The 104,228-nt window shown below is 53.2% G+C and overlaps 1 protein-coding gene across 1 annotated transcript; it reads left to right on the top strand.

Annotated features, from left to right (window-relative positions):
* Positions 1-2,130: 2,130 nt before the first annotated feature.
* Positions 2,131-103,602, top strand: RXRA (retinoid X receptor alpha). Its single transcript, XM_059486555.1, has 10 exons — positions 2,131-2,282; positions 69,418-69,683; positions 75,060-75,210; positions 76,094-76,273; positions 87,033-87,202; positions 91,778-91,907; positions 95,560-95,692; positions 97,955-98,046; positions 99,628-99,733; positions 102,923-103,602. The coding sequence occupies exons 1-10, from the start codon at positions 2,255-2,257 to the stop codon at positions 103,068-103,070; spliced, it is 1,404 nt and encodes a 467-aa protein (XP_059342538.1). The 5' UTR covers positions 2,131-2,254; the 3' UTR covers positions 103,071-103,602.
* Positions 103,603-104,228: the final 626 nt, after the last annotated feature.

A 104,228-nucleotide genomic window follows, 5' to 3' on the forward strand; every position in this document is an offset into this window, starting at 1 on the left:
AGCTCGCTGATATTTCTGGCTCGAGACACTTTGCCAATTAAAGAATAAATCAGGGCAGATAAGGCTGGGGAGCGTTCCACGGATGTGCCACACAGGGAGAACATCTGGGACACCCCTGATCGTCCCAGCCACCCCAGTGCCCTCCCCGCAGGAGGGTTGGCCCTGCTCTGGGAGCTACCTGTGCCAGCAGCAGCTGTCCCTGGTGTCACTGGAGCCTCGCAGAGTGCCCAGCCTGGCTCCCCAGCGTGTGTGAGAGCAGCTGCAGCGTGGCCCCAGCCTGTTTGTTATGCATGTTACGGCCGTGCAGAGCGAGGGGTCGATACCGTGTTTAATATGCCTCATGCATAGCGGAGTCGCTCTGGTCCATCAAGCCGCTAATACACATTCTTACAGGGCTGAGTATCATTTATTAAACCTGGAGGCCTGCCTGGCAAGGGGGGGCCGGGGCTCTGGGGAGCGGCCAGGGGTGGTGCCAGGGCTCGGGAGGTGAGAGTTTGCGGAGGAGCTGCACACACACACACACACACACACACACACACACATGCACACGCACAGAGAGTTGTTTGTTGTGCCCCACGGATGGGAAATGGAATGAATCGTGCTCCGAGCGCTGCCCGCGCTGTGACACGGCCTGGGGACAGGCAGGGCTCCGGGGCTGGGCACAGCTGGCATTGCTCAGCATCACCCTGGGAACCCCTCTGCTCCCCCTCCCGCTGCAGCCCCACGCACCTCTTCTTTTTTGCCTCTTTTTTCTCTTTCCCTCTTCTTTCCTCACCTCTTTTCCCTTCCTGCTCTTTCCCATCTTTTTCCTCTCCTTTCCCTTCTCTTTACCCTCGTTTGTTTCCCTTCTATTTCTGCTCTTCTTTCCTTCTCTCTTTCCCCCCTCCTTTCCTCCTCTCGTTTTCCTCCCTTCTTCCCCATCTCTAATTTCCCCCTCTTGCCACCTATTCTCCCCCTCTTTTTAAATTTTTCCTCCTCCCTTTTATTTTACCCTTTCCCCCATCTCTAATTTTCCCTTCTCACCACCTCTGGTTTTTTTCTTCCTCCCTTTTATTTTATCCTTTCCCCCCTCTCTACCCATCTATTTCCCTCCTTTTCCCCACCACTTTAAGAATTAAAAAAACAACACAACCTCAAAAAAACCAAACAAAACCGATCTTTTCCCCTCTCCTTTTCCTTCTCTTTTCCCTCGCTTACTTCCCTTCTATTTCTGCTCTTCTTTCCTTCTCTCCTTCCCCTCTCCTTTCCTTCTCTCGTTTTCCTCTCCTTTCCCTTCTTACCACTCTCATCTCCCCCCTTCCTCCACATCTCTAATTCCCTCTTCTTTCCTTACCTTTTTTCCCTTCCTGCTCTTTCCCATCTTTTTTCCTCTCCTTTTCCTTCTCTTTTCCCTCGCTTATTTCCCTTCTATTTCTGCTCTTCTTTCCTTCTCTCTTCCCCCCTCCCTTCTCCCCACTCTCATCTCCCCCACTTCTTCCACATCTCTAATTTCCCCTTCTCGCCACCTCTTTTTCCCCTCTTTTTTCCCCCCTCCCTTTTATTTTATCCTTTCCCCCATCTCTAATTTCCCCTTCCCGCCACCTCTTTTTCCCCTCTTATTTTTCCTCCCTTTTATTTTATCCTTTCCCCCATCTCTAATTTCCCCTTCTCACCACCTCTTTTCTCCCTCTTTTTTTTCCCCTCCTTTTATTTTTTTTCCTTCCCTCCCTCTATTTTCCTCCTTTTCCCCATCACTTTAAGAATAAAAAAAAAAAACCCAAAACACAACCCCCTAAAAAAAAAAAAAAAAAAAAAAAAACACCAAACAAAACCACCCAACAGCACCAGCGCAGCGCTCTCCGCGGGCCGGCGGGGCGGGCGCGGGGCGGCGCTGCTCGGCTCGGCTCGGCTCGGCCAGGCTCGGCTCGGCTCGGCCAGGCTCGGCTCGGCCAGGCTCGGCTCGGCCAGGCTCGGCTCCCCTGCGCGGGCCCCGGAGTTACATTGTTGGAGTTTGCCACAACTCCGCGGCCTCGGCTGCGCGGGGCCGCCGCTGCGGGGCCGCTGCGGGGCTGCAGCTTCCCCGCTGCCTCCTCCTCCTCCCTTCCTCCCTCCTCCTCCTCCTCCTCCTCCTCCTCCTCCCCGTGGGTGTTTTTTTTTTTCTCTCCCCTCCTCCCCTCTCTCCCCCCGCGCTGATTTCCCTCCCCTCCGCCCGCCCTGCCTGTGTGTTTTCGCCGCCGCGCTCGCCGAGCCCCTTGGCATGAGTTAAGCACCAGCCATGGACACCAAACACTTCCTGCCGCTGGGTGAGTTCTGTTCCGAGAGATTCTCCGCTCCTGCCGCGGGGGGTGGGGGGTGCTTGGGCACGATAAAATCAGCGCCTGTCCTGCTGCCTTCCCCCTCCCCCGGCTCCGCTGCCCCTTCCAGCGGCGCGCACCGAGGGCCGGCGGGCGGGGGATGCGCTCGCCCCTTCCCCGGGGAGCCCGGCCCGGCCCCTGCCCCCGGCCCCTGCCGCACACTTGGGATTTTTCTTTTGCTTTGCTGCTGTTTTTATGGGTTTTTGGTATTTTTTTTTTCTCGTGGCGCAGCCCCGCGAACGGCGGGCCCTGGCTGGGGAGCTGAGCCGGGCCGGGCCGGGCCGGGCCGGGCGGGCAGCGGCCCCAGCGGCGCTCGGAACGGGGCAGCGGCAGCGGGCAGAGCCCCCTCCCCGCCCGGGGCCGGCTCTGCTCGGGGCTCGGCAGCGCGCAGCCTGCGCTTCCCCCTCTTGCCTTTCCCCTCGGTTTATTATTTTTTTAAATTTTTGACTTTTTCTCTTTTTTTTTTTTTTATTATTTCTCTCCCTTCTCCCCGCGGCATCCGGGGCGCGCAGCCGGGCAGGGGGAGGCAGCGCTCGGCTCTCATCGCCGGCTCCCAGCCCCGCCGCGCTTGGGACCCTCCTGCCTTTTTGTTCTTATTTTTTAACCCCCCCTCTTCCCCACCCTCTCCTCCTTTTAAAACCCATTTCCAACCGGAGTTTGCCATCGTTTCGGTGACTGAGTCAAGTCCTGGCTTGTAAGGGCGAATGCCTCCTGCGTCTCGCTTCCAGGAGGAGAAGTGATATTGCAGAGCTCGCTGCTCGGGCTGGGGGGAAGAAAAGTTTGAGCGGAGTGGCCTGGCGCCAGTCCGGGCTCGGGGGAACCGGGCAGAGCGCTGCCATCCCTGTCCCCGCTCAGCCCCGGGGCTCGCAGCCTGCCCATGGCCGGCCAGACCGTCCCTGCTGGGCTTTAAATCTGTGCTCAGCCTCCCCAGCCTGCCGCTGCTGTGGTTTGGTTCTTTCTTTTGATTCTTTCTTCCTCTTGTTGTTTTGGTTTTTTTTTTGTATTGTGTTGTTGTTGGTTTTTTTTGCTTGTTTTGTTGACAAATTGCAATTTCAGTTATCCCTTTCAAATACAAACAACCATCACAATGTTTTCCCACAAGCCGAGCTCGCTGAGAGGCTTTTCCAGGGCTGTGGTGGTCTGGGGGCTTTGGAAGGGACACCCTGGCACTGTGGGCTGGCAGAGCTGTGGGTGGCATCTCCGTGCCCCCCAAAATTCTCATTTTCACAGTGCCCCTCGTTGTCTGGGCTGGGAGATGCTGCTGGGGCCAAAAGCATCTCTCACCTGCAGTGTGTCCCTGGTTCCAAACCAAGGCAGCTCCTTTTGGCTGGGTCCAGTGAGGCTTTTGGGGCTCATCCCAGCAGAAGGGGTCTCTCTTGCCCCACTGGAGTGGTTTAAGTTTGGGGGGATTCACATTTCCTTGGATGCTTTTGTGGAAGAGAATCCAAATCTCTGTTGATCCGGGCAGGCTCAGGCCTCTGTGTACATGAACTGTGTTTTCTGTCAGTCCTGAACTCTCCTGTTATGCTGTAAATGCTAAAAATTACATAGTGTTATTAGTCAGGGTGGTTTGAGGGGGTAGGAGGGGGAGAGGTTGTGACTGCTGGCTCAAGGAAGGGTTTTCACACTGGTGCAAGTGGAAAGCAACTGATTTATCTGCTCGTTGAAAAACGAAGAATTTAGAAAATTTAGAAATTTTCACGCTGGTGCAAGGGGAAAACAACTGATTTATCTGCTCATTTAGAAATGGGGCTGTGCCACACACTGTGCAGCGTCCCCATGGAAAACAGGGCATCCCCCCAGGACAGCCCTGCTGGGGGAGGTTAAAACTTCTCATCCTTGTCTCAGGAGCAAATCCATCTGTCTGTGGGAGCTGTTTGGGTTGTGTGGCCTGGGATTGTGCTGGAGAAACTCCCAAACTTTATGTGCTGATCTTTGGTCGCTGATTATTGGGAAAAATCCCTTTGGCTGCAAGGGTTGCTGCAGGTTTTGGAGGGGAGATCTTGGTGCTGCTGTGGGCGGTGCAGGCAAATTGTGTCTAAAAGCTTGTGAGCAGTTTGTGGGATTGAAGGGAATGTGAGCTGAGACCTTCAGCTCACAAATGTGAACTTCCCAGTGAAACCAGAGCAGAGCTGGATCAGCCATGGGGCCTCTTTAGAGTCAGGATTGTCCAAACTCCACCAGCTCCCAACTTTTAAGGGTCTAGGAGTGTTTCACCAACCCTATCTCGTGTCATTTTTAGGAGCTGGTGCTGGAAAAACCCAGGGGAGAAAACCAGCCCAGCTTGTGGGGTTTGTTCTGCACACCAGCACAGGCCTGAGCTGGGGAACAGCAACAACACAGCCAAAATTCTGCTCCATTGCTGTGTCCCCATCAAAATCCCAAAATTCTGCTCCATTGCTGTGTCCCCATCAAAATCCCAAAATTCTGCTCCATTCCTGTGTCCCCATCAAAATCCCAGCAGCAGCACAGCCAAAATTCTGCTCCATTGCTGTGTCCCCATCAAAATGCCAAAATTCTGCTCCATTGCTGTGTCCCCATCAAAATCCCAAAATTCTGCTCCATTCCTATGTCCCCATCAAAATCCCAAAATTCTGCTCCATTGCTGTGTCCCCATCAAAATCCCAAAATTCTGCTCCATTCCTATGTCCCCATCAAAATCCCAAAATTCTGCTCCATTCCTGTGTCCCCATCAAAGTCCCAGCTCAGTCTGGCCCAGCAAGGCCAACCTGGTGGTTCCTGGCCAAGTCCTGCCCGTGCTTAGACTGAGATAACCCTGCTGATGTCATGGCTGGAAGTGTGGCCAACTCTGGGCACTTTTAATAGTAGTATCTCATTTTCCTGCTTCTCTGGAGAGCTGCTGGCAGATGCCAGCCAGAGGCTCCCCATGTGAGAACAGCACGTCCCTGGGCATCTCCCAGGCTGGCTGCTGTCACCTGTGTGCCACCCCAGTGCCAGGACAGCCTGCAGCCTGGCACGGGGGATGTGGCACGGGTACCTCCACAGCCATGGAGGGGCTTAAAACCCCTCAGGGTCCAGCAGATGCTGCCTTGGAGCCATTTGGAATTGCAGTCCTGCTTTTGCTAGGCTTAGCTTGCTCAGGGCTGTCCAGTTTTTGATACTTGGTGTTGTGCCAGGTGTCCAGGAGGAGGAGAAAATGTAGAAAATGCAAATTGTACATTTTGTAGAAAATGTAGAATTGTAGAAAAATGTACAAAAATGTAGAAAAACGTGGAAAAAATCCGTGGTGGGGTGCACGGGCTGAGGTCAGGCTTTCACAGGGCACTGATGTGCCAACCAAGGACTCGTTTCTTCAGGTTCTCTGCCTTTTACAACCCTCTCAGTGCTTTGTTCTCCCTTTGCCCATTCCCTGGGTATCTCTGGGGAGGAAAACGGGGATGGTGAGCTCAGGGGAGGCTCAGCTTGGTGGGGGAAGAAACAGTTAATGGGTGTGTGAGTGCTTCCCTCCGGAGGTCACTGCAGCAGGTTGGAACCTCTGTGTGTCCCTCTCTGTCCGTGTGTCCCTCTCCCCGCCCTGCAGCCGTGCCAGGCCCAGCTGCAGCTGCTCAGGATGTGGGGTGAGCACTGTCCGTGCTGTGCTCGGGGCTGGAGCTGCAGCATTTCCGAGGAAAACAGCAAAACAACCCCCGTGCATCCAGCTGGGACAGCCCAGGGTGCTCGGTGAGCATCCATGAGCCTGGAGAGCTCCTGTGTGGATTGAGAGCTCACCACGATGCTCAGTCCTGCTCTAGATACCCTCAGGAATCAGCAGCTGGTGTGACAATGTGCAGGGAGGAGAGCTGAGGGGTGTGGGGAGCATCTGAGCATCCCACTGAGGGAGGGAAAATCCTCTGTCCCACACCTGGCTGGCTCCATGAGGAGCAGGAGGTGAAGTCTGGTTTGTCCTGGTCTCTCTTGTAGGGCTCAACCTCTTGTTGTCACATGCAAAACAAGCTGGGAAGGAATTTTTGCCTTTTCCAGAATTGTGGCAGTGAAATAAATCAGAGCGTCCCTGAGTTTATTCCACATCGTCCTGCTGGCTTGGAGGGAGCGTTTGTGTTTCTCAAATTTGGGGTATTTTATTTATTTAAAAGAGAGCGGGGGAGAAAGCCACAGAATTTGAGTTATTCATTGCAAATATTATTATTGGCATTTTGCTCCCGTTGAGGGAAAAAAAAAAAAAAAATGACAAGGGGGGAATCAAAACATTTCACTGCAAAATACACCCTGGCTTTGTCCCACCCACATCTTCAAGGCAAAAATAAATATTTATTAAGAAATGGGTTAAAAACCTTTTTGTTCAGTATTGTTTTCTGGGAGCAGGGGTGTGTTGCCATATGCCACTGGGCTGAAATTTGGATTTTTTAGGGTTTTTTGCAGGATGGTTAAGGAGAGAAACACACAGTGGGTGCTGCAGGGCTTTGGGGTCCTGCCTTGTCTGTGGGCTCCGTGCTCCTGTGAGCATCCTGGTGCCTTTTCCTGGGGATTGTGTGTGCTCAGAGCATTCCCTGGGGCTCCCAGCTGCCTGAAATCCCCAAATCATTCCTGCTATAAATAACCCAGCAGTGAGACAGCAAGAGCTGGTGGCCCTTGGCGAGGGATTGAGCAGGGGTGTGGTGATGCTGTGGGGACACTGAGGGGTCCCAGCTGGGCTCCTCCATGGACCAAAGCCTGGGATCCCTCAAAGCCCTGCTGGCCAAGTGCTGCAGGGACCTTCCTTGTGAGCTGGGCAGCCTAATTGGGCTCTAATTAATCCTCCTCTGTGGGGAGGGAAGGAGGGAACTGGGGCTCTCCTCGCTCTGACCTGTGCTGTGGAGGGGTCTGGGCATTTCAGTGGGATACTGGGTGATGTGGGCACTCAGGAGGGATGCTCAGAAGTGTGGAGGGATGCTCAGAAGTGTGGAGGGATGCTCAGAAGTGCCAGGGATGCTCAGAATTGTGGAGGGATGCTCAGAAGTGCCAGGGATGCTCAGCACTTGAGGGATGCTCGTTCTGCACGGGATCCATCCCAGCACTTCCCTAATTGCTCCCTAAAAGGCCCAGGTGGGCTCTTGGAGAGTCAGCAGAGCTACAAAGCAATAAGGGGAGGCAGCCTGGGTGGTTTTATTTTAATTGATTTTGTCAGGAGTTGCTGTATTTTATTACATTTAAAGACTAGAGTCTGGAATAACTTTGAACGTTTGACACGCACACAAAAAGCAGCTTTCTGACATTTTCCTCTTTGCTTGTCTTTTATTTTATTTCTCCCCTCTCCTCCTCCTCAAAGGGAAGTGTGTGCCTGGAGGGAGGACAGAGGAGGAGGAGGGAGGAGCAGTTGTGTCTCTCCAAAGGCTGCTCTGATATCAAGGCAGCGCGGAGCAGATGAAATAATATTGCAAATAAGGATTTAAAAAACCCTACAGAAGGATCCCCGCACATGCCAGCCAGCTCAAACTGCCAGAAGATTTTCAGACAGAAGCAATTTAGCCTGGGAAAATGCTCTATTGTTGAGATGGAAACTGGCTGTGAGAACTTGCCTTTTCTGACAAGGTTTGGCTTAGGAAAAGCAAAGCAAAGTCAAGGAAATCAACCTGAGTTTTTATTTAGAGGGGAGGGAGCTTTTCAAAATGGAGGGTGCTTTCTGAGATAAACAGGGAACAATTCCCTTGTGAGAAAGGGAAGAAAGGGCTCAAATTAAGCCCAAATGCAGCTCCTCTCCTTTGAAATTTTGTTTAACGTGGAGTTAAAAAATAATCCTGTTCAAACAGAGCATTGGTGAACACAAAATGCTTGGGCTTTTTTTCCCCCCCTCCCTTCTCTTTCCCTTTTCTCTTACAATAAGAGTTCCAGGGTTGCACCTTGGGGCTGTAATTCTGCTCCCAGCTGTGCCCGTGCCAGCTCCACATCAGCAGGGGATGTGGATGTTGCCTCCCAAACTCCACATCTGCCCAAGGTGGGGCAGGTCCAGGGAGGGAAACTGAGGCACGGGGGAGTGTCAGAGCTGGGAATGGGCCCGGAGTGAGGGTGTGGGGTGGTGAATGCTGAGCCAGCCCTGCAGAGCTGATCCATCGAGCTCCACTGGGCTCTGCAGGGTCCAAAACCTCCAAACCCCAAATCCACTCCTCCCCACAAAGCTGCTGTTTGGCCCAGGAGCAAAGGAAAGCTCCCAGGTGGGGTTTGTGGGCGAGCCAGGTGCTCCCAAAGCACAGGGCAAGGAGGAAACACCCTAAAGATTTGGGAATTAAACAGCAGGGTTTAAATTCTGGCATCCCCTTCTGCTCCCTCCCACTGTGCTCGTTGCTCCTTCTTCCAAACCCTGGGGGATTTGATTTTTTTGGTCAAAGATTTTTTTTTGGGCCATGAGTGGATGTTGATATTTGGGTCTTGTCTGGATTTCCTTGGATCCCATCAGCTGCAGGATCTCTGCAGAGCCAGGAGATAAAAGGGGCAATAGCACTATTGGGGACCAATAAAACGGTAATGGCATTCCCAGCTGGTTGTTACTTTTCATGGGCTCCTCTTTTGTGGAGTTTTGGCTTTCTTCAGCTTTACAGACTTGGGAAAAAAAGGGAAAAAAAATCCAGGGAGGGGGAGCTGAGGGAGCTCCAGAGATTTACAGCCCCCTCAGCTCCTGGGGCAGATCCTTTGTGCTGCCAGGGCCGGGTTAGGGGGGGATGCCCCATCTCCTTTCAGGAACATTTGATTATTGTTTTTCCATTTCTGGCTGACAAGTGAGTGCTGGAGGAGAGTTGTTTTGCTTTGTTTTTTTGTTTTGTTTTGTTTTTTTTTATTTTCCCTTTGCTGTGAACTCTGTGGGCTGTGCGAGACAATTTTGTTGTGGGCAGCGCGTCTCCTACGTGCCCGTTCCGGAGTGGCAGTGAGGCAATGGCAGTGGTGAGGCAAGAGAGGAAGGAGAAGGGCAGGAGGGGAGAATTTCCAGCCAAAATCCATCCTGAGGCATGGAGATGGTAGGAGAGGGGGTGAAATTCCTGCCAAGATCCACCCTGAGATGTGGAAATGGCAAGGTTGGGGTGGCGGAGCTGAGAGAGGGATGCTGAGTGTTGGCAGAGAAGAATTGGATCAGAGAGGCAGAAGCAGAGCCAGGGGCATCACATGGAGCTGGGGGAGCTGTTTGGCTGCTCCTGGGGCTGGGAAGGATTGGTGAGACGGGTTTGCCAGTGCTGCAGCTTCCCTGCCCTGCTCCCCAAGACCTGTGTGCAGGTGAGGGCTCTTGGAAAAGGGATATCGGAGATATTCTGTACTGATCATCCTGGGCTCCTCTCCTGCCCCCAGCCCTTCTTTTACTGCCCCTTTTGTGGGAGATGAGTAATTTTATCAGGCCTGGGAAGCTGTGGCTCTGCATGGTGTGGAGGAGCTGTGGTCTTGGATGACATGGAGCAGGCGTGTGCAGGTGGGAGCTCTAGGAAAAGGGATGCCACAGATATTCTGTACAGATCATCCTTACCAACCTAAACTGGGCTCCTCTCCTGCCCCCAGCCCTTCTTTTACTGCCCTTTTGTGGGAGATGAGTGAATTTATCAGGCCTGGGGAGCTGTGGCTCTGCATGGTGGGGAGGAGCTGTGGTCTCTGATGGTGTGGAGCAGGCGTGTGCAGGTGGGAGCTCTTGGAAAAGGGACATTGGAGATATTCTGTACTGATCATCCTTACCAGACTAAACTGGGCTCCTCTCCTGCCCCCAGCCCTTCTTTTTCTTCCCCTTTTGTGGGAGATGAGTGTTTTATCAGGCCTGGGGAGCTGTGGCTCTGCCTGGGGTAGAGAGCTGTGGTCTCTGATGGCATGGAGCAGGCATGGTCATTCTGGAGCACTTTGTGTTAGGGAAATCCCTGATCCCACACTGCATCCCATCAGTGTTGGGGCTCCTTCTGGTGACCCTCCCACCCCACAGCAGCCCTGTGGGGGATGTTTAATGGCTGAGCAGGAAATAGGGGTAGCAAGGATGGCGCCAGGTGATTTGAGCGAGTTAAAGCCGCTGTCTGGAGCTCTGCACCTGCGTGACCAACCCTCCCTGCTGACCTGCACTTGTTCAAGTGTGACTTTCAATTGATCATAAAAATCCAGCGTGATTCACAGCGCTCCTGCCCTGCAGCCTGCCAGGCTCTGTCTCTCTCATCCTCAGTAGCGTGAGAGAGCAGATTGCCCTCCAGTTCATCCTGCTCAGCCTTAATGGGGAGCCTCTGCTCGCTGGGGCTGCTCCCCACACACACTCCTGGAATATATTAAACACAGTGCCTTAGCATTTTAATTTCTATTGTTTTCCCCCCTCAAATATATGAAGAAAACTCCTCTCCAAAGCTCGGGGTGTGGGGAGAAGGGAGGGAGGTGCTGCTCTCCCCTTGTGCGTGCGTGTGGCTCACAGACAGTGAAATTGCACCCTAGAGTTATAAAGCAATTGTCTAGCTCAGCAGCAGAATGAGCATGAAATGGTGCAGAAAGCAACTAAATAAAATTGGGTAAGGCAGATGCATGAAAATAATGACATCTCTATCCTGTAGTCAGGCGCGCTTGCTCTTCCTCGCTGATAAACTTTTATAACAGACTTTGCATTTATTTTCCTGGGAAACTCTTCCTGCCATGGAGATGTGGGGTGAGCTCCTGCGTCCCCTCTCTTGTTTTTTGGGGCTGTACATCCCTGCCTCTCTCCCCCTGCCTTTCTTTCATTGTTTTTGTTTTCAGAGCGGGATTTTTATGCTCAGTCAAACACCACAGTGATAACCTTTGAGACTTCATTTCCTTTTTGGTGGCCGTGCCAGGCTGAGGGAGCTGGTGGCTCTCAGGGTGGCCTCTCATGTCCCATGCAAATGGAATGAAGAGATGCTTTCCTGAGTTTTCTCCTTTTCCCTGTGAGGCTCAGGTTGTTGTGTGGGGTTTAGGACACCACAGCAGGGATGGAACACCAGGTTGGTGCGCTGGCTCTGTCATCCCATCAGGGCCACCTGCTCCCACTCTTTATTATCCAACTGAATGGATTCAAATGCTCCCACTTTGGGCCTGGAGAATTGACTTCAGCTGTGATTCCTCCCCAGCTTTTCCCCTGAACTGCTGTCCCTGCTCTGACAAGTGCCTTGGAGCTGCTGGCCTCAGCTTCCCCATCCCAGGAAGCTTCCAACACAATCCAATGTTTTGCTCATTTTGTGCCAGGATCCCTGTGGAGACTGGGAACAAGCAGCTCCTCTTGCCACCCAAGGGGCCCTTTAGGTGACATTAGGGCTGTGTCCCCGCTGTCCTCACGCCCTCCTGCCTCTGATGGCACGGCTGGGCACTGCTCCACGTGCTTGTGGTGCCAGGGATGCCCTTTGTGGACAGGGTGCTGCCTGCTGTGCAGTGCCTGGATGCTTTGGAGGGCTCGGCGCTGAGCCGCTCACGGATTCCTTTCCTTGTCTGCAAGGAAACGCCAGCCCTGGGCTGTGCTGGAGCCTGGGGCTCCCCAGGCAGCTCCTGTGCAGCAGAATCTCCATCTCTGCCTGGGATGTGTCCCTGGGCTCCCAGATTTGCTGCTCCAGTGCCTGCCCATCACACGCAGCCCGGCGTGGATCCCATGGGTGGGCTGGAGCTGCGTGCTGGAGCAAACAACACAGGACACAGCATTTTCCCCTCCTCCTGCCTAACCCAGAGCAGGAGGTTTCCCTGCAGGGATTATTCTGGCTCTGGGCAGCTGGATGCCAAAAAAGCCCTGCCAGCTTTTTTGCTGGTGTGGTTCCGCGGCACTGAGGAGGAGGAGGGAAATGCAGGCGTGCAAAAATCAGTGTGAAAGCATAAATCAGGCCAAGAGTGAAAGGTTAAAGAAATCCAGAGGAAGCAGAGCGATGTGTGTGATAGAAAGGGGTTTCCTGTACCTACAGAGGCCACCCAGGCTCCCTTCCTGCCGGGGCAAACCAAAACTTTCTGCACCCCTAAGCAGATTGTGCTTGGCTGCTTGGGCACGCTGTGAGCCAGCTGTGCCAGCCTGGGTGTTAATGCCCTGTGCTTTACAGGCTGCTCTGCCCAGCCCCCGATGTGGGTTTTTTTTATAGGATGCCCAGGCAGATCCTGGGGAGCGCTGCAGTCGGGAATGGGGCTGGGAGGGCAGCGTGCAGTGACCTGTGCTGCCCTAAACCCACATCTCTCCTCTGCCAGCCTTGCTGGTTTTCTACACCATGCTCCTCAGAGGGGCTCCAGGGAGAGTTAAGGCTCCTGGGACCTGCAGGCCCCTGTTTAAGCACTTAGGAAGGCTTAGCTGATCCCAGCTGGAGATAGGCTGGCCCCAGGCCAGCTCGGTACCTGTTGTGTGCAAATGTGGAGCCTTTAAACAGCGCTTCAGAGCTGGGACTGGCTGGGAGCAGCACCCCCAGAGGGCAGTGTGGGGTGGGTGATGCTGGCACCCCGAATTACACCCTGTTTGTAAGGTTAGGAGACACAGATTTCATTGTCCAAGGGCTTTTTGGCAGTGTTTGGGGCTGTGTTTTGGTAGCAGTGCCATGGCGCTTTACCTTGGAGCGTCAAGGGGCAAAACCAGCAATTCCCTCGTGGCAGGGCTGTGCCTCACCTGTGGGGCAGGTTTGTCCTGTGGCAATCAGAAGCCAGCAGGCTCTGTGGGGCTCGGGCTCTCCCTTTTCCCACTGCATTTTTCAGTCTGGGCTGGCTGAGGCGAGCTGGGCGCCGCTCCTCCGGTCGTCCCGGTGTTGTTGAGCCACGGCAGCTGAGGCTGGCCAGGTGAGGAAAACCACGTCTGGCCAGGTTTCACAGCCTCTAGGTGTGTGCAGGAAATGTTGCAGGGCAGGGATTTCTTGCAGCAGGCCCTGGGTAGGCAGGTGACAAACAGCAAGGTGCCCATCTGGAGCCCACGCACACACACATGAGGGGAGGATCCTCCTCTAAAGGCACCTTCCCAAAACTCTGGGGCAGCTCAGGGGATGTGGGGCTGCTCCAGGAGTCCTCCAGGTCTGTTTCTTGGAGAAATTGAATTTTCCCTCAGATGCTGGAAGGTGCAGCATCACACCCTGGGGACACAGCTTTGGGAATGGTGTTGGATCCCCAAAGCTCTGCTCAGGGCTTTCCCAAGCAGGCAAACTTGAGGCTACAGCCTTGAAAGCAGTGCCATGGAGGGTGAAGCTCATCCTGAGAGCAGAGAGATGCTCCAGTCCTGCACAAAATCTGGAGAGCCCAGACCGGCCCTTTTTAGGACACATTGGGGTGTGGGAGAGTGCTGGGTAGGAAGGGGTGAGCCTGGAGCTGGGTGTAGGGATGTGCCTGCAGGGTGGGAGCAGCCGGTCCTGCCACTTCTCCCAGGCTCTGGGAAGTCCCTCTAGCTGCAGTCGAGGTCCCAGGTCCCTCTGTGCCACCTCTCTGCTCAGTTTTGAGCCTTTGAGAGCACAGGCTGTGGGAAAACACCCGGAGAGCCTGAGAGTAAAACCCAGCTTTGTGTGGGAAGGGAAGGTAGAGCCTAATTCAAAGCACCTTTACAAATGAATAAGGTAGAAATGACTTTACAAAAAAAAAAAAAACAAAAAACAAAGAGCCAACCCCAATCCCCAATGCATTGAGCTGCCCTGTGATTGTCAGCGTGGAAATTGCAGTGAAGGATTGAATCCACAGCCTGATTTCCAAAGTGCAGGATCTGGAGCTCCTGGTGCTGGTTTTGGGGGTCCCATGGACTTTTGGGCAGAGGAGCTTTTGTCAGGGTGGATTTTTGTGGAGCCTGTGGCAGGATCTGGAGCTCAGCACTGATTTCATCAGGTGGCTTCAGGATTGCGTCAGCTTAAGCAAGGGCTGGGATTGACCTGCAGTGATTTGCTGACTTTATTACTAAGACAATGATGGGGCTGAGCTGGAGGAGAGGGATTTTGGTGTTCTCTGCCTGGTGGGATGACTTGGAACAGCACTGCCAGCACTTCCCCAGTTTTTCAGCCCTTTTTGCTTGGAGGAGGTAAAATCCTGAATGTACCTTGAGGGTTCATTGAGGAGAAGGACTTTCCATCCCAGCTCTTGGCCCTGTCACTAGCTGCAGAAGAAGAACATTATAAGGAGCTATTCATCATTGCAATTATTTTATTAAGAGAACACTGTGTGCTTGGGAGCTGGAAGAGATGGAGCTTTGGGATGTTTTCAGCATGATAAATACGGGTTGGTTACATCACCCAGCTTTTCAAAAATGGTGTGTGTCGTCCTGCTGAGGGAGGGTTTGCAGACAACCTTGGAGGGCAGAGCCAGGTGCCTGTTCCAGCAGGGACAGCAGTGCTGCCTTGCCCTCAGGAATGGGGAGAGAAATCTCTGGGCTCTGCTGAGTGGGAATTTCAGCCTGTTTTGAGCTGGACATGATGGAATGGGCTCCTTGGGGACAGGCACATCATTCCCACACAAGGTGGGATAGCACAGCGCTGCTCCATGCAGCTCTCACTGCCACACCCCAAATGCTGCTTTTGGTGGCTGGTTTGCAGATTCCTGTCCTGTGCAGGTTTCTCAGGGGTCTCCCAGCCTGGTGCCAGCTGTCCCTGCTGTGCCACGGCTGCTGGCTGGTCCCTCTCAGGCTGGCACCTCCGGGCGCGTTATCGCACCGGGGTAAAGTCCACCATGGGAAAATGCCTGGTGGACTTTTAACTGCAGTCCTCTGGAGAGCCCAGCTCAGAAGGCTTTAACTCCTTCATGGCAGCCTCTGCTGGAAGAGAGAATGGAGCAGAGGATGGGCTGGGCTCAGCTCCCTGCAGCAAGGAGGGAGATTCCACCCTGGTGGCCGTGCCAGGGTGGTCATGGGGACAGTGCCAGCTGCACCTGGGGTCACCCCTGCATGTCCCCACCCCTCCTCTGCTTCTGCTGTCACAGCCTCAGCTCTTGGCCCAGCTGTGGTCTCCCAAAATGCTGCTTTGGGCATGCAGGGGCTGCTCTGGGGTCACTGGGCTGTGCCCTGCCCTGCTCTCACTGCTGCTGGGTGGGCTCAGAGGATGAGCCCTGTGGTGGGGAGGGATGGGCATCACTCTGCAGCACCCTCACCTATGGGAAGCTGCATCTGGAGCTTGAGAGGAGCCTTGGCACTGCCATTTTTGCTGTCCCACACTCTGATTTTGCCTCCTGCTTTAGACACCTGAGTGCCTGGTGGGGTTTATTTCAGCATCATCGTCCTTCTTCCATTCGCCCTTTTCCTTGCTTTTGTTTTGCAGCTTTTTCCCCCACTCCAAGGTGAGTCTTGTTTGCTCTGGGTGGGTCTGTGAGCCCTGAGCAGGTCCCCACTGCCAGCCCAGCTGGTGACAGCAGCACAACCAAGCAGCACCTCTCTGTATCACGGGCTGATCAACCCATTCTCAGTGGGGACAGAACCAGGGCATGCTCCAGAGGGATTTATGGAGGGAAATTCATGCAGCGTAGGGTTTCTGTCCATGCAGAGCAGCTCAGCATGGGATGGCATCGCTGGCTGTCCCTGCAGGCTCAGCTCAGTGGGGAAGCTCCCCATGTGCCACCAGCTGTGCCCTTCTCAGTGGAAGTGATTCCGGGGTGAGAAATTCCCCCTGTGGAAGCCTTTATTACCGGGCAGAGCTAGGTTTGTTTTGTTTATCATCCATTTCCTTGCCTTTGGAGGCATGCCCGGAGTTCTCCAGTTTTCTGTGTGTGTGTGGATGTGTGATTTATTAGGATTCAGGGCTAGGGTTTCTTTTTTTTTCTGGTTTAATTTCACTTCCTCAAACTGACAGGCCGTTTGAACAAACTTCTTTTGGATAATTTCCTCTATAGTTTTAAAGGGCCTCCTAAAAATAAAAAGAGAAAAAGATTGCAACATGGTCGATAATTAAAAAAAACACCCTGTCTGTGACCAGCCTGGGCCCTGATTGCTGTAACAGAGAGAGCTCAGAGGGTAGAAAAAAACATGAGTTCACTTTTTGGGTGTTTTTGACAGCACTTTAGGATGGCTTTGCTTGTTTTGCTGTGAGCTGTGATCCCAGGCACGCTTGGGCATTTCTCCCCATCCTCATGCGAGCGCTGCATTAAAAGCGCCGTGCGTGCCTAAACCCCTGCCAGCTCCCAGCTTTGGTTTCCTCTCCTCAGCTCGATCTGTTCCGCAGCAGTCAGGAAGAGGGAGGAGGGAGAGGGGAGAAAAAAAAAAATCCATTTAAAAACTCTGGGAAATGTAATGGGAGCAGGTAGGCGAGGGCAGAGCACCTGTGGCTGCCTTGAGCTGGGTTTGCTGGCGGGTCCTGCCCCGGGTTTTTATGAGGATTTCGCAAGTGTGGGTTTCGAAATGGCTCGGGGAGGGTTTGTGCTGGGTATTGTCAGGCCTGGGAGCTGCTGGAGAGCCCTGGTGGGGTCAGGCAGAGCTGGGGGTACACACAGGGTCTCAGGGGGCTGTGCTGTGCCTGTCAGCACCGAGATTGAGATGAAGGAAAACTTCCTTTCCCACTGTCCCAGCTATGAAAGCAAGAGAGAGAGAAACAGAGAAAGATTTCCCCCAGGGATCAGCAGTGATAAAAAGGCTCTCTTTTGAAAAGCAATGAGAGAAAAGAAGTGTGTCTAATCCTCACAGAGAAGAAAGGGAGAACATCCCTGAGCTGCGAGCAGGGACCTGGTGAGGAGGCAGCAGCGCCGTGCTCCTGCCTGGTGCAGAGGAATCCTCTGGGCAGCAGCAGAGGGAAATTCCATTTCCTGGCATGCATTTGGGTGGGCTCAGGGGAGCTGGCTGATGTGGTGAGGGTGAGGGCTGGGGAGATGCTGCTGGCTCATCCCCAAGTTGCTCAATCCCTGCACAGGAGCTCTGCTGGCGCCCTGCGTGGGAGAGGCTTGCACAGACTTTCTTTCCCCTTTTCCCATTGGGACTGGAGGAGGCTGCAAAGGGGAGCTGCAGCCCCGAGCTAGGAGGGATGTGTGTCCCCAGGGCAGGTGTGCCAGGGACTGCTGCAATCCTGGATCCCTTTTTCCCTGTGATACGGAGCTGGCCTGACTGGCTGTAGCAGCTCCTGGCCCAACCCTGTCACCATTTCTTCAGTGACAGCTGCAGTGTCCAGGCTTGGCACAGGAGCTGCTCTGTCACCCCGTCAGTGATGGGACAGTGGTGGTTTGGCTGCTCGTCCTGTGCTCACCACGTCTGAGCCGAGGCCACCAGGGTGCTTTTATTGCTGTTGTGGTTGATGATTTATTTCCAGCTGCATCCGCCCTGTCTTGTGACTTGATTAAAAATTAAAGCAAGCAGAGTGGTGTGGTGTGGCTGCTGTGAGCCCAGGGTCCCTTCCTGAGCCCTGTGGGGCTCCCAGCCCGTGGATTGGGACAGGGAAATCTGGGAATGGGAGGGACAAGGTGGATGGCAGTGGAAGGGCCTGTCTGGTGCTGGGGTGGGAGCCATCAGCAGGATCAGGATCCTTTTACAGACTCTAGAACTTGTGAATGTTTATTTGTATCTCCTTGAGCTGAATAATGGTGATCTCCAGCCAATAAAGTCCTCATTAGGCTGAAATTAATCCCAGTCCGTGGATTGGGACAGGGAAATCTGGGAATGGGAGGGAGAAGGTGGATGGCAGTGGAAGGACCTGTCTGGATGGATAGGGGTGGGAGCCATCAGCAGGATCAGGATCCTTCCACAGAACTAGAGCTTGTGAATGTGTATTTGCATCTCCTTGAGCTGAATAATGGTAATCCCCGGCCAATAAAGTCCTCATTAGGCTGAAATTAATGACTTTATGTTTCAAAATACAACAGCACTCAAACCCACAACCCTGCAGAGGGAACTCCATCAGGAGGGGATGGGTGGATGGGGCAGTGGTGCCAGGGAGCAGCTGGGGAGGAGAACCAAGCTGGCATTGGGGTGTGCCTGCTCCCTGCAGAGCCTGGTGAGCGGTGCCACAGGCACAGGGATGCTGCAGCATCAGGATGTGCTGTTGGGGAAGGATTTTGGAGACACCCATCAGCATTTTGCTGTTGTGCTGGCTGGTGGGTGAGCATGGAGCATCCTGAGTGCAGGGAGCTCTTAGAGACAGCACCTCCCATGTCTCAGTGTCACTCCTGCCTGTGGGCTCTTCTTGGTGGAAACCAGGGCTGGAATTCCTAAGATCACCCTGGGATGTCACAGCTGAGTGCCAGGAGTTTCTCCCCCAGCCTTTGGGGGGCTTTGGCAGAGCCCACCACCCTCTGCTTGTGAGGGGAGGGGTGCAGTGACTCAGGAACCCCTCACAGACAAAAGAGAGCAGGAAGTTTGCTCAGAGCTCTTGTGAAAGACAGGAGCTGCCGTGATACCTGTAATTAAAGCGGGTGTCAAGGAATGAGGTGCAAATTCCTCAGGGGGCATCTCACCTCACGGAGGGAGGGAGGGAGGGCAGCACCTCAGGGGCTGGGGAGAGGCTGGTGCTGAGCCCCTGAGGACCAAATGTGAGCCCCCAGCTCCTGTCCTTCCCAACAGTGAGGGATTGATGTGGATGGCAAGGCCATGTGTGCCCTGTCTGCAGTCAGCACAAGGCAAGCTGGAGCTCAGCAGGGTGGTGAGGGGCAAAAACCCTCGTGGGAAACGTGTGGGACCTTATCAGGGCAGAGCTGGGGAGAGGGTGACGTGGGTTTGGGGTGCAGTTTGGGAATTGCAAGGGGGCAGAAGCAGTGGGGTGGGATGGTCTGGGGGGGAAAGCTGGGTCCTCACTGGGGTTGGAGGAAAGGCTTGGGGACCCATCCTGCTGGGGACCCATCCTGCTGGGTGCTGGCAGTGCTGTCTGTGCCCCCTCATTCCCCTGTAGTGCCTGTGTTGCCCCCCAGCACATCTGTGAGGGCAGGGAAACTGAGGCATGGGGTTGATGTTATGTATTTGTTCAGTATTTGTTCCCCACTCTGCTCCCTGGGCTGGTGCCAGGAGCACACACAATTCCAGGGATCCCTCTATCCCCCTCCCCATCCCAGCTCCATCCCCGTGGCTTTGGTGCCTTCCCAGCCAAATCTGCTGAGCAGACGGAAAAAAAAACGAAAAAGAGGGGAAAAAAAACCCACAAAAAAAACCAACACCCTACCCAGTAATATGAGGAAGAAATGTTGGTGTGTCCTGGGTGGATTAGTGAGACTCCTTGCTGGATTCCTCCGAAGGGAGGTGCTGCTGCTGGAAGCCGGCCACCAGCCGGGCCTGCCGCATTTTTCCTGGATTCTCTTGCCATTTGGGGACTGAACTTTGGTCTGAAAAAGAGGTGTTTTTAACTTGCTTGTGTCTGAGGGTTGTCTTGGCTTTGGGTAGCCTGGCTTTCTCCTGGCACTGAGTGATGTGGTGGGAGGTGAGGGCTGGACCCTCCATCCCCAGCTGGACCAGGAGGAGGAAGCAGAGAAGGACAGGCTTGTTCTGACGCCAAGAAAACCATTTCAGAAGGTTCCTCCTGCCTGTGGAGCAATGGGAATGGTGTGTCAGGACAATGGCAGCAGCGATGGAGACGTGGGCGAGCCAATCTGGTGTTGAGATCGCTTTGGAAAACAAGGATGAGTGTCTTGGGAAGGCCTGTAGCCCCAGCATGCAGGACCAGACACCACTGCCTTGGAAACAACCACTGAAGTGTGCAACGTTCCCCTCTCTGGGGCTCATTTCCCTCCCTGCCAGCTAGGCAGCTGGCACAGGACACTGCTGGGTCTTGTCTCTGGGTGCCACCTGGGCTGGGCTCAGCCTGGCAGGGTGCTGAGGTTCTGCTGGGGCTCTGCTGAGGTTCTCCTGAGGTTCTGCTGAGGCTCTGCTGAGGTTCTGCTGAAGCTCTGCTGAGGTTCTGCCCAGCCCAGAACTCTGCTGAGGTTCTGCTGAGGCTCTGATGAGGCTCTGCTGAGGTTCTGCTGATGTTCTGCTGAGGTTCTGCTCAGCCCAGAGCTCTGGCCTCTGTGTGCCACCTGGGCTGGGCTCAGCCTGGCGGAGTGCTGAGGTTCTCCTGAGGCTCTGCTGAGGCTCTGCTGAGGTTCTGCTGAGGTTCTGCTCAGCCCCGAGCTCTGAGGCACAGTTTTCATTGTTTATTGTAGGCTTGCTGGCCACAGTGGCTCTGCAGGGTGTCCCTCGCTTCCCCTGCTCGGGGACAGGGCCTGCCCAAGCCAGCAGGACAATCCGGGCTGTGTTTCCATCATTAAAACAAATAAAACAAACCCGTGTGTGGCGTTATTTACAGTGTGGGCTCGGGAAGAGTTGGGCTGGGATTGTTTCCTCGCAGAGTTTCTCCCCTTTGTGGCTCACACACGAGTTTGTTGTTGTTGGCTGCTCCCGAGGCCGCGGTCTCGCGTGCCGGGGCTGCTGCCGGCCCGAGCTGGACAGCTGGCATGGGGTGGGCAGGGATGGGATCTGCCTGGTGTGGGCATTGTGGGCATCCCTGGGAGCTGGCATGGGATGGGTAGAGCTGGGATCTGTCCATTGTGGGCAGCTGGTGAGCTGGCATGGGGTGGGCAGGACTGGGATCTGTCCATTGTGGGCAGCTGGAGAGTTGGCGTGGGGTCTGTCCATTGTGGGAATCCCTGGAAGCTGGCATGGGCTGGGCAGGGCTGGTATCTGCCTGGCGTGGGAGTCCTGGAAAGGTGGCATGGGGTGGGCAGGGCTGGGATCTGTCCATTGTGGGCATCCTGGAGAACTGGTTTGGAGCATCCAGGAGTGTTTTGGAGTGCCCAGTGGCTTTGCCCATCGTGGGCATCCCATGGAGCAGGTGTGGAGTAGTGAGGCCTGGGCTCTGCCCACCTTGCTCCATGGCCCATCTGGGATTATCCATGGAAAGCCCTTTGGGAAGGGTGGATGTGCAGGCAGTGAGCGTGGAGCTTTTGTGAAGGACTGGGGCACAGCAAGGAGCTCTTTGGGGTTTCCTGCAGAGGGCTGGCAGGTGATTTTCCAGCTGGGACGAGCATCATGTGCTGGTTGTTGTTGCCTGCTGCCTGTTGGTCCCTGAGAGACCTGCGGGGTCTGAGCCCTGGCAGTGCCACAGCACCTGGCAGGATGGACAGGGCTGATGGGTGCCCCTACCCAGGGCTTTGTGCCAGTGTTGTCCTGGGGTGCAGAAGGGGGTGTGGAAGGGATGCAGCTGCAGCCCTGGGTGTTGCATGCCCCCAGCAGTGTTCGTGCAGCCTCAGGTGATGCTGGAAGGGACATCCCTCACTGAGGAGGGGGATATACCCACAGGGATGGGACGTGGATGTACAGCTGTTAAATTTTCACCCTGCTGCTTTGGCTGGGTACCAGCACAGCAAGGATGGGCTGCAGAGGAAGGTGGGCACCCCCCTGGTGCCAGGCTGCCGGCAGCCAGGTTCCCTGGGCAGCATATGGCACTAATCCAGTGCCAGATGGGAATTTGCTCCCAGGGCACACACAGCCAGCCAGCGCTCAGCCTGGTGGCCACATCCCTGCAGGGACAGCCCCAGAGCCACCCCTGGGAGGGTGGGCAGGGTGGCAGGGCTGGATGGCCTCGTGTAGCCATGCAGGGACACCCAGGGGACACTGGTGGTGCTGCCTGGGCACAGGGACAGCCAGCTGGGCGTGGGTTCTGCATACACACAGCTGGCTGAGCACACCAGCCCCTGCCTAGCAGGGCAGGCCTTAAAGCTGGGCTTAGGAGGTCAAAATCTGGCTAATGAGTTAATGGCAATTAATTAACTGCAGGGCACTTTGCAGATATTAACTAATTGCTGTGCTGTGAGCGAGGTCTGTGCCATTGCCCCACCTGGCAGGCTGAGGTGTGGAGCAGCTGGAGGTGAGGTAACAGCAGGGCTGTGGCTCCAGCCAGGGCTGATTCTGCTCCTCTTGGTGTGGTGAGCCGTCACCAGGGGCTGCAGGAACAGCAGGCACCATTCAGCCTTAAATTAATTGTGCTGGGGTGCATTGGTATTTGGTGGATTTTTTTCTTTCTTTTTTTTTTTTTATTATTAATGCATAATTTATGATGAGAAAAAATGAAAAAATAATTAAAGTCTGAAGATGCCACCACAGATCCCTCTCTGTTTTTCCTGTGCAAGCTCTGTGCACCCACAGCCTTTGGAACCTGAGCATCTCTCTGAGCTCTGTCCCCGTGAGCGTTTTAGGGGGAGGCAGCCGAAGCCACGATGTTCTGGTACCCACCACCCACACAGGCAGCCTTGTGTCTGCTGGCTCTTCACTCGGCTCCCCAGGAGCTGCTGCAGCATCTGAGCATCCACAGCACAGTGAGATTTACAGAGAGGAGCCCTCCAGGAGCTCCTCGCTTGGTGCAGGAGATGGTTTGGTGCAGGTGCAGCTATTTTAAAATCCCTCTGGACAGAGTGGTTTGGCCCTCCTGCAATTTCTGTTTGTTTGTTTGTTTACTCCTTTTGGCAGCTGAGGAGTTTGTAGAAATGACTCAAACGTTCAATTTATTTTGTCAGCTTTTAGGGAAGGGATTAAATCTCAGAGCCCTATTGTGCGAGCAGATCTAATTTTAGGCATGTGAGCTTAAAATAGAAGAGAGGCAAAAAAAAGCGCAATAATTAGGAGTTTTTCCCTGGGCCAAGGGAAAACAGGCTGTGAGGTGGCCCCAAGGAAGAGATGTGGCTGCCCACAGCCAAAGTCAACGCTTTGGGAGGTGGCTGGAGCTGCTTCTGGCTGGCACTGGGAAAGAGCACAGCAGAGAGGTGTGGGCACAAGGTGAGGATCAATGCCCTGGTCTGATGGCACCTGGAAAGGGCACAGCAGAGAGGTGTGGGGACAAGGTGAGGATTAACCCCCTGGTCTGGTGGCACAGGGGTATTTTGGAGCTTGGCCAGGCTGGTGGGCATGCATGGTGGGCCTGGTTGCTCATCCCACCCTGGTGCAGCTCCTGATGGAATTCCTGGCCAGGCAAGGTGGGTCTTGTGTCCACAGCCCCCATGGCCATGTCCCCCTATGCAGGAGGTGACCCTGGCTGGTCTCAGCATCCTTCCTCATCAGCATGACAGAGTAGAGTGTCCCTGTGATGGGGGACACAGAGGCCAGGTCCCATTTCATGAGACTCATCATCTCATGAGCAAATATTCTGGTGCTATTAAAATGCTTGGGATTTTCTGGCGAATCAAAACTCTCCTAAGCAGTGCCAAGAACAATTCAGCAGCCTCCAAAACCAGCTTTCCCTCAGGATTACTTGTTCCTCGTGCCAGGATGATTGATGAGGATGGGTAGGTCCAGGTGACTCAGTCCAGTGTGACCCGACGGTCTCATCCCCACAGCCCGGCAGGGACTGTGCCATGGGATCCCTGCTGCCCATCACAGCCTGACAGCTTGCAGGGCATCTCAGAAACATCCCAGGAGCTTGTCAGCACTGTGTAATCTCCTCTCTCCCTCCTCCCCAGGAAATTTCTTGCAAAGGTGTTGACAAAGTCAGAGGATGCAGGGGCAGCTCGTGGTCAGCTCTGTCTCCCCGAGCACCCACCAAACCTTCCTGCCTCTGTCAGAGCCTCTCCTCACCTCTGGCAGCCTTGGAGAGGATGGAAACTGCTCCTAATGACAGAGCAGGAATAATTCTTGCTGTTACCTTGATAACAAAACCAGAGAACTCTGCCAGCTCCCTTTAAACTGCCAGCAGGAGCAAAAATACTAAATGTGTTTAGGAGAAGCTTCAATCTCTGGGTGTTTTTGGGAGAGAAAAAACATCCACAAGACTGTTTGCTTTTGCTTGAAACCTCTTTTGTGATGGCTCTGTGACTTTGGACAGCTCAGGCTGTAGGTGGATGTTTGTGCTTGGAGATGTTTTTCCATATGCTCCTCATAGCTCTGCTCAGGGATTTTGCACATGGGCTGCAGGAGAGAGGTAGGCTGCTCTAATATCATATGATAATGTGAAATTAGCTCCACTTTACATAAATTGAGACACCCAGGCGCTTCTAGGGCTGGGTAGGGTGTGCTGGGGGTTCCTGCCCTCCTTCCCCTCTGCTGGGAAGGGAGGCAGCAGGATCCTGGATCTCTCTTAGGCTCTGCTCTCTCCTAATCCACTGCCAGCTGAGGGCGAATTCCAACCCGTGGTGGAAATTTAGGTCAAAGGTGCTTTTAGTCCAGAGGAATATGATCAAATTAGGGCCTTTTGTGTTTGCATGTGTTGCTTTGGTGTTTTTTTTCTGCGGGGACTTGCGTAGGCAGGGCTGCAGGAAGGGCTTGGCACAGACATGGGCAGATCCTGAGCATCTGTAAATCAGGGCAGCACTGCCTGTGCCTGTGGCAGGGCTGGAATTTCAGCTGGAAAGGTCACAACTGGTCCAGAGTTGGTTTTCAGCCAGGGATGTGTTTCTGGCCCTGTCTGGAAGGGAAGGGAGAGGTGTGGGCACAGCTGGCAGAGCCCCTGAGCCTGTGGTGTTTCCCTGAGCCCACCCCGAGGGAGGGTTGGCTCAGGGATTTCCCTGAGGCCTGGGAGGTGGAGGGATTAAAATGTCATCCCTTGGGAAAAGCAAAGTCACCGTGCTGGTTGTGAGCTGGGGAGGTTTGCACCAAAGCCTCTGCAGTCCTGGGAATGGAGGAATTCCCTCCATCCTTCATCCCCTTGCGATCCTGCATCCCACTGCCATCCTTCATCCCACTGCCATTCTGCATCTCTTTCCTTCATCCCATTGCTCTCCTGATCCCCATTTCCCTCCTGGTGCCCATTTCCCTCCTGTTTCCCGTTGCCCTCATGGTTCCCACTGCCCTCCTCTTTCCCATTTCCCTCCTGGCCCCCATTTCCCCCCTCATCCCCATTTCCCTCCTGATTCCCATTTCCCTCCTGGCCCCCATTTCCCCCCTGATCCCCATTTCCCCCCTGATCCCCATTTCCCCCCTGATCCCCATTTCCCCCCTGATGCCCCTCTGCCCTCCTGCCCTTTCTGTGCAGTTCTCCCTCGTGGTCAGGAGCAGGGGAGGAAGAGGCAGCTACGTGGCGACTTCTCACTGTAAACACCCTAAACCCCCAACTTCTCTGGTTGGTTTTTGTGCTTGCTTCTCTTCTGAAGAAAGCCATGAGTTGGCATTGCTGTCTGAGGCACAGCAGCCTCCTGAAACCTGTTAGTTTTCATTCTGACATTAACACAAGGTCTAAAACAAGCGCTGCAATTTCCAGGCCCGTTTGCGATTAGCGATAGGCAGGAGTGAACCATTCAGCCTTAAATTAATTGTGCTGGGGTGCGTTGGTATTTGGTGGATTTTTTTTCTTTCTTTTTTCTTTTTTTTTTTTATTATTGATGCATAATGTATGATGAGAAAAAGTGAAAAAAAAAATAATTAAAGTCTGAAGAGCGCTGCATGGATTCATTCATTATGAAATCTGGGTCAGCAGCCGGAGAAGGAAAACAAGGAAGGGGGGGCTGCTGGAGTGGAAAAACAGGACTTGAGAAGCGCTGCAGGCACGGCAGGAATGCGAGAAAGGCCCTTTGCAGGCAGCCTGGGAAATCCGAACTCGCATCGCGGCTGCCCCCCGAGGAGGAGCCGGGAAGGGGAGGGGGATGCTGGGGAGGGGATTCCCTCTCCCGGCTGCTCCTGGTGCTCCCGCAGCCCGGGGAGGGGGCAGAGCTGCTCTGCTGAGCCAGCAAATCCTGCCGGGGGATGGGAGTGCCTGGAGGGGCGGAAAGGGATGGCATGGGGATGGGGGTTTGGTGCAGAGTGATCCCAAAGGGATGAGCTGGGATTGGGGTTTGGTAGTGTGATCCCAAAGGGGATTGGGGTTTGGTGCAGTGTGACCCCAAAGGGGATTGGGGTTTGGTGCAGTGTGACCCCAAAGGGATGAGCTGGGAATTGAGGTTTGGGGTGTGGTGCAGTGTGATCCCAAAGGGATGGGATGGGGGGATTGAGGTTTGGTGCATGTGATCCCAAAGGGCTGAGCTGGGGTTTGGGGCTCAGCAGTGTGATCCCAAAGGGCTGTGCTGGGATTTGGTCCAGTGTGATCCCAAAGGGAATTGGGGTTTGGGGTTTGGTGCAGTGTGATCCCAAAGGGCTGAGCAGGGCATTGGGATTTGGTACAGTGTGATCCTAAAGGGCCGAGCTGGGGTTTGGGGTTTGGGACAGTGTGATCCCAAAGGACTGGGATGGGGATTTGGTACAGTGTGATCCTAAAGGGATGAGCTTGGAATTGGGGATTGGGGTTTGGTACAGTGTGATCCCGAAGGGCTGGGATGGGGTTTGGTGTTTGGTACAGTGTGATCTCAAAGGGATGAGCCTGGCATTGGGGCTTGGTAAAGTGTGATCCCAAAGGGAAGTGGGGTTTGGTGCAGAGTGATCCCAAAGGGATCTGCTGGGGATTGGGGTTTGGGGTTTGGCAGTGTGATCCCAAAGGGCTGATCCTGGCATTGGGGTTTGGTACAGTGTGATCCTAAAGGGAAGTGGGGTTTGGTGTGGTGTGATCCCAAAGGGATGAGCTGGGGTTTGGGGTTTGGGGTTTGGGGATTGGTACAGTGTGATCCCAAAAGGCTGAGCTGGCTCAGAGCATCCCTGTGCCACGAGATCCCTGTGCTGTGACAACCCTGTGCCATCGTATCTCTGTGCCACGAGTATCCCTGAGCACATTGCTCAGATTTTGGGATTTCAGCCCTTGCCTAGGATGCAGCTAATTGAATTGCAAAGAGTGTGGTTGAAACTTGGAGCCCTCCCCGCTGGCAGGAAGCACAGAGATTTCAAACCGTGCTTTTGTGCTGCTTTGGGAGAAAAAGACAGGATTTTTGGAATTTAATTGCAAGATGGAAATTCTCCTCCTTCCTCTTGCTCCTTTCACAGGAAATACGGCCCAAATTGATCAGACTTCACAAACAATCAGCGTTCATCCTTGGGAAACGTTCCATCATTGGAGCATTCATCCTTGGGAAATAATTTTCTGACCCAGTCACATTAAGTGCTCTTCTGAGCAAGCACTCTCCATCCCAGTCCCCAGCAGGATGGAATCCTGATCCCAGCAGGAGCTTTTGGGCTTTCTTAGAGCAAATATTAATCCAGGCAGTGTCAGGAGACCCTTCCTCTTGTTTTAGCCCACTGAGCAGCCACAGGATTGCGGTGCTGCTCCAGGGGAAGCCCTTTGCTCTGGCTTGTGCACACACTGGGTTTTATCCCTGCTCCAGAAATCCCTTCCCTGCTCTCCTGCAGATCCTCCTGCATCATGTGGGAGCCATAAATAAAAGGCTGTTGAATTTAGCACTGCTGTGTAGCAGCAGTGAGGATGATACAGTCCTACAGGATGGGATGGGTGTGAGGATGGATTTAAACCTGCACTGATTGATCCCCCAGCTGCTGCTGTGCACATGGACCTGCCTTTCCCTCCCAGGGAACTTCCTGAGGCAGATCCAGCTCCATGGTGGTGACACAAACAGAGCTGTTGAACGCTTGGAGGTCCCTGCAGGGTCTGGATCTATAACTAACAGCCACTGGTGCTGCCTGTGGCACGCACTGGGTGTCCAGGAATGCACCCAGCCCTCCTTCCCTGGGCAGCAGCATCTCCAGCTGTCACAGTTCCCCTCCAGGATCTGGTTTCCAGCCTGATTTAGTTGCAGGCTGTGCAGAAAGAGCTGCTTTGGGATGGGGAGTGCCAGGGAGAAATGGTTAAACTGGAGGTGCCAGGTTTAACCAGGGTGTTTTCCCACAGGGTGAACGGTGGGGGAACACAGAACTCGTGTTGAGTTGGAAGTAACAAGGCTCCTGATTTTCCTGTGTGATTTAATAAAAATGTAAATTGACTTGGGGTGGATGACTCACCCTGGAGGGTGGTGTCGATCAAGATTAATTGGTGGCTGTGTGGAACCAGTTGGGCTTTGTTCCCAAAGCAGCTGGAATGGTTCCATGGGGATGGTGGGGCACTGCTCTGGCCCTTGGGCTCCCAGGTTCCTGCTGAGCCCCTCATCCCCTTTGGCCCCAGCATTTTGGGGCAGGGAATGGAGGGCAAAGCCGTGGTGGCTTTATGCAGTGTTGGTGGATGTATCCCATTGGGAACCCCTGAAAACTGTCCTGGTGCCAACAGAGAGAGTGATCCCTGCCCAGGACTCGGTGTGGGGCAGGATTTGGCCCCATAGCAGGAGGGTCTTCATCCTCCTTCTCCTTCCAGGGTGGGTGAAAGCCTGCCAGGACACTGCACTCTGACCCCAGTCCAGCTCTGGACACTAATGGATTACAAATAACAATAATAAATGACAGGAGATGGGATAATCTACCTACTGTAATGTTGTATTACCGTGGCTGTTAGTTATAGATTAATGCATAATTGCATTACATTGGCTACATATGCATAAAGCTCGTGCTGCAGGGCCTTGGCCAGCCTTTAACTCTCTGTGGTTCGCAAGGAAACTTCAGGGCTTTGATCCCACACATCCCAAGGCTTCTCCTGTGGTTTTGCAAGCCAGGAGCATCTCTGGTGCCTCTGTGTGCTGCTGGAGCTGCTGGAGCACCATCCCCATCTCCCCAGGATGCACTGCAGGGATACAGGGGATTCTGGGCATAAGGGATTTGTACATTTTGCACCAGCAGGTGAGGGAAAAGTGGGAAATAAAGCCCTCTGCACCCCCATCCCTTTGGTCTCACACCTGGGCAGCACAAGGCAGGGCTGGAGCATCATCCCCATCTCCCTGGGATGCACTGCAGGGATACAGGGAATACTGGGCACAAGGGATTTGTGCATTTTGCACCAGCAGGTGAGGGAAAAGTGGGAAATAAAGCCGCCTGCACCCGCCTCACACCTGAGCAGCTTCAGGCAGGGCTGTGAGGGCTCCCCAGCAGATCCTTGGCGTGACCAAGACCCAGTTCTGTCGGGAGTAATGAAGTGAGAGCCCTTCCCTTCAGTTATTTTTAATGTGGTTCTGCTCAGGCTGGGCTAAATCCGAAGGAGCTGCCTCTTGTTTGCAGAGCCTCCCCCTGTGCTGCCGGATTGCTGGGCTCAGGGTGAATTACTCTCTGCTCTGAGGCTGCATGGACTCAGATCTGTTTGGTTTTGGGCTTGCCTCGCTCTGATGAGATGATTTTCTCAATGTTGTGACCAGAGTTAAAGGTTTGGGGACCCTCATTGGTGCCTGTGTTGGGGCTGAAGTGTGGAGCAGGCAGGGAGAAGGGAGTTTCACCCTTCCAGGGGGATTTTCCTGCTTAGGAGGATGCTCTGAGGGCTCTGTCCCTGCCCTGGCTTTAGCAGCCCCACTTGCTCTGCTTATTCCTGGGGACATTGATGTGCTCTTCACTTGTCCCATCCTGTGGGAGGAATGGGAGCTGGGAATTCCTTCCCTGCCCCCCTTCCAATCCCATCCCATCCCTTCCCATCCCAGCACAGCCCTCCCTGCCGTCCTGCCTTTAATTTTTGCTCCCTCTCTCCCCTCTCCTCCCGAGAGCGCGAGAAGCAGAGGCAGGAAACGTGGGCTGCTGCCAGATGGCTCGAAATGCAGCATCTGTAATACTTTATCAGAAGAAATTACGGCCCAATCACTCTCCCTGATTAAACAGCCTGGCCAGATCCTCCACGAGCCAGCTGGACAGCCTCACCCTCTCACAACAGGAGGGGAAGAAGCTGCGGGAGCAGGGGACGTGGGGAAGCCACAGGAGCAGGGGACGTGGGGAGGATGGTGGCAGAGGGAGGCTTGGATGGACAAGGGTTTGGATTGGATTGGATTGGATTGGATTGGATTGGACCCCCCAGCAGCTTGGTGGGTGTGTTGCCATCTCCCTGGGCTCATCCTGTGTGGTGCCAGCTCCTGCTCTTTGCTTCCCATGGGGTATGGAGGTGAGCAGCCCTCCCTCGGAGAGCGAGGGAGAAGTTGATGTTTCCCTTCTTGTTGGTTTTCTAAATTTTGGAAAAACAGCACAGCCATGCCAAGCCACCCTGTGGGCTGCTGCTGTTTTGCTTTTGGAAGTTGTTGTGAGCAGGCAGACGGTGAGGGATGCTCCAAACCTGGGGTTGGCTGGAGCATCCCCCCATCCCCGCACCCCTCAGGCTGGGGATGCTGTAGAGGCACCTGGAAAAAGGGAGCGGGCAAGGAGGGAAACTGAGGCAGGGCGGAGGGTGCCTCTAGGACCTGGGAGGTCATCTGGAATGCTAGTGAGAGTTAGCTCCAGAGTTTAAGCCTGTGAGCAACCTGTCCTCTGGCTCACCCTGCCCTCGTGCTTGTTGTGAGCGCGGTGGCCAAGGCGCGGTGCTGCCGCTTTCACTGGGCTTGGCGTGCGCACGGCTCTGCCATGAGCTCACCCCGGCTGCCTGGCAAAACCCGGTGGCCTGATGCCACTAATTTCCACTCGTGCTGGTGCAAAAATCTTCTCCTGCTGGCGTGAGCAGGGGCTGCTTTCCCAGAGTGCTGCGTGCAGGGTGGGGAGAGGGGGACGCGCCGCCTCGCGCAGGAATTTTTTCTGTTTTCTTCCCTGCTCTGCTTGAAGTGGTGACCAGATTTTTTCCTAAATGGAAAACAGGAGGAATCTGTGCTCTGGAGTGCGTGGAGTTAGCTGTTGGATGTAGGGAGTTTGTGGATGAAGCAGATGAAAAAGGGGAGGAAGGTGTTGAGTGTGTGCATGCGAGAGGGGAGATCCGGTGTCTGAACGTGGCCTGATGTGGGATGCTTTTGGCCTGAGCTGTCCTGCATCCCCATCCCACATCCCTGTGCCTGCCCATCTGGGCTGGGATGGACATGCAACAGGGATTTCTGCAGGCCCACAGGCACCCAGGCAGTTTTGGAACCCCTCTCAGGCACAGATATGCTTTTCCCTGTCATCCTTCTGCCCTTGGTGGGGGAGAAATGCTGGGCTCAGGCAAAACAGCAAAAAACCCACATTTTCCACTCAACTCCAGTGGGATTTAACTGCAAGGATGCAAGTGGAGCAGGGCTTGGGGTCTCCCAATCTCCTGGGGCTTAGGAAGGCACGCAGCCATGGGATCCTGCATGAGGAGGATGGAGGAGCAGCTTCCCTGGATGCTGGAGCCTTCCTCCCTCACCAGCCTCCCGGGGGCCTGGGCAGGAGGAGGGGAACTGTACACCTGGAGAAACATTATCCCTTCCCTTGCCCGTAAATATTTTATGAGCAGATTAAAAATTGAAGCCAAAATGAGCTCTGCCATCAGAAGAAACCGGCTCGGTTTCAAGTTCTGTTTAAGTATTTTTCTTTATAATGTAGCTGTGTCAATTAGAAAATGACATTGCTATTTAAAATGCTGTTCCGTAGCCCTCTTTAATTAAGGCAGCGATATAATACCAATCTGCTCTCATTAATGAATTTTTAACAGTCAAAATGAGAGCTGAATGACGCACAGTTGGATTTGCAGCGCGGGTGTTTTCTCTGACGGCGCCGTTAAAGGAGCAGCGGCTGCACAGGGGGAGAGGCTGCTCCTCCTCGGCCTCAGCAGCTGGAGAAGCATCTCAGCTGCTGCTTGGTGGGTTTGGAAGGGTTTCATCCCTCTGTTGGCCTTGAAAAATTGTCCTGGAAGGGGGAAAATCCTTCTAAGGCTGGTGGTGGCTTTGTGGGAGCGCTGGGAAAAAGCAAAGATGCCAAAAGTCCCGAGCAGAGACACAACTGAAAGTAGAGATGGGAGTGGGGTTGTGAGCCCAGCAGGCACCTCAGGGTCACATCCTTCCTGCTGCACCGTGTCCTCACTGCTCAGACTCTCTGGGCATCTGTGGATCCCATCCCTGGATCCCATCCCTGGCCCAGTTTTCCCTGGAGATCCCAAAATGTCTTTTGCTGTGGCAGCAAAGTGCGTGATGCAGTGCCTTCCCACCCCAAAAAAATCCCTAATTTCAGCCCTTTTCCCCACAAATGTTCCTATTTTTGTTTTGACAAGGCAGGGTATGTTAAAGATGCTCCTGCACCTCAGCTCGTGCTGATTGTCTCCCATTGCTGGATCAGGAAGCCTTTTTTCCCAGTGGTTATTATCTGGGGTTGCTGGAGGAGCTCTTTCCCCTCTGCTTCTTCCTTCAAGGTGGCAAAACAAAACCAGGAGTTTGTTTGAATAATAAAAAAATTAACCAGGCGTGAAAAGCTTAAGCGTAATCATTTCCGTGGCCTGCTTTGATTTGAGTTGAGATGATTTGTTTGCTCTCTCATCCTTCCTCCCTGTTTCCTCTTCAGCACCCACTCCTTGCTCTGGCCTTTCCCTGACAGTTTGGGTATTTTAGGAGCAGTGGGGACAATTTGGGTGTTCGTGGAGCAGCATCCCTGGGATGCTGGTGGAGCAGGGGAGCTGTAGGCTGGATCAATCCAGTGCTCAAACCCAGCATCTGAGAGAATCTGGGCTGGGATGGACGTGCAACAGGGATTTCTGCAAATCCCGTCCTTCTTCTGGTGTCCCCTTGCTTGCCTGGGCTATGGTGACACTCCAGGTGAGCCACACCTTTGTAATTGTCACCAAAGTTTTGCTTTCAAATATTTTTGTGTGGAGCTGGAGTGACCAGCCCAGAGGGGCTGGAGCTTCCCCCACCTCCCTCCCTGTGCCAGAGAGTTGAGTGAGTGGGTTGAGGTTTCCTGGCTGGCTTTTTGTTGCCATAGGGAAGAGAATTGAAGCCTGGAAACCATCCTGTGGGTGCAGGGAGGAAGTGTCAATGTCTAGGAAAACAAGGAGAAAATAGCAGCGGCAGCAGGAGCCAGGACAAACCCTCCTGGAAGATGGGAAAGGCCAACAGGGTCGTGCCTGGGGTGCTGTTTGTCCTTCCTGGCACTGCTGGCACTCAGGGATGCCAGCCAGCAAAGCCACGGCCCAGGAGCTCCGGCTCCATTCTCTTCCTGCAGGGCAGGGGGAGACCAGAATGTGTTCAATGAGGGAATTTGGAAGTGTGTTCTCTGCTCTGATTGCAAGAGGAGGAGAGAGAGAGATGCAAGGGCGGCTTTGAGCTCTTGCCCAGGAATAGCCAGGGATCTGCTGGGAGGCTTGCATCCCATCCCATCCCATCCCATCCCATCCCATCCCATCCCATCCCATCCCATCCCATCCCATCCCATCCCATCCCATCCCATCCCATCCCATCCCATCCCACTGCTGATAATTTTGGAGCTGAATCATCTGCATTTCTGCTGCTCCCCAGACAGCGTCAGGACTACGCGTCCCCAGGGTGTCACAGGCACATTTCTGTGGGTTGACAATGGATCTGATTAAGAAAAAGAACAACCCAAATGACATCTAAAGCCGCCAGCCTTGAAGTCTGCGCTCCTGTTGCTCATTTCCCATTCAGACTCTCCTAGGGACGAGCGTGGCCGTGGCTGTGCAGCAGGACTGGAGCCAGGGATGAGTAAAACCCGAGGAGAGGAGGAGGAGGGGTGGGAGCTGCGCTTTGGAGTGGTTTGGCTTCAGCCTGGGCGTGGGGGTGGCAGGATGAGGCCGGGAAAGGCTCCTGTGCTGCAGGGCAGGGAGCAGGTGGAGCTGCACTGTCACAGCCCCTGGCCACCAGCTCAGGTGAGTGTGGGGTCACTGTGACCCCGAGCCAGCTCAGGTGAGTGTGGGGTCACTGTGACCCTGAGCCAGCTCAGGGGGGTGTGGGGTCACTGTGACCCCGAGCCAGCTCAGGGGGGTCAGCTGGCGGTCACAGGGCCTGTCCCCTGTGGTCCTGCACTGTCACAGCCAGGGCAGGTGTGCCCAGGCAGGGCATCCCCTGCTGTGGCTGTGCTGAGCATCACTGAGAGATATCCTGAGCATCACACAGAGATATCCTGAGCATCACTGAGAGATATCCTGAGCATCCATCGGAGATATCCTGAGCATCCATCAGAGATGTCCTGAGCATCCATCAGAGATATCCTGAGCATCACTGAGAGATATCCTGAACATCACACAGAGATATCCTGAGCATCACACAGAGATATCCTGAGCATCACACAGAGATATCCTGAACATCACACAGAGATATCCTGAGCATCACACAGAGATATCCTGAGCATCACACAGAGATATCCTGAGCATCACTGAGAGATATCCTGAGCATCCATCAGAGATATCCTGAGCATCACTGAGAGATATCCTGAACATCACACAGAGATATCCTGAGCATCCATCAGGGCTGTGCTGAGCATCACTCAGAGATATCCTGAGCATCACTCAGAGATGTCCTGAGCATCACTCAGGGCTGTCCTGAGCATCACTCAGAGATATCCTGAGCATCCATCAGGGCTGTGATGAGCATCCATCAGAGATATCCTGAGCATCCATCGGGGCTGTCCTGAGCATCACCCTGAGATATCTGAGCATCACTCAGAGACATCCTGAGCATCACTCAGAGCAGTTCCAGCATCCATCAGAGCTGTTCCAGCATCCACCAGAGCTGGTTACCATGAGCATTGCACCACCCAGCCCAATCCTTGAGGCACAGGGTGCTCACCTGCCCTGCTGAGCACCTTCCTGGGCAGGGACACTTCAGGGGCAGTTTAACCCATCCTTCCCCGGCAGCAGCAGCAGCAGGAGAGGAGAGGCTGGATGGAGCTGCTGATGCTCAGCCCTGCAGGAAGCAGAGCTCTGGCTGCTCCCCAGCAGGCGTGGGGGGACACATTTCTCAGAGCCTTTTGAGAAATGCCTTTTGTCACCCAGCCTGGTGTCAGGTGCTGGCCACGGGGCGTCCTCTGTCACATCTGGTGCTGCCATTGGAGGGATGGCAGCTCTGAGCCTTCTGCTCCTGCAGGGGGAAAGGGAGGGAAGGTTAAACCAGAGGAGCTCTGAGAGTGCAAATTGATTTTTAAGGGAGCCTTGCAGGGGAGCTCCCCAACATTGCTGTGGCTCTGCAGTGCTGCTGTCCCCAAAATGCCACTGCCAGCCCTGCTGGGTGGGCAGAGAGCTGGGTGTTTGTCACCTGTAATCTGTCCTGTGCCCAGGACGTGCCAGCTCATGGCTGGGATTGTCACCAGAGTTTCACTGGGGCGTGGGAACTCCCTGGTGCCAGGCTTTTGGGTGGTTGAGCTGGCACACTGCTGTGCCCCACACCAGCTTGTTTGTCCTTTTGTCACCTTCCCACCTCAGAAGTCCTTTTATTCTTCCTCCCCATTGGTTTTTTGTCCCTGCAGCTCCGGTGGCAGAGGCACCTGGGGGTCTGGGACAGAGCTGGCTCAGCCCAGGGGACCCTGCAGCTCCCCCTCCATCCTCTCACACCTGCTCTCTCCCAGCCAACAAGAGTTTCATTAACGTACTAATTAGGGTTAAGGCACTAATTAGAGTGTCTGTGCCGTGTCCTTGGGAAGGCAGCTTGGCTCCTGGGTGCTAATGGAGCTGCTGTCACAACAAACAGCAGGCACACGTGCTGCTCCTCACCCAGCCCAGCCCAGCCCAGCCAGCATCCCGGGATTCTCCTGCCCACACCATGCAGCAGGAGCTGGCAGCATTCTCTGTCCCTGTGTCCCGTGTTTAAGGGGTGCTTTTGAGTATATTTTCTATTATTTAATATATTTTAGTAGTAAATTTTCTGCTAAGTGGGGCTTTGGAAGGTGAGACATGGTTTGTGAAGTCTGGAGGAATTCAGTGAAGTTTGATCTCCCCGCAGAGGGCTGCAGTATTTTTAATACCTCTTCTGCTCAACCTTCCCCTTCAAAATACCATTTTCCCCTGTAAAAATAGACCAGCGTGGCCAAACAGCCCCCAGATGACACTCAGAGCTCGCTCTGAGCTCAGAAGAAGCCTTGCAGCTGGCCAGCAAACCCATTTTCCCCTTTTTCTTTGGACTCTTGAAAAACCTGGCGGTTTGGGGCTTTGTTTTAACCCCTTCATTTCCATGCTGGGGAATCCAGGAGCCCCTTCAGGGAAGCTGCAGGCAGGATTTCTGTGTGCTGCATGGCACTCTCCGTGTCTGAGCAGCGTGTTCCTGTGTTGTCATGAAACAGAAGAGCAGGATAATTAAATTGCCCTTTTCCCAGCAAAAACGTTCCCGGGCTGTGGCCGCCTGCCAGGCTCACATGCCTGGCTGCTGATGGGAGGTGTGAAAAGCACCGGGGAGGGGATGGACTGCAGATTGCAGGGGGGGTTTGGGCAGATTTGTCATCCCCCTGCAAGCAGAGGCAGGGCTGGAGCGGGGGATGCCAGCCAGGAGGGGTCCTGGGTGCCCCCGCCGGTAATTCCCAGCCTCTAAGCTGCAGGGCTGGGATAATGGAGATATTCTTGTCCTTAAGCCTCTCAAGGGTTGCAGGTCTTAAAAAGGGCTCCTGCTGTCGAGTCTGCCGGGCTCAGGCCGGGCATTAGCGGGGTGGGAGCAGTGGGGCAGCCGGGACAGGCTCAGCAGGTGATGCCTGGGGCTGGATCAGTGCGGCTTTGGCGGCTGCTGTTGGTGTTAGGGAGCAATCCTGTGGCCTGTCACCTCGTCCCGGCTCTCCTGGCATCCTGGTTCCTCTCTGAGGTGCTGCTGCTCCATCCCTAAACTGTACCAGGCTCGTGTAAAGGCAGAGTTTTGTGTTGCTGATCTTAGCCAGCCTTCCTCGCCTCCTTTCTTCTCTCCTCCTCCTCCACCCTGGATCCTGGGACCCATCAGTGTTGCTGCTTTGCCTTCAGCTGTGACCCTCCAAGAGCTGGCTCTGCCCTGCTGTTGTCACCCCTTGGTGTCCCTCCCCTGCAATATTAACACCACAAATCACAAGTGACAGCCTGGGCTGGACGAGGAGGTGTCGGAGCAGGGGTGGGACACGTGGTGGCTTTGTCCTTCTCCTCGTGGCTGTGTTTTGCTTCCAGAGAGAGGGGAGAAGCTGAAACCACCTTTAAAAGGAGAGATTTTCAGTATCCCAGTAAGGGATTTCAAAATCCCAGTAAGGCTGGGATTTTCATCCTGCTTGGATGCAGGCTCCTTCCCACCTCTGTGTCCATGGCTCTCCTCTCCTCCATCCAGCCATGCCCAGCTTGGCCACTGTGTTTTCTTCTTTGTGCTGGGAGCCCTGGGGCTGGGCTGGGGAGGAGCCATGCCCTGTGGGGATGTGTGCACCCCACATTTTGCTGTGTGAGGAGCTGGGGAGTTTCCAGTTTGGTGGACGGATGCAGGGAGGAGCAGATGTAAGGGGGATTAGGGGCGGCTTTTTTTGCACGCGTGTGTGCACACGTGCAGGCAGGGCTGGGGGCTGTGGGGCACTCCTGGGCCTGGCACCCTCTGTGCACTGACAGGAGCATGGGGAGAGCACCTGGGCGCAGCTCTGGGGGCCTGCAGTGCCTGGGGACTGCACTGGGGACGTGGCTCTTCTTGCTGAGGGAGGGCTTTTGATCGCACTGAGAAGTCAAAAGAATAGAAGAGGGCAAATAAATGGAAATGTCACTGGTAAAAACAATGTGCAGCCACACAGGGGTGGGATTGCTGTAGGGGAATGGGCAGTGTGGGTTGTTATCCTTGGTGGGGGTTCCTGTGTGCCTCAGTTTCCCCAGCAGTGAGTGAGGGAAGTACAGAATGGGACAGCTGTGGCTGGCTGGAATGTCACTCAGATCATTCTGAATCACACCCTGCTGTGGCAAACAGCATCCTGGGTCATCCCATTGCCCCAAGAGCTTCCCAGAGACTCCAGCATTCCCTGGAGAGCGGTGGGAGAGCAGCTGCCAACCAGCCTGTGTGGCTCTGGCAGTGACAGTGACAGCAGGGCAGGGAGCAGTGGCACCAGCAGAGCTGCTCAGAGTGAACACAGCCATGGATTTGCTTTCCTCTCCTGTTCCCAGGGATGCATTTCCAAGGTTTTATTGGAAAAAATGAAAGGCTGGGTTTGGGAAGGGCCAGGGCAGGGAGCGGGCGCTGCTGCCCGCGGGGCTGCCAGGGCTGACCTTCCCTCTCCACTGACCTTCACGGCCATCAGCATCAGCTCTGCTGCCTCTCCACGCCCAGGGACGCTGCCTGGGAGGCTGGGCAGCCGTGGCCAGGGGGGCTGTGGGGCTCAGCAGAGCCCCAGGGAGGTGCTGGGGTGGATAATTCAAGGACTTTGGCTCGCTAACAGAGGTTAAAGGGGAGTATCACTGATGGGAGCTCTGCTGTGGTGCTGCTCCTTGGCCTCCCCTCAGCCCTGCGAGGCACAGCTGAGAGCAGCCCTTCCCCATGGGCTGTCCCCAGAGCAAATAAAGATGTAACTGGTGTGGAACATCCATGTGGGATTGGCATCCCCAGAGGAGATGGGGAGGTCCAGGCACTGGGTGATGGGGTCAGGATCCATGTAGGTGTCAGTGCACAGGTGGGAAGGCCAGGGCCTGGTCCCTGTCCCCAGGCTGCTTCTCAGGGTCTCCCCTCTGGCTCAGAGGGCTCCTGGGGGTGTTTTGGGGTTACTGACTGGTGGCAGCCCCTTCCTGCTCACCAAGGGACTGTTTTAGGGGGAATTGGCTTCTTTGACCTATTCTGTCCTGACTTGCTGCCACACTGGGGGCCAGGCTGGGGGCAGCACTCAGAAATGTCCTCTTGGAGACCCCTCAGCTGTCAGCCAGGGTCACTGGAGGAGTTTTGGACCAGAGCTTTACCTGCTGCCTGTGTGGAGGATCCCAGAGCTGACCTTGAGCCATCCCATTCCCACTGGTGCCCAGGGAATGCTGTCAGGAAATTGGTGACAAAACCACAGCGCCGAGGTCTCTGCAGTGCTGCACCCGACGTTATCTCAAGCAACATCTCCTTTTTTTGGGAACATTAAATAAACCAAGCTGCAGGAAGAGTGGACTGGGCTCCCCATCAGCTGGATTACAAATGAGAAGAGCCATCACCCCAGTTTCCATGGGCTGCCAGTGTGGAGATTTGGAGATGTGCAGGGTTCCAGGTTGAACTCATCAGTGCTTTGCTGCTGTGCTCCCTGTCCCTGCCCTGTGTCACCTATGCCAGCCTGTTCTGGCCCCTCATGCCAGCTCGTGGAACCCAAGGGATGCTCCAAGAGACCTTCCTGGTTCCTGTGGTGTTCTCCTCCTGGGCCTGCTCCAAAGCCCATCCACGTTCCTGGAAGCCATTCTGAGATTGCTCTCTCTGAGAAAAGATTGCTCTGAAAAAAGTGTTGAAATACCACAGGAAATGCTGTTTGTCCAAGACACCTTCCTCAGTCAGAAATGGCAAAACTTCCTGATTTTGGATGAAAGTTTCCTTGTCCTGGGTGTCACCTCTCTGAAGTTTCTTTCAGCCAGGATGTGGGCAGGGTTTGGGTGTGAAATGGGTGCTGGGTGCCACTGGCATGGAGTGCCTGCTCTGTAGCACCCTGGTGGGACACCCTAATGGGTGACAGGGTGTTGGGGAGGATGGAACAGGAAAGCCTTATCAATACAATTGCCTGGCAAAAGATTTTTAGAATATAGAGACTATAAATGAGATTGAAATGAAAGCAAGCTTTGAGATACCTCAGTTACTGAACAACTGGAAAACAATGGTGTGGCTGGCTGAAGGTGATCCCCTTTTGATGAAACAAAAAGGGATCTGTGCTTGCAGACAGGCCCAAGGGTCAGAGCAGACCCTACAGCTTGGCAGAAGGGGCCCAAAGAGGAGTTTTTAGGGTTTAAAATGTAACATAGTATGATAATGTAGTGATTCTTATAGGCTGTATGGAAATGCTATAGGATTTGTATATTGTACTAGACTAGTTAGTGAGAATCAGAATGTTCAACACAGAAGAAGATTTATTGTACTGTAATGGGAACCTCGCTCTCTTACCCCTTTTGCTCTCTTACCCCTTTTGCTCTCTTACCCCTTTTACTCTCTCACCCTCTCATCCTCTCTCCCCCTCTCTTCTCTCAGGCCTGCTCTGAGCTGTGGCTGCAGCTCTCAGCAGGGCCCTGCACCCAGGCCCTTTGCAATAAACCCCAAGTTCCAGGACCTGGCTTCAGAGATCTCTCATCTCCATCTACCCCCATCACTCCTACAACAGGTTCTGGTCCCTGCAGGTGTCTGGTGCAGGGTTTGCTCACAGCATTGTGCCACCTTCATCACTGCTGGGGATGAAGAGCTCACAAGCTGACCCAGTCAGCACCCACTGCTCCCCTGCCTGCTGCTGGGCTGGCTACCTGGCCAGGGAGCCCAGTCCTCCCTCTTGGAGAAGAGGCAAAAATAATAATCTGCAAGCCAAGGAGCTGGGAGTGTATTTATCACGGGGAAGAAAAAGGCTCTGTTCGCTCTCTGCAGCGGCTGTTTATCACACTCACAGGGGATGGAGAAAATGTTCCATTTGTTGGGTACAGCCGGCAACCCACACAGAGTATAAATTAAGGGCTTTTACATGCACAGTTCCCGAAATAAAACACACACACACACACACAGACACACACACAAAGAGAGAGGAGTTGTGTGCGCTGCCTCTCCCTGGCTGTCCCCGCGCCCCAGCCCCGGCCCGCCGCTGGCTCCCGTTCAGGAATTCCACATTATCTCTGAGCGTTTCCAGCTTCCTCAGCAGGGAACAGCTCTGCTTCTGTCTTCCTGCAGCCACATCTGGAAAGTGTTAGGCCGGGGTGTCAGCGGCAGGGCTGGCATGTGCTCCCTCCCCTCGGCGGGCTGGCTGCGGCACCCTGCCCGCTCCCTGCCCCGCCTGCCCGGCTGCTCCCTGCCCTGGCACTGCTCTCAGCCTCCAAACTGCCTGCCCCACAGGGCTCAGGGCATAAGTTTTCTCTGCCTCTCCTTTTTGGAGAGTTCTGAGGGAGATTTTGTAGCTGCTGTGTGGAGAGAGGGCTCCAGGGATCTCCAAGGGTTGAACTCTGCAGGGATGCTCTGGTGTCGTCAGGGTTGCTCTGCTGTCATCAGGGGTGCTCTGCTGTGGTCAGGGATGCTTTCCTGTCATCAGGGATGCTCTGCTGTGGTCAGGGATCCTTTCCTGGGATCAGGAATGCTCTGCTGTGGGCCCCAGCTCTGCTGTGGTCAGGGATCCTTTCCTGAGATCAGGGATGCTTTCCTGTGGTCAGGGATGCTCTGCTGTGGTCAGGAATGCTTTCCTGTGGTCAGGGATGCTCTGCTGTGGTCAGGGATGCTTTCCTGTGGCCAGGGATGCTCTGCTGTCATCAGGGATGCTTTCCTGTGCTCCCTGTGCAGATCCTTCCCTTGGCTCCCTTTAGGAAAGCTCGCTGCCTGCTCAGGGGAGTTTTCAGCCCCTGGATCTGTTTCTGGACTGGCATCCCCGAGCTGTGGCTCAGCAGGGATGTGCTGCTGCATCTGCTGGAGGCTCCAGGGTGGAGTTTGTGCGAGGTGAAACCTCTGTGATTCCCCAGTGCTCTGGGGAGGTTCTCACTGAGCTCTGCTTGCCTGTAATGCCTGTGGGCTCATCCCACTGGGATGTCTTCGTTCATTAGGGAGTACCTGGGGCATAGAGACACTTGGCTGCCAGCATCTCAGGCCCCCAGGAGAAATCCCACATGGAGATGCCCAGCTGGATGATCTGAAGGCCTTTTCCCACCTCAGTGTCTCTGATTGCAGCAGGCCAGTTGAAAATGGAAAAGCTCCCAGTGACATCCTGGTGTTTTAGGGTTCTCTCTGTGGTCCTTGGAGGATGTTGGTTGCTTGCTGCAGGTGTGATGGATGACCTTGGAGAGGGAAAGGTCTGTGCAGGTGTGCTGGGTGATGCTTTGCAGGTGTGATGGGTGACACTGGAGACGGAAAGGTGTGGTGGGTGACACTGGAAAGGGAAAAGTCTGTGCAGGTGTGCTGGGTGACACTGGAGAGGGAAAGGGCATTGCAGGTGTGCTGGGTGATGCTTTGCAGGTGTGCTGGGTGATGCTTTGCAGGTGTGAGGGATGGCACTGGAGAGGGAAAGGGCTGTGCAGGTGTGATGGGTGATGCTTTGCAGGTGTGCTGGGTGACACTGCACAGAGGGAAAGGGCTTTGCAGAACACAGGTGGTTCAGGGGCTGGTGTACCCTTCAAAGCACAGGACATGGAGAGCTGCTGGCTTGTTTTCCAAGTGGGATAATGACAATGACCTGGAGGCAGTGCCTTAATGACCTAATGACCAGGCGTGTGCCATGCTCAGGAGGGTCTTTGGCAGGGAGGAAGTTTAAATGCTTAAATCTGCCCTAACCAGAGAGCGCTCCCCTCCTCTCTGGCTTTTTCCCCCCTTTTTTTTTAAATCTGGCAGCCCTACCATGATGGGATTTTAAAATTGAAGCTAAAAAAACAAAAAAAAACCCCAAAAAACCCCAAAAAACCAGCCCAGAAAAAGAAAACAGGCCTTGGTTTTATAGACCCTACAGATGCATCCGGCACCAAACTGATCCCAGATGCAGCTCCACTGTCAATAGTGTTACACGAGGGATCAATCCCCTTCATTGTTTTATGTGGCCTCTACAGCATCATCAGCTAATTAAAGCTAATGGGTCCCAGAGCAGCACTGACAGCATCTGATCCTATCAGCCTGCACAGCCTTTCTCCTGAAGGGCCACTCCAGAGGCAGACCCTGCACTCCAGACCCTGGCAAAAGGCTGTATTGACTGGGAGGATCAGGCTGCAGATCAATGGGAGCTGTTGTTAAACAAACATGCCCGGATTAATGTCAGCTCCGCAGGGGGAGGAGGTCGATGGCTGCTAATTCGAGAGGGGTGGGAGGGAGCAAGGGGAGTGGTGACAGCGGTGACAGGGCTGCAGGGGGACCGGCCGGGCTCTGAAAATGTCTGTGGCAGCGTCTCAGCGTTTCCTAATCTCGGGTTTATCGTCGCCCTGGGCAGGAGCCCAGTGGTGTCCCCAAGGGCATCAGAGGTGCCCAAATCCCTTTGGCTTGTCCGTCAAGGGCGGCGTGGTGGCCTTGGGCTGTCCCCAGAGAGGACAGGGACCCCTGTGTCCCTGCTGCACGCTGTCCTTGGCAGCCCATTGTGGTGGACCACTAAGTCTCGGGTTCCTGCTCTCCCTTCTCTTGTGGCTCCCGCTGTCCCTGGGCTGGGGATCAGAGATGCCCAGGGATGTGGCTTGGGAAGGTTTCCATTCCCACATTGAACCACCCTGTGCTGCAGGCAGTTTACTTGGGACTTTCTCCTGGTTTTCCCTCATTTTTCTCCCATTCCTCTGTTACTCAGAAAATCTTTATCCCACTTTTGCAGCAGCAGAGCTGGGGAGGGTCAGTCCTGCAGGAGAGACCCTTGCCTTTGAGCTTTGTGTTCCTTCACTCTGCCCGTGATTTTACCAGGAGGAAAAGCCCAAGGAAGTCTCCTTTTCATCCCCCATCCCCTGCATCCACTCGTGCTGCCACTCTGTTATCCGAAGCATTCCTGCTGGGCTTGGGGGGAAGATTGGAACAGTTCTTTGGGTGCTGGGCTCAGAGCAGGAGCTGCAGGAGCTGCTCCCAGCTGCTTCCCCATTCCTGCTGGGCTTAATGGGAATGCTGGAGCATCTCTTTGGATGCTGGGCTCAGAGCAGGAGCTGCTCCCAGCTGACATCTGGGAGCTCGGCACAGCTCCGGTGTTGGCGCAGCTGAGAGCACAGGAGGTGGGAAGCCCCAGCCACCTGCAGCTCGGTTAATAAATATTTATTTGGAGGTGACAAACGCTCTCCTGGATGGAGCCAAGTGAGCAGAAGGAGGACGGCGGGGGAGCCACGCGGGGTTGTGCCTTTTTTGGGGGGTTTACCGTGGGGATGTGGAAAGGAGCAGCTGACAAACCAACCAGAGGATGTTGAAATCCGCGTTCATTTCCCTGACGCGGCTGCCTGACGTCAGGGCAGGCAGGAAATGTTCCCCTTGGCACAAGGAGCCCCCATCCCATGGGGACAGTGTGGGAGCGTGGCTGGGGGCTGCTGAGATGTGAAGGGAAGGAGCAGGAGCCAGCAGGATGCCAGGTCAGAGTCTGGTATAAATAATGAAGGGGCTGAAGTTTAATTGTTCTCTTAAAAAAGGAGAAATGAAGGGAAGGCAGCAGGCAGGGTGATGGTGCTGTCACCTCGCTGTGACTTGGGGCTGTGCTGGGTGATTTCTTGGACTGGGTGGATGCCTAAGGCATTAACCTTGGGGAAATGGGAAAAGCTGCTTCTGGTCCATCTCTGTGTGGTCAGGGGAAGGGAAACTTCCTGTGCTGAGACTTTGGGGCATTCTCTCTATGCCAGACCAGTGATTAGCAGTCCAGTTTGATCTCTGTGGGCATCAGGGCTGCCCTGTGCTGTCAGCAGCAGGAACAAGCCCATCTCCTATGGAGGCTGTGCCTCCATCCCGGCCCTGAAGCTGCTGCAGGGCTCTGGATTGCAGCTGCAGAGGGCCAGGAGCAGTGGTGCAGCCCGTGCTGGTGACTCACCGTCCTGTGGCGTGGCAGGAAGCGGCTGGTGCCACGCGTGGGCAGCAGGGCAGTGCCCGCCACATCCTGCAGCAGCTCAGCTCCATGCCAGGCTGGGGCAGGAGCCCGGGATACGGCAGGGTGTGGGTGTTGAACCTCATCAGTGCCTTGCAAGGGACCTGCTCCCAGCCCGTGATCTGCTCTGTGGCGCGCTGATGTTGGGGAAGATGGAACAGGAAAGCTTTATAATTATGATTGCCTGGCAAAAGATTTTGAGAATATGGAAACTATAAGAGATATTGAAATGAAAGCAAGCTTTGAGATACCTCAGTTACTGAACAACTGTGTTACTCAGTTACTGAACAATGGTGTGGCTGGCGGAAGGCAATCCCCTTTTGATGGAACAACACCCTCTGCTTGCAGACAGGTCCAAGGGTCAGAGCAGGCCCTGCCACCTTGGCAGAAGGGGCCCAAAGAGGAGTTTTTAGGGTTTAATATGTAACACAGTATGGTAATGTAATGATTCTTACAGGCTGTATGTAAATGCTGTAGGATTTGTATCTTGTACTAGATCGGTTAGTGAGAATCAGAATATTCAACACAGAAGAAGATTTATTGTATTGTAACGGGAACTTTGCTCTCTTACCCCTTTTGCTCTCTCACCCTCTCATCCTCTCTCCCCCTCTCTTCTCTCAGTCCTGCTCCAAGCTGTGGCTGGCAGCTCCCAGCAGGGCCCTGCACCCAGGCCCTTTGCAATAAACCCCAAATTCCTGACCTGGCTTCAGAGATCTCTCTCTACATCCACCCCAACCGTCCTACCCCCCGATGCTCCTACTAGGATCCTGCAGCAGCTCAGATCCATGCCAGGCTGGGTCAGGAGCCCAGGATACAGCAGGGTTTGGTTGTTAAACCCCATCAGTGCCTTGCAAGGGACCTGCTCCCAGCCTGTGATCTGCTCTGTGGCACACTGGGGTGCTGCTCCTGGGGTGAACTCAACCACTGAGGGGTTTTGGTCTCAGTTTTGTTTGTGCCAGGAGATTTTCTTACAGGGATCTCCCACACTTAGCAGGTCTGCAGGCACCACCCTTGTCAAGCTGAAGGTTTAGGGAGAGCTCTCCTGGATGCTTTTGTGTATCCTTGCACGCTGAGCTGATGTGGAGTGGGGAATCTCCGCTGTCCCCACTGCCCCTTGCTCTGTGGAAATGGGTTCAGCAAAGCCAAAACCTCAGGAAACTCCTAAGACCTGGCCCTGGAGGAGACTTTACCCTTTACAGAGAGGCTGCTGAGCTGCTCCTCTGCCCTGTGGGGATGTGGGGTGGCAGAGCTGGCAGCGATGGAGCAACAGGGACCTGGCAGATTAATAATGGAAGCGCTGGCATCCGTTTTAGATTAGCGAGAGAAAGCTCAGTGCCCATCTCGCCCAGCATGTAACTTTAATGCCGAGATAATGAGCAATGATATTTATTTGTAAGAGATCTGGAGATATCGCTGCCCAGGGAGCAGCCAGGAGCTGTCAGAGCCCTCTCCATCCCCGCTGTGGCTGTTCCCAGCTGTAACCCAAGCTCTCTCCTCCACCCAGCTCACTTTTCACGCTCCAGCTCCGCTCACCGAGCAGGACACGTGGGCTCGTGGGCAGCCCTGGCTAAGATTTGCTGAAGCTGTTTGTGATTTGGGCTCTTGTGGTCAGGAGATGTTGGTCCTGCCAGGGGGGTTTGGAACAGCCCTTGGCACCTGCAGGTCAAGCTGGCAGGACAGGGTTTAAACCCATCTCAGAGCCTGCTCCCCACACTTGGACCATTGGGATGTGCCCAGGGGGGATGTGGGATGATCTCTGAGCAGGTGCTTTCCTCCACCGAGCCCCTGAGATTTTGGGGCTGTTTTGGGGAGTTTGGCAGCAAACTCCCACTTGCCTCATCCTGGCTGGGTCCATGGGGATGTTCAGGGCAGTGCCATGAGCTCTGGGGAAGCAGTTGTGTTTTGTGGGGATTTGGGGTCCCTCAGACATCCCCCAGGTTGGGAACAGGGCTGTTCCTGCTCCCCTGTCCCAGCGTGGCGTTGTGTAACTGGCCAGCAGACAGGCTTAGGCTGCCTCTGCCAGGTGGGTGTCCCTTCCTTATTAAGCCGTCCCGGGGGTAATTAGTGAGTTAAAGCCCGATGAGATAATGCTCCATTATTTTTGTGCTGTTGGGGGATTAGGAGCAGCAGCAGCGGGGATTTCTCAGCGGCTTTGTCTGCGCTCGGCTCCTGGGCTGGCACCGCACGTTTGCAGGTGGGTAAGAGCACCTGGGCACTCCTGGCACCCCCAACACTCCTGGGGTGCAGAGCCTGGCACGGGGGGCTGTGCCTGGAGAGATCTCATGGGACTGCTGGGCCAGCCCCATCCATCATGGGAGCGAGGAGGTGACACTTCCAAATAAACAGGGAGAGCTGGGTGGTGCATGAACCCAGGGCATCCCAGGGGGTTTCTCCCGTGATTTATGGCCAGGACAAGGCAGGGCTCTGGGCTCAGCCTCTGGAAGCTGAGCCGTGGGGGCTGCAATGACAAACATGCCCCGTGTGTCACTGCAGTGACACCAGTGTGACCAGGGACAGACAGCCCCAGGATGCTGATGGAGCTGGTGCTCAGTCTCAGGGATGCTCTGGTGAAGCAGTTGTGGGGCTGAAAGCAGGGATGGAGTGAAATGTGTTAAATGAAACAGGGCCTGCCTCGGCAGGGCTCCCCTCCTTGTGGCACCCCGGCACAGCCAGCGCTGGAGCCGCAGGGATGGAGCTGGCATTGGAGCAGGGAAGCAGGGATGGAGCTGGCATTGGAGCAGGGAAGCAGGCAGGCTGGACGTGAGCCAGGCTGTGCACTTGATCCAAACACAGCTGGAGCTGATCTGATGAAGTGAGAGGTTAAGAAGAGAGCATCTGTTATCTAAAGGGGACACACAGAGGGAGACTGTAAGCTCTTTATTTCCCCCCCCAGCCCACCCCCTCTGTTCAGTGCATCATCTCAGACTTTATTTCTTTGATTTATTAAGGAAGCCTGTGCTTCCGGGGCTGTAATTAAGTGCTACTGTGTGAGCTTTTGATAGTGCGTGAATGATATAATGGCTCGCACGGTTGCCGTCTGCTCAAGTGCTCCAGGAGCGAGATAACAGAGCAGGGATCCCTTCTGCCCATCAGGGAGCAGGGCTGAGTCACTGGGGGGTGGCAGGGGAAGCAGGGAAGGATGGGGAGCCACTTAGCACTGAGCTGGGAGCACAATTCAGGAGGGCATCCCCCTGGAAAAGTCCATCAGAGCATCCTTACATGGCCTGGTTCCCTTGCAGTTGTGTCTTGTCACTGGGGGTGGCAGGGGAAGCAGGAGAGGATGGGCAGCCACTCAGCATGAGCTGGGAGCACAGTTCTGGAGGGCATCTCTGGCCCTGGCTGGCAGGGAGTTCACATCCTGAAAAGTCCATCAGAGCATCCTTACAGCTGCTGGGGCTAAACTGGGGGCTGTCCCTGCCCCATGTCCTTGTTCCCTTGAAGTTGGGCCCTGTGCTGGAGGTGGACAGGGCACCACAGAGCCTCAGCCGGCTCCACGGTGCCATCCCAGGGCTGTTTTTAGGGTAGGCTCCAGGAACAGTTGGTCTCAGTATCCTGCAGGTTTCCCTCTGCTGCCCGAGGGGTTTTGCTGGCAGAGCTTGGTGTGGAGCCAGGGGCTGGGGAGTTTTGGCCAGGAGCAGCTCTGCCAGCCTCTGGAAAAGGGCCAGGCAGACACAGCTGGAGGTGTCACGAGGGGTTCACTGGAGCTGTGTCACCCTGTCACCCTTCCCTTGCCCAAGGTAAGGCTCCCAGACAGGGTTGGCATTTCCAGGCAGGCACACAGTGTGTTACCCTAATGCCAAGGGAAGGGTCTGTTCACATTCCTGCCTGGCACAGTGGGCTCTGATCATGGTGTCCCTGTCCCTGTCGGTGTCCCAGGCCACGCTGAGACCTGGCAGTCTCTGCTGATGTCCCTGGCTTTCCCCCAGGGCCAGTTCTATTCCCAGGATGGCTGCTGAGCCTCCTTCTGTGCCCAGCAGCGCTGCCCTGGCACCCCCTTGGTCACGCCTGGCGTTTAGGCAGATAGAAATTTCTTTTTCCTGTAAGGAACATATTTGATACATAAGCAGGATTATTTCTGTGGCTTGGCCAGAGGCCACAGGAGGAGCAGGCTCTGGGCCTGGACAAGATTTTGGCTCCTGGCTGCGAGGGGGGAGGAAGAGGAGGAGGAAAGGATGAAAAAGCCCAACCCTACGTGTAAATAAACTTAAAAATAAGAAAGTGACAGAGATTATTTGCTGCTTAATGAACTAAAATGTCCAACCTCCCACCGAGCAGCCACATTGTTTATAAACTACAGAGAGGGCTTTATTTTAATGGGCAGTAAATCCCATTCATCCCCAGCCCTGGCAGTGCGGAGCGTGCGCGATGAATAGGCTGGCGCTGGACGCAGCCTCCTCGCTCCCGTGGCTTCTCCAAGGGCTGTTTTTTCCCCTTTTCCTCATATTTGTGGTTTTCCTCCTTTCCTCCTCTCTCCTAACCCCCAACAGCAGAGTTATCTGGCCAGGAAGAGAGGAGGAATCCGTCCCTGCGCCTCGGCATGTCACATCCGCTGGCGTTTGTTTGTTCGTTTGGAAAACGCTCCCTCCCCTCCCGGTTCTGTCCCTGGGTGGCAGCTGGAGAGTGGCCCGAGATAATCACAGCCTTATTTTTTATTTATTCCTCTTAAATAAAGCCTCCTGTAGCCTGCAGGCAGATTTTGTCCACTTGCCCCCGTCTTGTGCTCCTTACTCTGCAAACGGGGAGTGATGGTCCTTGGAGCAGAGCCCTGGTCCTACAGCTGATCCCACTGAGGATCCCTCTTGGAGGGAAAATGATGGTTTTGGTGTGGGGACAGCCCCTCTGAATGTGGCAGTGGGGCAGGAAGGACCTCAGGCAGCAGCCAGGCAGTTGTAGGCAGGAAATGCAGATCAATATTCTGTCCTGGGCAGCGCATTGTGGAAAATAAAAACGTGTGGAAATGAGAGGATCTGAGATGGGGGTGAGGTTTGGGTTAAAAAATGATGGCAGTTATTTTTCCAGGCTTGGAGCTGGTCAGGCTGTGCAGAACAAGTGGCTGTCAGTGGGAAGCAGGTTGATAAATGTGGATTGGGGGATCTTGAGCCACTGGGAGAAGTTGGGAGCTGGTACCCACCGTAAGAGATGGAGTATGGTCAGGTCAGGTGGGGGTTTCAGACATGCCTGACTTCTCCAGCACCTCAGAAAACTCCTGGCCATAACTCACAGGGTGATGTACTCCTAAGGCAAGAAAGAAAATAGTAACTTATCTATTCCTGCTTGAGTTTAATATCCATAATCTGCCATTAATCAAACCAGGGCTGTAAGATCCTTACTGAGGCCTAATCAGTGCATAATGGATTATCTACAGGAACTAATAAAAGGCAATTATCTATGCTTTGCAAGTTCCAATTACTGTACTTATATGATCAATTAATTCTTGTAACAGTTTCCCAGGTGCAATTTGTGTGACAACACGAGGCTGACTGCAGGCAGAGGCTCAGTGCCTGCCTGGCTGCAGGGATGCCAGCAGGGATGGCTTGGAGCTGAAGGAGAAGAGGTTTAGAGGAGATATTGGGAAGGAATTCTTTTAGATGATGGGCACAGGGTGCAGAGATTCAGATGAGATATTGGGAAGGAATTCTTTTAGATGATGGGCACAGGGTGCAGAGATTTAGGGGAGATACTGGGAAGGAATTCTTTGCTCAGAGGATGGGCACAGGTTGCAGAGATTTAGAGGAGATGTTGGGAAGGAATTCTTTACTCAGAGGATAGGCACAGGGTGCCTAGAGAAGCTGTGACTGCCCTGGCAGTGTCCAAGGCCACATTAGACAGGTCTTGGAGCACCCTGGGGTAGTGGAAGGTGGGACAGGATGAACTTTAATTCAGACCAGATGCTGCGATGTGGAGGGCAGCAGATGCTGGTGCGGGGATGTCACCGGCACAGCCACCCTGGCACGTCCCAGTTCATTCCTTGGCAAAAGCCAGCTCCATGCAGGGATCTGAGGGACAGCAATCCCACCCCTTGGTGTGCTCTCAGCCATGCAGGGTGGTCCTGCCTCCTCAAAGCCCCTCTGGCTGGGCCGTTCCTCCCTGGAGCAGGAGCCAAGCACGGGTTCAGCGGCCGTGTGTCCCCGTGGGTCACTGCAGGGCCATGGGGACATTGCCCCGAGCTCAGCATCACCTCGGGGACCCCCAGTGCTCCCTTCCCATGCCCCCAGCACAGCCGCAGAGCCAGCTGGCTCCACTCATCTCCCTCTCTGCCTTGCAGAGCCACGGGAGGCTCTTAAAGGAGGAGGAAACGTCCCAGCAGTGTCTGCGCAGTGTTAAGGACGGCTGGAAATGACAATAAATTTGAGACACTTTGCGTGTCCACCCAGGGCCCGGCATTGTTGTGAGTAATTTGAAGCAGATTGAGGCAAATGGCAGAGCTGAGGGTTCTGGCAGGAGCAGGGATGGAGGAGGAAAGGTGCTGGGGAATGAAGGGAAACACCATTCCTGTGCTGCTGGGTGGAGCCCGAGCCAAATCCTGCCAGGCTGACCCTGGGCACCTCTGACAGCACTGCAGCCCTGACTCGTGACTCAGCCTCTGCTTCTTCCTCCTCTTTTGGGGTTATTTTTAATGTTCAGCAGTCCAGTGTCACCTTTTGATGTCCTGCAGGGTCAGGATGTGTTTTGGGCTCACTTTAGGGTCCCAGAGCCAGGTGCCGCCCCTGGCACATGGGGATGTGTCACCTCATCCCTGTCCAATCCTTATTGAACCAAACCCTTCTTGGGAACCCAGGCCTGAGGGTGTTTGGGAAGGTGTTGGATGGGTCTTATGAAGATTTGTTCCAAATTTTTGGAACAAATTTGTTCTAAGATTTTTTCCAAATCTTTCTGTTCGGTTTGATTTCAGCCTTTGCAGAATTTCACATCACTGCAAAGGAGCAGAAACCAGAAATTGTTTCAATACAAAACTTGGTTTTTTTTACAAAAACAGCTGTTGACATGGTTTCTTTTGAGAATTTCCATTGTTACTTCCCCCCAACATGAAATTAATTCATCTGTGTAAGTAATTTTTCTGGGAACTGTCCTGGTTTCATTGACATTTTCGGTTAACATGGAAAAGACCAAACCCACAAGAAGGAAAAAACAAAAAAGGAAAAAACAACCCCCTGAAGCCTTTCCACTTAAAGAAAGAAACTAAAAAGAAACTGCCCTCCCAGCTCTCCCAGTGCCCAGGGTACAACCACGGCTTTGTTCCCAGCATGGTGATGTTCCCAGCTTGCTCCAAGCTGTTCTGCTGGATGGGGCTGAGGGGAAGGGATGTTTCCTCCTCTCTGCTCTCACACCAGCTCTGGGACATGCTGGTTTTGGGGGAGAATGGCTTCATGGTGGCCAGAATTTCCTGTCTTGGTGTGACTTGGGGGTTTTGAGCATTTCTGGAGCTTTGCTGAGCCAGGGGATGGGGAGGTGGATGCAGGCAGTGTCTCCGAGCCCACTGGGCACTGAAATGCAGACCTGAGGGGAGGCCCCCCCCTCTCCCCTTGGCTGCAGGACTGTCCCCAGCTCTGTCCTGGTGTCCTGCACGGTTCCTTCCCCTCTGCTGGCTCCTGGCCCCATCCACTCCTTCCTTTGGTTTGGTTTTGCAAGCCTTTGCCACGTCCAGCCCTGCCCAGTGGGGAGGGAATGCTCCCCATGCTGCTGGGGGTGCTCCCACACACAGCCCTCAGCCTCTTCCACAGCTGCTTTATTCTCCTTCCTTTCTTTTGTTTCATTCCTCTTTTTTTTTCTTTTTTTCCCCCAAGCAAGCCACCACAGGCTCCTTCAGACATTCCCCTGCAAACTATTCTCCCACTCCCATTACCCCATCCCAGCTTCTGCTCCTGCTTTCCTGTCTTGGCTGGGTGTCTGGGTTGTAGGGACTGAGTCTGGGCATGCCAAATCCCCTTCAGTCCCATTTCATACCTTTGATTCCAGCCTTGCACCTCCCCTGTGCACACGTGGCTTCCTGCCCATGGATGTGCCCACGTGCTGCTGGGACTGGGGTGGGGTTCGTTTCAGAAAATCAGAGTCACAGAGTCACAGAATCCAAGAATCACAGAATCACAGACTCACAGACTCACAGACTCACAGACTCACAGAATCAATCACAGAATCACAGAATAATGAGGTTGGAAGAGACCTTTAAGATCAAGTCCAACCTATGCCCTAACACCTCAACCAGACTATAGCGCCAAGTGCCATGTCCAGTCTGTTTTTAAGCATATCCAGAGATGGTGATTCCAGTACTTTATTATTCTTTTGGTGAAAAATTTCTTCCTAATATCCAGCCTATACCTTCCCTGACATAGCTTGAGACTGTGTCCTCTTTGGAGCTCAGCAGCCACCCTCTGGCTGATTTACACCTTTCTGGGACAGCTCATCTTGCTCTGAGCTCCAAACTGAGCTTGACAGCGAGGTCACAGGCTCGGGCAGGTGATGCTGGCCAGGGGGCTCGGGCTCCTGTCTCAGGTGCTTGGCTCAGCCTTGGGTTCCTGAGAGCAGGAGGGCAGGGGTGCCATCCTCATCCTGCCCCCAAATTCCCTGCTGGGTAGCTGTTCACAGCTGGGTGCATGAATTCCATAGCTCAGAGTGCTCTAATCACAGTTCTTGTTTGATGAAATCCCCGGCAGCCCCCTCTAACAGGGATTGTGAAGTGTGGTTTCACAGGAATTTTTGTGCTTTCTGGGGAGAGCTGCTGGCTCTGGCAGGTGTTGAGTGTGACCAGTGCAGATCACACTGGGAAATGCCACCCTGGGTGACAGGGAATCACTGCTTGGCAGTGGGAAAGGCCAGCAACTGTTTGTCAGGATTAGGAAGCGTGTGGCTTGGCAAAGCCTGGCTTAGCAAGGGCCGATGCAGATAGACACGTGCTCCAGAGCAGATCTGTGTTTGTTTGCTCACTTTGTTTTAATTTGAAACTGAACCCTCTTCCCTGTGGTTAGATCCTCCCAGCTAAGCGAGTTTTAGCACAGGGAAGTTGCTCAAGGAAGGGAAAGGATGCTGGATGAGGCGTGAAGTGAGAGCAACCGCTGTTACCACAAACACTTCCCAGCTCCTGGGGACAAAACCATCACTTCCCAACCTCTGGGGACAAAACCATCACTTGCTAACTCCTGGGAATAAAACCATCACTTCCCAACCTCTGGGAGCAAAACCATCACTTCCCAACTTCTAGGAATAAAACCATCACTTCCCAACCTCTGGGAATAAAACCATCAGGGTTTTTTTGCTCCATCCTCTCCATTCATCTCCTTTTCCAGTGCATTATTTCCTAAGCCAACACTGCTGCTTTTATTATTCCTGCTCATTGTTTAAATAGTACCAAAGGTGTACACAGTGTTTTCAAACTCTGGGGAAGACAAGGGCCTTTCTCACAGGAAGTGTTGTGCTAATTTAGGTGATTGTGGTAGAAATAATTAAGGTTGAGAGGGGCATGAGTGGCGTCAGAGCAGAGGGTGGCCTGGAGTGAGGTCCTTGATCCATCTTTCACCTGGGAATAGGAATTCTGAGCTTTAGGAATGTGGGTGATGGGAGAGGCATCATCTCCCTCAGACAGCTCTTGTGCCAAGGGCTTTCTAAAGGAGAGGGAAAAACAATCCCAGGCTTGTGGCACCTGGTAATGCACTGACCCAATTGTGCACTGCTGTGTAAGGGGAGAGAAATTCCTTCCTGACCCTTGGGCTCATCAGCCCATGCCCCGAAGCATGAGATTTGATTTTCTTTATCTGGCTTTCCATAATTGCAGATGCCGTGGTCGGTGCTCCCTGTGTCCCACCCCTGGGAAGCAGCATCTGCTGCCTTTAACTCAATGGAGCTTCTCCTCTGGGACTTCCATCCCCAGGCTTTGCTGGGAAGTGCCTGGAAGGAGGGAAGGGTTGCTGGTTCCATCAGCCTTGCCAGCACTGGTGGCTCAGCTGGGGAGGGCGGGTGTCCCCATTGCCACGGATAAAGTCCTGAATGTTTGGGATTTCTGTGGGTGCCCTGCCAGAGCCCATCCCAAAAGAGTTAAAGCCTCTCTCTCCCCTTCCAGCCTGGGGAAGTGGGATTAGTCACAGCCCTCAGGAGAAGTGCTGGCCAGGTTATAAAAATGACAAACGAGCAGAAATCAATAATGAGGTTAGTGTTTTCTGGGAATGCCAGGCACAAAAGGAAAAACACATCAGCACGGGATGGGCTGCCCTGTCCCTTGAATTGTCCCTTTCTCCTCCCCATCATCTCCCTGGCACCATCTACAGCGGAGTGGCTCTGCACACCAGCACCTCCCTGGCATGTTTTGGTTCCTCTTGGAGCAGATCTTGTGTGATTCCAGCTCCCTCTGGGTGCTCCTTCAGCGCGAGGCAGCTCTGGGATATGGGAAATTGGGGATTCCAAAGGGTGCCCCCGGGGAAGTTGAGTTTCAGGATACAGGGCAGCGTTCCCACAGCAGAGAGGGAGCATTGGAGGCCACGTTTCCTTTTCCAAGGGGATTTGGGCATGTCTGGAAAGGAAACGGCTGCCTAATTAGATGGCTTGAAAATCTTTACCACCGCTCGTTACAGATACATTCATCATCCCCTATTGAAAGAACCACGCTGCAAAAATGACATTATTATGATTATTATTATTTATAGGGTAGATATGAATGAGCTCAATCCTGTCCTAGCCTGGGCTGGGTTCAGAAAGTGACCCAACATCCCAGTGCTGCTTCTTGGCCCTGGTGTCACCTGGGTTCTGTGCAGCCTTAAACCTCATTTGGGTTGTCTTGGGAATTTGCAGCAATGCTTTAAGGTGGGCAGCTTTAAAATGTGTGAGAGAGGGGAAAAAATGGCTCAGGGGTGTAAATAAGAGATGGGAGTGAGGGGGGTGATACCTGTCAGAGATCAGTGCAGGGAGGGAGTGGGGAAGGCTGTGGTGACAAGGGACTGAGCTGTTCCAGGAGAGCAGGAGGTGTCTGCACAGCATTCCAGGGCTGGTGGCTTTCCCAGGATATTAACACGTTTCTCTAATTAATGCAAACTTCCTTAATCAGCCTGGGATTCTGGTTGACCTGGCTGGGTGTCCGCTCCCTGCTCTGGGATGTGGTTTTTCTTGGAGGCACTGCCTGGTGCCTGGAGCTCTGTCACAGCCTTGAGGAGCCTCAGGGATGGGTGGCAAAATCTTTATCAAAAATCTTGATCCAAAATCTTGATCCATTGTGGTTCTTCCCCGCCTGAGGTGCCCTGGGTGACACCCAGACCTTGAGGAGGTGTTGGAGAGCAAGGGGTTAATAGACCTTGAGGGGGATGGATACCTGGGAAGAACTCCTGTTCCTCCAAGGAAATCTGGAATACTCACACTGCTCATTTTCAAGGCGTTGTCTCCATCACCACTTCCCAGTTGGAATTAGTGGGGCTGGTTGGACAAAGTGGGCTCAAAGCAGAAGCTCTGACTCCAAGCATCCCAAGAACTCCTCAAACTTAAAAAATCCCAGATCAAACCAATCCCACCCCCTCACTGCCTGGATGGAGTGAGGCAATGCTGGGCAGTGAAGGATTCCCACCCCTTCTTTGCCATCAGTGGGCAGGGAAAAGATGAGCTGTAGGATGAGATGGCCCTCAGGAGAGCCATGCTGGGCTCTCCTCGTCCCACAGGGAGCTGCCAGCACCTGCCTGAGGCACAATTCCACGTGCCATGGCACGTCCAGGCTCTTCCACAACCACGGATCCATCGGAGCCGCGCCGGTGCCGGTGCAACCTCCCCGCCTTGGGTCCCTGCCAGTGCCCAGAGCTCTGCCCGTGCTGGTGGCACTGCTCCAGCCCCCAGGCTCGTGAGGTGGCTCCCAGTCCTGGTTAATCGTTTGCCAGGGAGAGCTGCAGGGCTGTATCTGGATTCCTCTCTGCCATGGACACGCCGCGGTGCGCTCGGCTGTCGCGCTCTCGCCCCGAGCTGCTGCGCCGAGTGTTTTGCAACAGAAAAACCCCAAACCACATGAAAGCAGCCGAGTTTCATGTTTCACTGTAACCCCAAATTCAGGTTTGCCAGGAGTTTCAGTAGTTTTACCAGGCTTTCCCACGGACCTGCAGTGAGAGCTGTCGTTGAGCCCAGTTTTGATGCAAACCCAGGTGCGACTCCGGTCGCGTTTGAGGTCTGTGCAAATGTGAAATCTGAAGGGTTTTGAGAGGAAGGAAGGAAGGAGGGAACCCAAACACACGTCAGGGCAGTGCTTGCAGAGAGCCCTGCACACATCTGGAGCCAAGCTGTCATTCTTTGGGGACCCAGGACTGTGGCACCCATATTCTCTACAATGTGGGATGTTCTTGGGGATGCTCTGAACCAACTTGGCAGCATCACCCCCAAACCAGCTGCTAGAATTTGATAAGTGCTGGTGCTCTGAGTACCCTCTCTCTGGGGAGTGACCCAGGGACCTTGTGGCAGCTTATCCTGGTGTCTGCCACCTCTGGGGCTGCTTTTGGATTGGCTATGGCTTTGCTTTAGGAAAAACCCAGTGGTGTGCACAGATGCTCCAAAAAACAAGCGTCGGGGTGGGGATGGGGCTCCCTCTGAACCACGCCTGGCACACACCCAGCCCTGCCTCTGGATGCTGTGTGTTATTGGATCGCTTTTTCGGCAGCGCCGGCTTTCCTTTCTCCAGCAATTTCCTGAAATAACGTTAGGGAAATGTGAAAATCTTGAACTTTTGAACCTCCCCGGAGGACGGCAGGAGGAGGGGACGCCCGCCTCCTCCTCCCTGACGTTTATTTTGGCTACAGGGCCTGGGGATGGGGAGGAGGGGGCTCTGCAGGCCGCAGAGGAGCCAGAGCAGCGCTGCCCCTTATTAATTAATGACTTTCTCATCGGTGGGTCACGGAGGAGAGGGAGGCAGAGGAAGTTTTCTTTTGCTGGCAGATGCCGGGGAGAAGGGGAGTGCCTGGGCTGGGTGGCGAGGGCAGGGGGTGACACTCGGGGTGATGGATGGGGCCGCGGGATTTTCACCGGGCTCTGGACACGGGCAGAGAGAGAGGAGCAGAGGAGGGAAGGGGGATAGGCTGTGCCTGGGAAGTACTTTTCCCTCTGATGAACTTCAGAGGAGTATAAATCACTGCCAGGCTGCAGCTGCGGAGCATGTGACGCTGGCAAATTAATGGGCCTTCAGAAAAGCGGCCATCGTGTTCCCCTCCGGCCTCTTAAAGGCACCGCCGGCCCTTCCAGGGCTGGGAATGGGCAGCTGGGGAGTCAGGGCTGGGCTGGGGGAGCCCCATGGTCCTGCTGGCTCCTAACTGAGCTGGGAGTGCCCATGGAGATGTGAGGGCCCTGTGGCGGTCTTCATGGGGCAGCTCAATCCGTGGTGGAGCTCAATCCGTGGTGGAACCTAGTCTGTGCTGGAATTCAATCCATGGTGGAACTGAATCCATGGTGGAACTCAATCCATGGTGCACTCAATCCATGGTGGAGCTCAATCTGTGGTGGAGCTCAATTTGTGGTGGAGCTCAGTCCATGGTGGAGCTTCAGTTCATGGTGGAGATCAGTCTGTGATATAGCTCAGTCCATGATGGAGCTCATTCCATGGTGGAACTCAATCCATGGTGCACTCAATCCATGGTGGAACTCAATCTGTGGTGGAGCTCAATCCATGGTGGAACTCAATCCATGATGGAGCTCAGTCCATGGTGGAGCTCAGTCTGTAGTGGAGCTCAGTTCATGGTGTAATTCGATCTGTGGTGGAGGTCAATCTGTGGTGGAACTCAATCCATGGTGGAGCTCAATCCATGGTGGGCTCCTACTGTGGACAAACAGGGCCAGGGTGCTTCTGGGATGGTGATTTTTGGATACTTGGTGGGGCTTGGTGTAGAGGTGCCTCTGCTCTGCTCTCACCTACTCAAGTTTTGTGTACCAGAGTGGAGGATGGACACAGATCCAGGACACCCAAAACCTTGTGGCTGGAGTGTTGAATTTGCATCAGAGATGGCTGGGGGCAGCAGGGTGCTGAGGCAGGGGATTTGGAGCATCTTTGTCTTGGTGGCACCAAGAGGCTACCATGTGCCAGGGCTGAGCATTCCCAGATACCCCATGCCAACTGCTGCATGCTGTCCAGCTCATCCAGGGTCTCCAGGGCCACCACCCAAGCCCACCACACCACCTTGCTCCTCTTCCTCTCTTTAAAGCAGTGGTGGAAGAAGGGGAGAATCCAGTGCTGCAACTCCTACCCAGCGCTGCTGGAATGTGGGAGGGAGCAGAGCCACCAGCCCAACAGTTAAAAATTACTAAATACTTCCCTAATATAATTAGGTTTCCATGCAAGCAATTGCCTTAATTGCCAGAGGGATGTGGGGCTGTGCAGGGAGAGCCAGGCTGGGCTGGCCCTGTGCTGCTGCTTTGGTCGGTGTCTCATGTTCAACAAGGGATTTGAGGGGGGAAAATATTCCCAGGGATGCCCCAGTAAGGATTTGGCTGGGCCAAAAATAAATAAAAGTGAGCGTGGTGGGGCTGGAAGCAAGTGGTGGTGAGCAGGATCAGTGTCACCTCCTTGGATGGGTTTGCTGAAAGATGAGCTCAAATTCTACGAGGACATGCTGCAGTTTAAATTCCTGTTTATTTTCTAAGTGCTGTTGGAGCAGGGAAAGTTAGGCAGGCAAAAAGAAACCAAAACCCAACCAAACCAGAGCCCACTCTGTGATTTACGTGGTGAAGGAGATAAGTGGGGATTTAAGGAGAAGGGAATATATAATTGAGACGAACGTGTAACATGAGCAGAGATCCAAACAGAGAGATTGTAATCAGAAGTGTGAGGAGAAGCTGGGGTTTATTAATGAAACCTCTCATCCATTTGTCAGCTGGAGAGGAGCAGCCTTCCCCAGCAGCTGGGGGTGGATGTGGGGATTCTCCTGGAGCAGGGATCCAGGCTGCCATCTTCCTGCTGCTCGGCTTGGGAGTCCAGGCAGGATTAGAGGAAAAAAGGGGCTCTGTGGTTTCTGGGAAGCTGGATGGTGTTGTTTTCCTGGCTGGAATCTGCCCGAGAAAACAGGAGCTGGGGGAGCTGCTCGGCAGGGCTGAGGAGCACCCGAGGAAGGGCTTGTTGGAGCCTTCTTCAAAGTCCCTCATCTTCCTCATGCTCTCCCTGATCCCAGTGCTTGGCTGCCCTGCCAAGCCCTGGGGTTTGCACAATGCTTGTGGTGGCTCAGGGGTTAACCCAGAGCCGTGCTCAGCTCTCAGCCTGGACATGAAGGGAACATTTTTACATTTTTGTGAGGGGTCCTTCCCCTTCCCAGGCCCTGGCAGTTATCTGTGGGCTGCCAGAAGTGCTGGAACGCCGAGCCCTGCTGGACATTGACCCGTCGGTGCCGAGCTCAATTAGCTGCGGCTATCTGATTGGACTTGGCGCAGCCTAATTAGCTTTGGACTCCAACCAGAAACTTAAACCCAAAGGCAGCTTGCAGGCAGCCCATCCCTTGCTGCTTGCCTGCCTGAGGGAGGGAAAAGCTTTCCCAAGCCTCCTCCCTGGCCTGGGAAGGGGGAACAACCCACCCAGCCTGCCTGCCCATCCCTGCGGCCACACAGCTGGAGCTGAGGGGGCTTAAACCTCCCCTCCTGCCCAAAATGTGTTACTGATCCCCAGCAGGTCACATAAAACCAGAGGCAGCTTCTTCTTCTTCTTGGAAAAAAGTGCATGGCATCTAGTTTCTAGAGGGAACTTGTTTTTTTGGAAGGGGATCTGACTGTGCCTTCACTGTCTTGTCACACACCTTCCTGTGTAGCACCCAGTTCTCAAGCTTCTTCTTCCTCCTGGGCCTGCAGCTGAGGGTCACAAGGTGGGTGGTTTGCCCCTGAGGGAGCTGGCTCACTCCAGAGGGTTCTCCAGCCATCGGTGGAGATGTGGAGCAGGAGCTGAGGTGGGAAGGGATGGCAGCTTTGGGACCCTGGGTTCCTTTCCCTGTCTGTGTTTCCACCTCTGTGACCATTAATGCTGCTGGGGAGGGACCTTCGGGGATCTGCTGGCCAGCTTCCCACCAGGCATGGCTCTGAGAGGTGGGCATTTCTCCAAGGCTTGGAAAACAGCCTTCCCATGGGCTGTCCTTGCCCAGTTCCCAGCAGTGAAACCCTCTGGAGGGTTGGCTCATCCCACTCGGATGCTCATGAGATGTCTCCTGACCAGATGACACCTCCATGCCAGGCTTGCTGTGTCTCAACTGAGAGATGGAGGAGTCCACGTGGCCTTGCCATCCTCTAGCACTCCCTAAGGAGAACCACAACTGGTTTTCTGGAAAACCAGTAATCAGTGCTGGTTTTGCTGGTCAGTGGCAGCACAGCTTTGGTGGCTGCCAGCTGCACACTGGTGGTGAGCACCAGCCCAGGCCCTGCTGGATCAATTAAAGCCCATTATGCCAAGTGAATGACTGTAATTATCTCAAATCTGGATTAATGTGCACGCACAGCACCGTAATATAATCCTCCTGCCTGGTGCTTTGTGGGCTGCTGTTCCTGGGAGCCAGGCAGAGGCAGGGATCCACAATTCAGGGCTGTCTTCCTCCTCCTCCTCTCACCTCCTGCTGCTGGCTCAGACCCGAGCATGGAGCTTGGCCCATCCTGTGGGGTCTCCAAAGCCACGAGGGCTGATGGTGCTGAGCTCAGGTGGGAGCAGATTTTGGGGATTGGCAGGAGGGAGAGCACCTCCCCATCACCTTCCTGTGTAGCACCCAGTTCTCAGGCTCCTTCTTCCTCCTGGACCTGCAGCTGACAGTCACAAAGTGGGTGGTTTGTCCATGGGCTAAAATGTGTTGCACATCCTGCTCATCCATGACTCATTAACAAATGAGCAACACATTTTAGCCCGTGGATCTTAGAGGCAGTGCCTGGGAGAGCTGCTGGGCTGCTCTGCTCTTGGCCTTGAGGATTTGGCTCATCCCAGATTTGCCTTGAAGCTGAAGGTTGGGAGTTCCTGTGTGACAGTGGGCACAGGGGTCTGAGGATGAGGGAAGAGATGAGACTGTTGACTCCATGTTTCAGAAGGCTGATTTATTATTTTATGATATATATTATATAAAACTATACTAAAAGAATAGAAGAAAGGATTTCATCAGAAGGCCAGCTAAGAATAGAATAAGAAAGAATGAATAACAAAGGTTTGTGCTTTGGACTCTCTGTCTGAGCCAGCTGACTGTGATTGGCCATTAATTAGAAACAACCACATGAGACCTATCCCAGATGCACCTGTTGCATTCCACAGCAGCAGATAACCATTGTTTACATTTTGTTCCTGAGGCTTCTCAGGAGGAAAAACCCTAAGGAAAGGATTTTTCATAAAAGATCTCTGTGACACTCCTGTTTCCCAGAGCACTCAGCATCCTTTGGGATGCTTATTGCCCTGCCTGCTTTGCAGGGGGATATTTTGGGGATCAAGGTTCCACAGGGATGGAGAGCTTGGCTCCAGGTCTGAGCCCCAACTGCTCTCCACATCCTGAAACCCATCATAGGGATGTCCCAAGTGCTGGGGACAGTGGTGGGATGACCTGGGGCAGTGCCTGATCTGGGATCTCCAGTGGGCCCAGCACATGGCACGTGTGTGGCTCATTACTGGGATGTGCTGGGGGATCTCCAGGGTGAGTGGAAGCTTCTCCTCTTTCTGCTGGAATGAGCCTAAAGCTCCCGAGCTCCCCGTGCCGGATCCTGCTTGGATTTTCATAGCTCAGAGCCCAGCACCCCCTCAAGGGCAATCAGATCACTTCCAATTTGCCCATAAGCCCATAAAACTGAAATTGAATGTAATTAAAAGGCCATAACGAGCTCCAGCAACCTGTGGGACCACTGTGGTGAGCTCTCACTGTGCTCTTTTTGGGGACTGGGATGGAGCCAGTGAGGTCAGAGGCTGCAGGGAGGATGAGGAGCTCCCTGGGCAGGATGGGCAAACTTTGGGAAGTGCCACCATCACCACGTCCCCACCATGGTGATGCCCATCAGGAAGGAGCAGCCCTCTGTTTTTGTGGAGCAGAGGGAGCTCTGCTGGCAGCATTTCCTGTTAGTTTGGCTTCACTGATGCAGTTTGGGGGCTGGAAAGGGACCAGCAGGTCCAGTCACCTCTCAGCATGGCCTGTGCTTGGGGAAGGGGGACAGGGGACAATTGCACCAGTGGTGGCTGAGCCCTTGCCCCTTTTTCCCCCAAATCTCCCTTTTAGGGGCCTGAAGACACCCAAAAAATTTGAGAGATGCACCCCCAAGCATGGTTTGCCTGGAAAACCCCAACTCTGCCAAATTTGGGGCGGCCAGCTGGCTTGGGGGGGCATCAATCCCCTGTCCCACACCCCAAAAGCATCAAGAGGGGCCAGCCCTGCTCTGAGCTGCTTCTTCAAAGGGCTCTGCAGAGCTGCCACGTCGAGCCCTTCATCAGGCACCCCTGGCAGCCCTGGCAGCAGCACCACAGTGTCCCCATTATGGGCTGGCCCCGCCGAGGGTTCCCAGGCAGTAAATGAGGGGCACTCCGAGTGCAGAACAGAGAGCATTGTGAGAGCAGGGCCAGCCCTGGAGGGATGAAATAGGAGCCTGTAATTTCTCAGCACTGTTGTGACATCTTTGCACAAGCGTGTGATTGAGTCACATTTGCTTTATCAGCAGAATCCTTGTTTGCCTGGCTGCACCCTCCCCCTCCACCCAGCCCTGCCAGGGTGGGGGAGAGCTGCCTGCTCCCCTTCCCCCTGGGCTGTCCTGCTCTCCTCACGCTTCCCATGGCTCCTGCTCCTCACCCTTCCTGCTTCTCCCTTCTCTGCCTGCCCCTGCCTGCTTGGGAATGGGTGGGGGAGCTCCATGTGGTGGGGAGATGGGTTGGGATGGGGTCTGTGTGGTGTTTCCTCTAGGGACAGCAGCTTCTGGAAAATTCTCCTTTTCAGTCCCTCCCCCTTGGAGATGGGTTGGGATGGGGCCCATGTGATGTTTCCTCCAGAGACCGGGGACAGCAGGTTCTGGAAAATTCCCCTTTCCAATCCTTCCCCCTTGGAGATGGTTTGAGATGGGTTCCATGTGGTGTGGACTCTATTCCTCCAGTGACTGGGGACAGCAGCTTCTGGAAAATTCCCCTTTCCAATCCTTCCCCCTTGCAGATTGGTGCAGGCTTCCAGCTCTGCCACTGCTCTAGGAGCAGGGTGGGATTTTAGCAAGCTCCTGAGAGGGTGGGATGGGGGTTTTAAGGGAAAAAATCCCAAAGAAGATCCTGTGCTGATGCTGAGCACACTTGGTGAGCCCTGGCATGGGCTGTGTGTTTCCTCCTCCATGGCAGCTCTGAAGCATCAGGAGCAGCTATCCCAGTTTTGGTGTGGATCCTGTGCTGGGGGGGTCTCCAGACCTCTGGGCACCAATTGCCAAAAAGTGGAGGAATTTGAGCCAAATTGCCAAAAAGTGGAGAAAATCAAACAGGACAGAGGATGCAGGGATGACCCAGCTGTGGGACAGGGGATGCTGCTGCCAGGTTTGGGGTGGGTTGCACTTTGGGGAGCAGTGGGATGATTTTCCACTTCTCCTTCTCCTTGTGGGAAGAGAGCAGAGGTTTCCTGGGTGCTGAGCAGGAATTCTGGCGTGCAGAGTGCAGTGGTAAAGCTCCCCAGGTGAAATGCTGGCAGGAGGCAGCTCCAATGCCTGGCTGCACTCAGAGGGGCTCCTGCAGCCTGGGAAAAGCCCTGCTGCTGCACTGAAGCCCCAAAAAGCATCTCTGCCGCTGGCTGGGTTCAGGAAGGTTTTGGGGAGAGAGCAGAGCCAGAGGTGAGAAGCTCTGTGGCTTTGAGGTTTTAGTTTGACCAAAGTGAAACCTGCTGGGAGGAGGAACCCACCCTGTGCAGATTGCAGCTGAAACTTGAGTTTCTCGCTGTCCCTGAGCAGCCTGAACCACCACAGCATCACCTGGGGAAGATTCTGAGTGTGGAAACTGCAGAAACTCTCCCAAATCTCAGAGCGGGTTCCTGAAGAGAAACTGCACGTGGTGGTTTTGGAATGCCTGCCAAAAGACAGATTTCTGTGTGCTGCCCCATGTGCAGGGTTTGAGGGTCTTAGAGGGATGTTCTCAGGTTTGTGTTTGTACTCAAGTCCAGATATATCAAAAGAAAAATAAATTCCAGTTACTTTCTCTGAAATCCGAGCTACTCAACACTCTTGACCATGCTGTATGGTCCTACACCCTTTTGCCTGTAGCTGTGGAAAAGATCCTTTTGTTTTAGCTGTGTTTATGGCTAAAACACAGCTGCATCTTCTGAGAGCTTGGGATCCATTGCCAGGGATTCCCTGTGTGCTCAGAGCCCAGGTGCTTTGGGAGGATCAGCCTGTCCTCACTGGGCAAAGTGCTTTAAATGCAGCTTAAATTATATGGATTTACCACAGGGTGCTGCTTGTTTTTTGGTTCCATGGATGAGATTTTGGGATAAGAACCACCCTGCACACCCCTGAGTGTGCCCAGTCAGGCACTGCTGGGTCCATGGCAGAGCCACTGCTGGGAGGGGAGCAGGCAGCTCTTGCTCCATCCTCCCTCCAGTTCTCAGCTGTGCTGCTACAAACTGAGAGCAAACTTACTCAAGATTGTAGGCCAGGGGCTATTTAAATTCATCCCCGAGTTGGTGATCAGGACAAAAGTGAGGACCTGACCTCTTGTGGTCACAGCATTACCATGGCAATTTTCGCATGGAAACCACTGTCCTGCCCAGATCCTGCTGGTTTTTGTCCTCCCCTGCTTTGCTGTGGGGCAGGTGAGAGGAAAGGAAAGGGAAACCTGCATTATTTGAGGTTCCTTTTCAGGAAATCACGAGAGATTCCCAAGCTGCTTTTGAGGAATGAAAGCAAAAGGACACAGATTTGCACTGCTGAGTTAATTTTGGTGCAGAGTCACCAAAGAAGGAACGTGGGGCTCTGCCTTTACCTGCTCCACGTGCATTTGGGGGTAAGGATTTGCAACCTGGGCACCCCAAAGTGATGCTGGAGAGCCCAGGAGGAGGAGCAGGAGGAGGAGGAGGAGGAGGAGGAGGAGGTGGCTGATCCATGCTGCTGGTCCTGCGTGGCCCTGCAGAGCTCTGACACCAAGGGCTGGCTTAAGGAAGGGAGTGGCAACCCAAATTTAGAATTTCCTCCTGCTTAATACCCAGGGTTGATTCTCTTTCTGATTAAGGAGGAAGAGGTGCTGAGGAAAAAAAAAAAAAAAAAAAAAAAAGAGAAGCGGAAGCAGGGGGAATGTGAGTGGCTTTCCAAATCTCAGCTGGTGCCAGGGACAGGGTCCTGGGTTGGTCCTACAGTGACAGCTCCTCAAAAAGCCCCTCTGACCTGCTGCAAACCCCTCTGACCTTCTGCAAACCCCTCTGACCCCAATGAACTGGCTGTGGGTTTTATCCTAGGTGGGCAGCTCTCCTCAGCTGCAGAAAACCACAGCTCAGGGAGTCTGTTTGTGCCTTGAAATATGGTTATTTTTTTAACTTCCCCTCTTTCAGATCTGAGTGCTGAGCTGCTGAGTAAACTCCCAGGATATGCCAGAAAAGGTTTTCCAGCAGAGCTAGGTCACTGTAGTTTTACTGGCAAAGCCTCTTAGGCATAAATGAAGATTATTCTGGTGAAAGCTTATGCTGGTACACTTTATTCCAGTACAAATGACCTGTCCTGGGAAAAAAAGCTCCTCTGCACGTTGGAATTGTTCTGCTCTGGGACATTTCGTGGTCTAGAAATGTTAAAATCACAGCCCTTGGTGGTAGTGCTGGATCAGCAGGAGCTGCTTCAGCTGCTGCAGACGTGCCCTGGCCAGGCAGCAGCACTTGGAGTGACACTGAGTGACAAAATGCCACAGGGAAGGGTGACAAGGGCTGGTGGCATTTCTGGTGTTCCTGGAGGATCTGACCTGCCCATCTGGGGTGCATCCAGCCATGGATGTTGGCTGGTCCAAGCTGGAGCCTTGTGCTGAATGCCAAGGAGGTGGAAAACAGCAGTGGAGCTGCTCATGGGTGTTGAGTACCAATATTTTATAAAGATTTTTTTTTATTATTGAAAATGATCTAATTCTTGTTCTAATTATGATTATGGTAATGCCAGAAGAGTTCTGTCTGAGTGAGGGGTGATGCAGCAGAGATGCTACCCTGGATTTTGGAACTGCTCCCAGCTTTGGTATCAGTTTTAGACTGGTTTTGGGGCTGCTGCTGCTGCTGCCCCAAAATCTCTGAGGTGGGAATCCATCCCAAAAGGATCTGCTGGGGGAAAGGGATGAGCAGCAGAAACACAAAACTCAGGCTGGCTCTGGTGTCCAGGGGATGATTGCTGGTGTGGGAACACTCCCAGGGCTCCTTGCACACGGATCATGTGGCCCTGCCCTAAATGTCATTTTCCTTGGGAAGAAAATTCCCATCCAAACTCAGTGGCTGGCAGGCTCGTAGTTCGGAGGAGGAAAAAGAGCTTCACTGCAAATTCTCCAGCTGCTGACGAGCTCTGGTTTCTGATCTCCCAACTGCCATGGGGCATCTTCGGGGAGAGACAGAGGTCCTTGTGCTGAAACAAAGGACACACACAGAATATAGCTGCACTTGAGGGGTGTGACAGAGGGGAAATGCTTTCAGAATGTCTTTTTTTTTTTTTCCTATTTTTTTTCTTTAATTTAGAAACAGGCACAGAGTTTATTTTGGTCAAGAGATAGTCACACACAGCGGCTTTAAATGGCAGAACTCCTCGAGGAGAAGGAGCAGTCTCACAATGCTTGAGCTGAAAATGCCTTTGGGGAATTGCCTCCTCTGTTTGCTGCAGTCCAAGTGGTGCTCATCAGCTTGGGAATTTATTTGTGTCTGTTAAGGATATTTCCTCAATCTAGGCTTTTTTCTTTTTGAAATCTTTATCTTTTTTGTAGCATTCTTTTTGCAGTCAGGGTCCTTTAGGATACATGTGGTGGGGAAGAGGGCAGACTCCTCATATCCCACTCCTGATGCCCGTCTCTCCACCTCAAATTATATTTTCCCCAAACTCCAGTTCCCTCCACCCAGGGACTGGCAGCATCTGGGCTGAGTTGCCTCAAGTGGCCTGTTGATTTTGCTGAGTTTAAAAAACCATATTTGTCTGCTGGGTATAAATGTTTCCCATTGCTGCTGCTCTCCCAGCGGGGTTTTGGAGCTGGGAGTGTTTGGATGAGGAGTGGGAACCTCCCAGTGTCCAAGAAGTTGCTTGGAACTTTTGAGTCGTGATGCTCTGTGGAAGTTCTGGGGTTCTGGAGGCAGTGATGGGATTCTGGATGCAGTGATGGAACTGTGGATGCAGTGATGTGATGCTGGGTGCAGCAGTGGGATTCTGGAGGCATAAATGGGACTCTGGATGTGCTGATGGGACTCAGGAAGCAGCAAAAGGATTCTGGGGCCAGCAGTGGGATGCTGGGAGCACCAATGGGATTCTGGAGGCAGCAGTGGGATTCTGGTTGCATAAATGAAACTCTGGGTGCAGCAGTGGGGTTCTGGAGGCAGCAGTGGGGTTCTGGGTGCAGCAGTGGGGTTCTGGGTGCAGCAGTGGGGTTCTGGGTGCAGCAGTGGGGTTCTGGAGGCAGCAGTGGGGTTCTGGGTGCAGCAGTGGGTTTCTAGAGGCAGCAATGGGGTTCTGGGTGCAGCAGGGGGATGCTGGTTCCACATCTTTGCGAGAGCAGCATTGCTGCCTTGCTGAACCTTCTCTCTTCCTCCTGCTGGGGTTTCCCCCACCACCAGGGTCAGGGATCTCCAGGGAGGGTTGCTGAGGCTGGGCTGCCGTGGGTTCAGTGTTTCCCCTGTGCTGATTGCTCCAAAATCCAGGGGACACAGCTTGTCCTGACAGATGCATTTGACTCAAGACAGAATTTTAGTTTACTTTTGGGTCTGCAGAGCCACCATGAACACCCAAGTGGCCGTGCTGGTGTGTCCCTGTCTCTGGGTGTCCCAGGTGTGAGCTGGGGGGTCCGGGTGGGTTTTGGGGGAGCCCTCCCCGTGCTGCCCCCCGCCTTCCCCGCCGCCTTCCGCTGCCCCTCCCTGGGGGCCGGAGCCAACCCCTTCCTCGCTGGGGATTGTTTTGCAAGCAGCGTGACAGGATGGGGAGGAAATGTGCCAGGAATGGCTCCATGTCTCCTCTTGGGAGAACTGGAGTCTATTTATAAGCCCTCCTTCCCGCCCCCCTGCTCTGCTCCCCCGGGACAGGCAGACACAGCCCGTCCTGCTGCCTGCAGAGCTGCTCCTGCTGATTCCACAATCACAGGCACATTCAGGTTGGAAGAGACCTCCAAAATGCTCAAATCCAGCCTCTGGACAGGCAGCGTTCCCCGGGGATGGACACACACCTCACTGTGTGCTGCTCTCTCTGTTCCCCGGTGATAAATCCAAATTATTCTATAGCTGGAGCAGCCACACTCAGCCCCTGGCTATGACATTCACATTCCCTGAAAAAAATCTCTTTGCTCAGGATTTTTCTCCTGAGAAGCTTCAGAGAACAGGAAAACAATTCTTACTCCATTTGCTTTTTGTTGTTGTTGTTTTGCTTATGTAGAATATGCTTGGAGATTGTTTACTCACAAGTAATTGTTTCATTGGATTCTGGTAGAGTTGTTTTGACTCTTTGGCCAATCAGGGCCAAGCTGTGTTGAGACTCTGGAAAGAATCAAGAGTTTTTATTATTATTTTTTAATTTTTATTATTATTTCTTTTATTATTAGCTTTTTAGTATTAGTAACTATCTTTTTGGTATTCTTTAGTATAGCATAGTATAGTATTCTTTAATATAATTTTATAAAGAAATAAATTAGCCTTCTGAGAACATGGAGTCAAATGCATCGTTCCTGCTTTCATCTGGGGCATTCCCTGCAAATCCAACACCTGGCAGAGCTCAGAGCTGTGCCAGGGAGGTGGAGGAGGGCGCTGATGCCTGGCTTGAGGTGGAAATGCTCTTAACGAGGTGGAAATGCTCTTAATCCTCTAATTCTGGATACTCCAGAAGAAGGTGGTTTGGAAAGATGGAGTACACTGGGAATTCTGGGGGAGGAAGAGTGGATTGTGGCTCAGGGCTGTGTCCTACATGGGTGCCTTCATGGATACTCCAGAAGGTGGTTTGGAAAGATGGAGTACACTGGGAACTTTGGGGGAAGAACAGGGAGCTGTGGCTCAGGTCTGTGTCCCACATGGATGGCTCAACACCTTCCCTGTCCTCCTTCTCTTGCAGATTTCTCCAACCAGGTGAATTCCACGTCCCTGAACTCCCCCACGAGCCGGGGGCCCATGGCCACGCCGTCCTTGCACCCGTCCATCGGGCCGGGCATCGGCTCCTCGCTGGGCTCGCCGGGCCAGCTGCACTCGCCCATCAGCACCCTGAGCTCGCCCATCAACGGCATGGGCCCCCCCTTCTCCGTCATCAGCTCCCCCATGGGGCCACACTCGATGTCTGTCCCCTCCACGCCCAGCCTGGGATTCGGCACCAGCAGCCCGCAGGTAAGGGGACATTGCTGGGGGACACTGCGGCCTGTGTGGGGACAGTGCTGAGGGGACACTGCGGCCTGTTTGGGGTCACTGCTGAGGGGACAGTATGGCCTGTGTGGGGACACTGCTGAGGGGACACTGCGGCCTGTGTGGGGACACTGCTGAGGGGACACTGCGGCCTGTTTGGGGACAGTGCTGAGGGGACAGTATGGCCTGTGTGGGGACACTGCTGAGGGGACACTGCAGCCTCTGTGGGGACACTGCTGAGGGGACACTGCGGCCTGTGTGGGGACACTGCTGAGGGGACAGTATGGCCTGAGTGGGGACACTGCCGAGGGGACACTGCAGCCTGTTTGGGGACAGTGCTGAGGGGACACTGTGACCTGCTTGGGGTCACTGCTGAGGGGACACTGCTGAGGGGGTCACTGAAGCCCGTTTGGGGACACTGCTGAGGGGACACTGAGGCCTGTTTGGGGACAGTGCTGAGGGGACACTGTGACCTGTTTGGGCAAGGAGGAGCCACCTCTGGGTGTTCCTCATGCAGACAGGCACCAAGGGGAGGCAAAAAGCAGAAGCACAAGGGGGAAGCTAAGCCTGAGACATCCTGCTCCATTGGGGTGGGCTGTGAGGGACCAGCAGAGCTGGAACACGGCTGGCCATCAACTACTGTCACCAGGATTGAGGTGGAAGGGGAGTCACCTGGGTCACCTGGGGGCTGGTGCAGCTGTGGCAGGAGCCAGAGCCACGCTAGGATTTTCTGGGATTCTTCTCCTTCTTGGGAAGCAGCATTTCTCCTCCAGGGCCAGCCCACGTTCCCCACAGAACCATGGAATCGTTTTGGTTGGAGAAACCCTCTAAGATCATCCAAGCCCACCACAAACCCATGTCCCCAAGTGTCACACCCACACACCTTTAACACTTCCAGGGATGGTGATTCCACCACTTCCCTGACAACCCTTTCAGTGAAGAAATTACCCCAGACAGCCAACCCCAACTCTGCTGGCACAACTTGAGTGCATTTCCCCTTATCCTGTCACTTGTACAAACCCAGGGCTCTTCTGCCTGCTCACAGGGCAAGGAGTGGCCTTCAGTGGCTAAAGATTATGTAAAAACCCCTCCAAGCAGGGTGAGATAAGCTCTTTTTAAAAATAGCCAGATTGGGGTGCTGGCCAGCCCCTGCCACCTGTTGCTGGCTGCTCGCACGGGATATGTTTAGTAAAAGGGCAGATTAAGGAATTGGCCACCACCTGCCACTGGCTGCAGGTTTATTTATTCCAGGCCCTCTCTGGGACTTCAAGCACCTGCCAGCACCTTTATTTTTAAATATTGGCCTGATTTATTCTCAGGGATAACAGGGCTTTTTACTACATGGGGCTGTCTTACTACGTGGGGCTATTTTACTACATGGCTGCTATGTCTGGGGACCCACAGGCAGCTTCCCCAGTATCCAGCATCCCTGTGCTGGTCAGAGAGGAATAAGATTTGCCTCTGGATGAGCTTCTCTCATGCAGGATTCAGCCTGTGACCCCCTCAGATGTGCAGGGACCTGCTTCCTTCTGAGGGACAGCAGCAGGGTGGACACGTCCCTCCCTCCCACCCCAGGGCCAGGGGAAGAGGAACTGAAACTGTGCCTGGGAACGGGCAGCCAGAGCAAAATCAGCAGCCCCAGAGCCAAAATGATGGGGAAGGAGAGGGAAGGGGGATGTGAGGCAACCCTGGGGGGAGCCACAGGCCGGGGAGCTGGTGGGGAAGGGGCGATGGTGAAGGGCAGTTTAGGAGCGGCCAGCGGGGAACTGAAACGAAGCAGAGCTCCAGGGCAGAAGGGGAAGTGAGAATGTGGTGGGATGGGGCTGGGAGGAGGCTGGCTCCAGCCCTGGTGGCTCCAACCCTTGTTGACTCCAGCCCTGGTGGCTCCAGTCCTTGTAGTTCTAGCTCTTGGTGGCTCCAACCCTGATGGCCCCAGCCTTGGTGGCTCCAACCCTTATTGACTCCAACCCTGGTAGCACCAGCCCTTCATGGCTCCAATCCTGGTGGCTCCAGCCTTGATGGCTACAGCCCTGATGGCTCCAGCTCTGGTGGCTCCAGTCCTTGTGGCTCCAACCCTTGTTGACTCCAATCCTGGTGGCTCCAGCCCTTCATGGCTCTATCCCTGGTGGCTCAGGCCTGGTGACACCAACCCTGGTAGCACCAGCCCTTCATGGCTCCAGCCCAGGTGTCTCCAGTTCTTGATGGCTCCGATCCTTGTGGCTCCAGCTCTTGATGGCTCCAGCCCTTGCCTCCATCCCTTGGAACACCCATCCTTTGTTCAGGGACTTGTCTGAAGTGTTTTTCCTCAAGGTGACACTTGGGAGGTTCTCAGCCTAATGGCTCCTGCCATCTGTTCCCTGTCTGGCCACATTAGGTCCCTGTCCCTGTCCCTGCAGCGGGCAGAGGCGCCTACCTGGGCCGGCAGAGTGCAGGGGGAATGAGGAGGAGGAGGAGGAGGAGGGGGCAGCAGCGAGGCCGATGCTCGGGGGGGCAGCGCAGCCCCCCTGGCCCGGCGCAGGGGTAATGAGGCGTGTGGCCCCCGTGGCCGGGCAGGGATGGCACTGATGGAAGGTGCTTTGCATCAGATGGCAGATGCCACTTGCCATCAGGCCACGCCTCGTCGCCTCTGGAGAGGCAGCAGAGCAGAAGGGCACAGCATGTGCGAGGTCCCCAGGGTGGGTCCCCTCCATCCCAGCCCCACCGGGGTGGGAAGGAGCTGCCAGGCTCCCAGAAAACGGGGGGCTCACCCCGCCCCTTCTGGCTCTGCAGAGGGGAGGACCCTGCAACCCTTGGGTGCTCCCAGTGCTCTCCCTCCAGCACTGGGAGTTTGCAAACACTGCAAGATCCCAGGATCTTCCAGGGTTTCCAAGATCCCAGGATCTTGCAGGGTTTGCAAACACAGCCCCAAAGATCCCAGGATCTTGCAGGGTTTGCAAACACAGCCCCAAAGATCCCAGGATCTTGCAGGGTTTGCAAACACAGCCCCAAAATCAGTGATCCTGCCACGGGATCCCAGCATCCATGGCAGGGATGCTGGTGCTGAGCCGGCCCAGGAATGAGGGCCAGACTGGGAGGGCTAGACCCTGCAGCTGTGGGATTTACACACTGCTTCAACCTTCTTGCCTGAAAATGATGGGAAAACGGGGAAAACAGTGCAGGTTTTTCAGCAGGAGCTGCAAGGGAGGATTTTCCATGCAGGGCTGCGTGGAGCAGCCGCCCCAGGCAGCGCTGGCAGCAGCTTGGGATGCCCGGGGCCAGTGGGGAGAGATCAGATGTGGGATTAGATCGTCTGCCTGTGCACAATGCTCGTTGTAAGGGTGCCTGGGGGACTGGGGAAGGGCTGGGGTGGTTTTTGGGATGGGAGGAGGAGGAGGAATAAAGCTCTGCTTGCCAGCAGAGCCAGGATTCGGTGCTGGGTGCAATGAGTGGAGAGGGAAGGAAGGAGCCCAGAGGTGCTGGTGTCACTGGGGAGGCAGAGCCCCGGTTCCTGCCCTGTCTGGGCTCGTTGCTGAGCTGGAGCCGTGCTGTCCCAGAGCAGCAATGCTGTGCCAGGGCCAGGGGCTGCTGTCCCCTGCTCTGTCCTGCACGTGCTCCCAGGGCAGGCGCCAGGGCGCTGTGGGAACCCCGGGCTGGCTCTGCTGAGCTTTGGAGCCAGCGCTGGGAGAGGAACTGGTGACTGTCCCCTCCCCAGCCCGGGGCTGACTCAGCTCTGAGCAGCTGATTCACAGGGCTGAGGAGGCTGGTGGGACCCCCACCCTCCTGGTGGGGCTTGCTCTGCCCCAGTGTTTTTGGGGGGCTGCCCAGGTGGGCTCTGTGGGCTGCTGGGGCTGGGGGAGGTGATGGTGAAAGGTTTTATCTTCATCAGGCAGCCATGGGCTCTGGGCTGGCTCCCACAGCCAGGGATGCAGTGTGCCACAAACCATCACCACCAGCTGCACTGGGAACTGGCTCCACATCCCAGAGAGGGCTCTGGGAGGAACTCCTGGGGCAGTTCACCCTGTCCTGGCCACCCTTGCTGCCAGGGGAGCACAGAGGTCGTGTGGCACTCAAAAAGAGATGCTCCTGGCTGGGACCTGCTCCTCCCTCCCCTCTCTGCTCTTTCAAACAGCAGCTGAAGCCAGCAGTGCGTCCCTGGGTGGCACCAGCTCCCAGCTGCCTTTGATCCATCAGCTGGCACAGGCAGGGTGGCAGAGGGAGGCACATCCATCCCATCTCTCCAGGGTGGGTTTACCTGGCTCTGCTGTGTGGCTGCCAGTCATCTGCCTGCCAAATATTCCCCACCAGCCTGGAGACTTGAAAGCCAGAGGAGAGGCTGTGCTGCTCTAATTGACAGATCACAAGCCCTGGGACTTCCCTGAATTAATTTGTGACAAGTGCAGTTGCTGGGGATCTCTGTTCGAGTAGAGAAAGGGAACAAACTGGGGCACAGGCCTGTGAATCCATCCTGGGCTTGGAGGGTGGCTGGATGGTGGCTCTGGGACAGGCTGATTCCCTTGGGGACACCCCCAGTGATCCCAGCCAGCTCTGCTGTGCTCCAGAGCTGACCAAGTCCAAGTCCTCATCACCCCCAGACCCTCCTGGATGGGGTGAGCTTGTCCCCTCACTGAGATGGGTCAGTCCTACAGCTCTGTGCCTCAGTTTCTCTGTGCACACATGTGTGTAACAGCCCAGTGGGGATTCAGCCCAGGAACCCTTCACTCCACAGCAGTGCCGTGGTGCCAGTTCCACCCAGTTCTCTGCTTGCTGGGGCCCAGGGGAAGGAAGCACAGACATTTGGGAGTTGCAGGGACATGTCCCACCCACTCCAGCTCTGGAATCCAGGCCCTGTTGCAGCTGGGATGTGTTTATTTGGAGCCATGGAGCTTTCCTTTGGAGAGATAATGCTGAAGGGATATCCATAAACTACAGAGCTAAACAAGAGTGTCCTGGCCTTCATCATCCCTGCCGGGGCTCTCTCCCAGCCAGCAGCTGTCCCACCAGCCACCACTGCAGATCTTGCTGCCTTTGTCCTGTGCTGGTGTGAAACTGGGGTGGCTGCTGAGCCCTGGCTCTGGGGGCTGTGCTGGAGCGGTGCAGGAGGAGCTTGCTTCCCAATTAAATCATGGGAAAACATCCTCCTTGCATGGGCAGGGTCAGCCCTGCACAGTGCTTGGGAGGCTGGCCGTGTCCTGCCCCTTGTGCCACCCTGCTGCCAGCTCAGAGCCACCCCAGCTCTTGTGCCTTTGTGTGCCCAAATCCTCTTGGTTCAGCTGTGCTGGTGCCCACTGGAATTGTGTCCTGTCCTGTCCTGTGTGTGAGTGACACAGCCCCATGTCCCCATGTCCCCAGTGCCAGCTGAGCCCTGTGCTTGTTCCTCCACAGCTCAACTCGCCCATGAACTCCGTCACCAGCACAGAAGACATCAAGCCACCTCTGGGGCTCAATGGAGTCCTCAAAGTGCCAGCACACCCCTCAGGAACGATGGCCTCCTTCACCAAGCACATATGTGCCATCTGCGGGGACAGATCTTCGGGTGAGGCTGGCAGGGGCTCAGGGCAGGGGGCTGGGGTGTGGGAGAGGGGTGGCATTGGCTCCCAGGCTCCTGGCAGCACCTTTGAGTGCTCTCTCAAAGGAACAGCACCTGCCTGTCCCTCCTAGCAGGGGATAAAGAGCCAAGCCAGGAGACCCTAGGGCCCTGTTCAGCAGTGGGGTCCCATCCTCACCCTACTGGGAAACATCAGGGGGGTGTGCCCTCCCTGTCCCCATCCTTTGATCCTCACTGGTGCTGTCACTCAGTGCCACATGAAAAGGTGCTCTTGACAAGGAGTTCCTCCACTGGGCTAATTCCCTTTATTCTCCTGCTTTTCTAAAAGCTCCCTGCTCCAGGAGAGCTCTGGTTGCCTGGTTTGTGAGCCCTTGGGGACTCCTCCTGGGATCCAGGCTGGAAGTGGAGGGTGGGAACGTGGTACAGGGCAGGCTGGGTTGTGTGTCTGCTGTGGGGGGCTCAGAGAGCTCACAGAGGTACAGGGGGACACCCCTGGACAGGTCCATTAATTAATTTCTGAATGGTGGTGGAACTCCCCAGGGAGCACGTACAGTGTGAGGACTCTGTTAATTCATCTTGATTCACATTATCACAATGATTTCATAGTGATCAGAACATTCATAATGATCAAAACAAATGTTCTGCACTGCCCCCACCCTGCTGTATGGCCCAGAAATGGCCTTTCCATGGGTGGAAGGCAGGATGTGACCCATGGATGGCATCCTGATTCTGTGGAAGCCAAACCACCACTTTCCACCTCCAAGAAACCTCTGCTCCCCCCAAAACTCAGCTGGGAGAGTCCCTGGGAAGATCTGCTGGCAAAGAAAGGATCTGGGACCACCTCTAAACTTGATTTTTCTCCCTCCCCCAGGTAAACATTACGGGGTTTACAGCTGTGAGGGCTGCAAAGGCTTCTTCAAGCGCACGGTGCGGAAGGACCTGACCTACACGTGCCGGGACAACAAGGACTGCCTGATCGACAAGCGCCAGCGCAACCGCTGCCAGTACTGCCGCTACCAGAAGTGTCTGGCCATGGGCATGAAGAGAGAAGGTAAGGCCAGCCTGCCCAGGGGGCTGCAGGGGGTTTAGAGGGCACCAAGAGGTGGTGGCAGCCTTGCTGAGGGGTGTTGTTGCGCTGGTGATAAAAATCTCGTTTGCGGTTTGGTTTTGCGCCTCAGCCGCAGCATCTCGTGGCCTCCAGAGCCTCTTCTTGCAGAGCCTCCATTCCCTGTGAGTGCCAGAGCAGTGTGTAGGTGATGGGTGGGTGTTGGGATATTTATCTTGTCAGAGTGACCCTGAGAAAAGTTAGAAAGTCTCTTTTCCCAGCCCAGCGCTTGAAGAAGGAGTCAGGGCTCTTCATTTCTCGGTCTCAAGGTTGTTTATTGCGTCTTATCTATAAAAAAATTTCTCCTGTGCTGCTGAGGTCCATCCAGCAGGACAGTTCCAGGCACTCTGCCTGCCCCCAGGGCAGTGTTATGTCTTTATACTAAAAACTATGTGTACAATGTTTACAATTACTTTCCAATATCACCTGTGTTAGACAGTGAGCTTCTACTCTAAACCAATCTAAAAGTGCCAACATCACAGCAGGAGATGGAGGCCAAGGAGAAGAAGGAGAAAGGCTGGACACACCCAGTTCCCTCCATCTTGCCCACTGAACCCCCACAGCAAAACCCCCAAAATCTACTTTTCCACCCTGTGATAACTTCACTATTATTCTACTTAAACTGTTGTGGCTTGCTGATCCTCATCTAAGGTTGGTAATTTGCTCCACAGGTCATAATCAAACCCACAGGTGTTTTGGGGTCTGTGCCAGGGCTTCTGAGCCCCCTGGCAGGGGTCCTGGCCATCCTGAACTGCCAGAGGGATGTTCTAGGGACACTTTCCACTCCAGCCTGGTCTTGGTCACTTCCAGGGATGAGTTTCCCTGGGTATCCCGTGCCAGTGCCTCAGCACCTACTCCAGCGCTGCATTTTTTGTCTCATTGGGAAGAGGAAAGCAGTTTGGTCTCTTTAAGATAGCTCTTCCTTAGTGGAATTTAAATTTAGGATCTAAATTTCCCCGGCAGTGCCTCTTTTAAATGATCTTTTGAAATGCTGACTGTGTCTGTTCTAATCTAGCTGGCAGAGCAGGCTTTTAGCAGACAGGACGTGAGAGTGACCCCAGTTCTGGGCTGCTTTCTCCCCTTACATCTTCAGAGCCACACTTGCCTCCCTGACAGGCTGATAAAGGCAGCCCTGCTCTGGCCCTGGCCCACAGCTCCAGCCTGGGAGCCTTTGAAGAGCACTTAGGGCTGTCTGGAGTGTGGAATAAACGGGGCAGTGCTGGAGCTGCTCTGAGTGTTGGGCAAACCCTGCCACGCTCAGTTTATGGGGTTACCCGAGGACCAAAATCACCAAGTGTCACAGCTGTCTGTGCTGGAGGTGTGGGGGGATTGCCAGGGCACCCAGGGGACCTCCTTGGCCCTGCTGAGCTTAACCCTTCAGTGCTCAGAACAAATGTTCCTGCCCCAGCAGACCGTGGAATGCAAAGATTGAGGCATTCAGGGCGGGAATGGGGGCTGGCACTGCCCTGGGCAGTACTGGATCCCATGGGAGATGTGCGATGGGATGAGGAAAATCTGATCCAAAACCTGAGCCATGGGAGGCTCAGATGACTAAAAAGCAGCCAAGAATTCTCCTGTGTGTTCAACAAGAGAAATGCAGAGCATCCCCTTCCCCTGGCACTGCATCCACTGACCCAGTTACCCCTCAGCCCCCCAGGACAAGGTGTGTAGGGCTGGGAGGAGCAGCAGGAATGCTGGAACTCTGCCACCCTGTGAGCAGGTACCTGCTCCCTGCCTGCCCTTAGTGGTGATTGCATGGGCAGCACCGCTAAAAATTACAGGTCCATTAATTAATTTCTCAATGGTGGTGGAAGTCCCCAGGGAGCACGTACAGTGTGAGGACTCTATTAATTCATCTTGATTAACATTATCACAATGAATAGCAAATGAATTCATAATGATCAGACAATTATTTAAAAGTGTGACAAATGGGGTCGTGGTAACTCCAGGAGTGCACTCAGGCAGTGCTGATGGATCTGGTGAGGGAAGGGCAGGAATTGGTGATTTGACAGTCATCATTTGATGATTTAGGCATAATCCCCATGTAGGGAAAGCTGGAATAACTCCCCTGTCTCTTGTTATAAACCTGAAAATTCAGTGTCTCACAGAAATGTCTCAGTTGTCCTAAAGCTGAAAGTCAGAAGTTGGGTCTTGCTGAGCTCTGGTTTTGAGCAGCTCTGGAGTTTCACATGTGAAATCCACCTGGTTTGTCAAATAAAGGTCTGTTCCCACTGCACCCATCCCAGCTGACTGGAATTGGCCTCACACCAATCCTGCTCCCACCTCTATTTTGAGGAAGAGTTTTGGGCTAAATCCTGCATTGCTTAAGTATTCACATCATAGCTGGCGTTTTATTCTCTACCATAAACTCTTGTATCTTTTAAATAACAGAGCCTGGGTTATGGGCCTCATTTCCCTGAAAAACATCTTGTTCTGGAGAGCTAATTTACAGCTGCGTAAAGGCACAGCAGATTCCTGCTGAGGAGTCTCCCTCCTGTAGCCCAGAGGTGCTGGGCGTTGGCGCAAGCACAGTGAAAGCCTCTAAAATCAGTGCTGGAGCTGAGTGAGAGGCAGGGCTGGGCTGGGGAGTGATGCTGGGAGGAGGAGTGAGAGCCAAGGCTGTACTCCATTTAAAGAGGGTAAAAGAAAAGGGGTTATTGAGTGAGAATTTGGATTAGAAAAGGCAGAATCAAGGTTTGGAAGGGTTTGATCCCAGCAGCTGAGGGGTCTGAGGTGAACATGGAGGGATGGAGCTTGTGCCCATCAGAAGCAGCAGCAGGGGGACAGGGATCCTTCAGGGCTACAAACCTTGGCTCAAAGAGGGGAAAGCCTGCAGGGGCAGGGGATTCCTCCTGCTGTGTGCATCCCTTCTGGCTGTTCCCTGCTAGGAACACGTCAGAGAGATCCCAACATTCACAATGAGTGAGCCCCATGCTCTCTGAGATGCTGCAGCCATAATAAATAAGCAGCTGGGAACATTTTTTTCCCCTATGAATTTCTGCCAGCTGTGGAATGCTTTGGTTTTTTGTACTCTGTCTCCCACTAAATACAGGATAGTCAACAAAATTAAGATTACCATCAGGGATCTTGACTAATGCAGGGGTTATTATTGTGGGGGTGGCTGTTTGCACCCAGGAGCTGAACTCTCTCTGCTCAATCTGTTCCTCATCAGGCTCTGAGGTGTCTGTGCACCAGCAGCCTTGGCTTCAAAAGGGGAAAATTGGGAATTGCCTCAGAATGAGGGAGGCAGAGCTCTTGTGAAGAGCTGGGAGTGAGCACTGCGGGGTTTGGGATGGGGGTGCTGTGTGTCAGGGGGTGACAGGGAGGTGACAGGGTCAGCAGGGGCGTGGTGAACTTGGGGCTGTCCCAGCTGAGGAGAGCTGGCAGCGCCTCTGGGATCACACAGGGAGCAGGAAATACCAGTGAGGAGCCTTTCCCATGCTCCCGTGGCTGCCTCACAGGGAGCAGGGCTGGGAAACGGCTCCCAGAGCCTTCCCTGCATGTGAGGGGCTCCTGGGGAGAGCCAGGACCTGCTGAGCTGCCCAGGATGGGAGCAGGGATCCCAGAGCCTTTTCTGGGACATGAGGAGCTCCTGGGGATGCCAGGATGGGAGAAGGGATCCCAGAGCCTTTTCTGGGACATGAGGAGCTCCTGGGGATGCCAGGATGGGAGAAGGGATCCCAGAGCCTTCCCTGGATGTGAGGGGCTCCTGGGGAGAGCCAGGACCCGCTGGGTCCCACGTGCCAGCTGCAGGCTGGGCTTTGGTGCCAGGTGGGTGAAATGGTGTTGGTGCATGTCAGAGCCCATCTGGAGGGCAGAGAGCTGTTCCCCTGCAGCACCTGCAGCTCAGGCTGCCTGGCTGACCCCAAGGTTGTTCCTGAATCCAGGTGCAGCTGCTGTGCTGAGAGCCAGAGCCAGGCTCGGAGCGTGCAGGACATCTGTCCAGCTGCACGCCTGCTCTTCACAGCCTGAGTTAATTCTGTCCCTTCCTGTGTTTGTGGGTTGGTTTTCCCCCTCTCCCTTGCCAAGCTGAGGGGTTCAGCCTGGGAAAGGTTGGACTTGCAGCATCTCCACTGCCTGGAGACCTTCCCATGTCTCCAGGGAGATGCTCAGTCACTCCAGAGGGACTGGAGATTCCCACATGTGCCTGATTCCCTGGAGTTTGGGCCATCCCAGCTCCTGGACCATCCCTCTGCAGCACCAGGAATCTGAGGAGAAATCAGGAATTCAGGTTTCCAGCCCACTGTCCAAGTGAATGTGAAAGCAGGCGAGTGGCCACAGCCTAATAAAGGGGCAGAGTTCAAGAGCACAGTTATTTTTAGGAGTAATTTTGGAATGGAAAATGTCTTCCAGCTTAATGAGCTTGTTTCTTATATCCTTTTAAAGTGCTGCTCTTTAAACCAGCTGGTTAAATGATGCTTGATTTGGGGTTTTTTTTTTTTTTTTTGTTTTTAAGGATGCTCTTAGGTTGAGAAAACGAGTTTGGCTTATGGTTTTCTCTCCTTTTGTTGTTGTTTGTTTATACTTCAGTGTCCAGAGAGTGAAGTGAGCTAGAGATTTTTTGCTGTTGTTTTCCAGAGCTGTTCCTCTTGTGAACTAACTGCATGCAAAGGTTTCAATCCACTTTTTAACACTCTGAAGTTACACTTTTTAATTATCACCGTGGTATTTTGCATCCTTTAAAAAAATTACAGCGTTCAGTTGAAAATGTTGGAGGGGAAAAAAAACCCATTTATTTCATGTGTCGCAGCTTTTGAGGTTGTTTACAGTAGCAGAAAGCTGCACCTCTGAAAAAAGAAAAAAAGAAAGGTGACACACAAAAGCAAAGCAGAAGAAACACTGTCTGAATTTGTTTTCTCAGCTGTCTTGGCATTTTGGATATAAACAGGTACCTGGGGCATAAATGCTTCAAGATGCTGATGATGCACAGCAAAAATGTGGCTTTGTGAAAGGCAGCAGAGCCAAATAAATTTCAATGTGAAAGAAACAGAAATGCCCAATAACCCCCACCCAGCACCTCATAAACAACCACCCACCTGCAGGATGGGGGAAAACTAAAACTGGGCAGGTTTGGGATCTCTGGGCTGAGCTTTGGTGCCTCCCCGTGTGCTCTCAGTTCACAGAGAGGTGTTTCCTTGAGAAAACTCAGTTTTTGGGGCAGTGAATTATCCTTTCCCCATGGAAAGGGTATTTGTGGGTGAAAGGGTATTTGTGGATATAAGTGAATTATCCTTTCCCCACCCTGCTCCTCCTGGAGGGTTGGATTTCCATCCCATAAAGCTCTGTATCGACTCTGGGTAAGTGTCACTGGAGCTGCTGTAGCCTCCAGGTCTCTCCCAGCAAATAAACAAACCTGAGCTGCTCCTGCCCTCTCAGAAACACCAAAGCCCTGTGGAAAATCCTCTCCTCCCTCCACTGACATCCCTTTGGTGCAGAGGTGCAGTGCCCACCCACAGGGCTTGGTTTGGGCGCCAGAACTGGGTGGGGTGGCACTTTTGCAATGGACTCAAAGCTGCTTTTTTAGCCATCAGATGCTGCCCCATGAGCAAAGCCAGGGTGTGCAGTGTGATGTGGGCACCTGCAGAGGATGGATCTTGGCATTTTGGCCCATCAGCCCTCAGGCTTGGATAGCTGAGGCTCATCTGCAATCCACAGGACGAGACATTTTGGATTTTAAAGACACCAGAGGTCTCCAAGGAGTGGCTTGGACACATGGGGCTCCGTGTCTTGCTGTACCACGACCTGGGGAAGTGCAGATGGGCTGGAGAAGCTCAAGATGAAACATGACAGCAACTGGCCTGAGGCAAGTACAGACCAAATCAGGCAGAATAACAGGAGAGGCTCTTCATCAGGTGCCATGGAAAACACAGGCTTCTGTCCTTGGCTGGGCTCAGACATAGCTGCAGGAGGTGGGGCTGCCTCTCCGAGCTCTCTCACTGCATCTTTTTTTCTCCTCAAGTGGATTGCAAGGTTCAAATGCTTCCCTTATGTTTAGAAAACCAGCCTGGAAAAGCTCTCAGCCATCTGAGGCTCCTTGAAGAGGAATAAAAGCCTTGGCACAGCCATCAGCAAGGGGGGAGAGGGCTGGGGAGGTCAGCTCTGGGGACACGGGGTGGCCACGGCTTGGGAGAGCTCTGCCTTGCACCAGAGGCTTTGCTGGGGTGCAGCAAGGCAAATTCCTGCCTCAGCTCCTGCTTTTGAGGTGGACAGACCCGTTCTGTTGACCAAAAGCTGTGCCACCCTCAGGACTAGGAAAAGCAGTGTTGGGAGCTGAGAAGAACAGGGTTATTCCCATTTTGGTGTCACCAGACACATTGCCAAGCAGCTGCCACCTTGGTGTTTCTCTTCTTAAAAACATAAATAAAAACCAAACCCACAAAGAAATGCAATTCCTAGACTAGATCCATTGAAAAATGCGTTTTTGCCATCTCCACTGCGGTTTATTTGATTAATCCCCAGTGCAGTGGGGAGTGGACTCCAGGGATGAGGTCCTAGGTCTGCATGGTGAGTGAGGGGTCTGCTCACTGCTGGGATTTTCCCAGATTTCATGGGTGAAAAAAACACTTGGCCTTCTTTCCTTCCCTCTCTTCTGTGTTTTTTTCCTATATCTCAAGGAGCACAGTCCTCATTTTTTTCCTGGGATGGTGAAGTCTCCCTCTGCACCTGTCCTAAGAAGGAACAACAGCTTGTCAGATCCTCAGGAACTCCAGGGAAATGCTGCTGCCAGAAAATCTGGATGTTTTCCACTGGGCTTGTGCCTGTGGATGGATGGATGGATGGGTGGATGGATGGATGGATGGATGATGGATGGATGGATGGATGGATGGATGGATGGATGGATGGATGGGTGGGTGGATGGATGGATGGATGATAGATGGATGGATGGATGGATGGATGGATGGATGGATGGATGGATGATGGATGGAGGGATGGATGATGGATGGATGGATGGATGGATGGATGGATGGATGGATGGATGATGGATGGATGAGGGATGATGGATGGATGGATGGATGGATGGATGGATGGATGGATGGATGGATGATGGATGGATGGATGGATGGATGGATGGATGGATGGATGGATGAGGGATGGATGGATGGAGGGATGAGGGATGGATGGATTGGATGGATGGATGGATGGATGGATGGATGGATGGATGGATGGATGAGGGATGATGGATGGATGGATGGAGGGATGAGGGATGGATGGATGGATGGATGGATGGATGGATGGATGGATGATGGATGGATGAGGGATGATGGATGGATGGATGGATGAGGGATGGATGGATGGATGGATGGATGGATGGATGGATGGATGGATGGATGATGGATGGATGGATGGACAGGGGTGATGGCACAGTGATTCCACACTTGCCCTGCCGTTGGAGGAGGCTCTCTGTGCTTGGCAGCAGGGTGCAGCAGAGCAGATGACACTCCCTGCTGAGGGCTGGGGTTTATCTTTGGCTGCTGGGTGGGCCTGTGCCATCTGCTGTGCCCGGGGTGTCGGTGCTGCAGTGCAGGCTGTGCGTGGGGCTGAGCTGGGATGAGTCAGCTGGCCCTGACCAGCTCTGCAGGGAGCTGCAGCACCGATTTTCTGGTGCAGCAGCTCCGAGCTCGAATCAATAGAAAGAACTCCTTACACGTCTGATCTCTGCCCATCTGTCTCTGGGTTGTTTGTATCAGCTGGGTTCAGCCTGATCTCTGTCAAAGTGCCCTGGAAGATCCTCTCCCTCAACCCCTGAAGTGTGTCTGACCGTTCAGACCAGGAATGTGGCACTGATGAGGTTGAGATTTGCAGGTTGAAGGCTTTAAGTAGCCCCAGTGTGCCCAGCTCTCTGCAATGCTTTGCCACAAATCCCATGTCCAGCACGAGGATGTGGTTTTGGGGTTAACACCATGGTGGAGTGACCCCAGTGATCCCAAATTTGCACCATCATCCTTGAGAGCTGCTGCAAATCTCCAGCGGCACTTTGGCATTTAGATCTTTTTATAAGATCCCATTTGTGGAGGGTTTGCCTTTCTCTCAGGCTTTCGTGTTATTTAGTAGGTGTTTCATCTCCTCTGATGTGCCCAGAGGAATCTTGGTGCATCTGTGCTGCTGAAGGAGGGCTGGCATTAAGCAAAAACTTCCCTCTTTCTGATGCTTGGAGAAGCAGGAGTGGGGTTGGAGGGGTGAAATTAAAGCAGAGTTTGGAAAAAGAAGAAGAATCCACGTCAGATGGACAAAAGCCACAACACAAATCTGAGTTTACCTGGCTCTGGCAGCCCAGCAGGCAACGTTGGTGGGCCTGAGGAGCCTCTGCAGCCCAGAGAAGTTTGCAGAAAGGAACCTCTTGCCTTTTTGCATAACAGCTTTCACATGGCACAGCCTGAGCTCTGTTGACATGCAGCAAACAGCAACGCTGAGGGAAGGAGGGGGAGCACTGGGAATTGGCCCCAGGAGCTGGGTTAATGGGACCAACAGCTAGAGAGGGCTCCTTTGGCCTGTGTCTCAATTTCCTGGGGTTATTTTATTTTATTAATTTTATTGTATTATTTATTTTATTTTTAAATTTTTATTTTATATTTTATATATTTTATTTTATTTTATTTTATTTTATTTTATTTTATTTTATTTTATTTTATTTTATTTTATTTTATTTTATTTTATTTTTATTTTATCCTCTACCTGAACATCCCATAACCTGCTTCAGCTGGAGCAGGGAAGGAGTGCTGGGGTAATTGTCAATAAATTTTGACATTGCAATTTTTGACGTTATTGGAGTTTTGACATTGTTGGAGTGCCTCAGCAAGGAGCTTGGTGGGTTCAGAGAGCTGTGTCTCATGGCCAGAGATGCTTGGGCTGTTCTCAAGCAGAATGGGCTCAGATGTGCTGTGGAAAAGTGTGGGATTTAGGGTCTGTGACAGGGTGATGGAGAAAGAGAGAGTTCCCACTGCTGCTGCACAAAGCTGCCTTCCAGGTGTAGGAAAAGCATGTGCAGGTTTCCAAGGGAGGTCATTAATAATAATAATAATGTTATTAGCATCTAGTGAGTGTTTCTCATCTCTGAGCTGCTCAGCTATAATTCATCAGCATGTGACAGGCTGCTGGCAAGATCATTCCCACCCCACAGGATTTGGGACAGGTCTCTCCTGTCTGTCTGGAGCCAAAGGCAGGATGGAGGTTTGCATGAGCTCCTGTCCCACGGGAGCTGCAGAGGGGCATGGCAATGGCCTCCAGGGAAATCCAGCACTGCCAGCCTCAGAGGTGGCTGAATTTGGGATTTCTGCCTTCAACTGACCTGAATTTTCTTTAGGATTCCCTGATTCTGTCCCTTCACCCACCCCTTTCCCTCTCCCACAGTGACTCGAGGTGTGGCTTCCTTTGTGGTGCTTCCCATCATTTGTCTTTGACCTTTTTATTTCCAGGACCTGTCTCTCTGCAGAGAGGGGCCTTTCCCTGTCCAAGCAGGACCATCCCTCTCCATGCTCACACAGAGCTGATTTCCCAAGCTGGGGCTGCTCCTGCCTTCCCCAAACCCCACATTCCCTGGGATATCCCACACTGGGAACAGACATCAGGAGGGGGGTGATCCTCAGGATCCTTTGGGGTTTCATGGCCACCTGCAGGGCCTGGGGGGTGACTCTGTGAGTAATGCTACTCAATTCCAAAATATTTAAAAGGTTTATTAAAACCTTATAAAAATATAACAGAAGGCTGAATAGATATAATATTACAGTGCTGGGAGCAGAGGATTTTTCCCACCGTGTGCTCATCCACACAATGGAGGTTTTGCCTTTTAACCCTTTAGCTCCTCCAAAATTCTGTCCATTGATTCCTTCTTCACTGTTCAGTGGTGGAGATCACTTCCTTAAATCATGTTTGGGGGTCAGGTGCTGCCATAGTAATGAGTCAACCCAATCCCAAATGTCCCCAACCCAGGCCACCCCCTGATAACAGCACAAGGGGGGTAAAACATAACTATAAATCTAAATCTAAACTCTATAACACTTCTGTAACATATGTACATGAGATTTGCCTTTTAATTGTGAGTCAGCCATCACATTGTGGAGATAACAGTCTGGTCAGAGAGAGAGAAAGGCAGATAAGGTTTCCATGAATTCGTCTGGGAAGTTTTAGGGAGGCAGAGAGAAAGAATGGAGAGCAATCTGCAGGTGGTGTTTGCAATAAGGTGTTTTCCTCATAAGATGTTTTACCAAAGGGTGTCTTCTTAATGAATCAATCGTGTGGAATGTGTTGATTTAGTGACCAGTCAGGTCCACCTGTATGGGAGCAGTGTATAAAAGAAGGGGTTCCAATAATATGGGGGCTCCTTGCCTCTTTGGCCTTCTGACCTGGAGTCTGTGTCACTTATCCCTTCCTGACTCAGTAGTGACAACAACAACTGACAGAACCAGGGGACACAGTCTAAGCTGCACCAAGGGAAATACAGGATGGATATCAGGAAAAAAAATTTTCACACAAAGAGTGATAAAGTTCTGGAATTGCCTGCCAGGGTGGTGGTGGAGTCCCCATCCCTGGGTGTGTTTAACCAAGCCTGGATGTGGCACTGGGTGCCAGGGTTGAGTTGAGCTGTTGAAGCTGGGTTGGACTTGATGATCTTGAAGATCTCTTCCAACCAACCTGGTGATTCTGGGAATTCTGTGATCCTCCCCTGTGGCAGTCTGACCCTGGCACTGTCCCTGTGTGTCCCTCACAGCCGTGCAGGAGGAGCGGCAGCGGGGCAAGGACCGCAACGAGAACGAGGTGGAGTCCACAAGCAGCGCCAACGAGGACATGCCCGTGGAGAAGATCCTGGAGGCTGAGCTGGCTGTGGAGCCAAAGACAGAGACCTACATCGAGGCAAACATGGGCCTGACCCCCAGCTCGGTGAGCACCTCTGCCCAGCCCCTCCTGGGGACACCACAGTGACCATCAGGACAGCTGGGGCACAAAGGGCTTGTCCCCTGTGGGAAAGAACTGTTATAGAACTTCCTTGAGCTAGGTTTCATAAGCTTTTAACTTCTTTGAGCCAGTTTTCATAAGCTTTTAGAGGCTTATAACACATTTAAGATAACTTAGCTACTTTTGGAAGCATAAAAATTACCAAGATGGCTTCTGTTGCAGTGTTAGAAACAAAAAGGTTTAATGAAAGGCAAAATAACAAACAAAAACTGGGCTAAGTGCTAGGAGTCTTTGCTTTTGATAAAATACTTTATGAAAGTAATTAGTTGCTTTGTTCACTTTTTTTTTTTTTTTTTTTTTTTTTTAGTAAATTGCTTGAGACTTTTTTGTTTTTGTCTAATTAGCAATTTTTAAGTTTGAAGTTCCTTAGGCTTATAAAGCAGCTTTTTCACCCAACTGAAGAAAGAAACTTTTAGGCTTCTTTCTTTTTTGAGAGGACAAAAAATACTCTTGTCACTCCATCAACAATGGGCATACTCCTATAAAGAACCAGCTCAAAAATGCAATTTTTGGCTCTGTTGTGGGCCCTGTGAGCCAGCTCAGCAGCAGCACATCAGAGCCAGCAGCCACCAGCATTTGGTGTCTTCTGTGCCACAGCCATAGGGAAGTGAGAGGTGCTGTAAGCAGAGATTAAAAAGGCTCTCAGAGAAGGTTTTATTGTAAATAACAGCCCTCAGTGCTGAAAGGCAGGAGGACACTCTGCTCTGAAGAGCTCAGAGTCCAATTAAGGCAATAAACCTGCGTGGCTGAAGTGCAGAGAGATAAGAGCTGGGGAATGAGGGTGTGACTGCTCAGGTGCAGAATTATGCAGCTGCTTGGCTCTGAGGAGAGAAAACCTGGAGAAATTTGCCTGTGAGTTGGTTTTCAGGTTCTTTTCCCAGTTAGAAACTTGCATTATAACTGGGCCTGCTTGGAGCAGCTGGGCTGTACCAGGGTGTTGTGTGCACAAGGGAGGGATGGCAGGGAAATGGGACAGGAGCAGCCTGGGCTGGTGGAAGGTGTGGGGATGAGATGGTCTGGAGGTTGGGATGAGATGGTTTTGAGGTCCCTTCCAACCCAAACCAGTCTGGGATTCTATGGAGAGTGAGGGAAAGTGTTTCGGGCTCTTTACTATGAGATTTCCCTTATCAAAAGGGAGAAATCTCCTAATGTGAGAGCCAAACCATCCTCTGAAATTCCATTTCTAGGACAGACCCTCTGCAGCCCAGGCAGTGTTTAGGGGCAGCCCCCACTCCTCCATAGCCCCTTTTTCCATGAAAGCAGGGGGAATAGAGGAATTCCTCTGAAAAACAGCAACTAAAGCTGGACTGAGGAGCATCTCCTGGTTGTCCCCAAGTCTTTTGAGGGACTCAGAGGTTGAGCTCTGCCAAGAGAGCAGGCTCATGCACTGAAACATCCCTGTGCAATTCCTGCTGGGTGGCTGAGCTGATGAAATGCAGCTATTCTGAGCAAGTGCTAGGACTCTGCAGTGTTTTATTTTCTGTTACAACAATACTTTCATCTCTCTTTTTTATATCAGGCTTGGAGGGTTTGAGTCAGAAATCCCTTCCTGTGGCAGGGGGTTGGAAATAGAGCATCTTTAGGGTCACTTCCAGCAGAATTCTATGAGGGATCTGGGAGTCAGTAATTGGCTTTTTGGGATGTTTTTTTTTTTTGCAAAGACAGCTTTTCCTAGCATTCCTTAGGTGGCTTTTGGATAGTCAAGGCTTTGTGGGATGGACAGAGCCAATCCCTCAGTGAAACTCTCCAAAATCAGGTACAAACCCTCAGGATCACGCACAAACCCTCACCTGCATTTAGGATGAGGATCCCATCCCCACAAAGCTGCAAAGGGCTTTATTTGAAGGAGTTAGTGAGGGCTCAGAGAGGCTCTGACTGCTCTCAGGATCAAAAATCCTTCGGGGGAGCTGGAGCCAGCCTGGTGCTGACTTGAAAACAAACCCCAGAGAGGGAGCTGAAATAAATGGCTTCGTCTGGCACGGCGTCTCCTCAAATTGAAAGCCGGTTCCTGCATAATTCAACAGGCATTACTGTGAACAAGGATGTGTGTTGCATCTAAATAGAAGCAGGAGGCTTGTTGAAATGCCCTGTTATTGTCAAGCACGAGGTGACATTTGTAGCAGGTTTAGCAGATGGATGAGATCAGCAGCTCCCGGTGACGAGGCCACCACGGGATGAGGAGAGGGAAGGCAGGGGAGCTGCTGCCCTTCCCCAGAGCCCAGGTGATGGAAAGGCAGACAAATCGAGGCCCTGATAAGCACAGGGAGAACACGAGCTGTTTGCTGTTGGGTGCTTTGATTTGTGCCGCTGCACTCAGGCTGGTGACCTGCCTGGACATTTCCAGCTGGGATGGGGTGCCAGGGTGATTTAGGGATTAGCACCCTTGTCTCCCACATAGAATGGGTTAGAAGGGACCTTAAAATCATCTTAAAAGCACCTTCCACTATCCCAGCTCCAAGCTCCATCCAGCCTGGCCTTGAGCTCTTCCAGGGATGGAGCAGCCATCTGGGTACCCTGTACCAGGGTCTCCCCACCCTCCCAGGGAAAGATTTTTCCCCAATATCTGCTCTAACCACACTTTCTCATAGCTCAAATCCATTCCCCCTTGTCCTTGTGCCTGTGGCTTGTCCCTTGCCCAGGAGGTGGCTTTGCCTCTGCCCCATGCCTTGGCAATTTGGGCTCCTGCCCTGGGACAGACTCCTGGCCAAAAGGCAAAGCCTGTAACTGAGAGCTGTCCTCCCCATTAGGTCTTAATTGGCCTTTGAATCTGGTTTCAAGTGCCCATTTTGTGGGAGATGCCTCCAGGCTGCAGTTTTCCAGGAGGATCAGGTGCCCCTGCTATTTACTGCAGGAGGGGATTTGCTTTCCGTGCCCAGGGAGCGTTTCCAGCACTGCCCTGGAGCCAGGCAGGGCCCTCTGGCCACTTTTAGCTGCTTCTCGTGTCCCAGTGATCAGGTTCTGCCAGGAAGGGCCCTGGTGGTTCCAGGAATTGCCATCTGAGGTGGAACTGAAGCCGAGGATGAGGCTTTGGAGCACCAGGGCTTGGGGACAGCTTGTGCTGTCAGGGACAGCCAGGGCTGGGGCACAAGGAGCCCCTGCTCGTGGTGACAACCTGCCCAGGAGCCAGCTTTGGCAAAAACATCTGATTTACCTAAATTACCCTTTCTGTGGGGCTCTGCAAGCCCTTGTTGCTGCAGGGGTTGGGTTCTGCTGCAGCGTAAGTCGTGATCCCCATCCCACCTCACCTGGATGCCAGGATTCTCCACCTGGCTGAGGAAACTGGGATATCTTGAGGGATGTTCAGGGTCTGTGGTGTCCCTTCTGTCCCTTCCTGCCTCTGAATGTCAACATTCCCAGTGCTTCCAGTGAAACCCTGAACCTGCAGAGCTCCTCCTCACACACATTTCTGGGGAGATCCCAGGAAAAGCCCAGGCCCTGCTCACCTCTCCTTTACAGGGAAGAGCCCCAGCTCCCTGAGGGTGAGACTGCCCTGCCCTTCAGCCCTGGGGGAGCTGCTGGAGGGGTTGGGACAGGGAGGGCACATCCCTGTGCAGTGCCAGCCTGTGCCCATCCATCTCTGCACATGACAGGTGGAAATAATTCCAGGGCAGGTGCCCTGAGCGTGCCAAATCCTGGCTATTTTAAGCCTGGAGAATGGGAGATGTTGGCCACTGAGGCACAGAGCTCTGGGTTTGCTGCCAGGGCACTGGGCAGGGCTCTGAGGGGCACAGGGGTGACTTGGCAGTGTGGTTGTGCTCTGCCCAGCCTGGGCAGGGGCTGTGCCACAGCTTACCCTGACACTCCTGTCTGCTCTCCCTCTGAATTTACACCCTTCCCCTTGCAAGCCAAACTTCTCCTGCAGTTTGGAAACTGCTCTTTTAAGGCCATGGAGGGAAGGTAATTGTACAATTCAAGCTGCTGGATATCAGCAGGGATTACAGAGGGAGATGGGAAGGGCTCATACATCCCTGTCCACAGAGGTAAACCCTCCAGACTCACTTGGATCAGCCAGCTGAGCCTTCCCCAGGGTTAAACAGGCTCTTCCAGTTCCTAATCACAAATCCACTTGAGCTGTGAGCAGTTCCTTTAAACAGGGATTTGGTGTGTTTAGGCTGACTGTCCTCCTTGAGAGCAGATGGTTTCTGTTACTGGATAATATTTCAAAGGAAAGGGGTTTTCTCTTTTTTCTTTTTTTTCCTGCAATGCCCCCTCTGGTGCTGGTTTATCAAGCTGGGAGATGCTGGAGACTGCCCTTCCCCAGGATTCATCAGTCAGGGTGATGGATATGGAGTCTCAGCACTCCCAATTCCCATGTTGGGGCTTGCTAAAAACAATTACAGCCCTTGTGGTGGAGCAGCCAAATCACTTCCTTTGCCTGTGAGTGATAACACCCACCTCAGGGGTGGCAGCAGGCCGCTCCTCCAGCCTCTCTTTCCCTCACTCTGCCTTTCCCAAGCATTTCCATCTCTTTTTAAATTTATTTTTTAAATTTTTTCGCAGCCCAACGACCCGGTGACAAACATCTGCCAGGCAGCAGACAAACAGCTCTTCACCCTGGTGGAGTGGGCCAAGAGGATCCCCCACTTCTCTGAGCTGCCCCTGGATGACCAGGTCATCTTGCTCAGAGCAGGTGAGTGACATCTGTGGGCAGTGCTCAGTGTCCCCTTGGGACAGGTTGTACCCTCAGATTTAGGTCCTGGTAGCTTGAAAATCTTTAATTGATTCTTGTTAGACTCTAATAGTTTGGTTTTTAAATAGGATTTTGAAAGCTTTCCATGGTGTTGGTGAATTGGAGCCAATCAGCTGAAAAATGGCCCAGCTTCATCTCTGATCCATGAGGAACTCAGAGATGGGTGCTGGGTGACTTAAACCAAAGGAGTTAAACTCTGCCTTCCTCCCAAACTGAGGCTTGAAAGACCAAGCTGGGCTCAGGCCCCCATGAAATTTCATCAAACTGAAATGTTTGATCATAATTAAAACCAGAAAGGAGAGAAGAGTACATCTCACTTCTTCTCCCACCCACCAAGATGAAAATAGAACTCTCAGGGCTTATTTTAAATTTCCTTGTGCAGCAGGGGGCTGCAGGAGCAGCGTTTGGGAGGTGGAAGCAGTTGGTTGTAGGAAGGGTCTTCCCCTGTTGAGTGAATTCAGGCTCCTGCTGCTGCACAGAGCTCATGGAGGGCAAGAAACAGGAGCAGAGCTTGGGGAGGATGAGTTTGAGGCATGAAGCTCTTTGTAAGCCAGGGATTTAAGTCCTTGGTACTTTAAAAGTTCCTTTTATTTCTCCCAAATTCACTTTTGTCCAGGTCTTGCACCCTTCCAGGATGGCTCCTGCAGCCTCTGGGAGAAGGTGCTCCATGGGTTTTGCCAGAGCTGGCCCTGGGCCCTTTGTGTGGATTTGAAGAGGATTTCTAGACCCTCTTGTGAGAGGGGATGAGGAGGGAAGCCTCTCTGTGAGGATCTTTGAGGGCTTTCTGCAAAAAGCTGGATTCAGACAAAGCTCTGCCTTTTCCTTTTGGGAAGTGGAACCCAACCCCACCATGGCAATTCCAGGTTTTCCTCTCTCTTCAGCAGGCAGCTGATTCAAGCTGGAGCTGGAGAACTCCTGACCTGTGTTCTCTGTTTGTGACCCACTCCCCACAGCAGGAGAGGGGCTGCCAACCCCCTCACACCCCGAATTTCCTGGTGCCTCCAACCCTGAGCCTGCTGAGCAGCTCCCTGGAGCTCCCTGCTCCACACACCTCTGCCAGGGCCTCAGATAACCTTCCAAGCAGTGGCTCAATGTTTTATTGAGTGGCCTGCTGAGAACAGCTGCCCATGAAATATTGAAGCATTAAAATCCAGCTAAGAGCCTCAGTCAGGCATCCTGGGAGGCAAAACAAGTGGAGCACGCAGCTCTGGAAGAGCAGTGCTGCATGGGCTGGCAGCAGCTCTCCTCAGATCCTGAATCATTTAAAAACTCCCTCTCAGAGCTGTTGGGAAGGGAAGGAAACCTGATTTTTTGAAGCATGTTTTCCACCAGTTTTCTTGTTTCCAAGCTGAGACAGGAATAACCTGATGTTTTCTCAGCCTGGCAGAGGATGCTGAGTGTTACATGCCTGCAGCTGGGTTTGTAGGGCTGGTGGGGAAACTTGGCAGAGAAATGGATTGACACAATGACCACTGCTCTGCCAGAGTGCATTCCCTGTCCCAGAGGAGCCAGAGCCACCCTGTTTGGTGAGGAAGGAGTCACAGAGCCACAGAATTCTGCCCTGCCACTCCAGAGCTTGGCTGAAATGCAGAACTCTCAGGGGACACTTGGTTGGTCTCCAATTCCAGTTTGCTGCCTGTGGTTATGGTGGATTTTTCCTGCTTGGCTCTGTCTTGGCAGATCTTTGGGAAAGCCAAGGTAGGAAAATCTTCCCTATTTCAGCTGAAACATCCCAGCTCTGCATGGGAACAATCCAAGAGGAAGGATGCTGATGAATCCAGCCCTTGGAGTGGGTGTGGAGAGCCAGCTCTGGTTCCTGTTGGCTGCAGCTGCTGTGGGGCTGTGTGTGATGAATTCCCATGGATCTGGCTCTGGGAGCTCCTCTTCCTCACAGGAGCAGGGCTCTGCAGGCTCCTTCTCCTCCATCCTGCTCGGGTTTCAGTGTTGCAATCCCTGTGAAAGTGCCAGGCCTCACCCAGTAAATAGCCAAAGAAATGTTCCCGTGGCTGGGGTGGAAACATCCTGTGGCCACTTAGGAAAGAGTGAACTTTATTCCTTGTCAACATTTCTGATGGCACAACCCACGGCTGCAGCAGAAGGTAAATACAGCACACATGGGCCTTGTGTTTATTCCAGGCTGTGAGATGAATTCTTGTGACAGGAGAGGTGGGGGATATTGTTGCGTTGTTTTTCCAGCCTGGGAAAAAAACCCCTTAAATCCAAATATCCTGAGGTTTCTGCACCAGAACTCCAGAACATGTTCAGGGGTATTGCAGAAGACCCCATCTTGTCCTACTGAAGATGCTGCTCCTGGCTGGAAGTCACCCAAATTTCCACCCTTCAAGCTTGGCAGCATTTCCTCTCGTTTGAGGCTTTGTTTCATGAATTCTTGAGCTCAGCCTGTGATGGATTTAGGAATTGAAGAGGTGTTGGATGGGGAAGGGGAGCTGGAAGGTGTGGAGGTCACATCCTTCCCTGTAGGTCTGGGCTCAGAGGATGTCCTTCCCATATCCCAGAGCAGCCTGCCCAGCTGATAAGACTAAAATCTGTTTTCCAGTCACAGACGTGGGGCTGTGCAGAGAACAAACCAAATCCCTCCCCATACAGCATTTTCACAGCAGAAGCAGCAAACCCACAAATAAAGCCAGAGATTCCATGGTCCCTTTTACAGGGCTCAGGGCTGGTGAATGAACTTCTGTGGCCTGAGGAGGAGCCTGATGAGCTGATAGCAAATGCTGATAGGGCTGGGACTGCTGGGAGGTGAGGGCAGAGGGGAGCTCAGGGCTCCACACCCACGGGGAGCTTCAGGCAGAGCTGTTTGCTCGCTGTCTGCACGGTTTATAGAGGAAACTGCTCCCCTTATTAGCTTTATTTTTAGTGCACTGGGTTCCTGATGGTTTTTTTCCTTTCCCTGACATCCAAGAAAAAGCTGGCTCCTCCTTCCTTTCCCACATCCAGCCACGTTCCTGCACCAGAGGCTCCTGTTAGAGAGGTGATGTTAGAGAGGAGAATTCCCTAGGATCCCATGGCTCTAACCTGCAGCCTTGTTGCTCTGATTTTTTAAGATTTTGTAAGATTTTTCTAAGCCCTCTGATTGATGTTCACAATTTCGTAACAAAATTTCTTACACACTTTGCATGAATAACTTATTGTTTTGCATTATTTTATAGAAGTAATTTGATGGACTGTTGGTTTGTCCAGTGTCATTGGAGAGGTGGCAGTGTCACCCTCCAACCCACTGTCACTTTGGGAAATCTATAACAGAGGCTCCTGTTAGAGAGGTGATGTTAGAGAGGAGACTTCTCAAGTATCCCATGGCTCTAATGTGCAGTCTTGTCACTTTAATTTGTAGATTTTCTAAGCCTTCTGATGTTTGATAAACCTTTTTCTAAGCCATCAGATGTTTGTTCTGATGAAATTTGATAAACTGTTGGTTTGTCCAGTGCCATTGGAGAGGTGGCACTTTCACCCTCACTGTCACATTTAAAAATCTATAACAAAGTCTCCTGTTGGAGAGGTGATGTTAGAGAGGAGCCTTCCCGAGGATGCCACGGCTCTAACCTGCAGCCCCACTGGTTTCTCTCGTGCCCAGGGTGGAACGAGCTGCTGATTGCCTCCTTCTCTCACCGCTCCATCGCCGTGAAGGACGGGATCCTGCTGGCCACGGGGCTGCACGTGCACAGGAACAGCGCCCACAGCGCCGGCGTCGGGGCCATCTTCGACAGGTAGGATGGCATGGGAGGGCTGTGATCACACACAGACACACATGTGAGGCATAAACCTTAAGGAATTTAGAGATTTTAGAGGAGCGAAGATTTTAGAGGAGCGAGATGAGCTTTATTGGAGTTAATTAGAATAAATGGGTAGGCCTTGATGAAGTTAAGAGTTAGTGGTTGACTGTGACAGTGTTCACAGGGGTCTTAGGATGAGGGAAGAGACCAAGATCTGACTCCATGTTTCAGAAGGCTTGATTTATTATTTTATGATATATATTACATTAAAACTATACTAAAAGAATAGAAGAAAAGGTTTCATCAGAAGGCTGGCTAAGAATAGAAAGGAATGATCATAACAAAGCTTCTGTCTTGGACAGAGAGCCCGAGCCAGCTGACTGTGATTGGGCATTAAGTAGAAACAACCACATGAGACCAATCCCAGATGCACCTGTTGCATTCCACAGCAGCAGATAACCATTGTTTACATTTTGTTCCTGAGGCCTCACAGCTTCTCAGGAGGAAAAATCCTAAGGAAAGGATTTTTCATGAAAAGATGTCTGCGACAATTGTGATGGCTTGTCGGCACAATGTTTGGTTAGCTGAGTTTGTAATATAGAATTGTAAGAAGAATATTCTATATTCTTCTTAGAAGCTAATTTATTATTTTATGATGCTATATTATATAAAAGAATACTAAACTGAATTATACTAAAGGATGCTTATATATAAGAAAGCTTAGAAGATACTAATGAAACTCGTGACTCTCTCCAGAGTCTGACACAGCTTGATGGTAATTGGCCAGTAAGTCAAAATAATTCACAGCAGAAACCAATGAAACAACCACCTGTTGGATAAACAATCTCCAACCACATTCCAAAGCAGCAAAACACAGGAGAAGCAAATGAGATAATATTGTTTTCCTTTTTCTCTGAGGCTTCCAGCTTCCCAGGAGAAAAATCCAGGGCAAAGAGATTTTTCCAGAAAGTGTGACAATGACAGGTGGAAACTTAGGGAAAAGAAATGAAACAATTCTTCTCTCTCTTTCTGTAACCGTTGTTTATCGATCTGGTTCTCCAGAGTGTGCTCACCAATGGTGTGAGAGGTTTTCACTTTGAGACCAATCAAGTCTCACCTTAGTGAGCCACATTATAAAAGGACCTGCTGCTTTCATTAAATTGCCTTCTGATTCACCTTCTGAAGACTGGAGTCCTTCATTCCATCCCTGACTCAACAGCATCAGGGATGGAGGGCTGGGGTTCCATCAAACCACCTCACCTGGACATCCCCATCCCTGTCTCCACCCCAAACTGCCTCCATTCCTGCTTGAGGGGTCTGAGGAGCCTGGGATGAGGGAGTCCATCCCATGAAAACACAAGGAGAAAACCCCTCCTTGAAACCTGCAAAAAACCCAATGGCCCCAAGCACAGAGGAGGCTGCCCAGTGCAAATCAAAGCCTCTTTCATAGGGTCCAGGTGCCTTCTAATGCTACGAGGAGGGCACTCCTTTGTTCCTTTTCATCTTTAATTGGACCAAGACGTGATTTTATTTTTGCACAATGAGAAGGCCCCGGCGATACTCAGCAGGTTCCACAGGCGTGTCCCAAGGGCTCTTTAATCTCAGGCTTTGGGAAAGTGTTTTAAAGCCAGGCTTGCAGGGTGTTTGACCCACAGTGTGACTCCAGACGCTGCTGAAATGCTGATTTCTCTCCCTGAGACTCATCTTGAGCTGAAACCAAATCACCTTTGCTGCTCTGCTCTGTGAGGAAATTGTTCTTCGGACCTGGGTGACATCATTTGTTCCTGTGAGGTCATAAGTGCAAGATCATGACTTTGCTGCAGGATCTAACATGAAAAACTGGGCAATCAGTGGAAAATATTTCAAGACCGACACCTTCAGTAAGAGCAAAGGGAGCAATAAAAATTACTGGCAGAGGAAATTACTTTTAGGTACCTGTTAGGGTGGGTTTTTATTGTTATTTTTTATTTTTAGACAGCTTTCTCAGGTGCCAGAGCCTCTCAGTGAATGGATGAAGGTGGTTTTTATGGTCCCTGTTGTATCTCACAGGAACTATTGATGTTCCTAATGAGCTATTTTTTGATGGAAGAGGAAAATGAGGCCACATCCTCAGCCGGTACAGACCAGCACCATCCCCAGCTTTGTTAAATGTGACCGGAGCTTCTCACTCCAGCTCTGACACCTGGGGCTTTTAATTCTCTTTTTTTTGTTGTTGTTATTTCATGCTGACTCTGTGCTTTCTCTGTCCTTTTGCAGAGTACTGACAGAACTGGTGTCCAAAATGAGGGACATGCTGATGGACAAGACAGAGCTGGGCTGCCTGCGAGCCATCGTCCTCTTCAACCCCGGTGCGTGCCTGGCTCTGCTCTCCTGGCCCCTCTTGGCTGCTCTCCTGCCCTTCTGGCTCCTTTTTTCCCCCAAAAAAGCCCTGTTGGAATAGCAGAGGGCTCTAGGGCAGGAGGGGAGGCAGGGGTGAAAGTTGGTTTGGTTTGGAAAGGACTTTAAAAAGCTCATCTTGTTCCAAACCTCCTGCCATGGGCAGGGACACCTTCCATTGTCCCAGGATGATCCATGCCCTGTCCAACCTGGCCTTGGGCATTCCCAGGGATGGGGCACCCATCTGAGCACCCTGTGCAGGGCCTCCCCACCCTCCCAGGGAAGAATTTCTTCCCAAAATCCAGTCTAAACCTACTCTTTTTCAGTTTACAGCCATTCCCCCTTGTTCTGTCAGCTCTCCCCCTTTTAAAGTGACTGTGAAAAGAAAGTTCAGGTGCTTGAGGGAATTGTCCTTGAGCTGGAATAAACTCCACAAAACTGGAATCTAGATGCTGTTGAAGAGAAAAATGTGGATTAGAGCAACACCAGAGCATGGAAATAACTGTCTCTGCTTCCCAACCTCATCATCCAAGGGCTTTTATTACCTGCATTTCTAGAAGAGCCCTTTGCAGACCTGGAGAGGCTGAAAGACATGAGATGTGCTCATAAAATACACAAAACCTTCAATGTTTGACCACAGTTTCACAGACTCTGGGAGGGTCACACTGCTCCCTTTTCCCTCTCAGCCCCAGCTGCCCAAGTGAAGAGGAAGGTTCAGTGCCAGGGTTTTCCTGCACATTCCAGGGAGCAAATCCAGGAGCCAGCCTGCACATACCTGCTCAGCTCTCAGGGGGGATCTCTTGATTTCAGAGTGGATCAGAGCAGAACCAGATGGCAGCCAAGGACAAACCTCTCCACCCCTGCCCTCTCTGAGCACAGTTTGTGCCCAAGAACAGCTCCTTGCCTGGATTTTCCCACCACAGCCAGGCCATGCTGTTCCAGCAGGGCTTATTACAATTTCTTGGGTTTGTTTTTCTTCTTGACCAGTTTGGTATTTTTTTTTTTTTAGTCCCCCCCTCCTTGTAATCAGCAGTAATTTATTGTCTGTAATTTGGGATTAGCCATTTATGGTCAAAGAAGGGGAATCTGGAGAGGTTCCCGTGGCACATGTGCTTGGGGATATCGATTTCTGCACTGTCCCTTTCACCCTGCTAAAAACAGATCCTCGCTGTGCCCTGTGCTGGGGCTGTGCCAGAGCAGGGGCTTCTCCTTCAGCCCCACCAGCCCAGGGCTGGAGGGGGAATGAAACCCTTTTTAAATGAGGGTCTGGGACCACTGGAATGAGCCAAAACATTTGGGGCTGGGCTGTGAGATGAGGAAAAATCTGTAATTGTGGGGTAAACCTCCAAGTGCTCCCCAAATCTGTAATTGTGGGGTAAAGCTTCCAGTGCTCCCCAAATCCGTAATTGCGGGGTAAACCTCCGAGTGCTCCCCAAATCCCTGGAGCTCAGAGCTTGCAGCCACACTTTGGTGGGGCTGGAAGAGATGGAGGGAGTGCAGAGAGGGGTTTCTGCCTGGAGGTGTTTGCCTGATGGTTTTGTGTTGCCTTTCAGACTCCAAGGGGCTGTCAAACCCGGCGGAGGTGGAGGCGCTGCGAGAGAAGGTGTACGCATCACTAGAGGCTTACTGCAAACACAAATACCCCGACCAGCCCGGCAGGTGAGCTCCCTGAGCCCCTCCTCCTGCACCCTGTCCCCCTGCAAACCCCCTGCAATGGCTGCTGCAGCTCCCAGGGTCCCCTCTCTGCTCTGGGCTCTGTGTTCCCAGTGATTCCCTGTGGATAAATCCCTCATTTCTACCCTCTCCAGCTCTGAGCATCCCTAAAAAACCTCCCCTGTGCAGTGCACAGAGCTCTTTATTCCCCTGCCAGGAAATCCAGCAAGGTGGGCAGACCTGAGGAGCCCCAGCTCCCACAGCCCTAGCAGTGGGATGAGCACATGTGGGAAGGGGGGTATCATTTCCCTTTTGGAAACCACGGACGGCGAAACCGCAGCAAAAATAGGACTCACATGGAGTTAATTTTCGGTGGCAGATGAGCATCATTGCTGGGAAGTGAAAGCCTCAATTGATGCTCTTTTTCTCCCCTCCCTGCCTCCCCCAATCCAGCTGGGAATGGGAGGGGGAATTAGGAATGTGTTCCTGGATGGCTCCAGAGCTGAGTGGGCGCATTTTCCCAGTTACAGCCTGGAGCTGGCAACTGCCAGTTCAGCTCCTGACAGCTTCTTGAGAAACCAAGCAAAGCACTGGAAGCTGCTACTGGTGCATGAATGGTGGGGGAAAACAGCCCAGGCAACTGGGATTTGCATCTCACCTGCATTCCTGGCCTCCTGTGGATGGTGGAATGAAAAGGGAGCTTTCACAGCAGTGAGTGCAGTGGGCAGAGCATGCCCTCAGAATGATGCTGGATTTGGTTTTTCCCCCACTTTGGGTCCCAGAGTGCTGGCAGATGAAGAAAGGTGTGTTGTGAAGGGATTTCTGGGGTGTTGCTGGTTGGTTTGAGGCAGGCAGAGTGAGGATGAGGGTGCCATGGGATGTGTTTGGTTTGTGGTGAGCAGAGGGATTGAGGGATGAGCACAGGGCATGGAGCAGGGCTGGTACCACTCCTCTCCCAGAAAGCTTTATTAACCTGCATTTTTGGAGCAAATCCAGAGCCAGACCCTGGACTCTGGACTGCAAAAGAGCTGTTCCTGGCACCAGGAGAGTTGCTTTAGGAATCAGGGCCAGCAGCTCTTCTGCATGATTCCCTCTTGCTTTGCCCATTGTGCAGGATCTGCAGCCTGGCACACACAAGGGATGGCACAGGGACAGCACCAGTCCACAGCAGCTCCCCAGGGCTCTGCCTCAATGCTCAGTGGTGTTTGAGGGAATGTTTGAAGCCCAGAAGCTGCACCAGGGGCTCTGCAATTTGATCTCTCACTGGCTTTGAGTGACCTTGGCCTGGGAACCTTCTTGTGTGATGCTCACACCCATCCTTGGTGACCTGAGAGGTTCTGCACGCTCAGGGACGTCCTGAGAGCTGTGCCTGGGCCCTGCTGCCCTCCCTGCATCCCTCAGAGGTGCAGGGCAGTGGTGGCACCACCCCAGGTGCCTCAGGAGGGCGAACCCCTGGGATGGGGGGCCAGGGTTGCACAAGAGCTCCCCAAAGTTCTCCCAAACTCTGAGCATCCTACTGGCCCCATGGCACAATGTGCTCACCAGCAAACAAGTTCTCCCTGTGTTTGAGCCACCCCTGCTCCATGCTGTGGGATTTCTGCAATTCCCTCTTTTTCAGGTGCCCCAAATCCCCATCCAGCAGCAGCTTGGGAGTACCCTGGAAACACCAAAAGGGAATTTTTCTGCACTCCCAGGAAAAACCCAGCCCTGCTCCTGCCCTGCAGCCCCTGGTGCTCCACAGGGAGGGCTGGGTGCCTACGTGACACCCAGCAGCCTCAGGCAATCAGGAGTCAGAGCTCTTTTCTCCCCTCCCAGCCCTGGCACGTTGTGCTCTAGGCTGGTTATCTCACAGTTAAACATATCCAAGGGCTGGAGCCATCATCTGGTTTGGTTTAAAGTGAAACTTCCTGAATGGGATGGTAGGGCTGATTTGTTTTTCCTGGCTCTGCTCCCACCGTTCTCGCCAGCTCAGCAGAAAAAAAAAATAAAAAAAAAAAATAGGGAGAGGGAATTGTGCATGCATGTAGAATATCTGTGTGCTTGTGCATGTCTCTGTGTTTTTCTGGAAGGTCCCATTCTCCCTGGCCCTTTGCTGCTGTACAAGCCCTGATTTTGCATCAGGAAAAGGAGATGACTGCTGTGGCCATTCAAGGGCTTTTTCCCTGGGTTGGGAGCGCTCACACAAGGAGGTGACATCCAGTGGCACCTGGGCTGCTCCAAGGCATATAAAACCAATGACCAGTTGGTAAACATTGTCCAAAACAACAAAACACAAAAGAAGCAAAGGAAATAGAGTCTCACAGATATGTATGTTTAGCAGAAAGATTTTTGAATGTAGAGTCTGAAGAAGGAATAGAGATGGAAGCAAGTTTTGGTATAGAAGAAAAGAATTTCTGGGCCAGTCTCACTGGATAACCAAGGAGGCAAAGGGTGTGTGAGTTAGAAGGGGTTTTTATGGCTTAGAGCAAGGGATAAACCCACCCCAAACAAGAAAATGTTTTTACCAAGCAGAAAGATGGCACAGGCAAACAAGGCCGCAAATGTGGCAAGTAGAAAAATGTCTCAGAATTTTCCACTGCAAGAAAACTGAAAAACAACTTCTAGCTTAAACTGTAATGTAGTAACTTCTAGTGACTGGAGAACAGTAACATGAATATGGTAATTACAGTGGTTATGATGGGCTATAGGTAATAGTTAAGGTATAGATTGGTGGTTTGGTATTAAGATGCTCAGCAAAGAAAAGTATATAATGCATTGTAACCTAAACTCAGGGTCTCCAGGCCTGCCTGCAGCTGGAGCTGACAGCTGTAGGCACAGCTCTGTCACCATGACCCTGGCCTGCTGTAACTCATGGATACAACAAACTGCATTTTGATGAGCTGCCTGGAGTCCCCGATCCCTCATTCAGGCTCTTACAGTGGCGCCCAACGTGGGGTGCCATTAGTAAGAGCCTGGATGAGGGACACGGGTCTCCTGGAGCTGGCAGCTGTAGGCACAGCTCTGTCACCACAACCCTGGCCTGCTGTAACTCATGGATACAACAAACTGCATTTTAAAGAGCTGCCTGGAGTTCCCCATCCCTCATTCAGGCTCTTACAGTGGCGCCCAACGTGGGGCACCATTAGGAAGAACCTGAATGAGGAACGCGGGTCTCTTACGGGGATGTCTGACCGTGCCGTGTCTCCCTTCCCCCAGGTTTGCCAAGCTCCTGCTCCGCCTCCCAGCGCTGCGATCCATCGGCCTGAAATGCCTGGAGCACCTCTTCTTCTTCAAGCTAATAGGGGACACGCCCATCGACACCTTCCTGATGGAAATGCTGGAAGCGCCGCACCAAATGACTTAGAGAACTCTGCTGGGTCAGTCCCTCGCCCGGCCGGGCTCCCTGGGGGCCCTTCCTCTGCTTTCCTCGGCCCCAGCCCGTCCCTCCCTGCTGCCCCCAGGGCCACAGGCACCGTCTGCTCCGGGGCACCCCCGGCCTTCTCCTCCTCCCTGTCCATTTGCTGTCACTGCTGCGTCTCCAGACCTGCTCGCTGGTTCCCTGTGCTACTTGTAGAGAGGAGTGGGAGCGGAGAGAGCTTTGCCAACCAACCCTGCCCCCTCCCCAGCCGTGCCATGAGGTTTGGGATGAGCCATCGTGGGGCTGGTGTCACTGGTGTCACCCCCAGCCCTCCCCTGGGGACAAGGACGGTGCCAGCCCTCGGGGGCAGTGGGGTTTGGATGAGCCCCTTGAGGGGAGTGGTTGGACTCTGCCAGATTTGCAGCTGGGCTATTTTCAGAGGATGGAGTTTTTTGGAAAAAAAAAAAAACAAAAAAAAAAAAACAGAAGAAGAAGACAAAAAAAAAAAGAAAAAAAAAAAGAAAAAATTTCTATTTTTGGTTTCTAACTATTCTTAGTAGTCTCGGTAGTTACTTTGCGGAGGGAGAGGCCGTGCCCCCTGAATGAGTCACCCCTGGCTGCACAGAGCCTTCTCCTGCCACTTCAGAGCAGAGCATTTGGGATTGAGCTGAATCCCCCCCAAAACACGAGGCTGTGGCACAGGAAATGCCCTTTGGCCACCCCGGAGGGCACCCGGGCATCGCTGCCTGCCCCAAAGGTGTGGACATGAGCCAGCTGCAGAGCTTGCTTTAAGGCTGCCAGGGACTCCCCATGGCCCTTCCCCAGCTCCTGGGGGCTTGCTGGGACCCTTGCCCTCAGCACAGCATCCCAGAACATCCCAGTGCCGCCCCAGTACATCCCAGTGCTGCCCCAGCATCCCACTGTGACCCTGCTCTGGGGTTTTGGCATTTCGGCTCACCCACGAGGCTGCTCCTGGTCTTTCAGCCCTGCCAAACACTGCAAGGCAACAATTAGTGGGAGGGCTTGGCCAGGCTGGTTAATTGCAGCTGTTAATTAGTGGTGAAGCAAGAACAGGGCTCCCCCTCCTCTGCATCTGCCCCGTGGGGGTGGGAGGGCCTGGCTGGGTGGGGGATGTGGCTGCAGCATCGTCCCTGTCCCCTCCGG

Source organism: Ammospiza nelsoni, chromosome 20 (assembly GCF_027579445.1).
Source record: "Ammospiza nelsoni isolate bAmmNel1 chromosome 20, bAmmNel1.pri, whole genome shotgun sequence".
NCBI lineage: Eukaryota > Metazoa > Chordata > Aves > Passeriformes > Passerellidae > Ammospiza > Ammospiza nelsoni.

What these genes read in the sequence shown, in the direction of transcription:
- RXRA (XM_059486555.1), top strand. Translation starts at nt 2,255, where the DNA reads ATGGACACCAAACACTTCCTGCCGCTGG. An exon ending in TCGGCACCAGCAGCCCGCAG is followed by an intron (nt 69,684 to 75,059) that starts GTAAGGGGACAT and finishes GTTCCTCCACAG; the next exon opens with CTCAACTCGCCCATGAACTC. An exon ending in CATGGGCATGAAGAGAGAAG is followed by an intron (nt 76,274 to 87,032) that starts GTAAGGCCAGCC and finishes TGTCCCTCACAG; the next exon opens with CCGTGCAGGAGGAGCGGCAG.